The sequence below is a fragment of the Oncorhynchus kisutch genome, linkage group LG22 (assembly GCF_002021735.2).
Source record: "Oncorhynchus kisutch isolate 150728-3 linkage group LG22, Okis_V2, whole genome shotgun sequence".
Lineage (NCBI taxonomy): Eukaryota > Metazoa > Chordata > Actinopteri > Salmoniformes > Salmonidae > Oncorhynchus > Oncorhynchus kisutch.
Genome location: NC_034195.2, coordinates 1,432,860 through 1,577,038, shown reverse-complemented (window position 1 = coordinate 1,577,038; position 144,179 = coordinate 1,432,860). Strand labels below are relative to the sequence as shown.

Below are 144,179 nucleotides of genomic sequence, written 5' to 3'. Positions count from 1 at the left end.
AAGTAATGATGGACTGACCTTCATGTCTTAAAGTAATGATGGACTGACCTTCATGTCTTAAAGTAATGATGGACTGACCTTCATGTCTTAAAGTAATGATGGACTGACCTTCATGTCTTAAAGTAACGATGGACTGACCTTCATGTCTTAAAGTAATGATGGACTGACCTTCATGTCTTAAAGTAATGATGGACTGACCTTCATGTCTTAAAGTAATGATGGACTGACCTTCATGTCTTAAAGTAATGATGGACTGACCTTCATGTCTTAAAGTAATGATGGACTGACCTTCATGTCTTAAAGTAATGATGGACTGACCTTCATGTCTTAAAGTAATGATGGACTGACCTTCATTTCTTAAAGTAATGATGGACTGACCTTCATGTCTTAAAGTAACGATGGACTGACCTTCATGTCTTAAAGTAATGATGGACTGACCTTCATGTCTTAAAGTAATGATGGACTGACCTTCATGTCTTAAAGTAATGATGGACTGACCTTCATGTCTTAAAGTAATGATGGACTGACCTTCATGTCTTAAAGTAATGATGGACTGACCTTCATGTCTTAAAGTAATGATGGACTGACCTTCATTTCTTAAAGTAATGATGGACTGACCTTCATGTCTTAAAGTAACGATGGACTGACCTTCATGTCTTAAAGTAATGATGGACTGACCTTCATGTCTTAAAGTAATGACGGTCATTTCTCTTTGCTTTCTTTAGCTGTTCTTGCCATAATATGGACTTGGTCTTTTACCAAATAGGGCCATCTTGGCTCAAACGCCATAATAAGAAAAGAAAGTACACAAATTAACTTTTAAGATGGCACATCTGTTAATGGTTGAGATAATGCCAAGAGTGTGCAAAGCTGTCATCAAGGAAAAGGGTGGCTACTTTGAAGAATCTCAAATATATTTGTTTAACACTTTTTTGTTTACTACATGATTCCATATGTGTTATTTCATAGTTTTGATGTCTTCACTATTATTCTACATCTTAGAAAATTGTTTTAAATAAAAAAATATAAAAAACCTGGAATAAGTAGGTGTGTCCAAACTTTTGACTGGTACTGTATGTGGTTCTGTCCTTGAACTGTTCTTGTCTATTAATGTTCTGTAATATGTCTTGTTTCATGTTTGGTGTGGACTCGAGGAAGAGTAGCTGCTGCTTTCGTAACAGCTAATGGGGTTCCTAATAAACTTCCAGATAACAAACTCAGTATCTGTTGGCCTCATGGTGAAATCCCTTGCGGTTTCCTTTCTCTCCAGTAACTGAGTTTGGAAGGATGCCTGTATCTTTGTAGTGACTGGGTGTATTAATACACCATCCAAAGTGTAATTAAATACTTCACCTTGATGAAAGAGAGACACACACACACACAGCTGCATGTGAGCTCTCACATTTTTCAACATGTTTTTTTTTACAAAAGGATAGAGTTAGATAAACTTGTATTTTTCGGCAGGGACATATGCAGGATACTACCCACCACAGCACAGCCTTCACTCCAGATCAAAACTCCAAACTTAGAACCTAATTTTGGCCAAAATTACCTACTGCTACCTAGGATTCCTTTTTCCAATATATACGGAGGGTGCTCTAGCAAACAAACAGCAGAGACCTGAGGACACCATCCAACCTGGAACTGAGTGAGTAGTGTTTGGTCTGATGCTATTTTGAAATCCAAAATAGATTACAAAAACGTCTGTAGCGTCCGAACAGTTTGGGCTACACACTAATATGACCCTCTATGGAAAGGTGAGACACTCAAGAACATGTACATGTCAGACTTGTCTGAAGACCAGGACCCGGGACCAGTTTTAATAAATTATGGAAGTACAGTTTATATGGAAGTAGTTTTGTGCAAAAAAAAGTGGTTAAATATGGGTAAAGAATCAATTAAAGTACATTACAATGTAATATGTTCCTTTATGGGGACTACATGCTGAGTTAAGGCTGCCAGGCTTGCTAGGACAGACCAGATACAACTTCAATTAACACTGAGGTGTGAAGTGAGAGGTGGTGAGGCCTTTGGGCCCAACAAGTGGCAGGGGTCTATGGGCCCAACAAGTGGCAGGGGTCTTTGAAGCCCCCTTTGAAGCCCTGTTCAAAGACCATCCAGAGACATTTTGTATAAGAAATCTGCCTTCAGAAATCAAAGCTTCTCCCGAGTGGGTGTGACACCTACTCCCGTTGCCTGCTGCACAGGCTTCTTGGATTCCACTTGGCGATCTGTTCACCGTCTGCCCTGGCCCGTCTCCCTCTGTCTGGTGCAGGTTCCCTCACCACACTCCCTCTCTCTCCCGACCTTTCCCTTGCCTCCAGCACACACGGACTGTTGGGGCGAGTGACTCTGAACTTACAATAGTTAGCCCCAAGTCGTTATATACAGTTGAAGTTGGAAGTTTACATACACTTAGATTGGAGTCATTAAAACTCGTTTTTCAACCACTCCACAAATTTCTTGTTAACAAACTATAGTTTTGGCAAGTCGGTTAGGACATCTACTTTGTGCATGACACAAGTACTTTTTCCAACAATTGTTTACAGACAGATTATTTCACTTATAATTCACTGTATCACAATTCCAGTTGGTCAGAAGTTTACATACTCTAAGTTGACTGTGCCTTTAAAGAGCTTGGAAAATTCCAGAAAATGATGTCATGCTTTAGAAGCCTCTGATAGGCTAATTGACATCATTCGAGTCAATTGGAGGTGCACCTGTGGATGTATTTCAAGGCCTACCTTCAAACTCAGTGCCTCTTTGCTTGACATCATGGGAAAAATCAAAAGAAATCAGCCAAGACCTCAGAAAATGTCTGGTGCATCCTTGGGAGCAATTTCCAAATGCCTGAAGGTACCATGCTCATCTTTACAAACAATAATACGCAAGTATAAACACCATGGGACCACGCAGCTGTCATACCGCTCAGGAAGAAGATGTGTTTTGTCTCCTAGAGATGAACGCACTTTCGTGAAAAAATTGCAAATCAATCCCAGAACCACAGCAAAGGACCTTGTGAAGCTGCTGGAGGAAACGGGTACAAAAGTATCTATATCCACTGTAAAACAAGTCCTATATCAACATAACCTGAAGGGCCGCTCAGCAAAGAAGAAGCCACTGCTCCAAAACCGCCATTAAAAAGCCAGACTGCAGTTTGCAACTGCACATGGGGACAAAGATCGTACTTTTTGTCCTCTGGTCTGATGAAACAAGATCAGAACTGTTTGGCCATAATGACCACCATTATGTTTGGAGGAAAAAAGGGAAGCTTGCAAGCTGAAGAACACCATCCAAATTGTGAAGCACGGGGGTGGCAGCATTATGTTGTTGGGCTGTTTTGCTGCAGGAGGGACTGGTGCACTTCACAAAATAGATGGCATCATGAGGGTGGAAAATTATGTGGATATATCGAAGCAAAATCTCAAGACATCAGTTAAAGCTTGGTCGCAAATGGGTCTTCCAAATGGACAATGACCCCGAGCATACTTCCAAAGTTGTGGCAAAATAGCTTCAGGACAACAAAGTCAAGGTATTGAAGTGGCCATCACAAAGACCTGACCTCGATCCGATAGAAAATTTGTGGGCAGAACTGAAAAAGCGTGTGCGAGCAAGGTGACCTACAAACCTGACTCAGTTACACCAGCTCTGTCAGGAGGAATGGGCCAAAATTCACCCAACTTATTGTGGGAAGCTTGTGGAAGGCTACCCGAAACATTTGACCCAAGTTAAACCATTTACAGGCAATGCTACCAAATACTAATTGAGTGTATGTAAACTTCTGACCCACTGGGAATGTGATGTAAGAAATAAAAGCTGAAATAAATCATTTTCTCTACTATTATTCTGACATTTCACATTCTTAAAATAAAGTGGTGATCCTAACTGACCTAAGACAGGGAATTTTTACTAGGATTAAATGTCAGGGATTGTGAAAAACTGAGTTTTAATGTTTTTTGCTAAGGTGTATGTAAACTTCCGACTTGAACTGTATTTATTCATGAAAGTTGCTCTAGAGTCAATGTTTTCATCAACAACAACAAACAAAAAAAATCTGCGAAAACTAGATGCTTTAGGCTTAGTGAATGGAAATTAATGCAAATCTAATTAGCATAATACGAAAATCCCAAGCTATCCCAAGCCAAGCTAAAAATCGTTCTTCTTACAAAAACGTCTGTAGCGTCCGAACAGTTTGGGCTACACACTAACATGACCCTCTATGGAAAGGTGAGACACTCAAGAACATGTACATGTCAGACTTGTCTGAAGACCAGGACCCGGGACCAGTTTTCATAAATTATGGAAGTACAGTTTATATGGAAGTAGTTTTGTGCAAAAAAAAGTGGTTAAATATGGGTAAAGAATCAATTAATTAAAATTCCTGAAAAAAATCTCATAAAATCTTACATCTCTCAGATTTAGGACAAACACTTTAAAACAAACTTCCTTTTGATTTATTTTTGACTCTCTGTTTTCCCATGTATGAATCTGTTATTCAATGCGTTTCTATGGGCTAAAAGCAGGAAGGACAAATTCAATGTTTCATCAAATAATATTTGTATATGTTTTTTATATGTTTATATGTTTTTAGAACTAAACCTAAAATCCATAATCAAATAGCTAAATTATGTAGCTTTGTAGAACCCCCCCCCACCCCCCCACCCCACACACACACATTTAAGTTCCCTCTGATCCTTGTAAATGCATTAAGCAATTTGTCTAACTTCTGACTTGTCTCAAAGGGACCTCAATGTGAACTACATCCTAACATTCTGTCGAACATTCACCAGAGAATGTCTTTGGGTATAGCAGTCTGTGCCAGAGTGCTCGCTTTCGATCGACACAAAAGAGATCCTGGCATTTCAGATGCTTGTGCATTGAATGGTGTCTGCCATTGCCTGCTTCATCATACTTCCTATTCAAACCACTGAATGGAGGAGTCGTCATAAACTTTTACGAGACCAAAAATGTCCTCCTTTTGTGATTTTCCACTTAATCATTCCCCAGCGTATGATCGAATATCTTCATCAAAAGCATCTCTGCGAATTAGGACTGTGTTGCTTTTTACCAATTTATCCCCAGGATTGTTATGTTTAAGGAATGATCAGTTGCTGACTATGTTGTTGTTGCTGTTGTTATTGTCATTGGAATGAGGCACTTGCATTTGAAAATGTCAGTCGGGCCTTGGAAGAAAAAGAACTGGCGGAAGTGACTCTTAGTGGTTTGCTACCAGTTAAATGTTTTTAAAATAAATTATTGTTCTTTTGGGTGTGATGCACACATGACAAAAACCTCACAATTTAATATTCTCTAATGTGAAGAAGGACCTCAAAATTAGGCCCCCTCTGTAAAACAGAAAGAAAACACGGCAATGTTAATTGAGGTAAAAAAGTCCTTAAGATTCGCTTGAAATTCAGTTTATGAAAGAAGCTGCCATTTCGTGGGATGGAGAAAAAGGTGAAAAGAAAATTAGGGCTGCCGATAGTGACCTCCATGCACCCTCAATTTGTCACTGATCTGCGGGCTTTGTTGATTGAAATTTTTAATTTGGGTGTTCTTTAGACGCACCGTGAAAGGGCATTGTCGCTAAGAGATGAACTCTCTGGCTGCTGTGCGAGCGTCGAAGGCAGCCAGCCATTCAACGCTGCAAATGGAGGTTCTCCCTCCCTCTTCTCTCCACCGTCTCCCTCCATCTCTCTCTTTCTTACTCTTTTCTATCAATACCTCTTTCTGGCTGCGCCATTGGTTTTTTTGGTTTTTTTGGGGAGGGGAAAAAAGCCATGAATATGGGGGTTATGAGACATGAAATGGCGGATTAATTGAATCTAGTGAGAGTCTTTGGTCCCCGCAGCTGGACCGGTGCTTTAGAGAAACACAAGGCTGCTCTAATTGTGGGGAAGCACAAAAAGTATCCTTCGAATTCCTTTGCCTTCCAACGAGAGCGGGAATGCCATTCAGCCACATAATGGCCCTATTAGCTGCTTAACTCAGCGGCACTACATGGGAAGATTTTCTCTGCTGAATGTTTGGGGTGGGGAGGCGGGGTAGAGAGAAGGGGAGAGAGTGTGGTCGTCCATGCGTGCCTTGTGTGTTTGTGCGTGCGTGACAGGATGAAGGAATCATTTTCACCTTATCTCCCTCATAGATTTTTAAAATGCTTGTTTGTTTGTTTCCTTACAATCTTCTCAGCAACAGCACCATTCGAAAATCGACGACCTGATCGATGACACGTTTAAAGACATGATTTCCTCCCTGGTCTCAAAGGTACAGTATGTTACTGCACATCCTCCACAGGCTCAATGACAACATCCTCCCTATAGATGCAGTATATGTCAGCCCACCTCAAATCAAATGTCCGTTTTGCTAAGAATCACATTATCACTACAGCAACTTGATCCTAACCTTACCCAGTTTTATTACACCTGATTTTTATTTTCGTATTCTATGCAAAATATGATAGAATATGTTCTAATTAAACGATGACAGGAACACATAGATCATTTGAACAGGAGAAAGTCATTCAGGCTGTGCACTCATACCCCATATTCCTTTACAAATGGCAAACTAACATGTCTGATTGTCTTCTCCCCTGGAGTTTGCTGGACCTCTAGACGCCGTTCTCTCCAAGCTCTCCAGATATGACGAAGGGACGTTATTTTCTTCGATCTTCTCTTTCACGGTAAGTAGCAGCGCTTTCAGTGCATTCAGTGCTAACAAAAGCAACGCTTTATTTGTTGCAACCAAATCTGCTCAGTTGAACATTTTTGTGTCTTTCCTTTGCCTCGAAGGTGAAAGCGGCTGCCAAGTATGTGGATGTGCCTGTGAGTATCATGTCTCCTTCATTTCTAAAGATGTCTTACTTTCTCATATGAACCTGTTTGCACAATTTATTTCTGTCTAAAAGAAACATCGCTCGGAACGAAAGCTGGCATTGAGGGGGATCATATTGTTCAAGATTTGTCATAATTTTTAACGTTTCACCTCGTACCACCGTTGTGTGTCAGAGCGTTCAAGGTTGAGGCGGCGTGCGGGGCTAATTATTGCCACAATTGTCGAATGAAAACTTTTTGGAGCGATTCGCCAAGGTGTCGGTCATGGGCGGTCACCACTCGCCACAGCAACACTAATGAGTGACAGCGCCATGGCAGGGAGCAGGAGCTCTATATCAGCAGACAGAAATATGACAAACAGCGATGAGGAAGGCCTCCAATTACCAAAAGAGAGACGCAACAACACATACTGAAGGACATGCACATTACTCTCCAGTGGTCAGGGATTGTAAAGCTAAAGTAGAATGTTGAGGTAGGTTGTTCAAATTTGGGCCAGGGTGTCATTACTTGGTCAGTTTAGACACGTAGCCCTTTCCTGCAGTCAAATGACCTAGTGGCCTCATGGGTGGAATGCAGGTGAGGCTGGTGGGAGGAGCTATAGGAGGACAGGCTCATTAATGGATGGAATAGAATAAATGGAACAGAGTCAAACATGTAGTTTCCATATGTTTGCTGTGTTTGATACCGTTGCATTAATTCCATTCCAGCCATTACAATGAGCCCGTCCTGCTATGGCTTAAAAAAAAAGATAACAGAAGACTGAAATATAACAAAATCGTTTGACATAGAAACCCCGGATTTCCGTCAGAGTTTTTAAATAATGTTTATTAATTACAAAATTATGAAAAATATGAATAACATTCCACCAGCGGCAGCTGGTGTTAACTATGTGTGTGAGGTGTATACTTTTGTTTCAAAGTAGATTTATTTAAGACTACCAAGAAAAACACTCTGTGTGACCCTGATTTAGCCTGCTGCAGTAGAAGGTTAATTGTGACATACTGTTGGTCTTAAGCTATCAAAAGCTTTGCCCTGTTCAAGATTCAGTCCATTCACAATCGTGGGCTGGGTTTAGTTCTGTTTCTGTCCACAAATCTTACTCTTAACCCAAATCAAGAGGTGGTTTCACTCTATGATAACCAAGCACACTCTTTTCAGAATCCATGAGTAGCCTGTAAACGTTTGATAAAGACAGCCAAGCCAGAGCCTCGCAAAAGCCTTTTGCCAAACCTTTGTGTGGTTCTCTTCAGTCCTCCCCCTCCCGCCTGTCCTTGACTCAGCAAATCCCACGTGTCCTATTGGCACTTTTTCCCAAAGCTCTGAGCCTGTCAAATCTCCTCTCCTCCTCCTCCCTTCACCTGAAATTAGAATGTGACCTCCACCTTGTGCTTTTGTGTGGAGGGAACCGAAAGCTGCTACGCCCCTGGTTACAGGTGGGCTAAAGAGAAGAGGAGGGTTGTGTCGCTGGGGCCTTTAGCAGGAAACTCTTTTCGGTCCCTCCCTTCCTTTTTTGTGAAGACTGCTGTTCAAGGGCCCCGTGTTGGCAGTGCACCCTACTGGTTCACGCACATGCACACGCTCGCGCACACACACACACACACACACACCCAACTGCACCTGGGGGAAACCGATCCAGGGTAGGAAACCGAACTGGCAGTGTATAATTAACAGCAACACATTTTTGTCCCCTCTCTCTCTCTTTTGTCTCCACAGCTCCCAGCGCTTATCCCCATCAGGTTAACCGGGCTGCCTCACCCTAACTGTACACCTCTCATTCAGCCACCACTTGGCCTGGCTCCACATTTCCTCTCCTCCTTCACCCTCTTCTGCACTCCCACACCCTCTGTCTATCTCCACCACACACACTTTTCTCTTAATCCTTCCCTTTGACATGATTCCATTTCACACTGGATTGTTGATGGTCTGGAACAGCCTGTGTGTGTGTGTGTGTGTGTGTGTGTGTGTGTGTGTGTGTGTGTGTGTGTGTGTGTGTGTGTGTGTGTGTGTGTGTGTGTGTGTGTGTGTGTGTGTGTGTGTGTGTGTGTGTGTGTGTGTGTGTGTGTGTGTGTGTGTGGGTGTGTGTGTGTGAGTATGTGTGCGAGTATGTGTGTGTGCGGGTATGTGTGTGTGTGCGGGTATGTGTCTAGCGTGTTTGGCTACAAGTCAAGTACAGAACTAAAGTTTGTTCTTTGAAAGAGGGCAGAGCTTGACAGAGGGCGACCGGTGTGTATTTTGTGCGAGGCCCCAATCTGGACTGTAGCAGTGTTGGAACCTGGCCTCTGTCTGTATCTCTACCATGCTTCCCTGTCACACTGCTTTGTCACCTTGTCACAGAGGGAGAGAAGGAGAGAGCTACTGAAAGAGATGGAAAGGGGGATAGAAAGAGAGGAATAGAGAGGTCCCTGCCTTAGGGGTGTGAGGTGGGGCAGTGGGGGGACAGTGATACTCCCAATAATCCTGATACACACACACACACACACACACACACACAGCCCCACACCTGTCCAATTCATACTGTCACTCACTGCAGCGCAGGAAGTGGCGGATTTAACATCTCCACCCACTGGATTACAGTTTTTTGACAGCCCTGTCAATCATCATCATACCCAACCCCCCCTTGACCTCGCATCTCACCCTCCTCACCCTTATTGTACTTTAACCCCTGTGACACTGAAGTACAGCTCATCAAAGGTCCATATGAATTACTGTGAACTGAATGTAACCTTTGATTAAATACATTCATGTCACTTTGTGGTACATCATTTTTACAGTATGAAATACATTTCTTTGTGAGAAACATATTTCTACACTGTATTGGATGCCCTATTTTATTAATGTAGGAACAGCATGGATCACAAAGGAAAATGTGATCTATAAAGAAGCTCTACTCATTGTCTCATTGTTTTATTTCAGTGAAATGTGTTTTATAGAGGAAATGTAGGGATATTTTGAGGGGAATATGAGTTTATGGATTTGAGAGTCAATCAGTATTTATTTTTAACACATTTAGGATGGCTGTTTTGCTGCTAGGCAACTGAAAATACGCCATTCAGTCAAGCAACAAATATCTATTTGGATGCATGAGCAGAGGTGAGTTCTCAGCACCATCTACTATTGTGTGCTTCAGGTTTTCCCCTCCAGCGTCTTCTTTATCCAACTAAGCGGCAAAATCACATAAATGATGGTAGCGGCAAACACATTTGTGGTCGGTTCAATCCTTTTTAAGGGAGCATTTATTTTTCAGGAAATAAAAACTATTTAAACCAAAAACAATAGACCCCAGTTATGTGACAATGAATGAACAACATCTTTCTTTGAAATATACAGGATAGTATGATGCTTTGCTGGGTTGAATGTAGTTGTATTTGTACAGGGTTTGATTGAAGTTTTTATCGATGTTGAGTCACATACATCATGTGGCCCAGTTGCTAGAGCATGGAGCTTGCAACGCCAGAGTTGTGTGTTCAATACCCACTGGGGACCAATTGGAAAAAGTATGTAAACTGTATGTACTCACTACTGTAAGTCACTCTGGATAAGAGTGTCTGCTAAAAGTTTAAATAATATGTGATTATTTTACTCTACTTATCGTTTATCAGTGTAGGGTCATGAATTGAATTACAATTACATCTTACAAAGTTCAAACAAATCCTGTCTGTGACCTAGACAGTGGGTGACTACGCCAAGTGTGAAAGCTGTTATTTTTTAGAGTAGTCACATGACAGTGAGTCAGGGTCAAGACCACCTCTGACACATCAGGGTCATCCCTGTCACGTCAGAATCACCTCTGTCACTGGAAAGCTGACTGGGTACAGTTGGCCCCTGTTGACTTGCTCCCAGCTCTAATAACTACCTCAACCGAAGGTAATGCCACACACACAGAGGCTAGTTACCCCACTGGGTCAGTTACCCACCTTCCGCTTCGGTTGCCACAATTACAGTTGGTAATCACAGTCTTCTCTTCCATCTCCGTGGAAGAACATCAGTCAAAGGGGTTTTCTGTGCTCTGTTTTTTTTTTTTTTTTTGCACATACAGAAGCTCCTTTTCCACAGGGGAGTTGGCGTGTCGTGTTCAGCACTGTAGTAGGACAGGGGGCCCCGGGGGGCCATCTAAGGCCCTGAGAAGCGGGTGTGAAAGATGTCAAAGCAATTACAATAGCATTACAGTGTGAATCTCCAACTGACATAGAGAGTGTGAATGGAAGAGGGTTAACCCTTTTTTCTGCCTCTGGCCTCTCTCCTCTGGCGCCACGATTGCTTTGACATTCACTAAATGTTTAGTTGGTAACAGCTCCACCGCTTGTTATTCTGACAGCAAGTGTGCAGAGTCGTACCTCTTACACATCTCTTGAAGAGAAGGGGATTTGCGGCAGTTGGAAAACATGGACACTGAGTTTCAACGGAAATATGACTTTTTAAAGGGATAAGCTACATCAATTTTTGACCTTACTAATGATATGAAGAGTATAACGTATAAATGCATCATGAGCTTAGTTCAACTGCTGTACCCCATCAGAACCCAAAATATAAGCTTGTTTTACTCCAATGTTTGTAAACGAAGTAAATGTCAACAAACACTGTACAGTCGTGGCCAAAAGTTATGAGAATGACACAAATATGAATTTCCACAAAGTTTGCTGCTTCAGTGCCTTTAGGTATTTTTGTCAGATGTTACGATGGAATACTGAAGTATAATTACAAGCATTTCATAAGTGTCAAAGGCTTTTATTGACAATTACATGAAGTTGATGCAAAGAGTCAATATTTGCAGTGTTGAGCCTTCTTTTTCAAGACCTCTGCAATCCGTCCTGGCATTCTGTCAATTAACTTCTGGGCATCCCATTCTTGCATAATCAATGCTTGGAGTTTGTCAGAATTTGTGTGTTTTTGTTTGTCCACCCGTCTCTTTAGGATTGACCACAAGTTCTCAATGGGATTAAGCTCTGGGGAATTTCCTGGCCATGGACCCAAAATATCAATGTTTTGTTCCCCGAGCCACTTAGTTATCACTTTTGCCTTATGGCAAGGTGCTCCATTATGCTGGAAAAGGCATTGTTCGTCACCAAACTGTTCCTGGATGGTTGGAAGAAGTTGCTTTTGGAGGATGTGTTGGTACCATTCTTTATTCATGGCTGTGTTCTTAGGCAGAATTGTGAGTGAGCCCACTCCCTTGGCTGAGAAGCAACCCCACACATGAATGCTCTCAGGATGCTTTACTGTTGGCATGACACAGGACTTGATGGTAGTGCTCACCTTGTCTTCTCTGCACAAGCTTTTTTACTGGAAGCCCCAAACAATCGGAAAGGGGATTCATCAGAGAAAATGACTTTACCCCAGTCCTCAGCAGTCCAATCCCTGTACCTTTTGCAGAATATCAGTCTGTCCCTGATGTTTTTCCTGGAGAGAAGTGGCTTCTTTGCTGCCCTTCTTGCCACCAGGCCATCCTCCAAAAGTCTTCGCCTCACTGTGCGTGCAGATGCACTCACACTCGCCATTCCTGAGCAAGCTCTGTACTGGTGGGGCCCTGATCCCGCAGCTGAATCAACTTTAGGAGACGGTCCTGGCGCTTGCTGGACTTTCTTGGGCGCCCTGAAGCCTTCTTCACAACAATTGAACCGCTCTCCTTGAAGTTCTTGATGATCCGATAAATGGTTGATTTAGGTGCAATCTTACTGGCAGCAATATCCTTGCCTGTGAAGCCCTTTTTGTGCAAAGCAATGATGATGGCATGTGTTTCCTTGCAGGTAACCATGTTTGACAGAGGAAGAACAATGATTCCAAGCACCACCCTCCTTTTGAAGCTTCCAGTCTGTTATTCGAACTCAATCAGCATGACAGAGTGATCTCCAGCCTTGTCCTCGTCAACACCCACACCTGTGTTAATGAGAGAATCACTGACATGCTGTCAGCTGGTCCTTTTGTGGCAGGGCTGAAATGCAGTGGAAATGTTTTTGGGGGATTCAGTTCATTTGCATGGCAAAGAGGGACTTTGCAATTCATCTGATCACTCTTCATAACATTCTGGAGTATATGCAAATTGCCATCATACAAACTGAGGCAGCAGACTTTGTGAAAATTTATATTTGTGTCATTTTCAAAACTTTTGGCCATGACTGTATAGCCTCAAAACATGGTTAAAACTATCATTTTGATATCATGGATGGTTATCCCTTTCATCATAATTTGAGAATGGTTACATTTTTCCAGCCCCTTAGCTATTTAGCGAAACAGGTGGGGGGGGGGGGGGGGGGGGGGGGGGGGGGGGGGGGGGGGTTTGCTTTGTTATTGTTTCCACTGCTGATGTCCACTTTAAGGCAATGAATATGGCCATTCTCTGTTTAGGTGTTAAAGTCCCAACACACCAGTTTACAAATAGTTTTTTGTGTGTTTTCTTCATCTCTCCTCCTCTTCTTCTCCCTGTCTCCTCTCTCTATCTGCTCTCAGAAGCCAGGGATGGACCTGGCTGATACCTACATAACGTTTGTGCGGCAGAACCAGGACATCCTGCGAGACCGCGTCAACGAGGAGATGTACATCGAGAAGCTGTTTGACGTAAGTGCATTGACCGTGACGTGCACCTTGTAGACGGGTTGGATGGCAACGTCACGAAAATGATGCGCAAGCATCGATGGGGCCGGAAGCCGTGCTTTGTTATGAATGTGAACCGGTCAGAGAGCAACAATCACAAGAAGCTGCCATGTGGGGAATCGTAGGTGGCTCGTTTCAGCTAGTTTTATCTTCTTCTTGATGCCATGTCTTGTTTTGAGGTGTTTTGAGTAATTTCATGTCAATGCTGATATGGCAAAAAATTCGCTAGCTATCTAAGCAACAATTGTAACAATGTATTTGAGTGAGGAAAAGTGCTCATTGTGCAAATGTATTTATGTTTTCAATAAACATTTGGAGATTAAATATAGTTTACATGTTGTCAACAACCTAATCCAATATCCAATACCTAAACAACCTTTTGCTAAACAACAAACATATTTATATTATTGTAGACATAGCAAGGAGTATGTTAAGTCTGTATTGCTTCATAAACACAGCAACAACAAAGAAACATCCTCTCACTGTCAACTGCGTTTATTTTCAGCAAACTTAACATGTGTAAATATTTGTATGAACATAACAAGATTCAACAACTGAGACATAAACTGAACAAATTCCACAGACATGACTAACAGAAATTGAATAATGTGTCCCTGAACAAAGGGGGGGTCAAAATCAAATGTAACAGTCAGTATCTGGTGTGGCCACCAGCTGCATTAAGTACTGCAGTGCATCTCCTCCTCATGGACTGCACCAGATTTGCCAGTTCTTGCTGTGAGATGTTACCCCACTCTTCAACCAAGCCACCTGCAAGTTCCCGGGCATTTCTGGGGCGAATGGCCCTAGCCCTCACCCTCCGATCCAACAGGTGCTAGAGGTGCTCAATGTGATTGAGATCCGGGCTCCTCTTCGCTGGCCATGGCAGAACACTGACATTCCTGTCTTGCAGGAAATCACTCACAGAACGAGCAGTATGGCTGGTGGCATTGTCATGCTGGAGGGTCATGTCAGGATGAGCCTGCAGGAAGGGTACCACATGAGGGAGGAGGATGTCTTCCCTATAACGCACAGCGTTGAGATTGCCTGCAATGACAACAAGCTCAGTCGGATGATGCTGTGGCACACCGCCCCAGACCATGACGGACCCTCCATCTCCAAATCAATCCCGCTCCAGAGTACAGGCCTTGGTGTAACGCTCATTCCTTCGACGATAAACGCGAATCCGACCATCACCCCTGGTGAGACAAAACCACGCCTCGTCAGTGAAGAGCACTTTTTGCCAGTCCTGTTTTGGTCCAGCGACGGTAGATTTGTGCCCATAGGCAACGTTGTTGCCGGTGATGTCTGCTGAGGACCTGCCTTACAACAGGCCTACAAGCCCTCAGTCCAGCCTCTCTCAGCCTATTGTGGACAGTCTGAGCACTGATGGAGGGATTGTGCGTTCCTGGTGTAATTCGGGCAGTTGTTGTTGCCATCCTGTACCTGTCCATTAAGTGTGATGTATGGATGTACCGATCCTGTGCCGGTGTTGTTACACGAGGTCTGCCACTGCGAGGACGATCAGCTGTCTGTCCTGTCTCCCTGTAGTGCTGTCTTAGGCGTCTCACAGTACGGACATGGCAATTTATTGCCCTGGCCACATCTGCAGTCGTCATGCCTCCTTGCAGCATGTCTAAGGCACTTTCACGCAGATGAGCAGAGACCCTGGGCATCTTTCTTTTGGTGTTTTTCAGAGTCAGTAGTAAGGCCTTTTTAGTGTCCTAGGTTTTCATATCTGTGACCTTAATTGCCTACCGTCTGTAAGCTGTTAATGTTTTAACGACCGTTCCACAGGTGCATGTTCATTAATTGTTTCTTGTTCATTGAACAGGCATGGGAAACCATGTTTAAACCCTTTACAATGAAGATCTGTGAAGTTTTGGGACGTTTTTACTTTTTTTAGGCGTTTTCGTCATACTAAGAACATAGAATGAGTGAGTAACTATCATTTTTACAACGCTATGTTAAAATAGTTCAATGAATTTTGTTAAACACAACAGAAATTGGAACCAGTGGACAATATATCTGCTGTATTGTGATGCCAGTACAGTATACGTAGGTGTTGAATGAAAAACAGCATGAAAAGGAGACATTTCACCCACTTTATTTGTCCTATTCTGAGGTGAATCGTTGTCAGGTGTGTGTGGGATTCCATCAAACCTTAAATGTGCAGTAGTGGACACACAAACACACTCCCTCCCTCTCACTAAGACACACACATGCACAAAATCAAACTCTCTTTCCTTTTCACTCATAGATACAGTGACACACACTCTCCATCTCACCAGCTGCTATTTCTGTCCCACTGTTTCCCTTTCCTTACATTCCTCTCATGTTATACACACTTCCCCCACCTTTCTCTCTCTACTTCAGCTCTCTGTCTTCCCCTTTCCTGACCAGTGCTTCCACTCTACTTTATATCTCCCTCTCTCAACCATTTTATTTTCACTTAGACCTCCTAAACCCCCCTCTTTTCTTTTCACAAACTCCCCCCTCTTCTCTGGACCCCTCTTAACCTGTATGGACCTCCCTTCCCATTTCTCCCTCACACATTTGCCCTCCTTTTTCCTCTCCCTATCTCATTTGCACCCTCTTATTGTTGTGGGGAGGCCGCATGATGTGATGAGTGCGAGAGGACTCTTGTTTCACAGTGAGAGTACCCCATTGTGACTACTTCCAGGGCCCAAGCTAACCCCCCCCCCCCCCCCAGGGTTTTTGTTGACCTGTCTACCATTGAAATATGCTGAGAGGTGCCCTGTGTGTGGCCCCCTTACTTCCTCTAAATATCCTGCGGTTGCAGTGTGTCACAGAGTACCTTCAGTGTTCAGCACATAAGATGAAATGCAGACACATAACGGTACATACACAATTACACACATCTAAGGCACACATACATACACATACGTACCTATCTGACAATGCATGCAACAACAACAACAAAAAACGATTCATCCATCCGACACACACGGAAGCACAGCCCTCCTCATTGCTACCCTCTAAGATTGGGTTTGTAAACTTGACGTGGAAACTGAGATTGGAGTAAAGCAGTGTTCATTTGGGGCTGGGGAGATGGGGAGGGGGTTGGATGGGAGACGGAGGAGGCAGGCACAGCTCTAATGGACCCCACACACACACAGTCATGCACTAGGAGGAGAGACAACGTCAGGGTCTAACCATGTCACCACACACACGCTCACCGCCTGTGGTTGTGTGTGCTGGGAAATGTGATGATCTCTCCATAGATGTGTTAATGTGCACACATCTGTCTGTTTATGTGTGGGGGTAATTGCATTGCATGAGTATAGCTCTTGCTGCTTTTGGGTGCCATCAGCTTGTATTGGTCAGCTGTTTCTAAGTGTGTTTGCATGTGTGTGTATGGTTTACTTGTGTATGTGTGTTTGCATGCATGCATATAGAGTCGGAGCCATAATTATTGACACCCTTGATAAAGATGAGCAAAAAAGACTATCAAATAAATGCTGAGCTATATTGTATGCTCCAAAAATGTGAAAATTATATTATTTTATACTAGTACAATTGCTCAGATAAAGACATTTTGTTTAACAAGTATTTCTTGTTTCTCAAAAAGATAAGGGTCAAAATGATTGGCAACCCTATAATTTTTTATTATTTTACCCCCTTTTTCTACACAATTTCGTGATATCCAATTACGATCTTGTCTCATCGCTGCAACTCGCCAACGGGCTCGGGAGAAGCGAAGGTCAAAACATGCGTCCTCTGAAACATGACCTGCCAAGCCGCGCTTCATAACACCCACTCGCTTAACCCGGAAGTCAGTCGCACCAAAGTGTCGGAGGAAACACCGTTCAACTGACGACCTGGTGGTCAGCTTGCAGGAGCTCGGCCCGCCACTAGGAGTTGCTAGAGCACGATGAGCCCCCCCGGCCAAACCCTCCCCTACCCCGGACGACTCTGGGTCAATTGTGTGCCGCCCTATGGGACTCTCGGTCACGGCCAGTTGTGACACAGCCTGGGATCGAACCCCAAGCTGTAGTCACGCCGCAACACTGTGATGCAGTGCCTTAGACCGCAGCAACCCTATTTTCAATACCTCATCTTGTGAGTATAACAGCACTGAGCCTTTTTTACATAACGCACTGAGCCTTTTTTACACTAGTTGTGGTTTGGCATTGAAATAAGGATGCTTAAGTAGAAAAGAACCTCATACCTACTGTAAAATATGGTGGTGGAGCTTTGCTGTTATGGGATTATTTTGCTTTCACTGGTCCTGAGGCCCTTGTTAAGGTCAACGGCATCATGAACTTTACCCAGTACCAGGACATTTAAGCCAAAACCTGGTTACCTGGTTACCTCTGCCAGGAGGCTGTAACGTGGCCACAAGACAATACCGGCAAGACAATAACCCCAAGCACGCACATCAAAATCCACAAAGAAACGGTTAATTGGCCACAAAATATTTTTTTGCAATGCCATCTCATTCTCCGGACTTGACCCCCATTAAAAACCTGTGGTTTGAATTGAAGGGGGCAGTTCATAAATGCAGATGAAGGATATCAAGGATCTGGAAAGATTCTGTATGGAGGAATAATTTAAGATCCCTCCCAATGTGTTCTCCCATCTCATAAAACATTTGAGGAAAAGGCTTAGTATTGTTACCCTCCCAAGGTGATGTATTGCAAGGTATTTGAAACATGGTTGCCAATCATTTTGACCACAATCTTTTTAGTATTTGCATTATTTATTTTATACAATCTTTTTTTCCCTTCTCTCTTTATCAAGAGTGCCAATAAATTGGGACCTGACTGTATGTGTTTCTACACATGAGGAGCAGCCAAGATAGTGTCTAGCTTCCTTTGTTGATGACGAGGGTAATGCATGCCCTTGTGGGCGACCAGTCCTTCTTCTCGTCTTCCATATTAGGGGACAAATCTCCCAGATTAATCTGATAAAGCCTTCTGACAGGGGCCACACAAACTAGCCCTCCCCTCCAGCCAGCCCCCAGGTGTGGCCCTGCTCTCTTCACTCTGCCCTTAACCACGTCAACCGAGGGACACTTAAGTGTGTCATTAACATCTCGCCGTCAGAAACACCACAAAGACACACTCAGCTACCAAACTACATAAATAATGTTCCAGGAGAACTAATGACAACAAACGACCTGCCGTTCACTCGTCTAGTTAACGCTCTCTTGTTCCCTCCATCTGTTTTCCCCCTCTTCCACTAATCGGCTCAATTAAAGTGCATCTCCATTTTCAATTTCACGCTCGCTCCATTGAGTGCCAGGGGGCGGCTAGCCTGTTACCGAGTAGGCTGGCTCTCGTTGTAGGTATTAATGTTTTTATTGGCTGTTGTGGAGCCAACGATACTCAAAGTGAAATGAGATGCATTCTTCTGGAAAGGGAGCTTTAAAATATCAGAGAGGACAGGCTGAACTATAGAGAGAGTGTCATGCTCTTTGTCAGAAGTCCTCACTTGAGAAGACATTGATAGAAACCCAGATGCTTTCAGTCACCAACATCCCCACTCGTTTTTTAAATTTCCCTTTCAATGAGCAGGGAGCTCAATGTAGGATATTGCATCGTCAAACAAACTCTGTATAGAGTGAGGCACACTGGCTCCAAATAGGGTTCACACAGTGTACTTTGCCTTTTACTTAATTCAGTTGTTTTTTTGTCCCAAGCCTCATAATTTCAAATAGAACGGCTAACTTTATGTGTAAACATAATGTGCTATCTATACACCTACACTACTATACTATACCAGTGACTTAATTGAAAGAACCTTGTGAGATGATTTGCATGAAGAAGAAATGTTCTGGCATAATACTGTATGTAGCCAAGAGAGAGGTGTGAAAGGTAGCCAGGAGAGAGGTGTGAAAGGTAGCCAGCCTGGTAATAGAACTACAAAGGCATTTACAAACACATTATGCATTCTATTTTTAATGCAAGGAGGTGAGCCTCTTCAGACCCACACATTCAGGTATTCTTCAGTAATTGGCATATTTGAAAGTATAATGGTTTTAATGGAACACTGTTGTCCTTTTAAACCCTATTCTTTGACCTTGTGTGATGTGTTGTCTGGTGTGATTGGAGAGGGTGTTGTGGAACTTGTCAATGGAAAATGTTAGTCTTCTATACAAAAAAGGGATTGAAGGAAATATAGCAATAAACTCTTTGAATGTGGTAATAAACAAGTTGAATGAGATGTACAGTCACCTTAAAGGTGACCAAAAAAGACTCTAAAAGAAATAGCACAGATAATAATAAGTTATATTATTTTATACTAATACAATTGCTCAGATAAAGAGACTTTGTTTAACAAGTTTTTAAAAATATATGAAAAAAACATATAGATTTCTAAATTATTGGCACCTTTTTAAAGATTTTTGTAAATTAAATCAAACAAAATTCAATCTGCATTAACATTCTACGTTTGAAAATGAATCTCATCTTAAGGAACTGTATTTGGGCCTGCTTCCTGTTCCACTGGGGTATAAACATTTGGTAAATCGCATCCTTTTGTCATCCATCACCATTGGGAAAAGCAAAGAACTCACAAATTAAGAGAGGCAGATAGTTGTTGACTTTCATCAAACAAGCGATGGGTACAAAAATAAAACTGAAAATAACGAATATACTACTTACCACTATCAGGGCAACAACACGTCTAAACCCACTGGAACAGTGGTCAACTTGTCTGGTTATGCGGTTATCCTTGTCAGGATACAAGTGTATCTTGTCCGCACAGTGAGGAAGATGGTTTGGGAGGTAAAGAAGGGACAATTGTTGAGAATTACAGAACTTGCTCTCATCTAGGGTCATCAAGTCTCCAAATCTACATTTGGCTAATAGGCTATTTGGAAGGGTTGATAGATTGTTTTACATTTTTTATGAGAACAACCAACAAAGGTTAACACCTGGAGTTTGCTAAGCGGCATTGACACTTGGATTGGAACTGGTGCTATGTTCAGAGTTGACAAAGGTCTTTGTCCAGTGGTGGGTTTGGCCTCAAAAGAAGGATGCATATGCCGCATATACTGTAAAATACAGTGGTGGATCTTTGATATTATGGGTCTGTTTTGATTCCACTGGTCCTGGGGCCCTTGATAAGGTCATCTGCACTCTGCCAAACACCAGGACATTTTAGCCAAAAACCTGGTTGCCTCTGCTAGGAGGCTGAAACTTGGCCAAAAGTGGATCTAACAGCAAGACAATGACCCCAAGCACACATCACAATCCACAAATAAATTCTTCGAGGTCAGTCCATAACCGCTGACCGAAGGATATCAAGGATCTGAAAGGATTTTGTATGGAGGGAGATCCCGTCCAATGTGTTCTTCAGTCTCATAAAACATAAAAAGTCTCAGTGTCCTCGCAAGGGAAGGGTGAACAAGCCATTGAAAACAGGGGTGCCAATCATTTTGACACCTATCTTTTTGCAATTTATTTATTACTTGTTACTTTTATTACTTAACCAAAATATTTTTCTCTGAGCAACTATATTACAATATTAAACAATATAATCTCCCCATATAGCTTCAGTATTTGTATTATTTATTTCGTAGTCTTTTTTTGTGTGTGTGTGTGTGTGTGTGTGTGTGTGTGTGTGTGTGTGTGTGTGTGTGTGTGTGTGTGTGTGTGTGTGTGTGTGTGTGTGTGTGTGTGTGTGTGTGTGTGTGTGTGTGTGTGTGTGTGTGTGTGTGTGTGTGTGTGTGTGTGCGTGCGTGCGTGTGGTCCAATTCACTTAAAAATGTATCTGATGATTTATGCATATCAACATTGGATGGTGCCCACATTGATCGTGTCCCGCTTGTAAATATCTGGGCATCTGGATTGACGAAAAGTTATAATTTAAAAACCATATGGATGGGTTAATTAAGAGGTTGAGAATAAAAATAGGCTTCTTCTTCAGAAATAGACCATGACTCTCCCTGAAAAGCAGAAAGCAGAGTCAACTTTCCTGCCCGTGCGAGACTATGGTGACACCATTTATACAGCTTCCACTTCACTGAAACCACTAGATGCAGTTTACCGGAGCGTACTTTGTTTTATTATGGGCGACAGGTTCAGTACACTTCATTGCATCCTATATCAGAATGTAGGCTAGCCCTTTGTTAAGTCTCGTAGATTGACATGCTGCTCTCTTTTTGTTCATAAAGCCCTCTTGCACAAACTTCCGCTGTACCTTAGTTAATTGTTCAACTGCAGACTTACGAGTCACCAGACCCAATCACAGGGGTGGTTCCGTTGATATCTATTGAAGTAGGTAAATCTGCATTCAGTGTTTTTGCACCCCATGTGTGGAATGATCTGCAGAGCTCTCTGCACCTTGATGCTTTGTTACCTCTAGGGCAGCTCAAGTTGTTGATGGAGGACCTCCATGTTAAGGAATGTGGTTGCTTTTCTTAAATTGCTTGGAAATATATGTTTTTATTGCGCTGTATTTGTAAATGTTGCACATTTTGTATGACTGTGTACACGCAGGGCTCCCTTGAAAAATAGTCCTTCGTCTCAATGGGATTTCCCTGCTAAAATAAAGGTTCAATCAAAAAATACGAATAAATACAATTTCTTAACAATTTACACAGTCCTGGCAACCACTAGCCTATGCCTAGCCATCTGGCTTAGCTAAATTACATTTGCTGTTATAGTGTAACTCAGCTATATCTTCTGTTACTTCATGCTCACAACCACGTTATATCAGCCTTATTACCTTGTGACAGATATAGTGTATAGAATCATTGTACCTTGACATGTTGCTTTATCTACAGTGTACCTCGTTTAAAATAAATGTATAAGCTGACTTGTTTGTGTCTGTCTGCGTGTGTGTGCGTGTGCGTGTTCACAGCAATGGTACACCAGCTCCATGAAGGCTCTGTGTGTGTGGCTGACAGACAGACTGAACTTGCAGCTTCACATGTACCAGCTGAAAACACTCATCAAGATTGTCAAGGTAACGTGCATTGTTGAAGTGTTGAAGTGGTGCGAGTGTACACTGTAACCATTCAGCTGTAGGCCTCCGTCCAAACATGTACATATGTACCTCAATCCAAGTATTAAGTCTAGTGCTCTAAGAATGTTTCTTCCAGTTGTGAATTAGCCTACAACTGTACAAAGTCTCGGTTACCCATTGCCTCCATGTCCTGTGTGTGTTGTTGTGTTTGGTTTCATCCCACAGAAGACATACCGAGACTTCCGGCTCCAAGGAGTTCTGGATGGAACCCTGAACAACAAAAGCTATGAGACCGTCTACAACCGACTCACCGCGGAGGAGTCTACCGTGGCGGTCAAGGCTGGCGACGGTCTCCAAGGTATCACCATGAGAGACAGTGACGAGGAGGACGGATGAACTTTGGGAAGTGTGTGCTTGTGTGGAAGGGATGGAGATTGTGTGTGTGAGACGGAATGATATGAAGGGGTTGGAGAACATACACTAAAGTGTGTGATGAAGTCATCCATCCTTGTGTACCCCCTCTCTCTCTCACCAATCCCTAGTACAATAGTGGGTACCTTCCCAGCCATAATGACATAATGTTATTTTGTACAGTACAGCTCAGTGGTCACCAACTGGTAACCTTCAGGGCAGTACCCCTTTGTTTATTTATTTAATTTGTTTGTTTGTTTTTACTTTATTTTAATGGTGATGTAGACCAAGAAAAAATGCAAGTTGTTATCTTAATGCAGCCCTTAATGCTCAAATCAGTTTTGTTTTTCAAATCCGTTTTGGAATATTGACTGTCCAAACAGCAGGTTACAAGTGACCAAATCGGATTTTGCTGACAAAGCAGTCTTTGCTGACATGGCTACGCTAGTTGTCATAGTAACGACTGTTGTGTGTGCAGTGGTGTTGGCTGATTGGTGGTGGTGCTCATGCTTCCTCTCACTCAGAAGATATGTACTGTAGCAAGCTAAGGTGACAAAAACAGTAGCTATGCTTCCATTAACTTGTCCAGTGATTTTGTGTCAACATTTAGAAAGTTTGCATAGAAAATAGATGCAACAATGGCCGGCTAGGGTGTGTTTCCATTGAACAACCTTGTGTCGATTAAAACAGCTGGACATAATGTCACACCCCAACAAAAACGCAAAAACCTACAGTGTCAAATTAAAATGTAGTGGCTGAAGTGTTTCCATTACCCATTTAGGCAAATTGCACACTAATACATTGGTGACAACCTGTGTGCCATCCCACCTACCCGTTTCGTGTCTCGGGAAGCCTTCGAAAGCCAGCAAGAATGCAATAATTGAGTAGGCATTTAGAATTAAATGTTGTGGAGCTTTATAGTTATGTGATGACATCATGTGCCTCGCGTACCTTAAAAAATATTCTGCAATCAGAATTTATTAGTTAAACCCCGTTTTCCATTTTAATTTGTCACAATAAAGAAAGTTCGACCAAAAAAAAGATCCACCAGTCGAACAAATAAAAATGTTGTCCATCTTTAGAAAATGTCTCCTATATCTGCCATTACACATGTCGCAATGATTTTTTGTTGACATTGCTTTCCAATAAACCTGGGTCAATGGAAACCTGCCTAGTGCCTGTCATGAACATTTCCCAATTGCATTGAATGTTCAAAATCACAGTGTACATACACTTTTAAGCCTCAAAGGATAAGATGACCCAACTTTCAAAATTAGCCCTTTTGGCTAGCCACAACATTCAACAAGCTAGCTAGCTGTTTAGCTTACTAGCATACTCACTAATTTGTTTGTACATGACTAACATGCTAGTTAGCCACCACATGTTCTTGTCAAACTGTCAACAGAGTAGCTTACAAGCAACGAGTTATGCCAAATAAAACAGTCTGAAAACCACTTGTGGGCAAATAAATCAGTCACATTGCCAGGAATCCGATTTGTATCTGATTTCAAAAAACACCTACAAATGTGGTTTGAACTGTGGCTTGAAATATCTGATTCGATGTGGTTTTTGACTGTTGAGACTGTAGAAAAGAAATCGGATTCAAATTGGATATGCAAACCACTAGAATTTGAGTCGCTTCAAACTGCCAGTGTGAACAGGGCTTTACGGTTACCTAGATATAGCCATGCCAATTCAAACTGGGTTTTTGTGTGCATTATGAGGACATTGGGGTTGTTCTTACATAAGTACCCTGAAAGACAGTCGATACAGGCAGTATCCATATGTTTATGCTGTGCACTGTATGAATGGGAATGTATACCTGTAGGTTAAAGTGTCACATTGTCATGGCATGTATGTAGGCTATGCTTGAATGTGTTTTCCTCTACAAGAGTTACCGGATGACTATGAATTCAAAGCTGTGTTAAATAGGCCTGTTGGATTGTGTGCATCATGTTTGGAATCTGAATTGCCGTCTTAACTGTAATACTGCAATGAATTATATGAAATACATTTCTATTGTCTTCTGTGCACCTGTTTTTGTTAAGGTGTGTTCTAAGTGTTAGAATTAGTGTGTTTAATGCAACCATGGTGTCCTTATTGACTAAATTACTCCATAAAGTATATTAACAGCACAATCTGCAACGATGAACCCTTTGATTGGTAAGGTGATGGATGGGGGGCTATACGTTATTACATTTTTTTCTTTAAGGAGCGATGCATATTGTTTTATAAAAACTGCTATTTAAAACCAAATGACTAAAATCACAAGAAAAACATAAACAATTGATTATTACAAAATATCAAGCTAATAGGCATTTTTATAAGAATCATATATCATTACCATAACTAACATACAAATCAGGACTATCTTACAAATTGTGGCAACCTATTTGCCAACCTATTCCAACAGCTATAGTTTTGTTAGAAGCTGAAAAGTTTCCATCGTGACATCGTGACAGTGACATGTTGAAATACACCTAGCCTAACGGCCATTTCCTTTTTATTGATCTCAAAAAGTACTGAATTGCAGAAATGGTCATTTTCTTGAGACATGACAACCTCGTTTCAACTAATCATCTTGTTCAATGTTATCATGAGCAGACCCCCCCCCCCCCCCCCCCCCCATTCACTGACCTGTGTCAAATGAAAGAATCAATATTCTGAGTTGGTTTAATTGTCCTCCTAATGGGACGAATACAGTTCTGTGGTCAAATTGAAGAGTTTGGTTCCAAAGCGCTATATCCACCAATTTTATTCACCAGACACGGTTGCTTATGGTTACCTTCGTGTGTGTGTGTGTGTGTGTGTGTAAAATATTACTGTTCTCAGATTTATAATTCATTGATTTTATGTTTATTATTATTTAAATGCTTTTTGCTAAATGCTATGTATCCATTGTTTAGCTGGAATGGAATGTTCGTATAGTATATTGCCTGTGATATGTGGTTGTCTCACGCTATCTTAAGATGAATGCACTAACTGTAAGTCGCTCTGGGTAAGAGACTGCTAAATGAATAAAATATCAAATGTAAATATTTGACATACAGATCTCATATTACTGTATGGATTCATTTTTTGAAACTTAAAAAAATATATTGTTGTCACAAATGTATCATTTGTACAGTTCTTGTACAGCTCTTATATAAAACCTAACAGGACTACTTATTTCTCTGAGAGTGAGGCGGATATACGCAGTGCCTTCAGAAAGTATTCCCACCCCTTGACTTTTTCCACATTTTGTTGTGTTACAAAGTGTGATTAAAATGGATTGAATTGTCTGTTTGTTGTCATCAATCTACATAACATCTAATGTGAAAGTGGAAGAAAAATTCGAACTTTTTTTTTTTTATTAATGGAAAAATAAATATTAATAAAATGTATATTGATTAGATAAGTATTCAACCCCCTGAGTCAATACATGTTAGAATCACCTTTCACAGTAGTTACAGCTGTGAGTCTTTCTGGGTAAGTCTATAAGAGTTTTGCACACCTGGATTATCCAATATTTGCCCATTATTCTTTAAAAAATGATTCAAGCTCTGCCAAGTTGGTTATTGATCATTACTAGACAGCCATTTTCAAGTCTTGCCATAGATTTTAAAGACAATTTAACTCAAAACTGTAACTTGACCACTCAGGAACATTCAATGTCGTCTTTCTTTCTTGATGTCTATAGTATTCTCTGGTATGCAATCTCGTTTCCGCTCAGGTTATGGATGTGTCCCTTGATTCTAAGCAGTATTATGCTGCTATCTTTATTGACTTGGCGAAAGCTTTTGATACGGTAGACCATTCCATTCTTGTGGGCCGGCTAAGGAGTATTGGTGTCTCTGAGGGTTTTTGGCCTGGTTTGCTAACTACCGCTCTCAGAGTGCAGTGTATGAAGTCAGAACATCTGCTATCTCAGCCACTGCCTGTCACCAAGGGTGTACCCCAAGGCTCGATCCTAGGCCCCACGCTCTTCTCAATTTACATCAACAACATAGCTCAGGCAGTAGGAGGCTCTCTCATCCATTTATACCCTCTACAACACAGCTTTCTTTAGTGTCTACAAGCTTTCTCTGCCCTTGTTCTGAACACCTCCAAAACAAAGGTCATGTGGTTTGGTAAGAAGAATGCCCCTCTCCCCACAGGTGTGTTTTTACTATTTCTGAGGGTTTAGAGCTTGAGGTAGTCACCTCATACAAGTACTTGGGAGTATGGCTAGACAGTACACTGTCATTCTTGCTCCTCTCATAATTGCTCCTCTTTCACACCAGCTGCCAAACTAACCCTGATTCAGATGACCATCCTACCCATGATAGATAACAGAGACGTAATTTATAGATTGGCAGGTAATGCTGCTCTCGAGCGGCTAGATGTTCTTTACCATTCAGCCATCAAATTTGCCACCAATGCTCCTTATAGGACACATCACTGCCCTCTATACTCTTCTGTAAACTGGTCATCTCTGTATACTTGACACAAGACTCACTGGTTGATGCTTATTTATAAACCTCTTAGGCTTCACTCCCCCCTATCTGAGATATCTACTGCAGTCCTCATCCTCCACATACAACAGTCACATTCTGTCCCCAAAGCATACACATCCCTGGGTCTCGTCTTTTCAGTTCGCTGCTGCTAGTGACTGAAACGAGCTGCAACAAACAGTTTTATCTCATTCTCTTAATTCAAAGACTCAGTCATGGACACTCTTACTTACAGTTGTGGCTGCTTTGCATGATGTATTGTTGTCTCTACCTTCTTGACCTTTGTGCTGTTGTCTGTGCCCAACCATGTTTGTACCATGTTTTGTGCTGCTACCATGTTGTGCTGCTGCCATGTTGTGTTGCTATCATGTTGTTGTCATGTTGTGTTGCTACCATGATGTGGTATGTGTTGCTGCCTTGCTATGTTGTTGTCTTAGGTCTCTCTTTATGTAGTGTTGTGTTGTCTCTTTTGTCGTGATGTGTGTTTTGTCCTATATTTATTTTTATTTTTAGTCCCAGCCCCCGTCCCCGCAAGAGGTCTTTTGCCTTTTGGTAGGCCGTTGTTGTAAATAAGAATTTGTTCTTAACTGATTTGTCTTGTTAAATTTTAAAAAATTAAGAAATTGTAAGCAACCCCCGTGTATATTTGGCCTTCTGTTTTAGGTAATTGTCCCTCTGAAAGGTGAATTTGTCTCCCACTGACTGTGGAAGGCAGACTACACCAAGTTTTCCTCTAGGATTTTTGCTTAGCTCTATTCTGTTCATTTGTATCCTAAAAAACTCCCTACTCCTTGCCGATGACAAGCATACCCATAACATGATACAGCCACCATCATGCTTGAAAATATGAAGAATGGTACTCATTGATGTGTTGTGTTGGATTTGCCCCAAACATAACACTTTGTATTCAGGGAAAAAAAATCATTTGTTTGCCACATTTTTTGAAGTAACTCTTTAGTGCCTTATGGCAAACAGAATGTTTTTATTCTGTACAGGATTCCTTTTTTCACTCTGTCAAATTAGGTTAGTATTGTGGAATAACGACAACGTTGTTGAGCCATCCCCTATTTTCTCCTATCACAGCCATTAAACTTTGGATGCAGTGATCACAAACATGGCCAAAGGTATGTGGACACCTGCTTGTCAAACATCTAATTCCAAAGTCGTGGGCATTAATTTGAAGTTGATTTCCCCCCCCCCCCCCCTTTGCTGCTATAACAGCCTCCACTCTTCTGGGAAGGCTTTCCACTAGATGTTAGAACGTTGCTGCAGGGACTTGCTTCCATTCAGCCACAAGAGCATTAGTAAGGTTGGGCACTGATGTTAGGCGATATGGCCTGGCTCGCATTAAGATTTCCCTTCACTGGAACTATGTGGCCTAGCACAAACCATGAAAAAGCAGCCCGAGACTGTTTTTCCTCCTCCACCAAACTTTACAGTTGGCACTATGCATTCGAGCAGGTAGTGTTCTCTTGGCATCTGCCAAACCCAGATCCGTCCGAACGGAATGCCAGATGGTGAAGCGTGATTCACTAGTCCAGAGAAAGTGTTTCAATGGAAGGAGCTTTACATCACTCCAGACGACGCTTGGCATTGCGCATGGTGAGCTTAAGCTTGTGTGCGGCTGCCTTATTAACCTTTATTTAACTAGGCAAGTCAGTTAAGAACAAATTATTATTTACAATGATGGCCTACCGTAAGGCAAAAGGCCTCCTGAGGGGACAGGGGTCTGGGATTTAAAAAAATAAATAACTGTAGGACAAAACACACATCACAACAAGAGAGACACAACACTACATAAAGAGAAACCTAAGACAAAAACATAAAACAAGGCAGCAACAGGGGTCTGGGATTTTAAAAAATAAATAACTGTAGGACAAAACACACATCACAACAAGAGAGACACAACACTACATAAAGAGAAACCTAAGACAAAAACATCAAACAAAAAAAGCACGGCATGGTAGCAACACAACATGGTAGCAACACAACATGGTAGCAACACAACATGGTAGCAACACAACATGGTAGCAACACAACATGGTAGCAACACAACATGGTAGCAATACAACATGGTAGCAACACAACATGGTAGCAACACAACATGGTAGCAACACAACATGGTAGCAATACAACATGGTAGCAACACAACATGGTAGCAACACAACATGGTAGCAACACAACATGGTAGCAACACAACATGGTAGCAATACAACATGGTAGCAACACAACATGGTAGCAACACAACATGGTAGCAACACAACATGGTAGCAACACAACATGGTAGCAACACAACATGGTAGCAGCACAACATGGTAGCAACACAACATGGTAGCAGCACAACATGGTAGCAACACAACATGGTAGCAGCACAACATGGTAGCAGCACAACATGGTAGCAACACAACATGGTAGCAACACAACATGGTAGCAACACAACATGGTAGCAGCACAACATGGTAGCAGCACAAAAACATGGTACAAACATTATTGGGCACAGTCAACAGCACAAAGGTCAAGAAGGTAGAGACAATAATACATCATGCAAAGCAGCCACAACTGTCAGTAAGAGTGTCCATGACTGAGTCTTTGAATGAAGAGATTGAGATAAAACTGTCCAGTTTGAATGTTTGTTGCAGCTCGTTCCAGCTGTATGTGGCCTACCACTTCGCGGCTGAGCCGTTGCTCCTCCTAGACATTTCCACTTTACATTAAGAGCACTTACAGTTGACTGGGGAAGCTCTAGCAGGGCATAAATTTGGCGAACTTTGTTGGAAAGGTGGCATCCTATGACGGTTCCACGTTGAAAGTCACTGAGCTCTTCAGTAAGGCCATTCTACAGTTTGCCTATGAGATTGTGTCACATCCTGATCTGTTTCATCTGTCCTTGTGCTTGTCTCCACGCCATCCAGGTGTCGCACATCTTCCACATTATCCCCACTTCCACATTTATACCTGTTTTTCTGTCTGTCTGTGCCACTTCATCTTGTTTTGTCAGGTCAACCCGCGTGTTACTCTGTGCGCCTGCTTTGACCTTTTCTCTGTTTTTTTGCTAGTCCTCCCGGTTTTAACCCTTATCTGCCTCGACTCTGAACCCGCCTGTCTGACCATACTGCCTGCCCTGACCTCAAGCCTGTCTGCCTCTGTACCTCCTGGACTCTGACCTTATGATCTTTTGCCTGTCCAAGACCATTCTCTTGCCTTCCCCTTTGTTCGAGCCTCTGATATTTATTAATATCCATCTGCCTCCCGTGTCTGCATCTGGGTCTTGCCCTGTGCCCTTGTAGATTGCATGGCTATGTGCTCGATTGTATACACCTGTCGGCAACAGGTGTGGGTGAAATAGCCAAATCCACTAATTTGAAGGGCTGTTCCAAAAGCTGGGCCTAAAATAGTGCATAAGAGATCAACATTATTGTTGGTCTGATGTGATTAATAAGAAGCATCTAGATGCTGCACTTCCAATTATTGATAAACATGCACCTGTTAAGAAACTAACTGTTAAGGCCCCATGGTTGATGAAGAATTGAAAAAGGGTATGGTTGAAAGATGAGGTAAAAGGAGTGGTTAATAAGTCTGGCTGCACATCTGACTTACTTATTGCAAATCGAGAAATGATGTGACTAAACGCAACAAAAAGCAGAAGAAACTGTTATGAAGCCAAGATCAATGATATAAAGTAATTTATGTAAGTATTGGGGAGTAACTGAAATGTTGTTGATTCATCCTCAGTTATCTCTTATCACAGCCATTAAACTCTGTAACTGTGTACAGCAGTTTCCTTCCTCTCCGGTAACTGAGTTAGGAAGGGCGTCTGTATCTTTGTAGTGACTGGGTATATTGATACCTCATCCAAAGTGAAATTAGTAACTGCACTATGCTCAAATGGATATTCAATGTCAGCTATTATTTTTTCTTTCTTTTTTAGCAATAGGTGTCATTCTTTACGAACTGTTGGAAAACCTTCCTGGTCTTTGTGGTTGAACCTGTGCTTGAAATTCACTGCTCGACTGGGGTTCAGACATGGGGTATTCATTTAAAAAGCATGTTAAACACTAGTATTGCACGCAGAGAGTCCATACAACCTATGTGACTTGTCATGCACATTTTGACTCTTGAATTTATTTAGGCTTGCAATAACAAAAGGTTGAATACTTTTCATTTTTAATGTGTAAACATTTATAAAAACAGAATTCCACTGTGACATTATGGGGTATTGTGTGTAGATCAGTGAACACATCTACATTTAAACCATTTTAAATTCAGGCTGTAACACAACATCATGTGGAAAATGGCAAGGGGTGTGAATACTTTCTGAAGGCACTTTTGCAACAAAATATTATAATTTGTCTCTCTGAAATGAAACCATTAAGCAGTGGTGTAAAGTATCACATGCTGTGATTAGATGGGGAAAAAAATACCAATCTCTTTCATAAGTTCTTTAAAAGTCGTCTTCGCGAAAAGACGTTGCCACGAGCAACACCACAGATATTGAGATGAGTGAGATGCAAGACTTCGCTCTCACACAGTCACAGATAGGATCTGCGCAGGTGCATGGGTTCGCATCATGCTGTTCACAGCGTTGTAGCCAGGGCACCAAAGCAGCGGAGAAGTTGAGCCTTGCGCTTCAATGCTCTTTGTTGTTGCGGAATCTGATCCAATATGCTGTTTATTTTCTGCATCTATGTTATATCGCTGTCTACCTTTTTAAACAACAACAGCTAATTTACCAACATTTCTGAAAATGTATATATAGCATTTTGGAATTAAACTTAAATTGTTTTCACCCATTTCTATTGTTTTAGGCCTACATGTCTATATAACCATTAGAGTAATGTGGGGGTAACTACCCCCCCCCCCCCTAATATATTTTTGTAATTAACTCATAAAAGCTCAAGTCTAGGTATCTTATTTTAATTCAATAAATTAAATATAGAAAAATAAATGGCATTGCACATCTCACTTTTAATATCCTCACTATCCTCTTCTCAATAATATCCTCACTATCATCACTATCCTCTTCTCATTAATATCCTCACTATCCTCTTCTCATTAATATCCTCACTATCCTCTTCTCATTAATATCCTCACTATCCTCTTCTCATTGATATCCTCACTATCCTCTTCTCATTAATATCCTCACTATCCTCTTCTCATTAATATCCTCACTATCCTCTTCTCATTGATAGCCTCACTATCCTCTTCTCATTAATATCCTCACTATCCTCTTCTCATTAATAATCTCACTATCCTCTTCTCATTAATAACCTCACTATCCTCAGTATCCTCTTCTCATTAATATCCTCACTATCCTCACTATCGTCTTCTCATGAATAACCTCACTATCCTCTTCTCATTAATATCCTCACTATTCTCACTATCCTCTTCTCATTAATAACCTCACTATCCTCTTCTCATTAATATCCTCACTATCCTCTTCTCATTAATAACCTCACTATCCTCAATATCCTCTTCTCATTATGATGCCTTATCATTCTTAAGTAGCCTATCTATAAAAATGCCTGTGAAACTCATTTAAGTTACTTTGTTGATTATTTGGACGTGATTTGGACATGATTTGGAAAATTATAATTTGGGTACCATTCACTTGCATTGGACTGCGGGGGCAATTTACCACCCAGCACACTCACCTTAAATGTTACAAAAACATTCCGTTTTTAATAAAGCAGTATCTCTAAACAAGTAGATTATGTATCTTTAGTCTCCCCTAATGGGAGACATATCTATACAAAGTTTAGAGGTCTAATTTAAGTAGATGATATACTGTACATATATATTTTTCTAATAGACAAAATATTAGATCAACTTACCTCAGAATCGTTTTGTTAGAGTGACTTAAAAAATAGCCAATTTTGATTTGTGCAAGAGTAGTGGCAACCAGGGAAAGAGTTGAAAATGGTTTCTGTGAGAATGACAGGGAGGGGTGCTAGTTACTGACACAAAATAAGGTGTTGTTGAGTTTGTATTTTCAAACGAAATGCAAGTGAAGAGGAGAAACAGCATCAGGCAACCTCGCCCACGGTCCAGCCAAAGATTTGTTATAACTAACTGTGGTCCAGCTGTCCGTCTGTGTCGCCACAAGCATAACGTCGTTCTGCTGTGGAGTTAACCAATCAGGATATCCCCTTATTAATTACTGACAGCATGTAATTACTAAGTAGTTAATGGTCGGTTACTGACTTGATGATTGAAGCAGTGTTATAATTTACACAGTGTGAAGGCTTAAATCTAGCCTACATCCAATGTTTTGTTTCGTTTTGTTCGCCAGAAAGATTAATAAAAACGATTTAGGCTACACTGTATGAATAGGCCTATAAAATAAGCAATATGTTATGGGTAAATTTTCAAAATAAACCTCATAGGAGGCTACTGAAGGAGTTTAGCCTAGTCTTTTTTTCTTTTTGAATTAGGTGTATTTCCCGTCCGCAGAATTTTCACAACATAAACGATTCTTTCGCATATTAAAGAAATGAATGCATGCAGTTAGGCCTATTTATTTTAGGCTTTTAGTACATAGACCTAACCTTAAATTCTATTGGTGAAATATCAGTATTTCTTTTTTAGCATTTCTTCAATAACTTTTAGCCTAATAGGAAAGGTAAATAATACCTAATAATAATATTTATAATAATACATATGCATTGATTGAGATTAAAAATAGGCCTAACTAAATAAATAATAATAAATATTATAAATATGAATTATTATTATTATGCATCACTGTTAATCCCTTAAACTGCGTAATTTACTACAATCACTGTGTTGGTTACCTAAATGGTCCTTGCAATAGAAGTGAGCTGTATCGCATTCTCTTCATGCCATAGTCTCAGAATTGAAGGAAAATAAAAAGTCTGGGGGGAAAAGAAAACACAAGGGATTAACGCCAGTTTATACCAATACTTTGTAATTATATGAGATTTTAATGTCAATCAAGTGATTATAAATTATTTTAATTACGTGAAAGATGTTTAGGTCTGAATCCTTAGCACCGCATCAATGAATAGCAAGCCAAGCCATATGGGTTTCAGTCAGGTCTCCAAAATGTTTAACTGAAAGAAATTCGAGCAGCACAAGAAAGCACCCCGCTGATTCTCTTTAAAAGGCTTTAGATTATAGGCTATTTGACACCAAACAGATAGCATTTTGACCACCAATTTGATTTATTTCACGCAATAAACTTAAAATATCGTCACCGATTAATTTCGACAATCCGTATCATATAATATATTGAGTAATAATTACTCCAATAGTTATGTTATAATAATAATAATAATAATGTAGTGTTGCTATTAGTGCTACTTCAATTAGAAGAAAAAAATAACGCCAACCTATCTCTTTATTCTATTACGTGACATTCCTTCATTATTCATTTCTCGGTATCCTATATTATTTAATTTCAATTGGAAGAAATCAAACAGTGTAAACAGTCTAAATAAAAAAAGTGCTGTAACGGAACGCAGACTGTTTCAATCAATGCGCATATTTACCTTGTTCATTGACAGGATTGTCATTGAGCATTCTTCTAGATATACCCAGATGAAACGTTCCACGTTATTACCAATATGACTTCAACCGGAACAATGGACAAGCTTTCATTACTGTACATTCGCTAGAGAAGTTGTTGCTCGGATACATACACCTCTCCTGACAGCGCAAACCTATAGTCCTTGAGGCATATATGGAGCTCATCGTGCACACCTCCGCAGTCCCACCGGATTTGGGTTTACTTGAGCTCCCTCGTGTATAGGCCTACTGGCAGACTGATAAAAAAATATGAATAGCTCTACTTGAATTAACTTAGTGTTTTATGAAAATACTGTAGCCTATATTGGATGTTATACAGTAGCCAAAATGTAAAGGCCCACACCTTAAGATAAGCTTTTTATCAAAATGTATCCACTAGAATTCAGATTAGATTGTAATGTGTTCTGCATAGTGGGGTCTTCTTGTTGTTGGATTACTATAGAGACAATTATAATTGTTAATTCGGTTAAAAACGCAATGAGTATAAAGGTAGCGTCATGTGTCTGACCAATTTGAAAATATTGGCCTAGGACTAGGTCCTAATAGCTGAGTTATAGTATAGTAAAGAGGATTTATACATCTACTGCTTTGTACATTTTTATAAATAACAGTTCATCTTTAATATGAGCATAATACACATTCGTAAAACCAATGCCTATATTAGTTAGAATTGTTGCATGCTTAAAATATCATGCACCAATTAAGATATCAAATTCTGATATGTCAAATGCTGACATCCTCTGACCCCACAGAGCGCCTGTCTTGTGCGATTTCAAATGATGTCACACGAAACCACAAGGGGAACTCAGATTTGCCAAAAGCTTTAGAGTTGTACAAGACTCCGGCCTCCAAAGAACAGCTCCTTTGCGACGCGGGTAAGACAAACGTTATCGTAGCAGTAGCCTAGTAGATGGGCCACAAGTGGAGAATTGATGGAAGAGAATTGAGCAATTATCTACTTTACTTTTTCTTCTTGGGCGGTGACTATTGGTGAGGTCTTGGCTGCGTTATTGACTCAACACGCCTTATTGAGCAGTCGTGCTAGACATAAGTGCTGGTTTTCCGGAATCAACGCAAGCGAGAACAGTGAGGGGGCTCTCGTCGACTCCGAGTGTGCCGAATGATGTCCTTTCTGTCGGGGCAGTGAGAAGGAATCAAAGGTATCTACAAAAGGACCACCAACGCCTGCTTTCCAAAGGTGTTGTTTTGAAAGTTATGGACAGTGCGCTCTACCACTCAGCGGGAATTTTCGGCACCCCCTCGGCTTCTAGAAACTTGACTGCGGGCGGAAACATGATCACCTCCACCAAGCCTCTCGCTTTTTCGATCGAACGGATTATGGCCAGGACGCCCGAGCCAAAGTCGATACCTTTCCCCAACCTGTTCCATCACACTCCGGTGGGCAAAGCGGACCCGAAGCAGGCGCTCAACATGACTTCATCCTCACTGCATTGCATGATACCATTAGTGCCATTGGCATACGAACCGGGTCATAAACTAAATATGAATGGATTAGATACGAGTCACTTTGACGCTTCCTCGTATAATTCAAATGAGTTGGTCAGCATTGGTTTGAACTATAAGAACGAACAACCAGATCTGAGCTCGTCGGTGGGACAATACAAACTTTTTCGACCACGGGTGGTAAACCAGTCATCTTTTCATGCCATGGGGGCTGTGTGCTACCTGAACTGCGGGCAGAGTGCATGCCCACCCCCAGCCAGCATCGTAAACATCCACCCCATGGCCTCCTACTTTCTCAACACTCCACTGCAGCATGCGCGCCAGAGAGCTTTCCTCGCGGAGAAAAATAAAGTGTCTCACTGTGCAGACAGATACGCATCCGGAGTTAAAGACATTTCCCAAACTCAACTCCATCACTACATGAAAGAGAGCGCACAGATTATATCGGACAAACTATTCAAGGGCTCTTCCAAATTGAACAGTGGTTGCCCAAGCGGCAAACCCAAAGTATTCACCTGCGAGGTTTGCGGAAAGGTAAGACCATCCATTTCGTACATTTGGTGGTCTTTTCCTTTGCAGGCCTGCTTGATAATTTCAAATCGTTCATGTTAGAATCATAATATCTGTATTTTCTATTCACAGGTGTTCAACGCCCACTACAATTTAACGCGCCATATGCCCGTGCACACTGGAGCGAGACCATTCATCTGCAAAGTATGCGGCAAGGGATTTCGACAAGCAAGCACCCTTTGTCGCCACAAAATTATTCATACTCAGGTATTCTATTCAATCATCATAATCATACCCAAAGCCATTCCCATGTTCTATGTTGTTTAAGCGAGGCTATATGAAAACCACAACATGGAACTAGGCCTGCATTATCGGTAAATTTGATTTTACAACGCATCAATGCCATTATTGTATTTTAGGCTAAAATATTAATATTTTTGCCTGATGTTGAACATCTCAACGTTCACTTGTTTAACAGTAGGGTATAGGCTATAGTCTAGTTTACTATAGGCCTATATATAAGCAATTGTACTGTATGCCTACAGCTTTAGTTGGAACCCAAATAAAATGTGATTTCTAGAATCACATTCATTTGTTCATATGCCCTTCACAGGAAAAGCCTCATAAATGCAACCAGTGTGGAAAAGCGTTCAACCGGAGTTCAACTCTTAACACTCACACACGAATCCATGCAGGTTACAAACCCTTCGTCTGTGAGTTCTGCGGCAAAGGATTTCATCAAAAAGGTTATAAAGAATGTTAATGTTAAGTGTTCTGGATTACATTATTGGAAATGTACCTTGTTATGACCATTACTCGATTTGTCCAAATAAAGTAGCCTAAATACATGGAATAATTTGCAATATTTGGATATGAGATTATCATTTATTCTGCTTTGAGAAGAAAATCTAGATTGCTTTCAGAACTGAATTTACGTTGCTCAATTAAACTCAGATTACATGTACAATGTACGACTCAATTTATGATTTGGATTAAAACGGAATTGACTGATAACTGTGGCTCTGATTCTTCACAATATTGTTGACATCCATTTTCTTTTTTTTTCTTTTTTATCTTCAAGGTAATTACAAGAACCACAAATTGACGCACAGCGGGGAGAAACAGTTCAAATGCAACATCTGTAACAAGGCCTTCCACCAAGTGTACAACCTGACGTTCCACATGCACACGCACAATGACAAGAAGCCCTTCACGTGCCCGACTTGCGGCAAGGGATTCTGTAGGAACTTTGACCTGAAAAAGCACATGCGAAAACTACACGATCTCTCTGGATCCCAATCCCCTGCCACTCTCGCCACAGGCGAAACTGACTAAAAAGCTCCGAGGCTAAAATGCCAACCATGCGCCTTTACGCACACTGATTTGCCCAAATCTGGAATTACGCATGCGAGTTTAGACCGCGCAAAGATGCTGTGGACTATTCTATTAGTACATATTTTCCTTGAATTTGACATTATAATGTCACTATACTGTTGTTTTAAATCTCAGGATTACTGTAAAATCGATATTTATTTGAAACTTTATAGGCTAATAATTTAAGAGAATAATTGAAGACTATGTACAAATTATGTTTTGCTGTGATAAGTGTGGTAGCCTACCCCATTTTATATGATGCCCTTGATAAAGTTACATGATTTTCCAACACTTGTGTATATGCAAAGTTTTGCAGGAAACGAGTGTCTTTGACACATAGACCTACGTTTTTAAACAGGTGCACAAACTCAAACATTTAAGTTATGAAAATAAAATAATGACAATAAAATGAAACTCTGTATATGTCATATTGTGTCCGATATCCTATTTGACTGACATGATTAAGAAAAGGAGTTCCATTATTTAGAAAGTGATGGACATAGCCTAGGCCAAAATATTGCATGATGGTGAGAGGAAATATTCGGGTTAATAATAACAGTAGTAGTATTAGTAGTAATAATAATATCCTAATATAACTTGACTGTTATTATTGTCATCATCATCATACGCCTATGATTGTTGTAGTGATAATTAGGTCTATGTCATCATCATTTTTATTTCTTAAAAAAAAAAGAAGATTTGCGTTTTCTTTTTTGCTTGTATGGAGGATAATCAGTGGCAATTTAAAAATGAAATGCTAAATTGGAATTTCAAAATGACAAATGCATTTCTATTTTCATATCAGTGTGCATGATTCATGTCACAATGAAATTACAGTGTTTAACATGACAATCGGAAATGCTAAATGGAAATGCTAAATGGTACATCGAAAATGGAAAATGGTAAACAGACAATTCTAAATGTAATGCTCAAAGTGAAATGGAAAGTGCTTGTTTTCATTTTCCAACTGCCCAATGTAAAAAAAAAAATCATTTTTGATTTTGCAAATGTATGCAAATTGTTTCCTGGAGGCTGAACCACGAGATCAACATGACTCCAACGTGCATTGCTACATCCTAGCCACGTCACACTCTCTGTGTATTGATTTTAGCGTAAACAACAGGGATCAGACCCGATTTCCTTCACACCAAAATAACATTTGGCATGCTAACCCAAAGCCTAGGCAATTTAGCTTGGGGAGCCAATGCAATTTTTCTTGTCTCAGGCAAAGTTACTCAACATCAGACATCGTTACTCATCACAGGTGCTTGGTCACTGAACCACCTTTGTTACACAAGCAGCTACTTGACCACACCGCAGGCACACTTTGAAAGAGAACAATAATCACAACACGATCACAAGACAGACTCCTCGGGCTCAGATGGGTCTCTGTGAAGAGGAGGAGGTCAAAGGATGCTGTATTGTAACTGAGGTTGTTCAGTGGCCACACATGCACGATTAGTATGTCTAACCGGAAAAAAATACCATTTCACTTTACACATTGCATATACAAGTTTTTTTCAATTTCCCAAATTTGTTTAGAATAAATTTTTACCTGCCAATTTTAAATGAGACATTTTCGATTTTAATTTTAACTTTGCAATTGATGTGGCATTAATCATACACACTAATATGAAAATATAAATGCGTTTATCATTTAAAAAAACCCTAGTAAAGCTGGAATAGTTCATTGAAACAATAATAAAGCGGTCATCCCGCTTCTGTTCGGGGGAAATGCGGAGGGACGGGCCTGGGGAAATGTAGTCTTCCGTGGCCATACCTCCAAACTTACCTTGTTGTCACACCTCGTTTGGCGGCCAGGAGAATTTTGTATTAGCCAGAATGGCTACAATGCTCCACTGGATTCCAGTAGCTACATTTTGACTGGATATTTGAATTCAAGAACCCTACCCCCACATGCCTATGAAAGGTGTGCTGAATGTAATGTTCATCACTGCTTTCCTAGTAAATGATGGCATTACAACTGCTCTGCTTGAACACTACAAAACAAAAATAAGTTATGACTATGGTCAGCTCTAGCCTTTTGGGGCCATAAGCGAGATTTTGGTTGGTGGCCCCCCACTTGATGACTGAGAGAAAAATGTAAGATTTAATGTTAATTTCATTAAACACATTTCGCCATGGGGCATAGAGAAAATGTTGTAGTTTAAAGCACATTCTCTGCAGTTCTACATGTTTTTCCACACAGAGAGAAAATGTAGCAATTTTGTAACACATTTCATGCAATTCTGCTTATTTTATTTTGCCATGGGGCAGAGATACATTTTTGCAGTTTTAAAGGACATTTCCAGAAATTGGGTTGGAGAAACATTTCACTTATGTCGCTTACGCCTGGAGCCAGCCCTGGTTATGGCATTCATTTATATTTATTTAACATTTATTTAACTAGGCAAGTCAGTGAAAAACAAATTCTTATTTACAATGACGGCCTACACCTGCCAAACCCGGACGATGCTGGGCCAATTGTGCGCCACCCTATGGGACTCCCAATCACAGACAGATATGATACAGCCTGGATTCTAACCAGGTACTATAGTGATGCCCCTTGCACTGAGATGCAGTGCCTTAGACCGCTGCGCCACTCGGGAGCCACTGGGGAGGGCGTGTCTACCTACAGGCTATAGTAAATGTTTAGTGCATCAAGTGTAGCCAACAGTCTGTGATTTATTGATATTGAAAGTCACCACAAACACGGCAGACATACACATATTTCGATGGGGGTTTTAAATCAATGATATTAACCCTGGATTGCTGAAGCTATGTATTTTGTTTCTCCCAGTCCATGCAAGGCATTTGATTGGTTTGACGTGATTGGTTTGCAAAGCCCCTTTGTAGCTGCTTTCTGTAATGGACTTCACCAGGATTTTACCAGGCTTTCCGAAAAGGGAAGCCTGGTTCTCGACGAGGCTGGGAGAAATGCTACCACACTCAAATTCATAGACAGAGCTAGAGATGCAAGGGCTGACCATCCATAATAGCAACATTATCGATTTAACTATGTTTTGACATTTACATTTGCATTGTTTACAAACATTTGAAGTAAATCAAGCTTATGTTTTGGGTTCTGATGAGGTACAACAGTTGAACTAAGCTCATAAAGCATTTATAAGTTATATTCTTCAAGATTCAAGGGTAGCCTATATATCATGTATTTGTAAATCCAAAAATGGATGTCGCAACTAACTAGCTTTAAGCATTTCATTTTCAATGTGGCACTGATTATCCTACATAAGGAGTTTATCATAACGGTGAGTTTTGAATGAAGCTAAAAAGTTACGTATCCTCCAGTGATGTAGGCGTACATGCAATGTAAGGGATGTAGGTTAGGCAAGCTATAAGTCTTTAGGACTCTTGTGGGCAGTTTTTTTTTTAGAAATACCAATACTTATATGCAACTGATCTTAAATTATCATAGGGTTTTCTTCAATCAGGATAGGCTATTCTTCAAATTGAAAATAATAATTTGGAATAAGGTGGTGAATTATTCAATTGGGACAATCAGTGAATGTGCCAATGTATTTTTTTTTCTTTTTCGGAGCTACATTTTTTTGGCAGAATTTGGTCGTGTTCCACTGCTTAGACGTTGCATGCATCAACCGACAGTTTGCGTGCCACATCATTGACTGTGTCAAAAACGGACAGATTGCTATAACATATGATGTTGTTAGCTGAAAGGTAAAATACTTGTCCAGGCGTTGTAAGTTCTGGCAACATCCAATTAATGGAACGCTACCTAATGGACGTGTTTGAGTGGTAAGGCTAAAGCAACTGACTGTAGATGAAAGTTGAGCAGTGAAGTCAGTGGAGGTGCATCAGCGACAGCCAAAAGGCAGACACTAATGTGGTTTTCCAACAGCAAGGCTCAGGCTTTTTATATACAGTACCAGTCAAAAGTTTGGACATACCTACTCATTCCAGGGTTTTTCTTTATTTGGGCTATTTTCTACATTGAAGAATAGCGTAGACATCAAAACTATGAAATAACACATATGGAATCATGTAGTAACCAAAAAAAGTGTTAAACAAATCGATTATAAAAAATATTTTGATTTGTTTAACACTTTTGTGGTTACTACATGATTCCATATGTGTTATTTCTACAATGTAGAAAATAGTAAAAATAAAGAAAAACCCTTGAATGAGTAGGTGTGTTCAAAGTTTGACTGGCACTGTCTGTATATATATATATAGATATAGCTATTGAAATTAAAAGTAAAACATGTAACTTAATAAATTAAGGTAAAAGAAAATGTACCAATGTTAAAGGAAACTAAAGGGTGTGCAATGTAACTCTCTATGTAAATTGGAAAATCTGCCGTTTCCAGCTACAATAGTCATTTACAACATTAACTATGTCTACACTGTATTTATGATCAATTTGATGTTATTTTAATGGACAATTCTTTTTGCTTTTCTTTCGAAAATAAGGACATTTCTAAGTGACCCCAAACCTTTGAACGGTAGTGGTCACATGAGATGATTAATGCCAGACTAGTATTCTATTCCTTAAAGATGCCAGTGATTTCTAGTCTGTGCCTATAGGCAGCAGCCTCTAATGTGCTAGTGATGGCTGTTTAACAGTCTGATGGCCTTGAGATAGAAGCTGTTTTTCAGTCTCTCGGTCACAGCTTTGATGCACCTTTACTGACCTCACCTTCTGGATGATAGCGGGGTGAACAGGCAGTGGCTCGGGTGGTTAATGTCCTTGATTATCTTTTTGGCCTTCCTGTGACATCGGGTGTTGTAGGTGTCTTGGAGGGGGGGTAGTTTGCCCCCGGTAATGCGTTGGGCAGACCACACCACCCTCTGGAGAGCCTTGCGTTTGCCGGCGGTGATACAGCCCAACAGTATACTTTCAATTGTGCATCTGTAAAGGTTTTTGAGGGTTTTAGGTGACAAGCCAAATTTCTTCAGCCTCCTGAGGTTGAAAAGGCTCTGTTGCGCCTTCTTCACCACACTGTCTGTGTGGGTAGTCCATTTCAGTTTGTCAGTGAAGTGTACGCCAAGGAAATTGAAGCTTTCCATCTTCTCCACTGCGGTCCTGTAAATGTAGATAGGGGGGTGCACCATCTGCTGTTTTCTGAAGTCACAATCATCACGTTTGTTTTGTTGATGTTGAGTGAGAGGTTGTTTTCCAGGCACCACACTCCCAGAGCCCTCACCTCCACTTTTAGGCTGTCTCGTCATCGTTGGTAATCAAGCCTACTTCTGTTGTGTCGTATGCAAACTTGATGATTGAGTTGGAGGCGTGCTTGGCCACGCAGGCATGGGTGAACAGGGAGTACAGGAGGGGGCTGAGCACGTACCCTTCTGGGGCCCCAGTGTTGAGGATCAGCTGAGTGGAGGTGATGTTTCCTACCTTCACCATCTGGGGGTGGCCCATCAGGAGGTCCAGGACCCAGTTGCAGAGGTCCTCAAGCTCAATGATGAGCTTGGAGGGTACTATGGTGGTGAATGCTGAGCTATAGTCAATAAACAGCATTCTTACATAGGTATTCCTCTTGTCCAGATGGGATAGGGCAGTGTGCAGAATAATGGCGATAGCATCGTCTGTGGATCTATGGGTCTAGGGTGGCAGGTAAGGTAGAGGTGATATTATCCTTGACTCGTCTCTCAAAGCACTTCATGATGCCAGAGGTGAGTAGTCATTCAGTTCAGTTACCTTTGCCTTCATGGGTACAGGAACAATGGTGGCCATCTTGAAGCATGTGGGGACAGCAGACTGGGATAGGGAGAGATTGAATATGCCCGTAAACACACCAGCCAGCTGGTCTGCGCCGACTGGGCCGGCAGTCTTGTGAGGGTTAACACGTTTAAATGTTTTACTCACGTCAGCCACGGAGAAGGAGAGCCCACAGTCCTTGGTAACAGGCCACATTGGTGCCACTGTGTTATCCTCAAAGCGTGCAAAGAATGTGTTTAGCCTGTCCGGAAGCAAGACGTCTCGGCGACGTGTCTGGTTTTCCTTTTGTCGTCTGTGGCCACAAATGTCTCGTGTCTGAGTCGTTGAATTGCGGCTCCACTTTATCTCTATACGGACGTTTAGCTTGTTTGATTGGCTTGCAGAGTGAATAACTACACTGTTTATATTCTGCCATATTACCAGTCGCCTTGCCATGCCATGTTAGAATCACCTTTGGCAGCGATTACAGCTGGAAGTCTTCCAGGTAAGTCTCTAAGAGCGTTGCACTCCTGGATTGTACAATATTTACACATTATTCTTTTAAAAATTCTTCAAGCTCTGTCAAGTTGGTTGTTGATCATTGCTAGATAGTCATTTTCAAGCCCATAAATTCAAGCCGATTTGAAGTCAGAACAGTAACTGTAATTTTAGACCTACAAAGATGATCTCAATGCACAAATTGCACATCTCTTTTCAGACATGCATTTCCATCATTAAGATGAACAAACTTCCTCTGATAAACCTCTACAGCTCTCGGATTCCCCTCTCACCTCCACTGGGATATTGGAAGAAACTGCATACCCAATGTCCCAATGGCCTGGCGCCCCCTGGAGGAGAATTTAGCAGAGCCGTAAAGACTCCAAGATCGGGTATATTCCAACATCTCTATCAAAAAAGCCAAACTTACCTTTGGCCATATCATCACGCAAATGCTTACAATATGGCGTTCAATGGGGAGCCATTGAAAATATATTATTAATCATCCACCCCATATGCCATTGTTTAATAATTACAGTCTCATTTTGGGTTGGGTGGCCAGCCAATATCTTTTCCAGCTTGGAGTGAGAGAGGAATTCTTACTCTCTCTGATATTGTGGAGTATTGTAGCCTACGTGTGTTGAATAAAGCAATACAATCTGTCTGGGTCTTCATAAAAAAAACATGTTTTAACCTAGGTGCTTATGGCGTACCCTGGGGTTGTGATCTATTATCCCATCCTATCCACAAAATATTGACAGCAAGGGTAAGAAAGGGCATACTCTCCAAATGATATACACTGCTCAAAAAAATAAAGGGAACACTAAAATTACACATCCGAGATCTGAATGAATGAAATATTCTTATTAAATACTTTTTTCTTTACATAGTTGAATGTGCTGACAACAAAATCACACAAAAATGATCAATGGAAATCAAATTTATCAACCCATGGAGGTCTGGATTTGGAGTCACACTCAAAATTAAAGTGGAAAACCACACTACAGGCTGATCCAACTTTGATGTAATGTCCTTAAAACAAGTCAAAATGAGGCTCAGTAGTGTATGTCGCCTCCACGTGCCTGTATGACCTCCCTACAATGCCTGGGCATGCTCCTGATGAGGTGGCGGATGGTCTCCTGAGGGATCTCCTCCCAGACCTGGACTAAAGCATCCGCCAACTCCTGGACAGTCTGTGGTGCAGCGAGACATGATGTCCCAGATGTGCTCAATTGGATTCAGGTCTGGGGAACGGGCGGGCCAGTCCATAGCATCAATGCCTTCCTCTTGCAGGAACTGCTGACACACTCCAACCACATGAGGTCTAGCATTGTCTTGCATTAGGAGGAACCCAGGGCCAACCGCACCAGCATATGGTCTAACAAGGGGTCTGAGGATCTCATCTCGATACCTAATGGCAGTCAGGCTACCTCTGGCAGGCACATGGAGGGCTGTGCGGCCCCCCAAAGAAATGCCACCCCACACCATGACTGACCCACCGCCAAACCGGTCATGCTGGAGGATGTTGCAGGCAGCAGAACGTTCTCCACAGCGTCTCCAGACTCTGTCACGTCTGTCACGTGCTCAGTGTGAACCTGCTTTCATCTGTGAAGAGCACAGGGCGCCAGTGGCGAAATTTGCCAATCTTGGTGTTCTCTGGCAAATGCCAAACGTCCTGCATAGTGTTGGGCCCCCACCTGTGGACGTCGGGCCCTCATACCACCCTCATGGAGTCTGTTTCTGACCATTTGAGCAGACACATGAACATTTGTGGCCTGCTGGAGGTCATTTTGCAGTGCTCTGGCAGTGCTCCTCCTTCTCCTCCTTGCACAAAGGTATATCCAAACCAACATATTACCAATCCATTCCAAATGGAACAAAGATGTACCAGCAGTAAATATTAACTGGATTACGGTCTGGTCCCAACATCATATTTTCATCAATAAACTCAAATCACCAAAGGTAATTTTGTGAGTTATGCTACTCGAAAAAACTTTACCAGATGAACATAAACTCAACCCCCCCCCCCCCCCCCCCCCCCGGTCTGTATGCTCTGCCCCATGGTACTCCTGGCACATTTATTCATATGGTCTGGAAATGCCTAGAAGTTTTCTTCCTTTGGCAATCTGTGGCTTTTGTCATTATCAGACATTTTGTCTAAACCCATCCCATGTCTGCCCAATGTGCTACTGCTTATTGATGACTTCACTGAATTTAACATACAGGCAGAGGAGGCCCAACAGCAGCCAAGAGAATGGTTGCCTTACGATGGCAAGACCCACACACACTGCCACATCAGAAATGTATTTATTTATTATAGACATAGCATTACCTGAACTGTCAATCTCTCAACTGCATGGTAAAAAATCAGAGGACATTAACATATGGACGACAATACTTGGCAGTATGAAATCATTACTTTAAGATATGCACTTAAATAAGCAGATCCTGTTTGGGATGCACGATATATCAGTGAACATATCGGAATCGGCCTATATTGGCAAAAAAATGCCAACATCAGCATTGGCCCGATGTCTAGTTTAACGTCAATATGCAAAACCAATGTCAAAGCTGACGTGCATACCTATATAACATAGGTAGATGACGTAATGACTCCACGTAAAATGTTGCACTACACGTGCAACACAGCATTCCTAACCTAACAAAACTGAGGTTTTTGGATATAAAGAGACTTTATCGAACAAAAGGAACATTTATTGAGTAAATGAATGTCTTCTGAGTGCCACCATATGAAGATCATCAAAGGTAAGGGATTCATTTTATCTCTATTTCTGAGTTTTGTAACGCTTCTGCTTGGCTGGTTACTATGTGTAATAATTTGTCAACTGGGCTATGTTCTCAAATAATAAGGTATGCTTTCGCCAAAAAGCATTTAAAAAATCTGACACTGTGGTTGGATTCACAACAAGTTCATCTTTAAACCTTTGTAAAATATGTTTTGTTTTCTGAATTTATATGAATGAGTATTTCTGTATTTGCGCTCTGCAATCTCACTGGATGTTGGCCAGATGGGACGCTAGCGTCCCAATACCCTAGAGAGGTTAAAAACCTATTTCAAAGCTACCGTGCATACCTATATAATGTAGGTACATGACATAATGACGCCCACAATATCTACTGTGTGGATCGAGCAGTCCACAAGTCGAGCAGTCATTTGAAAGAGTAAGAACATTTCAGTGAGACACCTCAAATGGCGAAATCCATTAATGCCAAGATACTGGAATTCATTGCCCTTGACAATCAACCGTTCTCTGTCGTGGGTGATGTTGGCTTTCACCGACTGGTCAAGCACCGGAACACACTACCAAGTGCTCTATTTTTGAGATGTTGCCCTACCGGTGTTACACAGTAATACAGTCACTGCTATTAGCTTCACGACTTACATTTGGACTGTGATATCTGCCTCATGAGCAAGCTGACTCTGACAGCACAGTGGGTCGTCGAGGATTTTGTATTACATCCTCATGAATATGCTGGTTGTCATACCGCTGCTGCCATTTCAGTGGCATTTGAGAACATGTTTGAAACTTGGTAACATGAACCCACTAGCTAGCTTCATTCAAACAACTGACTGGAGAAATAAGCTCATCAACTGCGCCTGCAGCAGACGTGATACCCTCTGTCATGACATTGAAATGCCTGCTCAACAAAACTGCCATCACTGGCTGTGAACAAGCGATTCGGTGGCATTCTCTCTTTACTGTGTCGCCACCATGCTCGATGCTATGTACAAGGACCGCTACTTCGATGCAGACAAGAAACAGGGTTTACGTGAAATGTTACATACACAGCTGGACAAGATGGAAACGGACACTGTGACAGTGCGCACCGAGGAAGAGAGGCCATGGACAGACAGACAGACAGACAGACAGACAGACAGACAGACAGACAGACAGACAGACAGACAGACAGACAGACAGACAGACAGACAGACAGACAGACAGACAGACAGACAGACAGAGCTGAAACTTCACTGCTTGCCATGTATGATGAAATCCTGGTTGAGAATTAAACAACTGAACAAATGAACAACGAAAGAGCACAGCAAGTAAGTGCTGGTAATGGGGACATACGTAAATGCCAACAAAATAACTTTTTGGTGTGTGTGTGTGTAACCTTTATTTAACTAGGCAAGAAAGTTATTTACAATGACGGCCTACCCCGGCCAAACCCGGACAATGCTGGGCTGATTGTGCCAGCCCTATAGGACTCCCAATCATGGCCGGATGTGATACAGCCTGGATTTGAACCAGGGACTGTAGTGATGCCTCTTGCACTGAGATGCAGTGCCTTAGACCGCAGAGTCCTTGTGTGTGTGTTAACTATTTAACTGTACTAGAATGCTTAAAAGGCCGCAAACATTTTAAATATCGGTTATCGGTATCGGCATCATACATTTTTTTTGACAAGGAAAATATTGGATATCGTTATTGGCCAAAAATGTCATATCGGTGCATCACTAGATTAAGTTAATTAATACACAGGGATGATGGGGGATGTGTATTTCTGTTCGTTTGTGTTTTTTTGTTTTATAAACAATTACAAAAACATGAACACAAAAGCTGTAACTCAGGAACGTTCAATGTCAAAGCAACTCCAGTGTAAAATTGGCGTTTTCTTTTAGATTATTGTCCTGCTGTGAATTTGTCTCCCAGTGTCTGTTGCAAAGCAGACTGAACCAGGTTTTCTAGGATTGTCGTAAGAACATTCGGACCAAAGTGATATGGGTTCCACATATTTATTGAAGTTTTACGCACAAAAGAATAAAGAACCAATTCAATGTGATGTCAATGAAGTGCTCACAGGCAACTACACATAAACAAGATCACACAAAAACCAGTGGGGAAATGGCTGCCTAAATATCATCCCCAATCAGAGACAACGATAAACAGCTGCCTCTGATTGGGAACCATACCCGGCCAACATAGAAATAAACAACCTAGATTACCCACCCTAGTCACACCCCGACCTATCCAAAATAGACCCCCCCCCCCGACTCTATAGGGGAGGGTCAGGGTGGGCATCTAGCATCGGTGGCGGCTCTGGTGCGGGACGAAGAACCACTCATCCCGCGGATCCAGCCTTGGACCCGGGCTGAACACTGTGCCTGGACTGGACCTTGGTGCAGAGGAAGGCTCCTGCCATGGAGCAGGACTGGACACCGTGCCTGGACTGGACATCGGCGCAGAGGAGGGCTCCGGCCATGGAGCTGAGTTGGCCGCTGCGCCTGGACTGGGCACCGGCGCAGAGAAAGGCTCCTGCCCTGGAGCGGGACTGGACACCGTGCCTGGACTGGTCATCGGCGCAGAGGCAGGCTCCGGCCTTGGAGCGGGACTCGACACCCTGCCCGGACTGGGCACCGGCGCAAAGGAAGGCTCCGGCCATGGAGCTGGGCTGGACACCGGGCCTGGACTGCAGACCGTCGCTGGAGGCTCTGGACTGCAGACCGTCGCTGGAGGCCTGGTGTGTGGAGCTGGCACAGGATGTACTCGGCTGTGGAGGCGTACTGGAGGTCTGGTGCGTAGAGCCGGCACAAATTGTTTCCGGACAGATGACATACTCCGCACGGCGAGTGCGTGGAGCTGGCACAGGACGTACTGGGCTGTGGAGGCACACTGGAGACCTGGTGAGTAGAGCCAGCACAAATTGTACCGGAACGATGACACACTTCGCACGGTGAGTGCGGGGAGCTGGCACAGGACGTGCTGGGCTGTGGAGGCGCACTGGAGACCTGGTGCATAGAGCTGGCACACATGGTACCGGACAGGTGACACACACTTCAGGGCAAGTGCGAGGAGCTGGCACAGGACGTACAGGGCTGGGCAGGTGTACTGGAGACCTGGTGCGTGGAGCCCGGGAAGGTGAGAGTGGTGGTGGATTGGCTCCAGCCTACTTCCAGGGTGCAGCTGCAATGTTTCCTGGGGTTCGCCAACTTCTATCGCCGCTTTTTCCGGGGTTACAGCACCCTGGTTTCTCCCCTGTCAGCACTCACCTCGCCCAAGGTTCCGTTCACGTAATCCCATGCTGCTGACCTTGCTTCACCACAGTTCCCATCTTGGTTCATCCTGACCTGTCCCGTCAGTTCGTGGTGGAGGCCAATGCTTCGGATGTCAGAGTGGGGGCTGTCCTGTCCCAGCATTCTGCCCTGGACCTCAAGCTACATCCCTGCTCCTTCTTCTCCCATCGCCTCAATGCCACGGAGACATCCTACCTTCCATGTGTCCAGAGTTAAACCCATGTCTCACAGCCCTTTGTCTCCAGCCTTTTGCTGTTCGATTAATAAACTGTTGTTATTTCGACGTTGTCTGCATCTGGGTCTTACCTGAAACGTGATAGTATCTTTGTAGAGACTGGGTATATTGATACACCATCCAAAGTGTAATAAATAACTTCACCATGGTCAAAGGGATATTATATGTCTGCTTTTTTATTTTTCTAATCTACCAATGGGTTCCCTTCTTTGTGAGGCATTGGAAAACCTCCCTGGTCGTTGTGGTTGAATCTGTGTTTGAAATTCACTGCTCGGCTGAGGGACCTTACAGATAATTGTATGTGCAGGGTTTCATTTTTTATTAATTTTAAAACATAATTCCTCTGACATTATGGGGCATTGGGTGTAGGCCAAGGACACAATCTCAATTTAATACATTTTAAATGAAGGAGGGCTAAACAAAATGTGTAATGGGTCAAAGAGTGTGAATACTTTCTGAAGGCATATAATATACAGGGCCTCAGGAATGTATTCAAACTCCTTGACTTTTCCACACTTTGTTAGGTTAATTAAAGCCTTGTTCTAAAATTTTAGTTCTTTCAGCAACTTGATGGTGGAGGAAGCCACGAATCCTCTGCATCCCACTTCCACTGGCCAGACTTTTGCATTTCAGCCATGCTGAGTTGCGTCTGCTGCCAACTCTGTGTAACGCAGTTTCTTACGCTCGTAGGCCTCTTCAACAGAGTTTTCCCACGGGACTGTGAGCTCTATGATGTACACAGCCTTTTGTGAAGGGGACCAGAGTACCATGTCTGGCCTAAGGTTGGTAGAAGCAATCTCAGGTGGAAAAATGAGTTGCTGGCCAATATCGACAAGCATCTTCCAGTCCCGGGCCATGGCTATGTGTCCAGTTTCTGGCTTCGTAGGAGGATGCTTGGGCCTTTTCTGTCCCTCCCGGATGAATGTTGTTGTTTTGACGGGATTGCTTGTTTTTGGAGGTAATGAATTGGTTGCACTCCTCTTGGTCTCAAGTGCTGCAGCCAGGCTCTTGAGGACCTGATTGTGCCTCAAGGTGTAGAGGCCTTGTGAGAGACTGTTCTTGCAACCTGTCATTATATGCCTGAGAGTCCTTGCCATGCCATTGATGTAGGTTTTTTGGTGATGGAAGCACATCATAAACAGCTCTTATGATGAAGCTGATGTTGCTTGCCTCCATTTGCCAAAGCTCACTCCAGTTGATCTTTCTCCTCTCCAGGCCTTCCCACCGCATCCATTGCCCTTGTTTAGCAAGAGAGACAGCCTTTGCTCTTCTTGCAGTCTCCTCCTGTCTGCGCACCTCCTCAACCACCAGCTTCCTGCGTTCAGATGTTGTTGCCTTATGGAACGTTGGTTTGCTTGCTGCCAGGTCAAAGCCTCCTCTTCCATGCTGGATATTCCCCACAATGTCTTGGTGTCTCTGGGCTGATGTTGTTTGCTGCACAGCCTTGGATGATGTCCATTTCCGTCCAGTTTGTAGGGGAGGTGCAGCCTTGCTAATGGTCTGATCGTTGGAGTCCTTCAATGTCATCTGAAGTCTTACTTTAGAGCACTTGTACTCCTCCGTTGGACTTGTAGTAGTTCAAGGACCCCTTTGTCATAGAGGCCGATGTTTCTCAGGCATCGTGGGACACCCAGCCATTTCTTCACGTATGAGGTAATGGTTCGCTCCATCTTCTCCACTGTTGTTATTGGGACCTCATAGACGGTGAGTGGCCACATTACCCGGGGGAGAAGTCCAAACTGTAGGCACCAAAGCTTGAGCTTCCCAGGCAGTAGGATCATGTTGATGTACTCAAGACCGTCAGCGATGTCCTGCCTTACTTGCTGCACTTTAAAAAAAATATATTTTAATTTGACCTTTATTTAACATGGCAAGTCAGTTAAGAACAAATTCTTATTTTCAATGATGGCCTAGGAACAGTGGGAACTGCCTGTTCAGGGGCAGAACGACAGATTTGTACCTTGTCAGCTCGGGGATTCGAACTTGCAACCTTTCGGTTACTAGTCCAACGCTCTAACCACTAGGCTACCCTGCCGCCCCACTTGATCTTTATCCCGGAGACTTTCGTTGTACCATCTACCCAGGCTCTTGACGGGTTGCTCAGACACCGTTGGTATCGGGTCATCTCCAATGCAGAACCTCACATCTTTAAGCTGTCCCTTGACAATGGAGATGCTTCGAGATTTGCTTGGCTTGATTTTCATCCGGGCCCACTTGATGTTATCCTGTAGTTTTGCAAGTAGCCGCCTGGTGCATGCTGCAGTGGTGGTCAGTGTAGTCATGTCATCCATGTATGCTCGGATAGGTGGGAGAAGGAGCCCTTCCTTAGTTCTCTCACCACCGACCACCCATCTCGATGCCCTGATGATGACTTCCATGGCCATAGTGAAGGGCAGAGGTGAAATTGTACAGCCTGCCATTATGCCTACTTCCAAGCGCTGCCATGTTGTTGTGAAGTCAGGTGTTGTGAAACACAATTGCAGGTCTTGGAAATAGGCCTTTACCAGTGTAGTGATGGGTTCTGGTACGTGGAAAATGTTGAAGGATTCCCAGAGGAGTTCATGGGGAACTGAGCCAAAGGCATTGGCCAGGTCGAGGAAGATGACATAGAGGTCTCTCTTGTCCTTCTTAGCTGTTTGGATCTGGTGCCAAATCATACTAGTATGTTCCAGGCAACCAGAGAAACCAGGAATGCCTGCTTTCTGTACAGATGTATCAATGTACTTGTTCCTTTCCAGATAAGTGGACAGCTTTTGTGCTATTATACTGAAAAAGATCTTCCCTTCGACGTTGAGAAGGGAGATTGGTCGGAATTGACTGATGTCTGTCGCATCCTTCTCTTTCGGGATTAGCACACCACCAGCCCTTCGCCATGCCTTTAGTATTATTTCCTTCTGACACACTATCCTCATGAGCCTCCAAAGAAAGCATAGAATATCCGGGGCGTTCTTGTAGAGCGTGTATGGTACTCCATTAGGCCCAGGAGCCGAGGCCGCTCTTGCTCTTCGGACAACGTTCTCTACTTCCCTCCATTTTGGAGGGTCAGTGTGCAGATTGAATTCTGTTGGTTGAATAGGTGGGATGTCATGTGGGATGATTATCTGCTCATGCCTTTTCATGTCCTGGTAGACCTTTTCCAGATGTTCTTCCAGTTTAGGCTTTGGAGTTTTTAGGATTCCTCACTTTACCTTTGCGTAGAGGTCTTTGACAAACGTAAAGGTTTTTTATAGAACCGTGTTCTTGAGTGTTCCTTCTTCCTACGAAGTTTCCTTAAGTTTTCCGCTCTTCGCAAGGTTGCCAGCCGACATTTAATGTCTGCTTGGAGTAGCATGAGACCTTCTCTCTCTGTATCAGAGGCCTTCTTCCACTGCTTTCTCGGCTGCCTTCTCTCTCTGACAAGTATCTCGATCTCTTGCTGCCTCCTAGATTTGGCTGGCGCGGGTGGTGTCTTGCCACTTCTCCTTTCGTTTACTCCACAGCGCTCTTCTCCGTAGTGGTAGATAATGTCTCCCATCCTTTCAAGCTTTTTCTCTGCTGTTCCTACCTGTTGTTCCAAGATTTTTGTCAGGTTGTTGTTGATTGTTTCCCACTCTCTCTTTTCAACAGCTTTGGGCCACTTCACACTCGGTCTGTGCCCTTTGATCTTTTCCTCTTTTAGAGGTCTCTGTGGTTGGGTGAGTTCATCCACCGGCATTTCTGTGCTTATGTTATCCTCCTCCATTACAGGGGTGCTGATGTTCTGCGAACCTGGGTTTGCTTCCCATCGCTGTGCTTCATTTGACTGATTTGACTGGCTGCTTCGTAAGAAGTACTGGTCAATGCGAGGTCCCTGTCTCTGCTCTCCCAAGCACCTTTTCCTCCCTTGATGGATCCTTAACCCCCTTGCCGATGTTACTCTCTACCAACCACAGCTGCACACCTGAAGTGTGTGTCCTGCTGCTGTTATGGTTGTCTCATGTGCTGTGTTCCTACTCGTAGTCGTTTCCGTTCCTGGGTCCGTAACCGTGTGATCAGTCGTTGAGCCATCTTGCGCCCCAGCTCTCGCAGGCTCTAGGGGTATGTTCCTTTGTTGACTTTCAGTAGCACTTAGCGGGTGTCACCAACATACTGAAACAGCGTTGGAGACTGCCCACATGGGTAGCTAGCCCATGACAGCCCCAGTGGGGTCTATTCCCTCCGGTCAGCTGTCTCTCCAAGCTGTCACACAGACTTTCCTATGTTGTCAGCTGTCCTTTCACAGCAGTCACTGGACTGGTCCAGATAATCAGAATCATAAAACACGGGACGAGATGTTAAAAACTGTTCATTGTGCTAATAGATGGAATGCACTCACATGAGATTTGCCGTGATGTTGACAGAGTGGCATGGGAGGTATATTTCTTAGACTGGGTTAAGATGTCAATTTTGGGACACATCCTCAGTAGTGTGCCTTCGAATCAGTGGGTGTTTCGTCCTTTAATCACTAAACACCCTCATCAAAGGTGGCCAGCTAAAGGGTGATCAAGCCTTAGCTTGTGTCCCATGCCCAATTAAGATGTCCCACGGGACTATGCAAGGCAGGGGCGTCCTCTTCCCTGAGCCAGCCCTACAGCTGAGTTCTCAGGTGGGGGTGGGGGGTCATGAAGTTATAGCCCAACAAGGGTCTTTCCGTTTGATCCAGATCCACTGGCTGCCTCTTTCAGCTGCTTGAGAAACTATAGTTTTGGCAAGTCGGTTAGGACATATACTTTATGCATGACACAAGTAATTTTCACAACAATTGTTCACTTATAATTCACTGTATCACAATTCCAGTGGGTCAGAAGTTTACATACACTAAATTGACTGTGCCTTTAAACAACTTGGAAAATTCCAGAAAATTATGTCATGGCTTTAGAAGCTTCTGATAGCTTCTGGAGGTGTACCTGTGGACATATTTCAAGGCCTACCTTCAAACTCAGTGACTCTTTGCTTGACATCATGGGGAAAAAAAGTTGTAGACCTCCACAAGTCTGGTTCATCCTTGGGAGCTATTTCCAAATGCCTGAAGGTAACACATTCATCTATACGAACTATAGTACGCAAGTATAAACACCATGGGATGATGCAGCCGTCATACCCCTCAGGAAGGCTGCGCCTTCTGTCTCCTAGAGATGAACGTACTTTGGTGCGAAAAGTGCAAATCAATCCCATAGCAACAGCAAAGGACCTTGTGAAGATGCTGGAGGAAACAGATACAAAAGTATCTATATCCACAGTAAAACGAGTCCTAAATCGACATAACTTGATTGGCCGCTCTGCAAGGAAGAAGCCACTGCTCCAAAACCACTATAAAAAAGACAGACTACGGTTTGCAACTGCACATGGGGACAAAGCTCGTAGTTTTTGGAGAAATGTCCTCTGGTCTGATGAAACAAATATAGAACTGTTTGGTCGTGATGACCATCGTTATGTTTGGACGAAAAAGGGAGAAGCTTGCAAGCCGAAGAACACCATCCCAACTGTGAAGCACGGGAGTGGCAGCTTCATGTTATGGGGTTGCTTTGCTGCAGGAGGGACTGGTCCACTTCACAAAATAGATGGCATCATGAGGTAGGAAAAGTATATGGATATATTGAAGCAACATCTCAAGATATCAGTCAGGAAGTTAAAGCTTGGTCACAAACGGGTCTTTCAAATGGACAACGACCCCAAGCATACTTCCAAAGTTGTGGACAACAAAGGACAACAAAGTCAAGGTATTGTAGTGGCCATCACAAAGCCCTGACCTCAATCCTATTGAAAATTTGTGGGCAGAACTGAAAAAGCATGTGCGAGCAAGGAGGCCTACAACAGGAGGAATGGGACAAAATTCACCCAACTTATTGTGGGAAGCTTGTGGAAGGCTTCTTGAAAAATGTTTGACCCAAGGTAAACAATTTAAAGGCAATGCTACCAAATACTAATTGCGTGTATGTAAACTTCTGACCCACTGGGAATGTGATGTAAGAAATAAAAGCTGAAATACATCATTCTCTCTACTATTATTCTGACATTTCACATTCTTAAAATAAAGTGGTGATCCTAACTGGGAATTTGAGCTTTTACCTAAAACAGGGAATTTTTACTAGGATGAAATATCAGGAATTGTGATAAACTGAGTTTAAATGTATTTGGCTAAGGTGTATGTAAACTTCTGACTTCAGCTGTATGTGTTCTGTGAGCAGTGTCACATGGTGAACATTACATTTTCCATCTCGGATTTCAGACATGACCAGAGTCATCACCACCACTTGATTAAGAAAAGCGATGGTGTTTACGACCCCATGGAGTATCACCCGGAAATGTACACATCACACTTCAGAACCAGCGTGAGTCTGCCTTTTTCCTGTTCCTGCTGCTCCCCCTGACAGTTCACCTGTTCCTGCTGCTCCCCCTGCCACCTCACCTGTTCCTGCTGCTCCCCCTGCCAGTTCACCTGTTCCTACTGCTCCCCCTGACAGTTCACCTGTTCCTGCTGCTCCCCCTGACAGGTTACCTGTTCCTGCTGCTCCACCTGACCAGTCACCTGTTCCTGCTGCTCCCCCTGCCAGGTCACCTGTTCCTGCTGCTCCCCCTGCCAGGTCACCTGTTCCTGCTGCTCCCCCTGACAGTTCACCTGTTCCTGCTGCTCCCCCTGACAGTTCACCTGTTCCTGCTGCTCCCCCTGCCAGGTCACCTGTTCCTGCTGCTCCCCCTGACAGTTCACCTGTTCCTACTGCTCCCCCTGCCAGGTCACCTGTTCCTGCTGCTCCCCCTGCCAGTTCACCTGTTCCTGCTGCTCCCCCTGACAGTTCACCTGTTCCTGCTGCTCCCCCTGACAGTTCACCTGTTCCTGCTACTCCCCCTGCCAGGTCACCTGTTCCTGCTGCTCCCCCTGACAGTTCACCTGTTCCTGCTGCTCCCCCTGCCAGGTTCCATGTTCCTGCTGCTCCCCCTGACAGTTCACCTGTTCCTGCTGCTCCCCCTGCCAGGTTACCTGTTCCTGCTGCTCCCCCTGACAGTTCACCTGTTCCTGCTGCTCCCCCTGCTAGGTCACCTGTTCCTGCTGCTCCCCCTGACAATTCACCTGTTCCTGCTGCTCCCCCTGCCAGGTTACCTGTTCCTGCTGCTCCCCCTGCCAGTTCACCTGTTCCTGCTGCTCCACCTGACAGTTCACCTGTTCCTGCTGCTCCCCCTGCCAGGTCACCTGTTCCTGCTGCTCCCCCTGACAGTTCACCTGTTCCTGCTGCTCCCCCTGCCAGGTTACCTGTTCCTGCTGCTCCCCCTGACAGTTCACCTGTTCCTGCTGCTCCCCCTGCCAGGTTACCTGTTCCTGCTGCTCCCCCTGCCAGTTCACCTGTTCCTGCTGCTCCACCTGACAGTTCACCTGTTCCTGCTGCTCCCCCTGCCAGGTTACCTGTTCCTGCTGCTCCCCCTGCCAGTTCACCTGTTCCTGCTGCTCCCCCTGACAGTTCACCTGTTCCTACTGCTCCCCCTGACAGTTCACCTGTTCCTGCTGCTCCCCCTGCCAGGTTACCTGTTCCTGCTGCTCCCCCTGACAGTTCACCTGTTCCTGCTGCTCCCCCTGCCAGGTTACCTGTTCCTGCTGCTCCCCCTGCCAGTTCACCTGTTCCTGCTGCTCCACCTGACAGTTCACCTGTTCCTACTGCTCCCCCTGACAGTTCACCTGTTCCTGCTGCTCCCCCTGACAGTTCACCTGTTCCTGCTGCTCCCCCTGCCAGGTTACCTGTTCCTGCTGCTCCACCTGACAGTTCACCTGTTCCTGCTACTCCCCCTGCCAGGTCACCTGTTCCTGCTGCTCCCCCTGACAGTTCACCTGTTCCTGCTGCTCCACCTGACCGGTTACATGTTCCTGCTGCTCCCCCTGCCAGGTTGCCTGTTCCTGCTGCTCCCCCTGACAGTTCACCTGTTCCTGCTGCACAGCTAAGAGTTGTGATCCCATTGGCCCAGCCACCCTTCTCTACTGCTGAAGCCTGAGCTTATTGGCTCACCTGCCCCTGGCTAAGCCCTCGTGGGGGAAGGGGAGAGTCATGTGGAGCCAGCATGTTACACAGGCAAGAGTGGCTTACAGTCTGTCAGTGGGTGACCACCCTGTACAAGCTGAGAAGTCAAAAATGCTTATGTATTTTGGAACTAGGTTTATGGATGTCTTGTCAGTACGTTCTGCAGATATGCCAAAGACTAGTTGTTAGTGGTAGTAGAATTGATTTAAGTGGTACAGGGGTAACAGTAGTGATAATGACAGGGGTAACAGCAGCAGCAAAAGTGATATCAGTGGAAGAAGTAGTGGAAGCAATTGCATCACTAATTCAACAACTTGTCAGTTTTTGACGCATCCTGGTCTTTGTCCTCCGGCCTCAGGTTGCGCTTTATGGTTGCTTAATCAACGGCATCTAACATCTGTGTTATTTTTCATAATTTTTTACTTGAGTTTATTTGGTAAATATTTTAACTCTTCTTGAACTGTACTGTTGGTTAAGGACTTGTAACTAAGCATTTCACGGTAAGGTCTACACTTGTATTTGGCGCATGTGACAAATACAGGTTGATTTGATTTGATCTACTGGGACCCCCAGACGCCACGGCTCCTGAGGCGGCTGGGCGTCAATTCTTAAGTAATCTCCTGAGCAATTGGATTTGCGCTAAGAACGGGTACTATCGCAGTCAGAAGCCTGCCATAGGTGTTTGTGGTCAAAATGTCAAGGCTTATCTTTACTAATGTTAACCCTCAAAGAGCGTGGAGTGCAGTCACCGTGACCCGACTGGCTGATAAACACAGTAGATATGGACTTTCCTTATTTTCTTATATTCCCTTATTGCTTCCTGTCTTTCTCTTTCCACTCTCTATCTCAATTCAATTCAATGGGCTTTATTGGCATGGGAAACATATGTTAACATTGCCAAAGCAAGTGAAATAGATAATATACAAAAGTGAAATAAACAATAAAAATGAACAGTAAGCATTACACTCGTTGTGGTATTATACAGTGTTGTAATGATGTGCTCTCTCTTTCTCTCTCTCGGTCTCCCTTTCTCAAAATGTCTCAGGCTCCTTGCGATTTGTGACATATCTGCTAACATTGTGGGCGCTATTGAGTTCATGACTGAGTGCACCACCATCGATAAGCCTTTCTGGATGTATGATGCGGACCAGCACATAGACCACGACAGGTACAAAGACACATATGTAACACATAACTCCTGGAAGTTGTCTGCTTTTCTTTGATGGTGCCTTTTTGTCTTTCCAGCGTGGAGGGCACAGGTATCCTCGTGTTCTATTGATAACCTTCCTGCCCAGCTCCCCATTGAAGCCACTGAATATTTCGGTGACCGCCTCTTTCCCTACATTTGGGAGATGGTAAGACGAGGTGCTGGGGTAAGGTACAGTGAGCCATTAGCATGTTTTGGTTTTTGCGGTTTAGTTTGCTTGAGGGAGAGGGTTGTGTGGAATGTAGCAATACAAGCACAAAACAAAAGCCCGGGTTATGTTTGTCTGTTCAAGCTTACCGTACTGTAGATGCCACTGCTTGCCAGTGATGGCCACTTTTCACTTGATTATAACCCAATCATTTTTACCCAGAAATAAAAATGGCTGCATTGGACCTTTTAATGCTAATCATGGGCTATTTGATACACAATTGACTAGATGTAAGCTACAGGCAGGCACCAAGACACTTGATCTAATTGCTTGAGATGGCATTAGGCAGGATAAGCTACTAGTCAAGTGAATATATTGTCTCTACGTGGGGCTGGTGTGGCTGAGTGTGTTTGTCTGTGTGTTTCCTTTCAGTGCTGAGGAAGCTGGCATCACCATAGTGAATGGGCCTGGACCCTGGCATCACATGCTGGCTATGGAGTGCATCGACCAAGCCAAGGCGGACGGCTGCACTGTGAGTGAAACGTGAGGGAGATTGTGAAAGAATCTAGTATAAGTGATTTGTGCTTTTGAAAGAAAGTGTTTTGGTGAGTGTGGAATCTGTACACATACGGGATTGTGTGCATGTGTGTGTCTGTGTATGTGCTGTGCACATAATGATTGATTGAGCGTATGTCGAAGGGATGAGTGGCATCTTGTCAGTTTCATTGGCAGCCATATTGATTGCGGGCCCAACAGATTGAAACACCATGCGTCTTTGATTTGTTCATTTTTCCCCCATCTTGACGTGAAGATGAACAGAGAGCGTACTATCACACAGGAAAATGGACAAATGGGCCAGCATGTTGACAACGCATTTGACTAGTCCATGCACAAAACATTTGATAGATGTGTACGTGCAAATTGTGTTTGTAAATCCATTTACGTGTGTGTGTGTGTTTAGATTGAGTCATACAGCTCATTCTGTGGTGGACTCCCTGCACTAGAGTGCTCAGACAATCCTCTGCACTACAAATTCAGCTGGAGTCCTTTATGGAGTCCTCCTCAATACCATCAGCCCTGCCATCTTCCTCAAGGACAACAAGGCACAGTAGCCATCTAGGATGAGCAGATCCTCCCCAAATCCTAAACTTAACCATTAGGGCCAGAATTGAGAAACTGATCCAGGATCAGTGTCTAGGAGTAACTTCATCCTCCTCTATGTCCCCCAGGTGGTGAGCATCCTAGCGGAAGGAACTCTGATGGAGTCTACTTCTCCCATGGACTTCATGCCTGGCTTCCACCTGGATACGGCCGAGCAATACGGCAATCGAGCAGGCTCGTTCTGCAGTTGCAGGCACAGATAAAACATTAACAAAGGCTCCAAAAACGCCCAAATACGTCCTTTAAGAAACAGCAATGCTCTCAGTATAGTGATGAAGGTCTTTAGATGTTGTACACAATACATTGTCATTCCAAACTTTATCCTCAACGGTATATTCCATTTTGTTGGACTGGAGCGTTCCTTCTCCGTGTGCTTTCTCATTCCCATTGTGCTGATTAAAGTCTGTTCATGCTCGCACACGGAGAAGAATTCCAACTAAATGGAATATAACGTTGGGGATTCAGTTAATTTACATAAAGAATTTAGATTTGGTTTAAAAAACAATACTTGTCTTATAATTTACTTAGAACTTAATTTAGAATGTGCTTTTCATAAATGGTTATTAAAGTATCAGGATACACCTAGCAAACGCGGAATCACTTCTACACTAGAGCTACAATGGAGATTTGACTGACAAGACTGAACAAAAACAACAACAAATCCCTGTGCAACAGAAAGAGCTGCTGAGTATACAGATGGGCTTGTCCCTGTCTATCTCTAACGGTGCATTTGAGGGAGCGGTCTACGACATCATCGGCCAAGACGACTTCAAGATGGAGTGGTGAGAGGCTCAAGTCCTGACCAGATACCGTTCAAAATGTTGGACTCATATCTTTGCTAAATGCAGAGGTTAAAGTTCTCAGTCACTACGAAGGAGAACATCTGTCCCATTATGGCATCTGTGAGTGCATGATCAGCGCCAATGAGACAGATAGAATGTTGCGATCTCTTTACATCTCTATGCCAGTGGTTCCAAACCGGTGTGCGCCCCACCTAAATAAATCAATATATATATTTTTTCGTCAACAGTTGCATCATATCTTAAACATCCTAGAGACGGGCACTGGGACCTGGGGGAGGCTGCAGCACGCGCTAGTGACTGTTAGACTTTCTTCAGCAAAGATGGCCGACAAAACTACGTGGATGGAAGCAAATGTAAGTGATTATACCGTCATAACGAATCATGCAAAACATGTACAGTTGACAGGAATATGTTAGTTAATGTAGAGACAAACGATTATGCATATTTCTTTATCATAAAGTTCATTTACGAAAATCACGATTTAGCAAGCTAGCTGACTAGCTAACATTAGCCAGTTAGTGGCTAGCTTTATGGATGTTGTGGCACATACATCAAGCTCTGATGAACTGTCTGGAAAAGCATGAACTGGAGTCGCCTCTTCACTGTTTATGTTGAGACTGGTGTTTTGCGGGTACTATTTATTGAAGCCGCCAGTTGAAGACTTGTGAAGCGTCTATTTCACAAACTAGACACTAATGTACTTGTCCTCTTGCTCAGTTGTGCACCAGGGCCTCCCACTCCTCTTTCTATTCTGGTTAGAGCCAGTTTGCGCGGTTCTGTGAAGGAAGTAGTACAGAGTGTTGTACGAGATCTTCAGTTTCTTGGCAATTTCTCACATGGAATAGCCTGCACTTCTCAGAACAAGAATAGACTGATGTGTTTCAGAAGAAAGTTCTTTGTTTCTGGCCATTTTGAGCCTGTAATCAGACCCACAAATGCTGATACTCCAGATACTAAACTAGTCTAAAGAAGGCCAGTTTTATAGCTTCTTTAATCAGGACAACAGTTTTCAGCTGTGCTAACATAATTGCAAAAGGGTTTTCTAACGATCAATTAGCCTTTTAAAACGATAAACTTGGATTAGCTAACACAATGTGCCATTGTAACACAGGATTGATGTTTGCTGATAATGGGCCTCTGTACACCCATGAGGATATTCCATTAAAAAAATCTGCCGTTTCCAGCTACAATAATAATTTCCAACATTAACAGTGTCTACACTGTATTTCTGATCAATTTGATGTTATTTTAATGGACATTTTTTTGGGATTTTCTTTAAAAAAACAAGGACATTTCTAATTGATCCCAAACTTTTGAACGGAATTGTAATTTCACTAACCAATGCTAACTAGCGTTATGACTGGAAGTCTATGGTTATCTACTAAAGTTTCAGTCATGGGATTTGTTTTGCTTTAGCCCCTGTAAATGTCTTTAATTAATACTGTATGTATGTTCGGGTTCGGGATGCTGAGTAAGGAGGTCGTCCCCCATGCAGACACCCTGCTTCACTGGCTAAGCACTTAGAGGCCCTCCTTTGGTAATATGTGCAGAAGTTCTCCCTCTACATTTTTACTTCCACAAACACCAATATGTATATCTTTCTCTATAATCTTTATATTCCTCCTTCTCTTACTTTCTTTATACAGAAAATAGCAGTAAAGACGGTCCATCCGTGTCCTCTCCTGTGGATAAAGGCGAGCGGGACATGATCATCATGAGGAATGACGTGGGCCTGCGCCACTCCACAGGCGAGCTTGAGACCAAGCACATCAGCCTGGTGGTCTACAGAGACCCCAACGGCTACTCTGCCAAGACCGTGGGCAACCCTGCTGCCATCGTTGCTCGCATGGTGCTGGATGGTCAGTAGGGTACAATTGAGTCCTCATTGCACTTGTCATGTCTGAGATGTTAAGTATGGTTTCGTGAGGTAATCAGCCATTTTGGTAAAGCCATCAGGGAACCACAAATTTTGCTAAAGACGAATGTACAACCTTAACGTGTCTGTAAAAGTGAAGTGAAAACTGACTTTCAATCTGCAGAAGAAATCCGTATGAAGGGACTGGTGGTGCCAATGACCAAGGACATCTATGGAGTTGCTCAGAAGAGACTGCAGGAGGAGGGCTTACAATTCACTTCAAAAGCACCATCCAAGAGTAGTAACTCATGAATCATCAGCTGTGTCTCAAATAGTGTATATTGATTTCCTTTCCTGGTGTCCTCTCCTTCATCTACACTGATCCAAAAAAGACCCCACACATTAAAAAATACAATTATATTCAATTCAGTTCAATTATTTCAGAAGAGTGCAGATAAAGAAAAGGAGATGAAGAAAAAAAGCTAGTTTAAACAATTGAGAAATATTTGTAGATTCAACGCCAAGACAGATGGGAAATACAGCCAATCATTGGCTGTCTACCAAGGCCCAAAGAAACCATCTCCATAGTCCCAAGTTACTTCCTCTGTTCATCTCCATGCCTTCATCTGTGCTCATCTGAAAAGGCAGGGTGGTGAATGCAATATGGTAGAAATTGTAGGAGGACAGGAGACAAGGAGAGGAAGCCTCAGGCTAGTGAGCGATGCACCCTGACTTTCTGCTTGTTTCAAAGGCATTTCCTCACAGCCTTGCCTTACCTCAACCAATTTATTGTTTCAACATGTGGCAAAGAGAACAGTTACATTGCAGGTGAACAGTTTCCAAATTCTTCTTTAAATAAGGCTGTACAATTCATGACATGGAGAACCACAAAACTTGCTGAGTGTCGTTTATAACATGTAACAATCCTATAATCTTCGCAGACCTGCTAAGACGATGTGTATCAGAAACTCACCCAAAGGGTCTAGTCTTTCCTTGGCCATATTCCTGTTATTGATCAGCTGCTGCAGTTCCAAAGATTTGTACATATTTTCCACAGTTGTGCCAAATTGACTGGATGTCCTTTGAGTGGTGGACCATTCTTGATACACACAGGGAACTGTTGAGGCTGAAAAACCCAGCAGCGTTGCAGTTCTTGACACAAACCAACCAGTACGGCTGGCACTTACTACCATCCCACGTTCAAAGACACTGAAATCTTTTGTCTTGCCTATTCTCCCTCTGAATGGCACACAGACACAATCCATGTCTCAAGGCTTAATTTTTTAACCTATAGTATCTCCTCCCCTTTATCTACACTGAAGTGGATTTAATAAGTGACATCAGTAAGGGATCATAGCTTACATCTTGATTCACCTGGTCAGTCTGTCATGGAAAGAGCAGGTGTTCTTAAAGTTTTGTACACTCAGTGTATATTTGTATTTTAAAACTGCTCAGAGATTATAATGTGGCATAGAGTACAGTTGAAGTCAGAAGTTTACAAACACCTTTGCCAATTCCTGACATTTAGTCCTAGTAAAAATTCCCTGTTTTAGGTCAGTTAGGATCGCCACTTTATTTCCAGAATGTGAACTGTCAGAATAATAGTAGAGAGAATGATTTCTTTCAGATTTGATTTCTTTCATCACATTCCCAGTGGGTCAGAAGTTTACATACACTCAATTAGTATTTGGTAGCATTGCATTTAAATTGTTTAACTTGGGTCAAACGTTTTGGTTAGCCTTCCACAAGCTTCCCACAATAAGTTGGGTAAATTTTGGCCCATTCCTCCTGACCAAGCTGGTGTAACTGAGTCAGGTTTGTAGGCCTCCTTGCTCGCTCACCCTGTTTCAGTTCTGCCCACACATTTTCGATAAGATTGAATGTGATGGCCACTCCAATACCTTGACTTTGTTGTCCTTAAGCCATTTTGCCACAACTTTGGAAGTATGCTTTGGGTCGTTGTCCATTTGGAAGACCCATTTGCGACCAAGCTTTAACTTCCTGACTGATATCTTGATGTTGCTTCAATATAGGGGCGGTAGGGTAGCCTAGTGGTTAGAGTATTGGACTAGTACAAATCTGTCGTTCTGCCCCTGAACATGCAGTTAACTCACTGTTCCTTCATTGAAAATAAGAAGTTGTTCTTAACTGACTTGCCTAGTTAAATAAAGGTTAAAATAATATATATATATATATCCACATAATTTCTATTTTGTGAAGTGCAGCAGTCCCTCCTGCAGCAAAGCACCCCCACAACATGATGCTGCCACCCCCGTGCTTCACGGTTGGGATCGTGTTCTTTGGCTTGCAAGCCTCCCCCTTTTTTGTCCAAACATAACGATGGTCATTATGGCCAAACAGTTCTATTTTTGTTTCATCAGACCAGAGGACATTTCTCCAAAAAAGTACGATCTTTGTCCTCATGTGCAGTTGCTAACCGTAGTCTGGCTTATTTATGGTGGTTTTGGAGCAGTGGCTTCTTCCTTGCTGAGCGGCCTTTCAGGTTATGTCGATATAGGACTCGTTTTACTGTGGATATAGATACTTTTGTACCTGTTTCCTCCAGCATCTTCACAGGGTCCTTTGCTGTTGTTCTGGGATTGATTTGCACTTTTCACACCAAAGTACGTTGATCTCTAGGAGACAGAACACGTCTCTTTCCTGAGCAGTATGACGGCTGCGTGGTCCCATGGTGTTTATACTTGTGTACTATTGTTTGTACAGATGAACGCATCTTCAGGCTTTTGGAAATTGCTCCCAAGGATGAACCAGACTTGTGGAGGTCTACAAAAAAAATTCTTGGCTGATTTCTTTTGATTTTCCCATGATGTCAAGCAAAGAGTCACTGAGTTTGAAGGTAGGCCTTGAAATACATCCACAGGTACACCTCCAATTGACTCAAATTATGTCAATTAGCCTATCACCAGCTTCTAAAGCCAAGCTGTTTAATAAGGCACAGTCAATTTAGTGTATGTAAACTTCTGACCCAGTGGAATTGTAATACAGTGAATTATAAATGAAATAATTGTTGGAAAAATTACTTGTGTCATGCACACAGTATATGTCCTAACCGACTTGCCAAAACTATAGTTTGTTAACAATAATTTTGTTGAGTGGTTGAAAAATGAGTTTTAATGATTCCAACCTAAAGCGTATGAAAATGTCCGACTTCAACTGTATGTGGTTTTCTTTTTTTGTATTTTATAGAAAAATTAAAGGGGAGATGTGGTTTTCCTTTTTTTGTATTTTATAGAAAAATTAAAGGGGAGAGATCCACATGAAGGTCTCGTGTGGCTGTGTGATTAAATTGATTGAATGAGTGAGTCATTAATGCTCAAGTACCTACACAATATGAAAGGTCGATTGCATAAAAAATATCTAAAAACTATTTTAATCTTGAATCAGTGGATCATTTTCAGCTCATCTGTGTTATCGTGGAGCAGCTTTTTAACATCCTTGCATTTAAACATTTTGAAGGACTCGATAGTTATTTTCTTATTTAAAAAATTGGTAACACTTTACATGGCACTGAGATTTGAGATATTTTTGTTTTAAATACTCATTTTCATAATGATGATGTTGGAAATATAGCTGAATTGCTTTCCCTAACATCATTGTTAGGTCTAGTTCCTAAAGAGATTATTTTTAGTTGACATGAGCTATGGTTCCAGTGAGGCACCAATTATCAATAAGGTATGCATTTTATCTGTGTACCATATCACATGTTACTCATCAACTATTAACATTTCTGCATAAATCAGTGATAAATACAGTGTTTGCATCCATTCTGTTTTCAATGGATATAGCGGTGTTGTCTCATTACATCCTCTTTGAAAAAACAATCAGCTTTTCCTTCCACTCAATGTGGGCCCGCCCATGCAAACTAGGCCACCAAGCCATGGATAATTGGGCATGTAATTATTAAAAGTCAAAAATGCAAATTTGGGTATGGATACAGCCCCTGATTAAGACAGTGTCTGGACACTTGACCTAATTTCCCCTGAAAATGCACATTTCTTTTGGAGTCTTAGATGGATTAGAACATGGAAATCTACTGGAATAACCAATTCTCCACATGGATTATTCCATAACTCCATAGAGTCACATCTCCGTCTCCGGGAATCCATAATCCAGTGTCTAAAATGGATCCGTTTCATCAAGCCACCCGTTTGTCTTCTGACCTCACATATTGTTTCTTAACAAGGGCTTATCAGGAGCCTGCCGAAAGATCATTTTATCAGAGCAAATCTTTGATCACCCCCACAAATCCCCCTGATCACATTTGGGTGAAGGGTGTATATAGGAGGTAGGTGGTTCAAGAGGGGACAAGACAATGAGGAAGTGGCAGTTATCTTTTTTCTAACCATAAACAAATACTTTCTTTGGGCCCAGTCTAGGCAGACTTCTGATAGGCTAATTCCGATCTGAGTTAAGCATGTGAAAATGTTTAGTTCCCTTTTTATGCACTTTTCTTTCTGTGTATTCTGACCTTGAATTTAAGCTTAATGCTATTCACCTGCTACACCTAATGAAGGTATGGCGGAGGTGTGTCTACAGATACTGAACGCAGCCCAGGTCAGATTATGGTGTAAGTTTTTACGTTCTGGTACGTTCAGTTGAAAGGAAACAGTACTGAAGGACCAGTTGAAAAACAGGGATGGGTTGGGCTGTGTGTTGGGGAACGCTGTCAGCATGGCCACTGCCCTTTTAAATATGTCACTTGTTGCTTCAAGCCACATCAAGAACGTTTGGGGAAACCTGTCGTTCAGTATAAACCGTTCCGTAACATAGCAAAAAAACTGCTCTTAAATCCCAAATAATGCCACCACCTTAACGTGTGAGGAAATCATGAATAAGGTCTCGAGATCCTACCGGCATCTACTTGATTTTTTTCAGATAGAGATAACACCATTCTCACTGTAATTTAATTTATAACCTGAAAATAACTATTGATAAGAGCTAGGTAAATGAGTACTCTGGTTGGATAAGAGAATTGAAAACATAAACTACAATAGTTTTACATCTGTTTTACCTTATAATCGCTGGAGACAAATGTGAAGCCAGTCATATGGCAGCAAATTGAAGCATAACTTATAATAGCGCAGACCACACCATAACAGTTGACGACTGACGCATTGCGCAATTCTTGGCTGTGTAATCACACAGTTCCATGGTTAGTGCAGGCAATAGAGGGTATAGCCTACTATTGTCCACTCTTCTCCCTATTACAATTCTATATACACTAATATTCCAACATTACAATGAGTTTTCTTACTTTTCTGCATAAAGGATCTCCAAACCTCTTTCTTTATGATTCATAAATACATTCCTGAACCTAAATCATCTAAAAGAGCATTTTTAAATCGACCAATTGGTACCGAAACGGAGACGAATATGCATACATTTAGATATCTTTCATTGATTCCTAATATTCAGAACCTGTTCTCTCAATATACTGAAAACCATATCGAATGAAAACTCCACAAGAAAATGTGTTGGCCAGGAGGTGGGAGGGTTTTGAGCAGTTGAATGAAATGTATTCAGAGTGCGCAAGGTAGCCACACCTGCAGACCGCGTTACACGACTGAATAAGGTAAGCCTGAATACCAAATACTGAAAAGTTCGCAGGAAAGGCGTGCATAGGAAAGGCATAAATTCCTAAATTGGAATCAGACCCATGGTGAATACTGTCAAAAAATCCATTAACATTAAGAACTATCTGGTTGAAAGCTCAGTTTACATTTTAGTTAGTTGATTTGTATCTGTTCATCTTATGAATAGTAGTGTCAAGGACAGAGCAAATGCATTCACTCATTGCTATACTTGTCCCCTTTATTGTAATGTACTTTTCTTGAGCGATTACAGATTCCCATTACTGTTGAGGACAGCTCATACCTTGGGTTGATTGTTAAGGCTTAGCCCTGCTGCCTCATTTGGAAATGATCACGCCTAATAATTATTTCAAACATCTGCTGAACAATTTGATGGGGTCAGATGAACTCTATTGAGGCACTAATAACATACTGTATATTCACAATGCACCTGACCTGAGGGCATGATGCCGCCCGCGCCTCAGGCTGTATAGTGCATCCAGTTCAGAGAAATGGACAGACCACTCCAAAAGCTCCTTCCTTGGTTTTCTTTCACTTGTTTAATCCTATGTCTAATCATCCAGCAAAGTTTCATGTACAGCTAAAACGTGTCAGTACCCCAAGCTTCATATTTAGTCCGTTACAAAATACAGAACATTAGCTATAACATTAAAACATACAAAAAATGCTTTGACTAAGTTATTAGAATGCAGTCATACATTGAAAAGTGACTAAAAAAAAACTGTAGTAAAATATAAAAATCTAGAAGTATAAATAGAAATTTGGTCCATTGTCTTGGTTGCTATAATATTATTTACATATTAGATTTATTATTTCATGCCAATGTGCATTTTTGATTTCAAAAGCTCACCGTTGCTACAAACAAAATAGTATTTACATTGTCTAGACGGAAGAATGAGTTGCTCAATGCATTGACTCTACAAAAAATAGGCTAACAAAATGTTGTTTAACGTAAAAGTTGCGTTTTCCCTTCTTTTTTTATAGCTTACTGCCAATAAATACGAAAGTTTAGGGAAAACAGTTAGTTAAGCAAACATCTCAAGATGACGGTATTGACAAAACATCGTCAAGTTAATCTACAATTGTATGAACGCCGTTAGAAGTACAAGATGAATGTACAAAGGCACACATTACAGGGTCGTGCGGTATCATGTCCAGCGGTCAGGAAACTGCCATTCAACGATGGAGAACAGAAGAGGAGAAAAAAGGCAAAGCTGCTGTCTTTAAAAACGGAACACAGTGAGACAGGCAAGAGTCCATACTGGCAAGTTAGGGGCCCCGTTGCCATGGTTACACCAGGGACTCAAGGCTCTCGGCTGTGCTGACAGGGCCCCCTGGGACCGTTCCGTTGTTGTCAGAGGACTGGAGCGTCCTCTCGTCCTCCTGTGTGCCAACCAGGCTCAGCATGGCTTTGTACAGGAACTGGTACTGCTCCTGAATGAGATAGAAATAGAGAAACTGTGCTGTTGAAGGGAGAATGTTTTAACACAAAATGGCTAATGTGCATCACTCAGGTACAGTCAGGTGGTGATTCAGATTGACTAACAACATCATTGAAGGTCCCGGGCCTCATGAGGTTGATCATCTTGGCCACCTGGTACACGTCCACAGAGCTCTCCAACTCTAGTTGGCACACCAGAGTAGACAGGGCACAGAAGGTTCCCGCAGTCACACCGCCAACCCTGCAAAATCAGACCGGTGCCATGAAGTGCCGAAAAACTGAACATTTCTGGTCATAATAGCCAGGGGATAAGCCAGCTTTAGATACTTTGGGCTAATTCCAAGACATGTTACAAACTGGAGCACAGAGCACTAATCCTGTCAGTATTTACTGAACCTTTACAGTATTATCTGTGGTTAAAACCAAGGTTTGAGTGCCATACAAGAGTATTGAGACAGGATTGTCTCAATAGGCCTGGATCAATGCAGTGTTTCAGTTCCAAGAAATATGAAGTGTATTGGACATGGACATATCTACTTATCCTCTTAGGTCAGAGCGGATCTTCTTTAATCTATTACCAGTGGCCAAAATAAAACATAGAAGGCAAAAGAGGGATTCAGGTGTATTGAGCTTGCCTGGTTCCAGGTGGGTGAGATTTAGACTTTTGGGACTATTCCATTGGTTCCAAGTCTTGAAAAAGGTTTAGAGTGGACATCATTACCTTATTTCACAGATAAATAATCAATAGGTCTTACTCGTCATGGACAACCATGGGGCCCTCCTTGGAGGAGCTCGCCTCCCTCACCAGGCTGAGCAGCTCGAAGGTGCTGCTGATGGGGCTGTCTGGGTTGGGCCAGCGAGGCGCCCGGTAGTGCCTCACCTCTAGAACATAGTCATCCTGGCCCAGAGGGGGACAATAACACAATAAGACAGAGTGAGAGATCGAAAGAGAGAGAGTGTGTGTGTGTGTGCCTGTGTGTACGTGTGTTGAAAGTGGTCCAGTGATTGGAGGTACAGATGGTTGAGTGAAAACTGTGTGAAAAATAACAGCTGTGCTCCATTGATGTGTGGGGATAGTGTATTGAATTCCATTTCTACCCTTCATTTGGTTTCACCATGGGCCAAGATCCAGGGAAATATGAGCAGAACAACTCCTAAATGGAATACTCATGTTGCTATATATTCCCTCTGTGTAACAATAAACAGTGGTTAAATGTTTTTGGGGTATAGACACAGTGATAACATTTGCTGAGCACTAGCTACTGGTCCATAACGACTGGCCCATAGCGACTGGTCTTTTCTATGAGGCTGTTCTTTTTGGGCTGATCCCACAGTGTGCGGCTGATCCTCCTCTTCAATGTAGTTAGTCTATTCTAAGTAGCTGATCATGCTATTGTGACTGATCTCTTATCTTATCAAGCTGATCTCCCTGCTCTTACTGATCTCCCTCAGCTCACCTGTGTAGCCTCCAGGACATAGTCCTGCACCACCAGCATCTCCTCGTTGGCCAGACACACATGGTTCTCGCTCCGCAGGGTCACTGTGAACGCCTCACAGCTGATTGTCTGCTCCTTGCGGGGCCAGTACACGTATGGCTCCTCCCCCTCTGCCTGAAAACACAGAAAGATGTGATAAGGACTTCCTATTTGAGGCACAAAATGGCTGCCAGTTTTGTGTCCAGGAGGACAGATAGATACCCACCAGGCTTGGTGTTCCCAGTGTTGCTGGTGTTCCCGGCAGTGTGACGATGACCTGAGCGTTGTGATCCCAGATCATCCTCCAGAAGTCTGTCACCGTGCCGGCCAGTGGGTTCTGGGTCACGATGAACTCAGTGCTTTGCCGGTACCCCTGAGGAACACAACCGGTGGTAGAAAATGTAGACAGGTGGAATAAACATTCAGACAATTTAGACCAGTAACCAAAAGTGGAATTTATTATAAATGATGGCTGGAATGGAGTGTTATGACTGGAATGTAGTCAATGGTATCAAACACATAAAAACCATACATTTGATACCATTCCAATCACTCCATTCCAGCCATTATTATGAGTAGTTCTCCCGTTAGCAGCCTCCACTGCTGCATCTGACTCTTTAATGTAGAATGGTTGGGTTCTTACCGTAATGTAGGAGGCGTTGATGTAATCTGATGTAGTTTCTCCCACCACCGTGGACAGACACACCCGTGACCTTTCAACTGGAGACAAAGCCACACGATGTTAAACTTCCTCATTAGGTATAGAGAAGGTCATTTTGTGTAATATGAATATTACAATGATTAGCTTTACTTAACCATAACCACTGCTTATCTACCTAAAGTGATTTTGTCATTTGCTTACACCAAACAAGAGTAAAACAGTTCCCAAGGTTTATGCTTTCAAATTGCGTTTTTTTAAACCATTTTTTTTATAACAGTTTTTGTTGAGGGGTTCAAGTGTGGGGGAATTTTGTTAAATGTTCAAATGAAAGTGACAATGTTGAGGCCGGGTGCGGTCTCTACACACTGTTAAAGGGACTTGACATGTTAATGTCTCTGCGTCCAGTATGAAGGAAGTTTGAGGTAGTTTCCCACTCACGCTAGCTAGCATTGGCTCGTGAAACTACATCTAACTTCCTTCATAATGGAAACATAAAAATGGTGTCCACACGTTCGTCTGCCTCTAGAGAAGTATGAACAAACCTGTCTGGAACTCACCGGGTATTAAAGAGGAGTTTCTGTTCTTCTCTCTGTTGCACTCTTTCAGGGCTGCCGAGTAGTCACACTGTTTGGCATTGGACTGGGATACCAGCTGTAATCACATTGACTACGGTTACATGCACACAAAATGATTATTGTGAATAGTCAGATTAATATAATTTAATCGTTTACATGTTTTCCAAGAAGAACGAATTCCCAAATAATCCTGCTTACATAAACACATCTGAAATCAGACTACCCGATGGGACTGTGATAAATGCAGAAAATCGCCAATCTAAATATAAGTTCTACCACAGCAACCATGTTATTTTTGGGAAGCCTATTCGATCCTGAGTTCGGATAGCTAAAGTTTGTACGTGAAAATAATTTCTAAAGATACACACTTTCAGTTTTTTTCCGAACTCACTTCACTCGTGCAAAAGATGGAAGCTTCACTCGCGCTGCTCGTGCTAGCACACGTCGAGATCAAACACCCGCTGGAAGTCCGATTATGCTGCTTACGTGTCCTAATCATTTGAGAGATTGCTCAGAAAACCAGGTGTTTTAATAGGCGTATATGTACTTCGGCCGATTAGGATGAGCAGACGTTTAATGCCATATTCGGCATACTGACATAATCTGTTAATATTGAATTACTCGTGTAAATGTACTCAGTGGCACCAGATTAACTGTTAGTGTTTAAACATGATGTGCCAGCGGTTGCAACTGCTCTTTTCAAAGGACAAAGAAAGACAATTGATGTGAAAAAACTAAAATTGTCTTTAAACCTCATAGACAAATTCTCCTTTAAATGCATGTTTCTCTTTCTGCCCTTCATGTCCTTACTGGAGTTCTCATGGAAAGTTTACCACTTCCTCTATGACTTGTTGTGTCTTTACCTTAAACTGTTTCTCCAACTGCGTCCTGCCGGAGGACCCTGGGGTCAGGAGGTCATTGACGTAGCTGTGGATGAGGCTGGAGGAAACCTCCGTCTCCTTGCCCAAGATGGCCTCCACCAGGGCGTCGTGGATGAACACATACTGCTCCTTAATGCACAGGGAAAGTAGGGGTTGAAAGCCTTAGTTGGGTGTTGACATTCGTACAGTTTTGGAAAGGTAACAGGACAACTGATCATAGCAGATTCACTGTTTTCTTGTTGGTATCAGACCTGGGATCAAAAAGTATTCTTTCAAATACTTTAGAAGCCTTTATTTGAGCTTTTCTGGCACAATGGCACCAATGGGAAAAGTCCCAAAAGTGCAACCCCCCCCTCTGGCTGAGCTCTCACCTCTGTCTGTACCAGGTGGTTCCTCTGTGTGCGGATGTGTTTGAGGAAACCCATGATGTTGACCGTGCCCTCTTCTTTGATCTGCTTCAGCATGCTATCCAACACTATGTAGGTGCCAGTCCTGCCTACGCCCGCACTGGAAACACACCGAGGTACACAATTTAGTTTACATTTAAGAGACACATTTAAATAGAGAATTGTGAAGAACTTGGATAGAGGAAGGTTCTTATATAGATTGTGAATCCTGGTATTTTGAGTTCACTCTAGTTCTCTATGAAATAATGTTCCGTGTTGACCTTCTCAGCTGGACTAGATGAAAGCAGCCACAGAATGCATGAGAGATTGCATTTAATGGAGGACCAAGTCCATTCTATTCTATTTCTATGCCAGTCCGAATGTAAATTTACTTCCTAAATTGAATCATTCACATATAGAAGATGAGCCATTTTTAATTCATTGAATTTCGGTGGGGGAAAATGATATTGACCTCAAAGCTATTCTATACATTCTGCAAATCTATGGCTTCCCACCTGCAGTGCACTACGACAGGCCCCATGTCATCTGTCCTGGCTTTGGAGGACTTCTGGACGAAGGTGAGCACGGGGAGTGTGTACTCAGGCACGCCCATGTCTGGCCACTGGGTGTAGTGGTACTGTGTCACGGTCCGCTCGTTAATCCGCCCCTTCAGTGAACCCTGGGGTTGGCGGGAGGAAACAGGAAGTGGTGAACAGGATGGGACTTTGGCTGTCACTTTGACACTTGGGATTCGTGAGCTCCATACGAAATGTTCAGAAACGAAAGCTGTAATGATGTAGTGCTTCAACTGACTTGTAGGGTAGGTGCAACAAAAGTAGATAATATATGTGAGGAAGTAGAGGTGAAACTATTAATGGTGAATGAGAGGTAAATGTGATGTAAATAGTGTGACCTCTAACCTTTTGGACCTTGGTGTTCCTGAGGGTGAAAGTTCTCTCGGTGTAGTGGGCCAGAACCTTGCTGCTCTTCACTGTCACCAGGAAACCACCGTACTCATCCTGGCTCTCCAGGGGCCAGTACTGGTCACACTTCCTCTGAGAGACACAGCGAAACACTTCCGTGTACTTTCATGAATAAACTATTTATAAACTATTACTAAATATGTATAAGCCGTATAGGTGGCCCCGGTCTCTCACCCGTCCCTTCTCCACCAGGTTGGTAATCATGATGATGACGCCCACGTTCTGCTCCCACACCATCCTCCAGAAGTCCTCGGTGCTGGACTTGAGAGGGCCCTGGGCCGCGATGTAGGCCCTGGACTTGTTGAAACCCTGTGGAGGGAAGGTAAAGAGAAAGAGAGTGAACAACAGATTAGCTCCTGACACGTCAACAAGACATTTGTCCTCATAACACTGCTAACATCTGACGTTATTGTGCAGATAGAAATGCAACAAAAAAACGTATTACGTCAACGTAGTTTGCGTTAATGTAATCTCCACTCTTCCCGTCTTTGTCAGCCTGGGTTGAGAGTCTTACTCGGCTGTGGTCATCTAGGAGTGGAGGAGGAAAGAGATAAGCTGGGTGCGTTCAACAATGTATGTGTGTGTACATGCGTTTGAAGCTGCATGTTTGACTTACAGGCCAGGATATTGATGTATCGGTTCTTGTTCTTGTTGTCTGGATGGTTGGAGCCGTCTGCGGTGATACCCAGGTCCACTGTGCACATCTGCACCTCCTAAAAAAACACATGACCTTCAGCACTCCGCCCATAACATCCCACCATCCTCCATTACTACGCAGCCAAACAAAAATGTGTCATCATGCCTGACAAAAACGTCAACATGGGCAGCTGGAAATGTGACAAACATCTACACACGATTACTACAGAAATAATCTAATCAAAAGAGAAAAGGGAGACACAGCTTACCTCGTAACACTCTTTCAATATCTAATGGAGGGGGGGGGGGGGGGTGAGAATGCAAAAAGCACAGCAATGTAATGTCATGACACAAGGTGAGCAAATAACAAGAAAACTGTTTGTGGGCAAATCTCAACTTAAAGACACTGTTCATGCGATACACAGGGCTTAAAAAGTGGCTTTCAGATTCACTCGATGTACCATGTGAATGTCCTTATATTAGCTTTGACTTACAAACCTATTTTTGTGTTATTGACAACACTTACACATGTATGCATTTACACTGATAAAATGCCAAGCTGGATTTAACATGGTAATAGTAAATATCCAGTTGAACCTATCTTAACTTGAGCCAGAGAAACATCAACATCCATGAATGCAGTGTAGATTATGATACACTTGTAAGTCACAGTGGTAAGGACAACATACATGGCTCCTCAGAGGAATCTGGGCCTGTAGCATGTAGCATGAGAGAGAGTGTGAGTTTGAATGGCCATCACAGTGCATAGCCTACCGCCTCATAAGGTTTCTGCATGCTGACCTTAAAATAATGACAGCCGCCGTGTAACATCGCAAACGACACGTAACAATTTCACCAAGATGGATACACACAGAACAGCATTAACTCAAAACACAGGTAGACAGCTGACTTGAAACACGTAACCAATAAATACTAGTGTTTTTGTCATAAACTATATCCTGTCTTCTGAGGGAGCAAAGGTTACAGAACTTGACAGCACACCTCAAACTCCCGGGAGAATGCGTTGGTGTGGTGGAGCGCTGTCACGTGCTTGACAAACTGCTTCACCGCAAAGGCTTCATGTTCATCTGAAAGGCAGAGAGCAAAGGTATTGAGATGATCAACAAAAGTCCTTTATCAGAATGAACGTTTGAAACGCCACACTCTGTCAGAAGCAGATGTTGAGTGAGGTAGTGTTAATGACAGAGGTAGGCTTGATGAAAATGTAGAGCATGGACAGATGGAGCGGGTAACTGTCTACATGGCTCTGTGCTTGTTAACACTTTTATCTGTGTGTGTGTGTGTGTGTTTTGTATTGCGTGAGAGTGTGCTTGTCTCAGGATGGTTACCTGTAGCTGTAAGCAATGGTGTGGGTGGAACAGATATGACTCTGGGCGATGTGTTGTCCTCTATGTAGAAATGGGCAGTCTGGAAACACTTCCTGTGGAAACATATGTATGATGATATAAGTTAATAAACAATAAACTTGTATTAGATGAGATGGAAAAAAAGCTTTATATTTGTCTCCGTGACCTATTGCCATTGATTTTTTAAACTTTTTGTCCAAAAAAATATAGCTTTTATCCATCTCATCTAACCCAAAAGAGGTATTTGTATGCTTTGTTCTCATTTGGTGAAAAATGTGCAAATTTTTTTGACAAAGACAATAATAATATTGGTATTATGATTGAGTAAAATGTAATAAAAAGACAATAACTGTAGATATATTTTTGAGACGCTCAGAGACAAGAAAGGCCTAAAAAACACTTTTGTTGTTGTGTTTTTTAAGATCCAAAGACAACCACAGATGTTGGCGAACATAATCTGTCCGTAACACAGGAAAAAAAATCCTTCTAATCTCGGACACGTTTTTAACAGGATCACGCATTTCTCTTCGATGAGCCTGTGTTCAGCTACCCAGAAATGGACATCGCCACACAGATTACTCTGGACGACAAAACCATCAAGGAGATGTCCCCAGTAGACAACATGTTTGCGTTTCTAAAAGACGTACCCACTTTGCTAAACCCAAGTGCACAGCTATGGGGTGGCCAAATGAACACTGTGTCACCAGGGGAAGTACAAGGACATGGAAGGGATTACAGCAATTTAGCCTCGCGCCACTCGTTTTACAAGACGCCTTCATGTCGGACATAATGAGACGCAGGCCCTTTCCCCCTCCTACTCCAGCCGAGGCCCTGTTCCCCAACCACTGGACGACCCCGAGCCCCCGAGCTCAACACTCTACACCCTGAGTGGGGTACATCTATCAGATTTAATCCCTTAGCAGCGCCAAGATTACTGTGGCTTAACATGAAAATACAAAAACAAGGCAGAAAGCATGAACAATATGTCACGTCTCCAGCCCAGTGGAGGAGAAATGTACAGTCTTAAAGGGTTTACATTTTTTAAAATGTGTCCTTGATTGGATTGCAGGTTATTTTACTGTCCGACCGGTCAGTATGCCGCCACAGGGAAAAGTAGTATTTTTCTATGATTTCAGTTTGGGCAAAATATCTTTATTCCTGAAGACGCGCAACTCTGAATGCTGACAGTTATGTGTAAGTGAACCTACCCAAACACAGCAAAGCTCATGTGAAAAGCCAGACATCAAACCGTAGTGAAGATATTGGATGTGTCATGGGGAAGTGTGTGAGAGTGAGAAGGAGATTGGGCCCGTGTCACAGAAGATTAGGCCTCCCAGTGAGACAGACAAATATGAGGTTCTTAAGGTCAACCCCCTCCCCCCTTCGCATACGCCACCTCCCGCTTCACTCCACCCGTGCCCCCTGATGTCTGGGGACCAACCAGACCCAATCCTCAGCGACAGATGAATAACAATATGACAGGTATCAACCCTGAGGCAGTTCCACACAGCTGTTCCATTGGGAGGCATGAGGTTTACTGGTGCCAGTGTGTGTGGAGCCTATCAATGCAGAAAGGAAGCTGTTGTTCATGTGCTGTAGCTTAGCTGTCTGATTATACAGATGATGCTTAGGGTCAGAGGGGTGGAAACGATACTCATCATCATAATTGGATTTAATAATCATAATCATTATGGATCGAATAATAATCATTATGGCTCTAATAAGAATGGATTATGGCTCTAATAAGAATGGATTATGGATCGAATAGGAATGGATTATGGATCGAATAGGAATGGATTATGGATCGAATAGGAATGGATTATGGATCGAATAATAATCATAATCATTATGGATCTAATAATAATAGATGATGGATGCAATAAGAATAGATTATGAATCTAATATTAATGGATTATGGATCGAATAAGAATGGATTATGGATCGAATAGGAATGGATTATGGATCTAATAATAATCATAATCATTATGGATCTAATAATAATAGATGATGGATGCAATAAGAATAGATTATGAATCTAATATTAATGGATTATGGATCGAATAAGAATGGATTATGGATCTAATAATAATCATTATAGATCAATAATCATTATGGATCTAATAATAACCATCCTCCTTCTCTTCCTCCTTCTTCTCCTCCTCCACCTGCTCCTCCTGGTCTTACCTCCAGTAGATGAGGATGCCCACCAGGATGATGAGTCCCACGAAGGTGAGGGTGGAGACCACCGCCAGAGGGACCACGGCCCTCCTCTCCTTATCCCTGGCCAGACCCACCCTGGACTCATGGCTGCTGTTACTGGCCTCTGTAAGTGGGGTGAAAATAGATAAGGAGGGGACAATGGATGAGGAGTGAGCTAATGTTGACTACTGAGACACACAACACAACTCCCACAACAAATCATTCACTCAATCAGCCTCTACAGTGGCAAGAAACCCGTTGGAATTACCTGGATTTCTGTGTAAATTGGTAATACAATGTGATCTGATCATTATCTAAGTCACAACAATATAAAAAACACAGTGTGCTTTAACTAATAACACACAAACAATTACACGTTTTCATGTCTTTATTGAACACACTGTGTAAATATTCACAATGCAGGGTGGGAGAAGTATGTGAACCCTTGGATTTAATAACTGGTTGACCCTCCATTGGTAGCAATAACCTCAACCAAACATTTTCTGTGGTTGTGGATCCGACCTGCATAACGGTCAGGTCGAATTTTGTCCCATTCCTCTTTACAAAACTGTTTCAGTACAGCAATATTCTTGGGATGTCTGGTGTGAACCACTCTCTTGAGGTCATGCCACAGCATCTCAATCAAGTTGAGGTCAGGACTCTGACCGGGCCACTCCAGAAGGTGTATTTTCTTCTGTTGAAGCCATTCTGTTGTTGATTTACTTTGTTTTGGGTTGTTGTCCTGTTTCATCACCCAACTTCTGTTGAGCTTCAATTGACGGACAGATGGCCTTACATTCTCCTACAAAAGGTCTTGCTAAACTTGGGAATTAATTTTTCCTTCGATGACAGCAAGCTGTACAGACCCTGAGGCAGCAAAGCAGCTCTAAACCATGATGCTCCTTCCACCATACTTTACAGTTGTGATCAGGGTTTTGATGTTGGTGTGCTGTGCCTTTTTTTCTCTGTTGTGTGTTCCTTCCAAACAACTCAACTTTAGTTTAATCTGTCCACAGAATATTTTACCAGTAGAGCTGTGGAACAACCAGGTGCTCTTTTGTGAACATCAGATGTGCAGCAATGGTTTTTTTTGGACAGCAGTGGCTTCTTCCGTGGTGTCCTATGAACACCATTCTTGTTTAGTGCTTTACGTATCGTAGACTCGTTAACAGAGATGTCAGCATGTTCCAGAGATTTCTGTCATCTTTAGCTGACACTCTAGGATTCTTCTTAACCTCACTGAGCATTCTGCGCTGTGCTCTTGCAGTCATCTTTGCAGGACGGCCACTCCTAGGCAGTGTAGCAACAGTGCTGAACTTTCTCCATGTATAGACACTTTGTTTTACTGTGGAATGATGAACATCAAGGCTTTTAGAGATACTTTTGTAACCATTTCCAGCTTTATGCAAGTCAACCATTCTTAATCTTGGGTCTTCTGAGATCTCTTTTGTTTGAGCCATGGTTCACATCAGGTAATGCTTCTTGTGAATAGCAAGCTCACATTTTGTGAGTGTTTTTTTATAGGGCAGGGCAGCTCTAACCAACATCTCCAATCTCATCTCAATGACTGTACTCCAGCTTAGCTGACTCCTGACTCCAATTAGCTTTTGGAGAAGTTATTAGCCTAGGGGTTCAGATACTTTTTCCCAACCTACAGTGTGAATGTTTAAGTTATGTATTCAATATAGACAAGAAAAATACAATAATTTGTGTTATTAGTTTAAGCATACTATGTTTGTCTATTGTTGTGACTTAGATGAAGATCAGATAACATTTTATGACCAATTTATGCAGAAATCCAGGTAATTCCAAAGGGTTCACATACTTTTTCTTGCCATTGTACATACTGACTCACGAACACTTCAGTAGTAAATCAATACACCCACTCAGTACTCAAGAACAAACATCGCAAAGGTTGAGCAAGTAATGCAATATAAACACGTGATTTCACATAGAGGTGAGACAAAACTTGGCAAGTGAAACGTGTTAGCATCGAACTACTCTAGCATTTGAACTACATGTATTGTCGTTTTGTACCCCAAAAAAGCACTTTTAAAGAATTGTCCAACTTGTCTTTGTGTTCTAATACATCGACTAATTCAGAGCTCCTGCTTGAACTACGTTGACTTGTTGACTTCAATTTGAAACGCTACCCTAGACCTTTGCTTCAACATCTTTATACCCATTCAGCGAACAAATCTAAACCCCTAGCGACCTCTCTAAACCTTATACAATGGTGGCAATAAGGATGAAAGTGAACACAAATGCTTTCACATAGTTAACATGCACTAAAGGTTAGTTCATGAGTATGGCTCGAAGCTTGAAGCACACAATGGCTTAAATCTATGGGACTTTCAACGCAGCAAAGGTATAAGAAGTGTGAACGAGTGGAGACCATAAAAACCTATTGGGCAAAAATGTTTTCTGCCCGCTTCTAATGCAAAGACTTAAATGCAAGTGATAGTTTCTATCGATGAGCTGTTTTGTCTGGGGTCTGAATGATGACAAAGACATGGAATATTAAAGAGGTCATAAATCTGAAAAGATTCTAAACAGGGGCCCTGAGACCATCTCAAGTGTTTTGTGAATTACATTGACTGTTTAATGGGGAATTTGACCACTCGTGGTCTGCTAAGGCAAACAATCTATTTTGGTGCGAGTTGGGATCTGCAAGAGATCTGATGCCTTTTACAGGATGGCGCATGATGTTACAGCCAACACACAGTAGAGACACAGGCACAGGCAAGTAAATGTGAATGAATATAACAGAAAATATGTAACAAAGAACACTGAAATGATGATGACTATGGAACTGATTGTGAACTTCAACATGATCCTGACACAGTCAGAGTGGCCTGGATCTAAATTGTTAGGAGGTCTACAATCAAAATGTATAAAAAAAGTCATGTCTTTGTTCTACAAAGAAAGGCCATGAGGGTGAACACACACACAGGCACAAACACTCTCACAGACACTTTCATCTTATGGGATTTTAGTTATCGTAGACAGGTGGTGTGTTAGGTGATGTGCCTCCCTAAATTCCAGAGTATTTCCTGTTCCATTGGCATCATGGGAGCTGTAGTTTTCCCCAATCCAACAGGTGCAGCACTGTGCCTTGCCTTGATGTACGGGGAGATGTTGCCCCCTTGTGGATGTTTGTTTTACCTGCGATTGGCTCCTCCTCCTCAGAGTCTCTCTCTGTGCGCTCGGGGATACTGAAGTCTGAGGACATCTCGTTGTCGTATGGGCTCTCACCCTGTCCCGAGCCACTCTGCTCCTCCCCACCTAGCGGCCAGGGCACCGCCGCAGTTATCGCAGATACTGTTGCCGTGCTCCCCGCCGTCTCTGTGGCGACGGCACTGCCACTCTCACTCTCAAAGTAAAACGCAGAGGAGCGTTCATCATTGTCGGAATCGGGAGAGGCGGCAACCTCAGAGGTGAATGAGGGGGGTGCGGTGGGGATATAAGGGAGCATTCCCTCCCCTGAGGCCGAGGCCGAGGCTGAACTCTGAATCCTGTCCCACTCTTCATCTAGCTCCTCCTGAGCTTCTCCCGACAGGGTCGAGCCAGACGCATTACTGTCTACCGTCTGCAGGTCAGGGGTGAGGGTGGGGGTGACGGGGGAGGCCGTGCGGGAGGAAGAGGAGGAGGGGGCGGAGGTTCGGAGGGCCGAGACCCAGCGGTCCTTGGAGCGGGGCGGCGTGGCTGTAACAGAAACGTGCAGGTCACCATGGGAACCGGAGAGAGGAGGATGAGGAACAGGAGGAGAGGAGGAGGAAGAGAAGAGAGGCTGACCTACAGACGGGTTGGTGGAGCCCGCCAGAGATGAATGGATGAGATGGTCTAAGTCGCTACCGGAGGAGTAGAGCGCTAGGCTAGCCGCCCCCCAGTCAGACGTGGGCAGGGGGAGGTGAGGAGAGGCATGCAACCAGGAAGAGGACGAGGTGCCATCCAGAGAACAGCTACACAACGACTCCACACCATTGCTAGCTACCGTGAACCCTCCGCCACCATCAACAACCCACGACAGAGAAGACTCTATTACACCGCCCGTAGCATAACTAGAGTCCCCCAGCCTGCCATAGACATAGTCAGTGATTCCCGGGGTGGCCCCGGACAGAGAGAAGTCACTAGAGAGGAGAAGAGAAGGCTGCAGGGAGAGAGAGGCTGCAGGGAGCGGTCTAGAGGCTAGCTCAGACAGGTCCCACTCGATGGGCGAGTCAGGGAGAGTTTGAAGGGGGGGAGTGTCACTAAATAGTGCGGGGTCACCTGAGGCCATGGATGAAGAACCAGACAACACATCGCCATCACCACTATCATCATCGCCTTCATCGCCAACACCATGAGAGACTACGGTCTCCCAACCAGACAGGGGGTGTGAGGGGTGAGGGAGGAGAGGCAGGGTGGGGGAGGAGAGGGAGGAGGGAGCGAGGAATGAGTCACCACTAGACAACAGTGCTGTAGCAGCATGCGGGGAGTCCCGAGCAGGAGGGGTCACAGACGACACAGGTCTAGACGAAGGAGGGGCATGCAGGCAGGTGGTGGGGGCATTGCTAGGGGCGGAGCCGGGGTAACCAGGGTTCGACGTGTCACACACAGGAAGGGTGGAGGGGAGGATCTCACCGTTGAACACCGGCTGCGTGGTCTGCGAGAGAACGCTGCCGAAGGAGGAGGCAGTGGACGAAAACAAGGGCATGCTGGGACTTGTAGGCTGTGGTGGTACCCCCTGAAAAAGGGAGGGGGAAGAAGTGGCCACGGTCCAGCTTTCCGGGAGAGGGATGGCCATGGGAACACCGCTGCCTTTGTCGCTTGGGACGGTCACGGGGTGCGCCACCCCTCTGCCCTTCTCCTTTCTGGTTGAGGAAGTGGTGACGTCATCAGTGCGATACAGCGGCATGGTCGCTGTTGTGGTATACTTCTGGGTACTCCCGCTCCCTCTGCTGCCTGGTGAGACAGCCCCCTCTGCTGGAGCTCTGGTCGTGGTGCGGTACCTTACACTCGGCTCCGTGGACGTATGGGATCGGTTGGGCTGAGTGGTCTTGAAAGGAGACCCTGGAGTGGTGGTTCTCCTCTGGACAGAAGGGGTGGTTGTTCTGATACCAGGCAAGGGGAGGCTTGGTAGGCCAGTGGTTGTTTTGGGCCTGGTCGTCGTAGAGCTTGGGGTGGTCCAGTCCATGTCATTGTCCTGGTCTTCACCCGGTTCAACCCGGGGTCCATAGTCCTCCTGGTGGGGAAAGACACAGTCACACACCACATATACTGATGCCTTGTTATGAGACACTACTCCTTGTCCTATGTTTAAATTCATGGTTTTTCTTGCAGTACGCTACAGACAGGATCACCACATTGCATTATGAAATAAGTCAAATGTATGTTATATTATGCTTACTTCCTCTGCAAATCCAGTAGAATCTGGATCAGGGGTCTCCTCTGAAAATAACCACAGATGAGAGCGTTAGAAACCCTTTGGAAACAATAAAGAGCAAAATACGTTTTTGGGAGGTAGAAAATATGTATATATATATATATATTTATATTTAAATACGCCTTTTCAACGTCTTGTGCTCACTGGGTTACTGTATGTATGTTCATACTAATAAATAACTAAGACTGATACTGACTGATACAGTCTGACAAGTTAGGAAGATAACAGCCTAGACATTGTTTTTCTTCTGGCCTTCAATTTAGGGCTCTAATCAATCTGTAAAGCTGAAGCATTAAATAAATTGAAAGGTAATTTCCGATTGAGCCGACATATGCATCGTTTACGGTGCATGACAGCATCAGCTGTTCCGGACGTCTGTGTGTTCACGCTCTCCGCGGCCGATGTGAGTAAGACCTTTAAACAGGTCAACATTCACAAAGCCGAAGGGCCAGAAGATTACCAGGATGTGTACTCCGAGCATGCGCTGACCAACTGGCAAGTGTCTTCACTGACATTTTCAACCTCTCCCTGTCTGTCTGTAATAGCAACATGTTTCAAGCAGACCACCATAGTCACTATGCCCAAGGACACTAAGGTAACCTGCCTAAATGACTATCGACCCGAAGCACTCACGTCTGTAGCCATGAAGTGCTTTGAAAGGCTGGTCATGGCTCACAGCAACACCATTATCCCAGAAACACTAGACCCACTCCAATTTGCATACCGCCACAACAGATCCACAGATGATGCAATCTCTACTGCACTCCACACCTAAAAGGAACACCTATGTGAAAATGCTGTTCATTGACTACAGCTCAGCGTTCAACACCATAGTGCCCTCAAAGCTCATCACTAAGCTAATGACCCTGGAACTAAACCTCCCTCTGCAACTGGATCCTGGACTTCCTGACGGGCCGCCCTCAGGTGGTAAGGGTAGGTAACAAAACATCCGCCACGCTGATCTTCAACACGGGGGCCCCTCAGGGGTGCGTGCTCAGTCCCTTCCTGTAATACCTGTTCACTCATGACTGCACGGCCAGGCACGATTCGAACTACAGCTGCACCATTGAGAGCATCCTGACAGGTTGCATCACTGCCTTGTATGGCAACTGCTCGGCCTCCGACCGCAAGACACTATAGAGGGTAGTGTGCACTGCCCAGTACATCACTGGGGCCAAGTTTCCTGCAATCCCGGACCTCTATACCAGGCTGTGTCAGAGGAAGGCCCTAAAAATTGTCAAAGACTCCAGCCACCCTAGTCATAGACTGTTCTCTCTGCTACCACATGGCAAGCGGTACCGGAGCACCAAGTCTAGGTCCAAGAGGCTTCTAAACAGCTTCTACCCCCAAACCATAAGACTCCTGAACATTTAATCAAATGGCTACCCAGACTATTTGCATCCCCCCCTCTTCTTATCTTATCTTAATTGCATAAGTCACTTTAATAACTCGAATAATAATATTATCTCAATTACCTCGACTAACCGGTGCCCCAGCACATTGACTCTGTACCGGTACCCCCTGTATATAGCCTCCACATTGACTCTGTATCGGTACCCCCTGTATATAGCCTCCACATTGACTCTGTACCGGTACCCCCTGTATATAGCCTCCACATTGACTCTGTACCGGTACCCCCTGTATATATCCTCTCTATTGTTGTTTTACTGCTGCTCTTTAATTACTGTTACATTTATTGTTATATTTCTGTCCGGGTACTTTTCTTAAAACTGCATTGTTGGTTAAGGGCTTGTCAGTAAACATTTCACTGTAAGGTCTACGCTGAATAAAACAGGTGTATGTGACAGTGCAGTGCAATGCAATTGTTGGTTAAGGGCTTGTCAGTAAACATTTCACTGTAAGGTCTACGCTGAATAAAACAGGTGTATGTGACAGTGCAGTGCAATGCAGTGTCCACTAAAGCAGGAACAGCCTTTAAACTTCAATCACGCTGTAAAGCTGAACTTCCACAATGCGGATTGAACAGAGAGCCCTTACTTACAACTTTGACAATTAGTAACAATGACATTGTATTCTCAGATATTGGCCCCATTGGCAAACCCAGTGACGTTCTTACAGACAGACACTTCACTTCAAACATACTTTAAACTGTAACTGAAAGAATAACCACAAGGAGACACTCACACACACAAACAGGTTGAGTATTTTGTGAAAACCATTCTGTTTTTTATGGTATTTGTTTGATGAACTGGGTGCAAAAACTTTATTTTAATTCACAGATTGGTCTTCGGGTCCAGGATAGAGGCTTGACAAAAATCTTCGGAAGCTTGATATCCACATCTTTCAATGGGTCCACAGTATATGAAGCGGCAAGTCATTAGATAGTATGAACCTATATTAGAAATCTTGGTGAATATGTTGCTGTCTCACCAGGTGAGAGAGAGGGAGAGGGAGAGGGAGAGGGAGAGAGGAGAGGGAGAGGAGAGGGAGAGGGAGAGGGAGAGGGAGAGGGAGAGGGAGAGAGAAATAACAACAGGAGGGAAAGTTATCCACAGGTAGTACTTCCGCGTCAGCACAAACTGAGTGTTAACGCACCCATGCACATGCACACACAGGCCCACGCACACACACATCCTCTTACCTGGATGGGACTAAGTTACACATCATGGAGGCCTCAGGCCAGATCAGAGTGGGTTTGTAAAGCATGAGGTGGGTTTTTCAAAAGTTAAGTGGAGAGGGAAGGGATGAATGAATGAATTCACAAACACGATTCACAAATGAGTTGTTTTGTCACCACAATTGTCACAGCACATTCGGTCACACAATTGTTTCAAGTCATTTGGATGAGTGTACACAATTCATGCACATCGAAATATGATGCCGAGTATTTTTTAGCAAGACAAAATGTGTTTATTATAAACTTACAATTCAGGATATACAGAGAACCCATCATTTCATACAAATGGTGCACATGAGCAAACATTCTCTTACGGTGACAGGAGGAAAAGATGCCATTTCAAAACAAAAGTGCAATTTTTTATATTTTGTGTGACATAGAAGGTACACGTGGAATAACCTTTGACCTTAAACAAACAGATTGAGGGGGGCATTCTTCCGTCTTAGAAATCAAAGCACACTTGAAAAGGGTACAAAGAAAGATGAACAGAAGATTTCACCAGAGACAGAGTACAATACACGCAATACATTTACTGTGGCACATAGAGGAACTGGGTGCCTGTTTAAAGGAGCAGAACTAGACAAAGAGAAGAGAATCTGGGGGGGGGGGGGGGGGCTTCTCAAATCACAAACAACGTCATACAGGGAGGATGGCCAAGACGGCTAGGGAAACAGAAGTGGCTCTGGAAACCAGCGACAGTTCGGTGGGTGTGAAATGTGTGGTCATTTGCGGACACCAATCAGAAACCACGACAGAACTACATCTTTAACTTCTTCAGAATTCCCTTAACACAATCTGGTCATACTCTATCTGAGAAGCCTTCAGGGCATCTTATCGGCAAACTGACTGACTAGACTACACTAGCGGTAAGACTTTGCTGTTAAGACCATTAAAGCATACAGTAAAGGGAACTGGTTTGAAAATGATCAACCGTCTCTGTTTGGTCTCTACTCTCTGTCAGCAGAACGCTACGGCAGAGTATAACACACCCACCCCCCCTATGTACGGTCTGTGTAGACGTATTGGCGGTCGCTGTCGCTCTTACCGGGGTCGTCGATCGGCATGTCGACAGTCAGCTGCTCGCTCACACGGCCGTACAGACCGTTGGTGCAGACCGCCAAGACCTGAACCACGTAGCTGGTGTTGGCCATCAGGTCCTGCAATATGGCCCCCTGGGGAACGACGGGAAGAGGGGAGTACATGGGGTTTAGGGTGGAGGCGATGTGGAGGGTTATACTTTTGTAGGATCTGTTCTTGCTTTCAGTTCTTTAGTTTCTTTGTTTGTTTCTTCATCCATTCCCTCATTCACACAAACCTTCCAAAATGTGATTGGCCTCAGTTGGTGATTTGCGTGTTAGTTTGCTGAGCTCCAGATCACAAGCATTAGTTCCGTGAACAACCTCCGCTACATAAATGTCCCTCACCACATCCTGGTCTCCGTCGGTCAGGTACTCAAAGGCCGGAGGGTCCTCTCCCTGGGCTAGCTTGTAGGTAACTGAGTACTTCTCTATCCCGGCGTCGTACACCGCCCGTGGCCGCTCCCACATCACCAGCAGGCTGGTCAGGTTATGGGGGTCTGCCTGCACGTTCTCCGGCTCTGAACTGCAGACTGAGAGAGAGAGAGAGAGAGAGAGAGAGAGAGAGAGAAGAAACAGAGAAACTTTCAGTGGTAGAAAGAAATGCTGTGTAGAATAAATGTCAAACTTCATTCCGGGCACCAAAATATTTGCATGGGGGAATAATGGTCATCACAAGTGGGTGTTTCTCCCGTTAAGAGAGGTAAACCCATGCCTCATGCCTGTGTCAAAGGTCATCATCAAAGATTAGTGCTGCGGCACTAATGCAGCTCACAGACACACTGAGACTCTGGGATTAAGACAGATTAGAGGGGGGAGAAATTTAAATCAATCCAGATGAGACCTGAGACAATGGCCAGGGACAACAACTAAACCGTTGACACATTATCTACACGATCTACGCTAAAGCCTGCACTTCAGTCTACTTAGTTAGGTATCCTCTTTTCCCAGAAGGGTCATAAGGGCGCCACAAGAGTAGACCATGGAAATCATTTGTGGTGAGGGGGTGAATGCATTCATTTCATGTTTTTAATGATGGTGAGGGATTTAAGAAAGATACTCACATTTGTACTAACCCCTTTTCAACACAAGAGGGCAGAGAAGAGCAAAGAAACAGCAATATTGTTCTCCAGTTCTTTTCTTTATTTTTTATTTTTTGTGATGTGCATCTCACACCGATTCATGTACATTATATATCATATTCAATGCACTGTATCCATTTTCCGAAGACATTTGGAAAGTGCTCTGTGAAAGGGAGGGGGCAGCCACAGTAACCTAGCAACACCTAGCGACCACCAGGTCTAAAGAGGGGAGAAAGAGGGGAGAGAACTTTAAACTGAGAGACTAATACCATTGCTGGCATGTAGGGAAAGAGAGAGACATAAAGATGAGAGTGCGAGAGGGGCTAGTGTATTAGCCTGGTGCCTAAGCATCCACAGCAATTAAATTCTCCCTTCAAGGATATAGAGTCCGGGTATAATTAAGAGAGGCACACACACAGATGCTGACACACATGCTGTCTTATATTGATTGCCTGCCAGCATGCCACATGCTAGTTAAAGTCCTGATTAATGCTGATGTCTAACCAGAAAACACACAACACACTGCCATCACGGCTTTAGTAGGGTCAGGAACCAGTCATAGTATGATACATCAAATGAGCTCTGAGACAGCCACAGTGTTCCATGTGTAGGTGTGTGTGTGTGCGTCACAGATTACCTTTGCCCATAACAAGCTGCAGGTTCTCAGTTGGGTTACCAGTCTTGCCTCACATGTATCAAAATCCACCTATGACATTTTAATAGTCCACCAAAAGTGTCACTAATATATTTAAGATGTTTGTTATTGGTATGTTGGCTATTTTCTGCTCAGAATGAAGCATTCTATGCTCTGCTGCAATGCCAATGTAGGCTTAATACATATTAATGCTCTATTTGTCTGCGAGTTACTTGGCAGCAGACTTTATTCCAGCCCAGCATTAACAAACCTGAATCTATTCATCACCTAATCATCAAGACCATGATTAGTTGAATCAGGTGTTAGTGCCAAGAACCAGGAGTGAATACGACAGATGGTTGGATGGATTATTGGAGACAGACAGACAAGACAGACAGGTACATACTGGGAATGAGGACCTCCTCTGACAGACAGACAGACAGACAGACAGGTACATACTGGGAATGAGGACCTCCTCTGACAGACAGACAGACAGACAGGTACATACTGGGAGTGAGGACCTCCTCTGACAGACAGACAGACAGACAGACAGACAGGTACATACTGGGAATGAGGACCTCCTCTGACAGACAGACAGACAGACAGACAGGTACATACTGGGAGTGAAGACCTCCTCTGACAGACAGACAGACAGACAGACAGACAGGTACATACTGGGAGTGAGGACCTCCTCCTCTGTCAGACAGACAGACAGGTACATACTGGGAATGAGGACCTCCTCTGACAGACAGACAGACAGGTACATACTGGGAATGAGGACCTCCTCTGACAGACAGACAGACAGACAGACAGACAGGTACATACTGGGAATGAGGACCTCCTCTGAAAGACAGGTACATACTGGGAATGAGGACCCCCTCTGACAGACATACAAACAGACAGGTACATACTGAGAGTGAGGACCTCCTCCTCCTCTGACAGACAGACAGGTAGGTACATACTGGGAGTGAGGACCTCCTCTGACAGACAGACAGACAGGTACATACTGGGAGTGAGGACCTCCTCTGTGCCAGTGTAGGAGGAGAAGGCCTGGCCCATGAACTGCTGCTGCTGCTCCCTGTAGTTGTTCTGCAGGTAGTCCATCAGCATCACGTAGCCCGCCTGCTGCATGGTCATCACCTCACAGAACATCTCCAGCTACAACACAATGAACAGTTATAACCTCTTATGACCCCTCATAGCATAAACTCTAAATAATGTCACAGAGGAAGTCTGCTATATGGTCATCACCTCACAGAACATCTCCAGCTACAACACATGCAACCAACACATTCATACACACATTATTACATAGCTGTAACATGTCTTAATGTTATATAGTCTGCTATATGGTCATCACCTCACAGAACATCTCCAGCTACAACACATGCAACCAACACATTCATACACACATTATTACATAGCTGTAACATGTCTTAATGTTATATAGTCTGCTATATGGTCATCACCTCACAGAACATCTCCAGCTACAACACATGCAACCAACACATTCATACAGAACAATGCCTCTGAGATTTCTAGGAATATTTTAACCAAATTAGTCCCAACATTTATCCACGGCGTAGCCATCATTGTAAAGCCCTAGTTATTTTTTGTTGCTTCGACAAAGTCATTTCTTGAGATTTTTCATTTATTTTATGTGATCAGTGATTCATTTACGTCTGGCCCTCAGTTAAAGATCGACCCTGTCACGTGAACTGAACTCTCCTTTAAATATGGTGAACATTTCATAGTCAAATCATAGTGTAAAATCAGGTGAGCTGGTTCTACTCTTTTTGGCCATTTTCTGGTTTAAATGATACATTTAACCTCTTGAGATGGGAAAACGTGCTTTCTTATTAGGTTCAATATGTTTTCTTTATGACAGAATGTTAAAATGAGGTGAAATCTTCTCAAAATGCACTAACATGATGGCACCACCCACATACTAGTTAATTACTATTATCATGATACATTCTCACAGACCTTCAAAACTATGGGTCATACAGTATTCAGACGTCACACAACCTAACATACAGGCCATCAAAAAATAACTTTCTGTAAATAAGAACATTGCAAATACGAATTTGTTGTTTAATTGACTGGTAAAATAAGGTAAAATAAAATACACACATGCTAGACACATGCATGGATGCCTGTCCTATACACGTCTTCTACAGTTGATTGCGTAACACTGTACAGAACACTGGTCCTCTGACTCACACAGCATTCCAACCAGAGTGGCTGTGAGTGTGACATGACTCGGGCACACCGTGACTCGGGCACACCGTGACTCGGGCACACCGTGACTCGGGCACACCGTGACTCGGGCAGCCTGCGACAGCCATTGGTATGTACTAATGTAATGATAGGTGTGGTGTTGTCTAGAAACACACAGTAGGATTCATGATGACGCTCTTATGGCACAACTTTTGAAAAATACTTTTGCATATGCACAGGCATTGGTTATTAGTTAAGGTTATCAAAACAACAAATATGTGGATACCGTTGTTTGAATATATTGTCTACTGTATCCACGACTGGCGATATGGTAATTCTATCACATAAGAGCTAGTGTACGCCTCCAGGGAGTGTTCTCCCAAAAATGGCCTTTCAAAGTGTTTTGAAACTTGAGACGTGACATTACATACCATACCATACAGAAACGTGAAAACGGGCAGACTGAAAGCCAGTTTAAATGGAAAGAGGGTGTGTGTCAGACAACAGGATGGCAAGAGTTAAAGACTTAAAAGGAGTGTGAGTGCGTGTCTTCCCTGTTTCCCTGGTATTTGTGATTGACAGGTATATAAAAGGAGTAATTAAAACAAACAAAGAAAGGCGCACAGAGGCCTTTACTCTGCTTAAACTGAAACGCATGGTGCTGACACACACACACACACACACGATCAATTATGAATGCAGACATAAATCAAAAGCAGAGGTCTGGCACCAAGTCCGACACAAAAACAAAAAGACATGAAACAGTTTAGAAGTGCCTTGTGAAAACAACCTTGTGTAATGCCTTTTATCTATACAGACGAAGGAATGTATGTGAAGGTCCCGCCCAACCCATTCACACTCTAAAAGACATCTGTCAATTCCCTGTTGCTCACGCTATCTCTTCTTCTGTACTGACAAAAACAACATTTCCACACACTCTCTGATTTCATAAATGCACACACAGGTGTTCAGTTGAAGTCAGAGGTTTACATACACCTTAGTCAAATACATTTAAACTCAGTTTTTCACAATTCCTGACATTTAATCCTTGTAAAAAATTCCCTGTCTTAGGTCAGTCATCACATTCCCAGTGGGTCAGAAGTTTACATACACTCAATTAGTATTTGGTAGCATTGCATTTAAATTGTTGAACTTGGGTCAAACGTTTTGGGTAGCCTTCCACAAGCTTCCCACAATAAGTTGGGTAAATTTTGGCCCATTCCTCCTGACAGAGCTGGTGTAACTGAGTCAGGTTGGTAGACCTCCTTGCTCGCACACTCTTTTTCAGTTCTGCCAACAAATGTTCTATAGGATTGAGGTCAGGGCTTTCTGATGGCCACTCCAATACCTTGACTTTGTTGTCCTTAAGCCATTTTGCCAGAACTTTGAAAGTATGCTTGTAGTCATTGTCCATTTGGAAGACCAATTTGCGACCAAGCTTTAACTTCATGACTGTGGTCTTGAGATGTTGCTCCTCCTGCAGCAAAGCACCCCCACAACATAATGCTGCCACCCCCGTGCTTCACGGTTTGGATGGTGATCTTCGGCTTGCAAGCCTCCCCCTTTTTCGTCCAAACATAACGATATGTCATTATGGCCAAACAGTTCTATTTTTGTTTCATTAGACCAGAGGACAAAAAGTACAATCTTTGTCCCCATGTGCAGTTGCAAACTGTAGTCTGGCTTTTTTATGGCAGTTTTTGAGCAGTGGCTTCTTCCTTGCTGAGCGGCCAATTAGGCTATGTCGATATAGGACTCGTTTTACTGTGGATTTAGATACTTTTGTACCTGTTTCCTCCAGCATCTTCACAAGGTCCTTTGCTGTTGTTCTGGGATTGATTTGCACCTTTCGCACCAAAGTACGTTCATCTCTAGGAGACAGAACGCATCAATGCATCCGCATTGTACAGATGAACATGGTACCTTCAGGCGTTTGAAAATTGCTCCCAAGGATGAATAAGACTTGTGGAAGTCTACAATTTATTTTCTGAGGTATTGGCTGATTTTGCCATGATGTCAAGCAAAGAGGCACTGAGTTTGAAGGTATGCCTTGAAATACATTCACAGGTACACCTCCAATTGACTCAAATGATGTCAATTGGTCTATCAGAAACTTCTAAAGCCATGACATCATTTTCTGGAATTTTCCAAGCTGTTTAAAGGCACAGTCAACTTAGTGTATATAAACTTCTGACCCACTGGAATTGTGAGACAGTTGATTATAAGTGAAATCATCTGTCTGTAAACAATGGTTGGAAACATTACTTGTGTCATGCACAAAGAAGTTGTCCTAACCGACTTGCCAAAACTATAGCTTGTTAACAAGACATTTGTGGAATGGTTGAAAAACAAGTTTTAATGACTCCAACCTATGTGTATGTAAACTTCCAACTTCAACCGTACATGGACACACTCACCTGCGTGTCGGAGATGGCCACAGTGTTCTTGAAGACGATCCACTCCACGGTCTCAGTGCAGGGTGGGGTGGTGAGGGAGCCGTTGTAGATGAAGTACTTCTCTGTAGAGTTGGGCAGGAGGCCACGGAGAGAGAAGGGACCCACCCTCCCACTCTTACCTAGACAGGGTGAAAGTGTAGGGGACACAGACAGAGAAGCAAAAGTGAAATAGAGGAACGGATCAAAAGGAAGAGAGAATGACAGACGATAGAGATGAACCGACACAGGATTACCAATACAGGATAAACGATAGAGGATAACCGACAGAGGATGAACGATAGAGGATAGAGGATGAACAATAGAGGATGAACAATACAGGATAACCGATAGAGGATAAACGATAGAGGATAAACGATAGAGGATGAACGATGAAGGCTGAATGATAGATGATAACCGATAGAGGATGAACGATAGAGGATGAACGATGAAGGCTGAATGATAGATGATAACTGATAGAGGATGAACGATAGAGGATGAACGATAGAGGATAAACAATAGAGGATGAACGATGAAGGCTGAATGATAGATGATAACCGATAGAAGATAAACGATAGAGGATAAACGATAGAGGATGAACGATGAAGGCTGAATGATAGATGATAACCGATAGAGGATGAACGATAGAGGATGAACGATAGAGGATAAACAATAGAGGATGAACGATGAAGGCTGAATGATAGATGATAACCGATAGAGGATGAACGATAGAGGATGAACGATAGAGGATGAATGATAGATTATAAAGGACAAACGATAGAGGATGAACGATAGAGGATGATCAATAGAGGATGAACGATAGAGGATGAACGATAGAGGATGATCGATAGAGGATGAACGATAGAGGATGAACGATAGATGATGAACGATAGAGGATGATCAATAGAGGATGAACGATAGAGGATGAACGATAGAGGATGAATATATAAGAAAACAGTGTGTGTGTGTGTTTATGCATTAGGGTGTGCCTGTGGGTTACATTAAGGCACAGTGAGGTAATGGGTGTGTGATTGTGGGGGATAGTGGCCCTTGAATTGACATTAAATTAGTTAGATGCACTCTGTAATGCCTACCTGCATTGTAAACTTCAACCTCCATTAGCATTAACTATGTACTGTACATGTGCTGAAACTTAGGAACAGTGCTGGGCAGTAATACATCAATAATGAAAATGCAAGGGAGATAATTATGGTTGTGCTTACAGCAGGTGAGTAAAAAAAAGTTGATTGGTTGAGGTTAGAGTTATTAGGGTTAAGTCAGGTTGACATACCGAATCGACTGACACTGTTGATTCCATCGATAATGGCTATGTAGTTGTCATTGTCTTCGATGCTAGTCTGTAAAGAGGGAAAGGCAGTAGGTTAGTCAGGCATCTCAAAAGTCTACAGTAGCTTATTCTACTCATCTCCTCCCCCTTACCTTTTTGTGTCCCTACATTTCTTGGGCTGCTTTAAAGAGGCAATCTGCAGTTGCTACGTCCATTTTGGGACATACATGTATTTATGTTATACTTTATCTAACCAGGTCGGCCAGTTGAGAACAAGTTCTCATTTACAACTGCGACCTGGCCAAGATAAAGCAAAGCAGTTCGACAAAAACAACACAGAGTTACACCTGAACAAACGTACAGTCAATAACACAATAGAAAAATAAATGAATAATGATGTAGCCATTGATTCTTGAAGAATATAACTTAGAAATGCCTCATGATCTCATTTCAACTGTCGTACCCAATCAGAACCCAAAAACATAACCTTGTTTAACTACATTGTTTGTAAACAAAGTAAATGTAAACACCATGCAGCCTCAAAAGAATTGCTAAAACTATAATGTTGTTATAATGGACGGTCAGTCCTTGTATACATAGCTCTGTCAATGAATTTGAGAGTGCTTACATTTCTCCAGACCCATCCCTCAGCTTTTTACTGAAACAAAGGCATGGAGATCACTTTGTTATTGTTTGAACTGCTGAATGCCCCTTTAAAGCTGTGACCCGCTTAGCTGAAGCTAACACTGATGCTAAGCTAAAGCCAACACTGATGTTAAGCTAATAGCTAGAGACGTGATATTCCACAGCTGACCGTCAATGTACTGTGGCATGTCTAATCTCTGCTCAGTCTGATGCTGTAGTGGGTAATCCGTTCCACTCTTCTGTCCCCTTTGATTTCCCAGGTGGGCAGCGGAGTGTAGCCTAAAATGTGTGGGCTAATCTCCTCAACAAACACACACACACACTCACACACATGGTATTGACCTGCTGGTATTCTACACTGTCAGTTACTGCCAGGCTGTTTATTCAGTAGAGGTACTGTTCAGACTAGTTATGTAGACACAGTAAGTCATCCCTCATCGACTATGAAAATCATTGCTGGTATGGATGCAAAATGATCCATCAAACACTCTTGACACAGGTCACAAACACATGCACACCTGCACAAAATCAAATCCATCAGCACACTCCGCTTCCTGTCAGTGTCAGATGACATACCTGTCAAGGACACCCACTCCCCCCAATCTACAGTACCTACCTACCTACCTGAACACACAGGTAGGTCGGTACTGTGGCCATAGGAGGTCAAAGCATACAGACCAATGGTAGAAAAAGTACCCACTGTCATACTTGAGTAAAAGTAAAGATACCTTAATAGAAAGTGACTCAAGTAAAAGTGAAAGTCACCCAGTAAAATACTACTTGAGTAAGTCTAAAATTATTTGGTTTTAAATATACTTAAGTATCAAAAGTAGAATACTTGCTAAAATATACTTAGAAAGTAAAAGTATACATCATTTCAAATGTCTTATATTAAGCAAACCAGACGGCACCATTTTCTTGGTTTTATTTGATTTACAGATCGCCAGGGGCACACTTCAACACTCAGACATCATTTACAAACTAAGCATTTGTGTTTAGTGAATCCACCAGATCAGAGGCAGTAGGGATGTTCTCTTGATAAGTGTGTGAATTGGACCACTTTTCCTGTTCTGCCAAGCATTCAAAATGTAACGAGTACTTTTGGGTGTCGTGGAAAATGTATGGAGTAAAAAGTACCTTGTTTTCTTTAGGAATGTAGTGAAGTAAAAGTTGTCAAAAATAGAAGTAGTAAAGTACAGATACCCCTAAAAACGACTTAAGTACCTTGTTTTCTTTAGGAATGTAGTGAAGTAAAAGATAGAAGTAATAAAGTACAGATACCCCTAAAAACGACTTAAGTACCTTGTTTTCTTTAGGAATGTAGTGAAGTAAAAGATAGAAGTAATAAAGTACAGATACCCCTAAAAACGACTTAAGTACCTTGTTTTCTTTAGGAATGTAGTGAAGTAAAAGATAGAAGTAATAAAGTACAGATACCCCTAAAAACGACTTAAGTACCTTGTTTTCTTTAGGAATGTAGTGAAGTAAAAGTTGTCAAAGATAGAAGTAATAAAGTACAGATACCCTTAAAAACGACTTAAGTAGTACTTATTAGTATGTTTATTTAAGTACTTTACACCAATGATAAAGACACAGGCAGAAAATGACCACACACTCACGCCCACCTCAAACAGCACAGAGAGAGCTGTGATCCTGCCCCCGTCCTTGATGGCGTAGTCTAAGGACTCAAAGCGATGCGCTTCATAACAGTAGATCTGCATCTGGAACAGACAGATACAAGGTACAGGAGATGGTTGATATCCCTTGTACTGTCCTTGAGAGTAGGGCTGAGTGCTATATCCTATTTTAAGGTATAATGGTATGGATCCACATACAGGTTTGGATTTGAACAATACTGTCTATAGCGATATTTTGATACAATGCTAAACTGATCGGACTACTTCACAGTCACTTTTGTCCTAGTTTGGTTGAGTATAAAACCATCTCTATTGTTGGCCCCAATGTGAGATTCTTTTATGTGTGTTCCAAATATCTCTAATGTTGGCCCCAATGTGAGATTCTTTTATGTGTGTTCCCAATATCTCTAATGTTGGCCCCAATGTGAGATTCTTTTATGTGTGTTCCAAATATCTCTATTGTTGGCCCCAATGTGAGATTCTTTTATGTGTGTTCCAAATATCTCTAATGTTGGCCCCAATGTGAGATTATTTTATGTGTGTTCCAAATATCTCTAATGTTGGCCCCAATGTGAGATTCTTTTACGTGTGTTCCAAATATCTCTAATGTTCGCCCCAATGTGAGATTATTTTATGTGTGTTCCAAATATCTCTATTGTTGGCCCCAATGTGAGATTCTTTTATGTGTGTTCCCAATATCTCTAATGTTGGCCCCAATGTGAGTTTCTTTTATGTGTGTTCCAAATATCTCTATTGTTGGCCCCAATGTGAGATTCTTTTATGTGTGTTCCAAATATCTCTAATGTTGGCCCCAATGTGAGTTTCTTTTATGTGTGTTCCAAATATCTCTAATGTTGGCCCCAATGTGAGATTATTTTATGTGTGTTCCAAATATCTCTAATGTTGGCCCCAATGTGAGATTCTTTTATGTGTGTTCCAAATATCTCTAATGTTCGCCCCAATGTGAGATTCTTTTATGTGTGTTCCAAATATCTCTATTGTTGGCCCCAATGTGAGATTCTTTTATGTGTGTTCCCAATATCTCTAATGTTGGCCCCAATGTGAGTTTCTTTTATGTGTGTTCCCAATATCTCTAATGTTGGCCCCAATGTGAGATTCTTTTATGTGTGTTCCAAATATCTCTAATGTTGGCCCCAATGTGAGATTCTTTTACGTGTGTTCCAAATATCTCTAATGTTGGCCCCAATGTGAGTTTCTTTCACGTGTGTTCCAAATATCTCTAATGTTCGCCCCAATGTGAGTTTCTTTCACGTGTGTTCCAAATATCTCTAATGTTCGCCCCAATGTGAGTTTCTTTTATGTGAGTGATGTCACAATGCACTCATTGTTCCAAAATGTGATTGTTACGCAACAGGACAGTTAACCTGCGCTGCCCTCAAACCAAGACATTCTGCCTGCTAATTATCTATAGGCTATGTATCAACGTTTGCATTTTCTAACAACAGTTTGAATTGAGGTGTGTACCGCCTCCTCATGAACTCTTACAGTAGTAGTCCATTTCACTGTTGCGGACGTTTGAGGCTTTACTGAGCCGAACAATCTCTCTTCGAAGAGAGCCCAAGCACTTATTCGGTTTGAGTGTACACTGCAGGGAACACTGTAGAATGATCACACCCGTTAGTTGGTAAGTGTCAAAGGGATAAATACTGTCAAATACAGCCAAACAGTCAAAAATGAGAAAGCCCTACTTGGGAGGTTACAATGAGGTCATACTCTGTCGTATGGAGGTTATAGTTATAATGGGCGAATGTCAGGCCTTACCTCAAGGGGGTACTTCACCCCGTTGAGGCTGTGTTCGGAGCCCTCTGAGGAGGCGTTGCAGCGTCCCCAGTGGAAGGTGATTCTTCCCACCTTAAACCTGCCCCTCAGCCCCCCTCCACTCACATAGAAGTCCCCCTCTGGGTTCACCGCCACTGGAGAGAACACACAGAGTTAGTTGACCCCATTAAACAACCCACACATACACTCACACACACACTATATTGATGTGGCCTGAAGCTTTCCAAGTGGAAACACGAAAAGTCACGTACACACACACACACATCCATCGACTTTAAACATGCCATAAGTATACACTATAACAATGCCCAATCTTTCAGTATCTAACCATATATAATCATTTCCACAGCATCATATTGTATTGCATTCCTCCTTCCACTCTTCTTCTTCTCCACCTCCTCCTTCTACTACGACACCATAGTATTAAGACCCAGACCACAAGGCTCTGAGGCAGTTTCTACCCACAGGCAGTGGATACTGAATAGGTGACTGAATGGCTGGTTGCAGATAGGACTGTTTTACTGTATTACTTTGGCTTTACAGTTTCATTGCTGGCTGCTGTAATGCTGTTTTTTATGGTGACGACTTATGGGGACGTGAGAGCGCATACCTGTCTTGCCGTCATTCTTGATGGTGGTCCCATCAGACATCGCTTCCTCCCAGCCCTCGAACTTCAGCTTTTGGAACTGAACTTTGACCTGTGTCAGCTCCTCCTCGATGTTGATGGGCGACTGTCTGGCATTGTTACATGATGGGTACTTCTTGGCCCAGTTGTTTTGGTTGAGAGTCCCTGCCAAAAGAGAGTTTGAATGTGTTTATTGCATGGTAGAGATAGATAGCTAACATATTGGTGGTGCGTCAGCTACATTAATCTGCCCCAAAATTGTACATGCCGTTTTCCATTTCAAAACACAACTCAGTTGTTTTCCCTTTTCCCGGAAGTGTACTCTGGTTTCTTCCTCTCTAATTAGTGACCAACTGATTGCAGGTGTGATCCTGCGGGGAGCTAATGTGCGAATCACCTTCAGGTGTGTCTGCTTTGACAGGTTATCTCTGGGGTGTAACATGCAGAACTGTGGAATTTCTCAAGCCTTTCCTGGGGGATCCCCAGGGTGTGATAAACATTTTTTTTTATCCCAGCACTAATACCTAGGGGTGCACAATATATCAATGAACATATTAGCTAAAAATGACAACATCGGTATCGGCCGATGTTAACCTCTCTAGGGTAGGGGGCAGCATTCGGAATTTTGGATGAAAAGCATGCCCAAATTAAACGGCCTGCTACTCGGGCCCAGAAGATATGATATGGTATATTTTGATAGAAAACACTCTAAAGTTTCCAAAACTGTTAAAATAGTGTCTGTGAGTATAACAGAACTGATTTGGCAGGCAAAACCCTGAGAAAAATCCATTCAGGAAGTTTTTTGGGGTTTTTGTTTTGTAGTTTTCTATTCAATGCCATTACTGTATCCATGCCTTCCACTAGATGTCAACAGTCTTTAGAAATTGTTTCAGGCTTGTATTCTTATAAATGAGGGAGTAAGACCAGTCTGAATGAGTGGACCCTGCCGTGTCACAGAGGTTTTTCATGCACAATCCCGAGAGTGCATTTATTGTTTACCTTTACCGTTATTGTCCGGTTGAAATATTATAGATCATTTAGACTAAAAACAACCTGAGGGTTAAATATAAACATAATTTCACATGTTTCTATGAACTTTATGGATACAATTTGTATTTTATTCTGCCTGTTTTGACTGCGTTTGAGCCTGTACTGAAGAAAACGCGCAAACAAAACTGAGGTTTTTGGATATAAAGAGACTTTATCAAACAAAAGGAACATTTCTTGAGTAAATTAATGTCTTCTGAGTGCCACCATATGAAGATCATCAAAGGTAAGGGATTCATTTTATCTCTATTTCTGAGTTTTGTAACGCTTCTGCTTGGCTGGTTACTATTTGTAATAATTTGTCAACTGGGCTATGTTCTCAAATAATAAGGTATGCTTTCGTCGTAAAGCATTTAAAAAATCTGACACTGTGGTTGGATTCACAACAAGTTAATCTTTAAACCATTGTAAAATATGTTTTGTTTTCTGAATTTATATGAATGAGTATTTCTGTATTTGCGCTCTGCAATCTCACTGGATGTTGGCCAGATACCCTAGAGAGGCTAAAAACCTATTTCAAAGCTACTGTGCATACCTATATAATGTAGGTACATGACGTAATGACGCCCACAATGTCTGCTGTGTGGATCAAGCAGTCAACAAGTCGAGCAGTCATTTGAAAGAGTAAGAACATTTCAGCGAGACAACTCAAAGGCGAAATCCATTAAAGTCAAGATAATGGAATTCATTGCCCTTGACAATCAACCGTTCTCTGTCGTGGGTGATGTTGGCTTTCACCGACTGGTTGAGCAACGGTACACACTACCAAGTGCTCTATTTTTCATATGTTGCCCTACATGAGTTACACAGTAATTTTGGGTATCATCCTCCACTCTTCCCGGGAACAAGAGCAGGTCAGTGTACCCTCGGCCCAGATGTTTGTCCGTCGCTGTCGATGAACCTGAAGAAGAGCTCGGGCGGCAATTCTCAAGACCAACTCCAGGTATCGTCGCCAAGCAGACCTTCGTCAGACCCCAGCTCCCCACTACCACATTGGGCAGAGGGTATGGCTTTCCACTCGGGACCTGCCCCTTCGGGTGGAGTCCCGCAAACTGTCCCAAGTTTCATTGGTCCTTTTCCCATCTCTAGAGTCCTTAGTTCCACTGCTGTCCTTCTTGTGTTACCCCGTACCCTCCGTATTCACCCTATCTTCCATGTGTCTACGATTAAGCCTATGTCTCACAGTCCTTTGTCTTCTGTTTCTAGGCCCATCCCTCCCCCCGGGTCATCGATGGCCAGCCAGTGTATACGGTGAGACGCCTCCTGGGGGTTCGACCACGGGGCAGGGGTTTCCAGTACCTGGTTGACTGGGAGGGTTATGGCCCGGAGGAGAGGTGCTGGGTTTCTGCTAAAGACATCCTGGACCCGGCCCTCATCGCCGATTTTCACCGCCGGCACCCCGGTCAGCCAGGTATGCGCCCAGGGGGGGGTACTGTAACACCCTGATCTGTTTCACCTATCCTTGTTATTGTCTCCACCCCCTCCAGGTGTCGATTGTCTTCCCCAGTGTATTTATCCCTGTGTTTCCTGTCTCTCTGTGCCAGTTTGTCTTGTATGTCCAAGTCAACCAGCGTGTTTTTCCCGTGCTCCTGCCTTCTCTATTCTCTTTTTGCTTGTCCTCCCGGTTTTGACCCTTGCCTGTTTCTGGACTCTTTACCCGCCTGCCTGACCATTCTGCCTGCCTTGACCTCGAGCCTGCCTGCCACTCTGTACCTCCTGGAATCTGAACTGGTTTTGACCTTTTGCCTGTCCACGACCATTCTCTTGCCTTCCCCTATTTGGATCAATAAACATCTAAGACTCCAACTATCTGCCTCCTGTGTCTGCATCTGGGTCTCGCCTTGTGTCCTGATAGTGTCCATGTGTGTGTGTTAACTATTTAACTGTACTAGAATGGCAGTTAAAAGGCAGCATTTTTTTTTATATCAGTTACCGGTATCATTTTTCTTTGTAATCATGGGTTGGGTGATATGATGAGTAGTTCAATCAAGTCCAATCTACATGAAGTGCTTATGGCAAAGGGTTGATATGGGGATGTGCATGGAGCTGATGTGCCTATTCCACACAATAGAACAATTTAGTGTCATGCTTTCATTCCAACATTCGCTCTTGCTCATTCATTGCTGTACATTTTCCAGTTTAACTGGAGTCATCTAAGGGACTGGCAGTATCATTTTCAGAGTATTGGTCGCATGGGAGGCCTAAATTGCCTTCCTGAGTTTTGTAAACTAACTCATCCTATCAAACCTGGTTGCCAGTCTGTTTCTGTTTTAGCCAACACCTGTCTCATATGACATAGACAACAACAAAAGCTGGCTAAAACATCAGTGACAGTGAGTATGGGTAGTGTTTATTTCACTTGCCTTGAAGTTTCCAGCAGATAGATTTGATATGCATTGCTTAGGCTATATACTGTGAGCATGTACATACTGCACGCACACACAGAGATACTATATTTCTTTACCTCATCTGTTCTTTATCACATGCACACATACTCCTAATTGTACGCATGTATAGTGATGGGGAAATGATTGATAAAGTTACATTTTGGGATATTATTTTTGACAGTATATCGTATCGTTTTGACAATATCGCAAGGTGATTTTTTGTGCTAGTTGGCTGTACCTGCTATATTGTACCGTGAGGTCCCTGGCAATTCCCAGCCCTAAGCACTTAGCACACATACACACATGCAGGTGCACACACACACACACACACACACACACACACACACACACACACACACACACACACGCACACGCACACACACACATACTACTACTACTATTACCCGTTACAATTTCTAACTGAATTTTAGTCCTAGAGCCCAAATACTGTAGAGACCCATCTGAGCCAGAAGACAATGAGGCTGAATGAGGTCATTCTGAGTTCTGGGTCAGCTCATTAGCATGTCAATGGCTCCACACACACAGCAGAGGGAATATGATGCAACAGTATATTCTTCATCATCTATCTGTTATGGGCAATTGTAACTGCTGGTGTGCTTACCCCGTGATAATTGTATAAATAAGCTGTTGTGAAAAGCCAAAAAACCTTTGTAATCTCATGTTTTTTTCTAAATGGTTCTGATGGTTTTTATGCTCAAATTCTCAACATTCGCTAAAACTGCAACAAAACCTCAGGAAAGGCCTCTGGGTATTCATGCTTCCAGTCACTGCTAATCGACAGGCTGCTTTGCTTAGTTTCATTTGTTGCATTCAGACAATTTCATAAAATAGATACAGATACATATTGCAATATTATACTTTGACCTCAAGTATCAATTTGTACAATTTGTACAAAGTTTTTGCGGGTTAGGCTACCGTTGAACAAACATGAAAATGGACAAAATCCCTTTGAATGATTTATCAAGCTAGAATTTCATTTTCATTTTTTTAATGTTTTGATCTACATTTTTCAGTCATTTCAATTGTTGATATGAAAATTCCGTTAGAACCGTATTTATTATATACAGGTAAATGCCAAAATAAAGGGAACTTCCTAAATGAGGGATACAACATATATTGAAAGCAGGTGCTTCCACACAGGTGTGGTACTGGTTAATGAGTTAATTAACCAATTAACATCACATCATGCTTAGGGCCATGTATAAAAATGCCCAGTAGCCTATTATTTTGGCTACTATGGCTAGAAGAGATGAATCAGTGAATTTGAGGGGTCTCAAAGCAGCATTTTTCATGGAAGAATGGTGTCGAATCCTCCAATAGAGTTTCAGACGCTTGTAAAATCAAGGCGCATTGAGGCTGTCCTGGTGGCCCACCGCTCTATTATTAAGAACTTTAATGTTGGTGTTTCCTTTATTTTAGTAGCTACCTGTATGTGTGTGTAATAATATTTCACATGATAATATTGTTATTATTAGTTTTTGGGCACGTGCAAAAAATAATCTGGTGCATTGGAAGAATTGTAAATCCAAAGTGAAAACATGTTTTTCGAATTTTTTGCAAATGTACTGAAAATTAAATACAGAAATAGCTAATTTACATAAGTATTCACACCCCTTCGCTATGACACTCCAAATTGAGCTCAGATGCATTAGGATAAATGCTTGGTAACGATACCGTTCTTCCCTTTCTAAGAGAGGACCGTTCATTTAGTGGTGATAATGACGGTACTGTACAGTGTTCGTATCCACATAAAGGAGGAGGAGCCTGTCTATTACGGTTTTAGGATAAGAAAGATCAGGGATGAAGGGATGCGTCCCTCAAAAGGCATGCACAGCAAAAGAGAATCCCTTCCACACACAACCGCAAGACACACAACCGCAAGAGCATACACACAATGCAGATTATCAAATGGAAGCACACACACACACACACACACACACACACCTGCATTATAATAGCACATACACACAATGCAGATTATCCAATGGAAGCACACACACACACCTGCATTATGATAGCACATACACACAATGCAGATTATCCAATAAAATCACACACACACACCTGCATTATGATAGCACATACACACAATGCAGATTATCCAATAAAATCACACACAAACCTGCATTATCACTAACAAGCACACACAACCACAAATCACCACTCCAAGCCCTTTGGCTGGGAGGGCCCACCATGCAGAATTATTCTTTAACTCTCATTAGCTTCTATATTGTGCCTGAACAAAATAGTCATTGCAATATTAATAAGCAATGTAGTGTATGTGTGTGTGTGTTTGTCTGTGTGTGTGTCTGTGTGTGTGTTTGTCTGTGTGTGTGTGTGTTTGTCTGTGTGTGTATGGGGGATGAACAAGTGTATCTGAACATCGAACTCTCTCAACTGCTTTTCTATTTCTAATATATCTTCAAGCCTCCAACATAAACTTTCTGAAGCACAGGGTAAGTATAGCGTCCATAGGGCCATTGGCCCAGGGCTGTGTTTCTGTTTATGCTAGTTATACAATAGGCCTATAGATGGGGATGGTTATTGAGGACAGGGAAGTTGGGGAAGGACAGGGGCATGTTAGGGTGGCATTGGCAGTCGGATTACAGTTTGTCCCCCCGCCTGGCTGCCTGTGCCCACATGTCTGTGGCCTCACCCAATAATTTCCCCATTGTTGTGCCAGTCTCCCCATGTGTCACCCAGATTCAGTTTGTTGTGACGCCGACCGAGGCGAAAGGGGAGGTATGGGTAGGAGGTGTGGTAAAGAGATAGAGAGGGAGCAAAGGGAAGACGGAGAGAGAGCGTTGGGAAAGGGGTAGGAGTAGACTAGACAGTGAGAAGAAGAGGGGGAGTGAGAGAGAGAGAGAGAGAGAGAGAGAGAGAGAGAGAGAGAGAGAGAGAGAAGAACACAAAGACAGCAAGGGGTGGAGAGAGGGGTGCAAGGAGGGAAAGATAATATATTTTTTCTTGTCATGTCTAGTGAAAGCAAAGTATGACAGAGAGATATGGGTGGTGGGTGATGGGTGATTATTGTGTGCTACTGCCTGAGGGTCATTGTAAATATGTATGGTACATTTCCATGCCAAATGATGCATCTATTTTGTAGAATATGCTCTATTACTGACTTTGACAACTGTATAAAATATAAACAATAAACATGCTAATAATACAACCTGTATCAAAGTCAATGTTGAATTGAAGAGAAATACACACATTTTGCCACACATCAAACATTCTATGTTGTATTGGCTAGTCATAACCCATGTCATGTCTCATCCAGCACAGATCAGACAAGCTAGGCTAAACAGCCGCTCCAAACCAGGAGCTGAATGTGCCCTACTTTCCAAATATGGGTCCCAGAGCTTAACACAGGGAATTCTCTCACCACCAGGGAATTCTCCATGGCTGAAAAAAGAAATAAAGGAATAGTCCCTGAGAAGAGAGTCCCTAGTGTTTTGTGTGTGTGCGGTGGGGTGTATTGTGTGTGTGTGTGTGTGTAACCCTCTGTCAAATGAGGCTACGCCAATACACTGCAGCTCTTGCACTGTTTAACAGCTTGTGTTACAATATTGTGTATATTTGGATGTTGTCAACATTAGTTGAAAAGAGATTGCGGGCCATATTCTGAACTTGAACCTCAGTGTAAATAAGTCTTCCTTTCTCATCTCCCCATCAATTCTTAATTAACTGAAAACATTTCAGTTGAAACTTATCTGCTCTTTCCTCCAACCAGTGGTTATTGAGTAAAGGAGAGAGAGAAGGCCATGCCATTTACTATAGGAACAAGGCTCCAAATGACCCCTAATGATAACCAATCCATTTCCTTGTTGATCTCTCTCCACACACAATGCCAAACTTCAGGCGAATTCATGAAAATCAAATTAATTTCTAAGGGGATACGTATTCAAATGCAAATCTCAAAATGGTACCATGGGTGGAAATTGGAATGGGTTCAGATGATCTTCAAGAGAAGGGGGGAGAATGCGTGAATGTTTTCTCAAATTATATTTTCAAATAGGACATTAATTCCCAGGTCTCTTTGGCGTCCCCGTTTCAGAAGATATTCATGAAACCAAGCTATTCATTATGACCTGCATTGTAAACAGAATTATTACCAAATTATTCTCCAAATGCCCTACTCTTTTGATGTCTGCCGCACATGCACACACACCTTTGTTCTTTCTGTCAAAAAATGGCTGATATAGAGATGCCAGGACTGGCCATTCCTAAGAAAATCCCAGTCTACTCCAAGGTACAAGCTTCGTGAGGAAAACAAGCTTCATGACTAGGCTACTCCATTTTTCTCTTACCAGTCAGAACAGTCTAGTCTAAGGCAAGACCAGTCTAGCCTAATAGGTTTATTGGAAACCATAACAGCTCTGTTAAAGGATGAGTCAAACCGATAAAGACAAAGTTAATCCCTTCTGATATTTTACACATGCACAGACTAGACCGTCTCTGTGGTTATCTGTTATTACATTATTCACATTACACACGCACATTACACGCGCACACACGGTACACGAGTCACAAGCAACTACTAGTCTGTCACTACCAGCTCAATATGTTTCCCAGTCATCTATTTGACGCACCTTACTTATCGATCACATACTGACTCACTGTGTGCCCACGCACCTGCACATACACACACACACACACACACACACACACACACACACACACACACACACACACACACACACCTCATAAGCGGCACACACATTGCGGCAGTCCAGCAGACATCAAAGTCTTGTCTCCGCCAGAGTACCACTCCACTCCTGACCACCTTGTGGATTCACGGCTAGTGAGGAACCAGTTCAATCTACAGGGTAATACTTCCAACTGGTCTTTGGTATTATAATGCTTCAAAATCACTTAGCTTCAATATATCAATCATTTATCCCAATGTATGCTACTGAGATAGACGTAGAACATATCACCAAACTCGTCTGGTCCCCTACACACTTACCCGCATAGGACCAGTCGATGTCTTCTGAGAATTTGCGCTGGGCCCGGTATCCGTATCCTTGCACCAGTTCAGCTGCAACAGAAAGAAAACAGCTCTGTTTATGTCCAAATATGTCATTTGGTTCAATCAGGATTATTCTTCTCATGGCACCAGAATTATTATATTATTATACATTCACACAGCCTCTAAATCCGATTGAGTTGGTCTGTTTTTATTTGAGAACTGAAAGACATCCACGGCACTTTGATCAATTCATGATACCCTCATTCCAAAAGATCATGGCAACAAAAAATAACAATGCTTTATTACACGTGCAGTGCAACATTGAGGACCACTCATTTAGAGTTATATATGAGAAAATATCAGCAAGAGGGAGGTCTGAGATTGTTTTTATTGTACAATCTGTTATCTTTTCCGTCTGAAGAAATTCACTCAATTTTGAGAATAATGAGTAAGATTTACAGTGCCATCAGAAAGTATTCACACCCCTTGACTTATTCCATAAAATGTTGTGTTACAGGGTAGGATTAACATTGATTTAATTGTCATTTGTTGTCAAAGATCTACACAAAAAACTCTCATCTCAAAGTGGAAGAGAAATTCTAACATTTGTAAAAAATATAATGAAAAATTAAAACACTAATACATATTTCTTTTAATTCTTCAAGCTCTGTCAAATTGGTTGTTGATCATTACTAGACAGACAATTTTAAGTCTTGCCATAGATTTTCAAGCCGAATTAAGTAAAAACTGTAACTAGGCCACTCAGGAACATTCAATGTCATCTTGGTATATTTGGCCTTGTGTTTTAGGTTATTGTCCTGCTGAAAGGTGAATTTCTCTCCATGTCTGTTGGAAAGCAGACTGAACCAGATCTTCCTGTAGGATTTTTCCTGTGCTTAGCTCTATTCAGTTCTTTATCCTAACAAAACTCTCTAGTTCTTGCCGATGACAAGCATACCCATAACAAGATGCAGATATCACCAGGCATGAAAATATGAAGAGTGGTACTCAGTGATGTGTTGTGTTGGATTTGCCCCAAACATAACACTTTGCATTCAGGACATAAAGTTAATTTCTTAATTTTTTACCTTATTGCAAACAGCATGCATGTTTTGCAATATTTGTATTCGGGACAGGCTTCCTTCTTATCACTCTGTCATTTAGGTTAATATTGTGGACTATCCACAATATTAAACTCTGTAACTGTTTTAAAGTCACCGTTGGCCTCATGGTGAAATCCCTAAGCAGTTTCCTTCCTCTCCGGCAAATGAGTTAGAAAGGACGCCTGTATCTTTGTAGTAACTGGCTGTATTGATACACCATCAAAAGTGTAATTAATAACTTCACCATGCTCAAAGGGATATTCAATGTCTACTTTTTTTACCCATCTACCAATAGGTGCCCTTCTTTGCGAGGCATGGCAAAACCTCCTTGGTCTTTGGGGTTGAATCTGTGTTTGAAATGTACTGCTCGACCGAGGAACCTTACAGATAATTGTATGTGTGGGGTACAGAGATGAGATAGTCATTAAAAAATGATGTTACCTTTTCATGTGTGAGTTCCAAATATCAGTAACGGTTGGCCCCAATGTTTTTTATTTCATTTTACTTTCACTTTCGTTTCACTGTTACGGACAATTTATCTTTGAGGCTTTACTGAGCCGGACAAACTTCTCTCTTGGACAAACTTCTCTCTTCAACAAGAGCCCAAGCACTTCCCCAATGATTCCCCAGATCAAATATGAAGACATTGTGCATCTCTAGTCAGAACAGGCTCCAAACTCCACTATGGCCAAGACCAAAGAGCTGTCAAACGACACCAGAAACAAAATTGTAGACCTGCACCAGGCTGGGAAGACTGAATCTTCAATAGGTAAGCAGCTTGGTTTGAAGAAATCAACTGTGGGAGCAATTATTAGGAAATGGAAGACATACAAGACCACTGATAATCTCCCTCGATCTTGGGCTCCACGCAAGATCTCACCCCGTGGGGTCAAAATGATCACAAGAACCAGAATCCCAGAACAACACGGGGGGACCTAGTGAATGACCTGACCAAAGTAACAAAGCCTACCATCAGTAACACACTACGCCGCCAGGGACTCAAATCCTGCAGTGCCGGACGTGTCCCCCTGCTTAAGCCAGTACATGTCCAGGCCCGTCTGAAGTTTGCTAGAGCATTTCGATGATCCAGAAGAAGATTGGGAGAATGTCATATGGTCAGATGAAACCAAAATATAACTTTTGGTAAAAACTCAACTCATCGTGTTTGGAGGACAAAGAATGCTGAGTTGCATCCAAAGAACACAATACCTACTGTGAAGCATGGGGGTGGAAACATCATGCTTTGGGGCTGTTTTTCTGCCAAGGGACCAGGACGACTGATCCGTGTAAAGGAAAGAATGAATGGGGCCATGTATCGTGAGATTTTGAGTGAAAACCTCCTTCCATCAGCAAAGGCATTGAAGATGAAACGTGGCTGGGTCTTTCAGCATGACAATGATCCCAAACACACCGCCCGGGCAACGAAGGAGTGGCTTCGTAAGAAGCATTTCAAGGTCCTGGAGTGGCCTAGCCAGTCTCCAGATCTCAACCCCATAGAAAATCTTTGGAGGGAGTTGAAAGTCCATGTTGCCCAGCAAACATAAAGATAGATAGAGACATACCCCAAGCGACTTACAGCTGTAATCGCAGCAAAAGGTGGCGCTACAAAGTATTAACTTAAGGGGGCTGAATAATTTTGCACGCCCAATTTTTCAGTTTTTGATTTGTTAAAAAAGTTTGAAATATCCAATAAATGTCGTTCCACTTCATGATTGTGTCCCACTTGTTGTTGATTCTTCACAAAAAAATACAGTTTTATATCTTTAGGTTTGAAGCCTGAAATGTGGCAAAAGGTCGCAAAGTTCAAGGGGGCCGAATACTTTCGCAAGGCACTGTATATGTGGCGCCATGTTTGCACAATGCTTTCTGTTTGTCGATCGTCGTCCTCCTCGTCTGAGGAGGAGTAGGAAATATCGGACCAATGCGCAGCGTGGTACGTGTTCATGATGTTTATTTGCCTGAACACTGAAATACAAAATAACAACGTAAATAAACAAAACAAACGAAACAGTCCCGTGTGAAACAAACACTCACATGGAAAAATAATCACCCACAAAACACAGGTGGGAAAAGGCTACCTAAGTATGATTCTCAATCAGAGACAACGAACGACACCTGCCTCTGATTGAGAACCATACCAGGCCAAACACATAACCACAACATAGAAAAAGGAACATAGACTACCCACCCCAACTCACGCCCTGACCAAACTAAAACAAAGACAAAACAAAAGAACTAAGGTCAGAACGTGACACAGACCCCATTTCCCATTCCCATTTCCACATTTCTTCTGTTTGACCCCCATTTATTGATAAATCCCCCCATCAAAGTAATTTTCCCTGCATCTTATCCCCCCATGATACCTTCCCTGATATCTACCCCCCATGAACTTATACACTGTAACAAGTACGTCGAAGATTTGTAAAATGCTGAAAAGTGGCCAAACTAAGTTAATATTTTTCAGGCAATGAGTACAACCATCTTTGTCTTTGACTTTGTTGACGTGCATCTTATAGTGAATGGCATCCTGGGATTATAGAGTTTTCACTTGTCAAACATGAACCATCATAAAGAATTTAGCTGCTGTTAGCTTAGCTGACATACATCTCTTTTCTAAACAATAAAAGGTGAAGTTGAGGAATAAAGTTGTGAAGACCTTTATTTCCCAGCAGTACAAAACATTGTTTCCATGCTTTTCAAACAACAATGCTTTTTAGACACGTTTGTTGCATTATACGTTCTGTTGCTACTGTTCCAATCACATATTGGTGATGGAACGCTGCAGGTACCAGTCAACAATGATCACAATATGTGAGCGTACGCATCCAAGAGTTCAACACTATTATTGCACATAGAGTGAGTCCATGCTAATTCTTATGTGACTTTGTCAAGCAAATTCTTACTCCTGAACTGATTTAGGTTTGCCATAACAAAGGGGTTGAATACTTATTGACTCATGACATTTCAGCTTTTCATTTTCTATTAATTTATAAAAATGTATAAAAACATAATTACACTTTGGCATTATGGGGTATTGCGTGTAGGCCAGCGACACAACATCTCCATTTTAAATTCAGGCTGTAACCCAACAAAATGTGGAAAAAGACAAGGGCTGTGTATACATAACTGATGGCACTGTAGGTCTGCAGCACACAGACCATTAACATAATGCACTCTGGGGGTTGTCTGTGGAATATATCCATGCGTGTTTGTTTACTTGTCTCTAGAAAACAATCCGTGCACGCGCGCACGCAAACACACACACACACACACACCTCACCAGCAGACATAATTATCCTTGCATTTCACTGTACCAGTGCTGCAGAATGATTAGGAGGGGATAGTTTATTATTACTATGCCCTATGAGTCCTGTCTGGAAAATGAATTGGAGCCAGATCCCTCAGGGCTACACTGCCAGGCAATTACGGAAGAGTTACTGTCAGAACCAACATGCCTCATTATCATAGCTTGCACAAAGCACCTGCTCACTAAAGCATAGGGAAACAAACCGATTACACCAAACGTTCTGGAAATGTTGCTGAAGCCAAGTGATGTCCACGAATGAGAGACGAGGATGTGCTACATTTCTGCAACATTAATAACCGCCAAAGGTTTTCAAAAAGCGTTGGACATGAGGGACCCTCGCAGAGCGACTGATTGAAAGCAGGAGGAACTGATTAGAAGAGAGGGTACCAGTTTGACCTTTTCCAAACATGTTCAACCTTTAAACAACATTTGTCCGTAGTTGAGCATTTTGTCTACAAAGGATTGTCATCTGGGGGGGATGAAAGAAGCTTGTTATCCTTTATAAAAAAACTAATTCACTTACAAATGCATAGGCCCCAAAGTCCAACAGTACTGGAAACGTGCTGGAAGGGTCAATGTAAAAAAGAATATATCTACGTCAACACAGTACGGCTCGGGTTGGCACAATAGTGTGAAAAGGGTCTTAAACCATGTCCAAATCTTGACCTGACCTGACTCTGGTTGGAAGGAGATGAGGATGGGGACTCATGCTCTGCTGGGCTGTTTTCATGTTTGCCTGTGATATCATTTCTCTGTCTAAGCCTGGATTAAATGGCTTTGACCAAGCAAAAGTCCACTTTTCTCACAATTTTCCCAAAGCAGTATACCAGTAACTCTGCTGGGGAGTTCAAAGAATGAATGAATGCCGCTGCAGAGCTTTTGCTATGTGTACCAGTAACTCTGCTGGGGAGTTCAAAGAATGAATGAATGCCGCTGCAGAGCTTTTGCTATGTGTACCAGTAACTCTGCTGGGGAGTTCAAAGAATGAATGAATGCCGCTGCAGAGCTTTTGCTATGTGTTGTATACTGAGCTGGTTTAAATAGCCATTAAGGATATCATCCAAAAGGTGCAAAGGGATATAGTCCCGCAACTAAATAATATTTAGGAAACTAGAAGTGATAAATAGTTCTCTTTTTTCCCTTTTCGCATTCTCTTCACTATTATCTCTATCTTGTGGTCTTTCTCACATTGTTGGACTTCACTGGTCTGTGCCCGCCTAACACTGGGGTCAGCCAAGGGTCATGACCTCTCGTTAAAAGGTCTGGGGTTGGAAGTTCACTCACACACAACCCTTTGTCTTCTTTAGCCTTAAAGCAACACGTTTCTTTCCAACACAAGGACATCTCTACAAGGGATTCCTCTCCTCCTCTCCTCTCCCTCGCTAATCCGAGAGATATGATTGCCTACAAGAGTATTTGGCGTCCTATTCTTTCTGTTCAGTGCAGATGAGGGAAGGGTACAAGGAGAGGAAACCTTTAATGATTATTGAGATACAGCCTCACTGTCCCTATCTCCCTTGGCTGACCTTCTGATGTACCATACTGAGACCATACAGAAAGGAATGGAAGCCGGCAATGATATTTTCTACTCATATTTCTGTGATGCTAATTGGCTAATTCATGTAGGAGAGACAACTGTAGCTCTCTCTCAGCTCATTCCTCTCCCTCTTGTCTCTCTTGTCTCTCTCTCCATCCATCTCAATCTCTCTCAAAGCTACATACTTCTTCTCCCACTTGATCAGTATCTGCATCTATCTCTCTCAGCCTCAGTATTTTCTCCTCTGTCCCTCTCTCTTTATCTCTCTCTCTCTCATCTTATCCAGTTTGTCTAGAGACCTAACTTCTCTATTTCACCAGTACAGCAGTCACTCACATGCCAGTGTTCTGTCTATAGAGTGTAAACAATGGCTTTCACATTAGATACCTGTCCATTTCCAGCACCGGTTCATTCAATAGGCTTGATTATATTACACCGTGTGTGTGTGTGTGTGAGGTGAAGGGCACCATGCATATCCCTATTTAACATCAACAGAGGATACAACATGGGCTCGTCTTGCTTTGTCCTGTGATCCTCTTTAAGGATCAGTGGTGCACCTGTGACTGAAAGGGAGCAAAAAGCTTTCCTTACATTACAACCTGGGCTGCTTAACTCATTGTGGCCCAGTGTCTCCATTTGTGGCGTTTCCGAATTGAAAACTACAATTGTCTCGACAAACATTGAGCATCTTTCAAAAATGGATTGTGTGAAACTACCCAAGGATCTAAAAAGGCTTTTGAGACTGCACAGCTTGTACAGTGCTACCATCTCATGTAGTTATCACAAGAGGTCGTCCCAAGTAACTGAGAGCTACACTCCTAGACAGATACTTCTTGTCCCATTGTCTTGTCGAGTTGTCTCCTTGATTGCCTGCCCCTGTCTAATGCCCCCCCTCCCTCCCGGTTTGGTTTCACTCAATCAACAGAGGTTTTTATTTCACCAAGGGGGTTAGCCTCATAGCCTACATCCAGACACCAGGTTTCAATTTCCTGTTGTAACTTTGTCTGAATGGAGTTTGGACAACCAAAAACCAGTCTGAATGGCACGTCGCTCATACATGCACAGATCAAACAGCCCATAGATTCAGTTACAGTGAGACTACAAAGAGCACAGCTGCTAAAACAAGCGTGAGCACGGTAGAACTGAAATATTCATGCACATACAGTAAGCAGTACAGCAGGAAGGCCATTGGAAAACCTTCTATTTAAAATTGGGGAGCGATGTCTCTGTCCGTTCAAACGTTCGTCACATGCGATATCTCAGCACTGGGAGGATTTTCCAGAAACTTGGGTTAATGATGCGTCTAGCCATAGAGATCAGGCTTTTACAAAACTCCACTGATTGGCCTAAGGCGGGAACTATAGTAATGAACTGAAATGTGTTTGTCACAAGCAGTATCTCAATTGGCCCAAGGGGGGGGGGGGGTGCTGCTGCATCACTCATGGGGGACGACATGTTTACTGTTGCCTTGTTAATTGCTTGTTTTATTCAAGGGAATAATGTCGGTGAAGAACGAATGTCAATCCCTAAAAAACATTGACTGTCGAAAGCTGTGTTGAACTCCTGCTATAAAACTCTACTACCTCATTATCCTCATCAGAATGTAAGACGTCAGTTGGTAGTAAATCAAGTGGTGCTGGTGGGTTTGATGACTGTGTGAAACAATGGTGGGAAGAATGTGCGGTCTCACTTTACAGTGCTCATGAATGAATGAAGAAGGTTTAAAACACACACAGACAGTCAGGGTGACTGGTGGAGGAGGTTAAACTAATAGTAACGATGGGGCGGACAGATTCATTCTGCATTTCTCTGAACGATAATACTGTAGTCAGCTGAACAAAACAATAATCTCCTACTTTAAGAGTGATTTTCTAAAGAGTTTTTATCACACATTTTCCCATTACAATATCCTTTCAGTGATAATTGAATCTGAATCCTGCCTGACACTCAACATCGAGGACGGGAGATATGAAGTCCTGCAACTGAATAGTTCCCCCAAAATGCTTGACCAGTGAGGGGAGATACTTTATTGTAAGACTTCTCCTCAGTATGAGTAATCCTGAGCTTACTAGTTAGAGAGAAGGAGAGACACCGAGAGGGAGAGAGAGTAAAGAGAGAGAGAGAGAGAAAAGAGAGCAAGAGAGTAAAGAGGGAGAAAAAGAGAGCAAGAGAGTAAAGAGGGAGAAAAAGAGAGCGAGAGTAAAGAGAGAGGGAGAGCGAGAGAGAGAGTAAAGAGAGAGAGAGAGAGAGAGAGTAAAGAGGGAGAAAAAGAGAGCAAGAGAGTAAAGCGAGAGGGAGAGAGAGAGAGAGAGAGAGAGTAAGAGAGAGGGAGAGAGAGAGAGAGAGAGTAAAGAGTAAAGAGAGAGGGAGAGAGAGTAAAGAGAGGGAGAAAAAGAGAGCGAGAGAGTAAAGAGAGAGAGTAAAAGAGAGAGAGAGAGAGAGAGAGAGAGTAAAGCGAGAGGGAGAGAGAGAGAGAGAGAGAGAAATAGGGAGAAAAAGAGAGCAAGAGAGTAAAGAGAGAGGGAGAGAGAGAGAGAGAAAAGAGGGAGAAAAAGAGAGCAAGAGAGTAAAGAGAGGGAGAAAGAGAGAGAGAGAGTAAAGCGAGAGGGCGAGAGAGAGAGTATAGAGAGAGGGAGAGAGTAAAGAGAGGGAGAAAAAGAGAGAGAGTAAGCGAGGGAGAGAGAGAGAGAATAAAGAGAGAGTAAAGAGAGGGAGAAAAAGAGAGCGAGAGAGTAAAGAGAGAGAGTAAAAAGAGAGAGAGAGAGAGAGAGAGAGAGAGAGAGAGAGAGAAAGAAAGAAAAAGAGAGCGAGAGAGTAAAGAGAGAGGGGAGAGAGAGAAAGAGAGATCTGTGTGTTTCTCCAACAGAGGGTGGCCAGCCAGCCTTGTGTGTGTATGTAGCCTATAGAAGGCTGTGGGTCTGTGAAGCATCCTCATGCTGCTGCATGGTGAATAAAGGATTAACCAGACCTTGGGAGACCACTGGCCCACGGAGCAGGAGCACAGAATTCTACCTTAGCCAGAAGGTTGAGTAAGGCAGCCCATGGCAATGGGGACCTCTTGAAACCCAACAAATGTTTAGTTCCTCTCCAGAGGTCACTGAGAAAGTTACAGCAGAAGACCCCGTTTGATATAAAGAAGTGTCATGCTAAGTGTGGCTGTCTTCCATTGTAAACCAACAGACAGGCAAAGGAAGTAGTCAAAGTGGTCACGGGTAAACAGACAACCGGCTTCTATTACTACACCCCCTCACACACCCTGCATTCACACAGAACCTGTGCCAATCATTTCATTGGCAATAGCCATATCTCAGTTCCCAGGTTGCATCGAGACAGTAGGGTAGAGGTGCAAATCCTCCATGGAGTGATGCCACCAAACACACAAAGGCAGCCTGTCATTCATTCAATAAGGATTACCATACACATATAAACTGGCAAGTTCTACAATGCATCATTTTGCTTGGGTGGGAAAGCATGACTGATGGTCTTTGGGGATTCCTGTTTGATGGTGTGTGTATATATATATATATATATATATATATGCGGAATACATATTTTGGTTGAATGCATTCAGTTGTGCTACTGAATTGGTATATATATATATATATATATATATATATATATATATATATATATATATATATATGTGTGTGTGTGTTTCGTGTGGTGTGAGTCCAGCTGCTGATCTGAGATCTGCAACATGCCACACTTATTAGCCCAGGGCAGTCTGCTCTCTAAACTGATAATGTGGCAGCACAGCTGGAGCATTAGGGAAAGGGGATACCAGTTCAGTAGCACAACTGAATGCATTCAACCGGAATATGTATTCCGCATTTAACCCTCTGAATCAGTGAAGTGCGGAAGGGTGGGGGGCGGGGCTGCCTTAATCGATGTCCACGTCATTGGCTCACACACTTCAACAGCGGGGTGGCAATAACACTAAATGCATCATCAATTATCCTGAGGCCATCGTTTTGTTTTTTTAATTGTCAGGGCCCCTGACCAAAGCGCCTGGAATTTGCAACATGGACACTGGTTCAAACCAACAAAGGGAGTTGTAATAGAATACTTTAAACTTCCTTGTTGGATGTTGAATACTTCAAATGAACCATTTGCCGGCACATCAGGACTGAGTTGATGGTAAACATCTGTAACTCTAAAGATAATATTTGACTACGGGCCGGGTTTAATCAAACCTGCCGTAGCAATGTTTATCCAGTTTCATTATTTACATAACTAAACCTACTGCCCACACACTGATCTCAAAGATCCTGTGAGAGGAGTCGACGTTGTAGTTTATAGTGTCCAAGCACATCATGCAGCTTTAGTGACGACGCAGAGAAAAGGTTTCTGTCTAAATGTCTAAAATCAGGGTTCTCCAATCCTGGTCCTGAAGAGAAAGTCCAGGCTTTCCTTGCAGCCCCTCAGTAAAACACAAAGGCCCTGAACAGTTGATTATTTGATTACTGTGTTAGTAATGGGCTGGTGGAAAAGCACACACCCAGTATTTCCCCAGGACTAGAGGCTTTCATTGCAGCCCCTCAGTAAAAGCACACACCCAGTATTTCCCCAGGACTAGAGGCTTTCATTGCAGCCCCTCAGTAAAAGCACACACCCAGTATTTCCCCAGGACTAGAGGCTTTCATTGCAGCCCCTCAGTAAAAGCACACACCCAGTATTTCCCCAGGACTAGAGGCTTTCATTGCAGCCCCTCAGTAAAAGCACACACCCAGTATTTCCCCAGGATTAGAGGCTTTCATTGCAGCCCCTCAGTAAAAGCACACACCCAGTATTTCCCCAGGACTAGAGTTGGAGGATCCTGGTCTAATTGTGGATCGAACTGATTTGATCCTTGTATACACATGGCTGTACAGTGCTGGCTCTTGTCCAGACTGTGGAGGATTCTAGAATGATTCCACATTCTGTAGAGTAAAAGCTCATGTCACTGTGAGATGGGTCAATTGGCATTGTGGGACTGTGTGGGAACAGGCTGTATGACAGGCATCCTGCTGGTTCTGGCACACTCTCATTGTGCCTTTTTTAAGTGACTCTGGAGAGTGTCTGTCGATGCCCGGGTGGCATGACGACGTGCCACAGTGTGTGTCTGATGGGAGGAGTGTGAAATGAGTTGGAGTGTAAGTGTGTGGTCACACTTTTCGTTGCATTCTGATCTCTCCGGCCTGTATTCTCCAACACCAGGTCCCCTGTACCGGGGTGATAAGACTGAGTGGCCCAAAGTGTGTGTGTGTGTGTGTGTGCACCTGCATGTGTGTATGTGTGCTAAGTGCTTAGGGCTGGGAATTGCCAGGGACCTCACGGTACAATATTATCACGATAGTCAGGTGCCGATACGATACGTATTGCAATTCTCACGATTCTAGATGTACTGCGATTCGATGCTGTGATGTTATTGCGATTCAACGTTCCAAACATATTGCTGCAGAGGATCAAGAGAGAGCCATGAGAAACCCAGTTTGGATCAGTCATGGAAATAAAAGTGTGGCAAAAAAATACTCAGATAATACTGGAGTTTTGGAGCAGGTACAGCCAACTAGCACAAAAAATCACCTTGCGATATTGTCAAAACGATACGATATACTGTCAAAAATAATATCCCAAAATGTAACTTTATCAATCATTTCCCCATCACTATACATGCGTACAATTAGGAGTATGTGTGCATGTGATAAAGAACAGATGAGGCAAAGAAATATAGTATCTCTGTGTGTGCGTGCATTAGTGCGAGCGTCCGTGCACGCGTGCGCTCCTTCCTGTACATAATGACCCATCCAGAGAGTCTGTCTGATTGTGGACTCTGTCTAATGGCTCCAGCCGTTTAAGGTTTCCATCGTTATCCTCCCTGGACTCGGGCCAGACACACAGTGTTTATCCAGCGTTCCTAATGTGTCATCCTAACGTTCCCCTGCAGAACTGAACTGCAAGAGGATAAGCAAGGCCTGGTCCAGTAGCCAGCCATATTCTGAGCACCTGATCTAGCTCTTGAGGTCATCTGGCCAGAGCAAATCAGCATGCAGGATTCGTGGGGCCCAACTCCCTGGAAAACAAGTGGACCGCATTATGACCTACAGGCACAGTGACTTCCTCTGGTCTCCCACACATTGCCATGGCCACAGATTCAGCCTGTTTCCTCTCACTGCCTGTCTTGGTTAGGATGTACTGTATCATTTCACACAGAGGAGAAATCACGATCTTGCAATCTGCATCTCTGTCTCTCTTATCACCTCTGTCTCGATCACTCTCTGGGTGGTGTGAGAAAAAGGATTGTGTCATTCAGACAGTCTTCCAGAAGTCTCTTTCTTTTTCTCCCGCTTTGTCATTAGTTCCTCGCCCAAACGTCTCTAACGTCTCTAGAGCGGGACAGTGAACGTTTTAAACAAGATATCACTTAGCCCGGCTTGTTTAGAGGAAAAGATTTACTGGAATCAAAAGGGGAGAGTTCCATCATAATGATCTCAGAGGACTTATTTATTTTTTAAATCAACTTTGGGTAAAACGCAATAGCGTACATAGCGTCTACAGAAAATACCATTAAGGATTATATACAGGCTGTGATTTATGGACCAAGAGCCATTTGAAAGCATTTTAAAATGTATTTGCTACGGCTACATGACATCACTGTATTTGGCAAATTGCTCCTTCAGGAAGAACGGTGTGCATTCGGTCTCATATGGTACTCTGCCAATCATGAAAGTATTCACACCCTCTGTTCTCTGATTGTTTCCTGTCCCCTCACCTTGAAGCTCTCACCAATTAGAGCTACCAGCTTTCATGTTCCTGTCCGGTCAACTTAATTAGGTGTCTGTCACGTCAATAAAAATGAATAGAACATGAGTAACGACAGCTTCCATGCTAATTTGTCATCATTCTTATGAAAAAGGTCGAGATCATGGTTGTTAGGAGGCACAGAGGGCGGTTACACAGTCTTCTTGATTATTTACACTGCCCCATTCATTGATGGTATCATAATACGAGGCGAGTGCTGAACATGATAGTCTCAGTTGTCTGGCTTGGGAGATCAAATCTGTGTGTGTTTGATTAAATGCAGGATAGATGCCAGCCCTTACATAATCATTCTATCCTGAATCCAGTCATCAATCAGGTCTCCATCCTCACGGATTGGAATAGCATAAGATAGAAGACTGGACCCCGGTCATTATTCACCAAGTAACACGCCTGTGGCAAAGACTTAAATAGGAGTTGAAAGCTAAGCATACAGCTAAGTAAATTAGTGAGGGGGGGGACGTCATTGATGTTCATTGAAATTAAATATGCATCGCCGACACACATAAACGCACGCACGCACACACGCGCACACACACACACACACACACACAATTGCCTCTATAAAATGCAGTTGACAAGACAGAAACTGTCTTCCCAATTCCACAGGGACCAATGGCAGAGATAAAAAGTTGATGAGGCTGTCCTATTCCACAGAAGAGATACTTTCGGCAACTGTGGCAAATCGTTTTAACCAGATTTCCAAATGCATAAAGGATTCGTTCTGATCATGGAGCCTGGTGAGGCTATTTTGGCATGGGCTCGTCTAGACATAGATCTAATCTAATTGGACACATGGAGCCTGAACAACAACAGAAATAGAAGAAGAGCAACTAAACCACATCTGAGCCGGATGGGTGCATTTTCGGCCAACATTGTCTCTACATTGTCCCGGGGGTGTGGGTGGCTTGGAGGGTTTGTGAATGAGTGTAGGAGTACTCATTTTCGGCCAACATTGTCTCTACATTGTCCCGGGGGTGTGGGTGGCTTGGAGGGTTTGTGAATGAGTGTAGGATTACTCATTTTCGGCCAACATTGTCTCTACATTGTCCCGGGGGTGTGGGTGGCTTGGAGGGTTTGTGAATGAGTGTAGGAGTACTCATTTTCGGCCAACATTGTCTCTACATTGTCCCGGGGGTGTGGGTGGCTTGGAGGGTTTGTGAATGAGTGTAGGAGTACTCATTTTCGGCCAACATTGTCTCTACATTGTCCCGGGGGTGTGGGTGGCTTGGAGGGTTTGTGAATGAGTGTAGGAGTACTCATTTTCGGCCAACATTGTCTCTACATTGTCCCGGGGGTGTGGGTGGCTTGGAGGGTTTGTGAATGAGTGTAGGAGTACTCATTTTCGGCCAACATTGTCTCTACATTGTCCCGGGGGTGTGGGTGGCTTGGAGGGTTTGTGAATGAGTGTAGGAGTACTCCGCTGCTTACTTTCATGGTATTTCTGATAAGCTGATTGGATTTCTTTATGGGAGGGAAGGAGAAAAACATTTTATGGGTTCAAGGAAGCACCTGATCATAGGATGAATTGTGATTGCTAAAACTATGATGCAATTAGGACAATATAAATGCTCTCAAAGAAATACCAGAAATAGAAGTTCAAATAAATGCTCTCACTAAGAGCAATGAATGTCTCCTTCTCTGAGTTGTGTTATTGTAAGCGGTGACAATGGAAGATACTGACAACTGACACAAAGGCTTTGAAGGGAAATTACAGCACTCCCATTGAGTTCCCTGCCTTCCCCTGAACATGCTGGACACAAGAGGTTGCACAGCCGGACACAGACAGCCTCATCCGAGCGTGACTGTGCTCTACTTCCCAGAAACACCTTTTCTCCTTGTACCCTGATGGTGGAAACATGGACCGACACAGATGACCAACAGACCAGAGAGGATATCGCAGGGCTACAACATGCTGCTTGCTCCAAGCTCTGGGCCAACTCATTCCCTTTAATCTCTCTGAACACTCTCTCTGGCCTCCAACACAACCATATTTCTCAGTACTGAGTGATCCTTTAGTCTTCATGCAATATCCGTCTTTATATTTTTAAGTCATAAAAGCTCAAGGATTCTTGTATTGGAACATCTCTAAGGAACAAAAGTCCTCCCACATGTTTCATTGTTAGCGGGGTCACAGAAAGAAGATGACACAATATCATAAACCACCAACCTGGAGCACAGTAGGAACCACTAAGCAGGGCTTAGGGGTTAGCCTACGCACTAATTGCTTTTCATGTAGATTAATCCACTGTGGCTGTCCCTTGACCATCCATCAAGGTCAGAGTGGATAAAATGACCAACTCATTAACAATCACCCAGTATTTCCATGGTGGCTTGGGGGATGTACGTCTGTAGCCATTTTGAGAGATACGTTAACTGTGATTACATAGTACCTGTCTTGATTGCATCAAATCGTGAGAAGCTAGTTAAGCTAGCTAACTTTACCTAGCTAGGCTAATTGCATGCGCTTTCATATCCTACAGTCAGTGCTTGACAAGGACTGAAATAGGTGCTCATTTTGGGTGCTGGTACTGTTTATATTTAGATGCAGGAGCTCCACAATACTTCTGAGCTAAAGAGGAACAGGAGCTCAAGCAGTAGAACATTTGAGGTGCCGGTACTCAGCTCCGGCAAGCTCCTGCCCAAGTCAAGCACTGCCTACAGTTTAGAGGTTGACCGATTAATCGGAATTGACAGGTCTCAGGCACTCGGGTACAGGTGGATCTGTGAAGACCTAGAGCAGACAACCAACTTTTTGTCTCTGATAGTCTCTTCTTTTCTGGTGTGATTTATCCGTAAGCTTTCTGAGGTTCCACTGATGGCCTACTTTTGAGTCATTCATCACCAATACATTTCTGTCACAGAGGATGAAAGTTCTATTTCAATGGGCATGACATGTCTGTCATTAACCTCCTTCGATACGGGGCAGCATCACAGATTGGCCTCTCCAGATGTACCCAGACATGGTTCCGGACCCCTGACGGGAGCATTAGTATTGGCCACCCGCTGCCATGTGTCCACCACCAGCTGGGGCCAGCTGCCACCCTCCACCAAAGACCTGGCTAGTCTGCCAATCTGGACATTTGGGAATCATGGTGCGGTACAGAATAGGATACAGTTGAAGTCGGAAGTTTACATACACCTAAGCCAAATACATTTAAACTTAGTTTTATACAATTCCTGACATTTAATCCTATACAAATTCACTGTCCTAGGTCAGTTAGGATCACCACTTCATTTTCAGAATGTGAAATGTCAGAATAATAGTAGAGAGAAATATTTATTTCAGCTTATATTTCTTTCATCACATTCCCAATGGGTCAGAAGTTTACATACACTCAATTAGTATTTGGTAGCATTGCATTTAAATGGTTAAACTTGGGTCAAACATTTCGGGTAGCCTTCCCACATGTCACACCCTGACCTTAGAGATCCATTTCATGTCTCTTTTTTGGTTTGGTCAGGGTGTGAGTTGGGGTGGGCATTCTATGTTTTGTGTTCTATGTTTTCTATTTCTTTGTGTTTGGCCGGGTATTCTCAATCAGGGACAGCTGTTGTCTCTGATTGGGAACCATACTTAGGCACCCTTCTTCCCACCTGTGGGAGTGGGAAGTTGTCTTTGTTTGTAGCATTATAGCTCTTAGGCTTTGCAGTCATTGGTTTTGTTAGCGTCATCCGAAATAAAGTAATATGTATGCTCACCACACTGCGCTTTGGTCCTCCTCATTCAACGATCGTGACACCACAATATGTTGGGTGAATTTTGGCCCATTCCTCCTGACAGAGCTGGTGTAACTCAGTCAGGTTTGTAGGCCTCCTTGCTCACACACGCTTTTTCAGTTCTGCCCACACATTTTCTATTGGATTGAGGTCAGGGTTTGTGATGGCCACTCCAATACCTTGACTTTGTTGTCCTTAAGCCATTTTGCCACAACTTTGAAAGTATGCTTGGGGTCATTGTCCATTTGGAAGACCCATTTGCGACCAAGCTTTAACTTCCTGACTGATGTCTTGAGATGTTGCATAATATGTCCACATAATTGTCCTGCCTCATGATGCCATCTATTTTGTGAAGTACACCAATCCCTCCTGCAGCAAAGCACCCCCACAACATGATGCTGCCACCCCCGTGCTTCACGGTTGGGATTGTGTTCTTCGGCTTGCAAGCCTCCCCCTTTTTCATCCAAACATAACAATGGTCATTATGGCTAAACAGTTCCATTTGTTTTATCAGACCAGAGGACATTTCTCCTAAAAGTACGATCTTTGTCCCCATGTGCAGTTGCTGAGCGGCCTTTCAGGTTATGTCGATATAGGACTTGTTTTACTGTGGATATAGATACTTTTGTACCTGTTTCCTCCAGCATCTTCACAAGGTCCTTTGCTGTTGTTCTGGGATTGATTTGCACTTTTCGCACCAAAGTACGTTCATCTCTAGGAAACAGAATGAGTCTCCTTCCTGAGCGGTATGACGGCTGCGTGGTCCCATGGTGTTTATACTTGCATACTATTGCTTGTACAGATGAACATGGTACCTTCAGGCGTTTGAAAATTGCTCCCAAGGATGAAACAGACTTGCGGAGGTCTACAATTCTTTTTCTGAGGTCTTGGCTGATTACTTTTGATTTTCCCATGATGTCAAGCAAAGAGGCACTGAGTTTGAAGGTAGGCCATGAAATACATCAACAGGTACACCTCCAATTGACTCAAATTATGTCAATTAGCCTATCAGAAGCTTCTAAAGCTATGATATTATTTTCTTGGATTTTCCAAGCTGTTTAAAGGCACAGTCAACTTAGTGTATGTAAACATCTGACCCACTGGAATTGTGATACAGTGATAAGTGAAATAATCTCTGTAAACAATTGTTGGAAACATTACTTGTGTCATGCACAAAGTAGATGTCCTAACCGACTTGCCAAAACTATAGTTTGTAAACAAAAAATGTGGAGTGGTTGAAAAACAAGTTTTAATGACTCCAACCTAAGTGTATGTAAACTTCCGACTTCAACTGTACATGTTGTACACAAAACAAGAGGCAGACAGGCAGTCAAAAGTAGTAGTTTTCTTTTTCAGCAACTCTGGCTAGTGGCTACGATATGGCAGCAACTACAAAGATTAGCCTACATCATCACACAAAGCACAGATAGTTATTTACTCCAATATAATGGGACTGTGTCCTGCTTGTGCAACTGCAATATCCATAACAATAGAGAGAGGTTATAGCCTTCATAATGGCTTTGAATGTTCGTTCAACTCGCTGCAGGGTTTTAATTTCAGCTGTTCGTAAATATAAGGCAGAAATATGAGGCAGAGACAGGCTACATCATCATGAGTAAAGAGAAACATGAAGGGAGGTGGAGTGTGAGCAGCAGCTACAGATGTAGGATCTTAATTTGAGCCAATATGCTACAGCAGGAAAATAATCCTACAGAAACAGGAAATGTGAATTATTATGTGCATTATAATTAATGGACATTTTTGTAGGGGTTAATACATTTTAAGGGAAAATCAAGTCTGAAATTTCAAAGTGGAAATTAAAAGCCTTTTTAAACTTCAAAAACACGACAATTTTGAAGTTTCATGGGTGATTAAATTAAGATCCGGTACCTAGAAAAAATGAGTGCATAAAATGACACATGCGCAGAACGTGATCCAGATCTGTAGCTTTGAGAAAGAAGTTTTCAGAAAGAGGCTCTAACTCCTCTAGCTCCACAATGAAATATGGTGCATACCTGCCAGCTTAGTGGAGTCTGCCACTAGCATAGTCAGTATAGTCAGTTCAGCTTTCCCCATTGAGACCATGTCTGTGCCTCGATCTAGGTCGGGCAAAACTAAACATGGCGGTGTTTGCCTTAGCAATCTCACTGGAATAAAGACCTCCAATCCTGTCATTATTGAAAGAGATTGTGATAATATCTTACATCTGAAAATATAACTACTAAATGTTAGATCCCTCACTTCCAAGACAGTCATAGTCAATGAACTAATCACTGATCATAACCTTGATGTGATCGACCTGACTGAAACATGGCTGAAGCCTGATGAATTTACTCTGTTAAATGAGGCCTCTCCTGGTTACACTAGTGACCGCAAAGGCAGAGGTGTTTCTAGTTCAGCAGTGCGCAGCGACACGGCAGATGACTGCGTTTTTGTATTTTGAGCATCTTGTCATTAAATCTATGCAGCCTACTCAATCACTTTTTATAGCTACTGTTTTACAGGCCTCCTGGGCCATATACAGTGTACCTCACTGAGTTCCTGAATTCCAATTAGACCTTGTAGTCATGGCAGATAATATTCACATTTTTGGTGACTTCCAATATCCACATGGAAAGAGTGGCCTTTTATTGTCCCCAGCTCAAGGTGATTCTGTGTAATGATCATGCTGTTTAATCAGCTTCTTGATATGCCATACCTGTCAGGTGGATGGGTTATCTTGGCAAAGGAGAAATGCTCACTAACAGGGATGTAAACAAATGGTTGCACAAAATGTGAGAGAAATTAGCTTTTTGAGCGCATGGGAAAAAATGTTAACATTTTCTGCTTATATTTTTGTTCGGTGTAACTCCCTTGTATACAGAAAATACCCGAACCCTGAAGCAAACTTCCAGAAAATTGGAACAAAAATGGAGCTAGACCAAAATGGAAGTCTTCCGACTAGCTTGGAAAGACAGTACCGTGCAGTATTGAAGCGCCCTCACTGCTGCTCGATCAGCCTACTTTTCCAACCTAATTGAGGAGAATAAAAACGATCCTGTCACAGTGTCATACTGTCACAAAGCTAACTAAAAAGCAGCATTCCCCAAGAGAGGACGGTCTTCACTTAAGCAGTGATGAGTTCATGAACATTTTCGACAAAAAGATCATGATCATTAGAAAGCAAATTACAGACTCCTCTTTGAATCTGCATATTTCAGTTGTCCTGAGTCTGGACATAACTGCCAGGACAGGACCTAGGATCAATGGAGACACTCAAGTTTTTAAATCATGTATCTCTCTTCACATGTACCAAACTCACTAAAAATGGCAGTAATAAAGCCTCTCCTGAAAACGCCAAACCTTGACCAAGACATTTTTATAACAAATATGAACCTATTTGAATCTCCCATTCCTCTCAAAAATGTTAGAAAAAGCTGTTTGTTCTCTGACAAATCCATTGTAAGTTTTGGTGTCCTCAAGGTTCCATTTTAGGACCACTATTGTTTTCACTATATATTCTATCTCTTGGTGATGTCATTCGGATACACAATGTCAACTTTCCTGCTATGCGGACAACACACAGCTGTACATTTCAATGAAACATGGTGAAGCCCCAAAACTGCCTACCCTGGAAGCATGTGTTTCAGACCTAAGGAAGTGGATGGCAGGAAATGTTTTACTTTTAAACTCAGACAAAACAGAGATGCTAGTTCTTGGTTCCAAGAAACAAAGATATCTGCTGTTTGATCTGACAATTCATCTTGATGGTTGTACAGTCTCAAATAAAACTGTGAAGGACCTCGGCGTTACTCTGGACCCTGATCTCTCTTTTGACGAACATATAAAGTATATTTCAAGGGCAGCTTGATCATTTTGATAATTTTTCGACAAAAAGTTTCCGATTTTTGTAATGTTACAAAGATGAAAAACACATCTTTGTAACATTACAAAAATCTGAAACTTTTTGTCGTAAAATTATGCAGAAAAGCTAAACCATGCTTATGTCACTTCTAGATTAGACTACTGCAATGCTCTACTTTCCGGCTACCAGGATAAAGCACTAAATCAACTTCAGTTAGTGCTAAATAGAGCTGCTATAATCTTGGCTAGAACCCAAAAAACGTATAATGTTACTCCAGTGCTAGCCTCTCTACACTGGCTTCCTGTTAAGGCTAGGGATGATTTCAATGTTTTGCTGCTAACCTACAAATCATTACATGGACTTGCTTCTACCTATCTCTCCGATTTGATCCTGCCATACATACCTACACGTACGCTACAGTCACAAGACGCAGGCTTCCTTATTGTCTCTAGAATATAGAATTTATGGTATGGTCTGCCTATACATGTGAGAGAAGCAGACTCTGTCTCAGCCTTTAAGTCTTTATTGAAGACTCATCTCTTCAGTAGGTCCTATGATTGAGTGTAGTCTGGCCCAGGGATGCGAAGGTGAACGGCAAGGCACTGGAGTGACAAACCGCCTTTGCTGTCTCTGCCTGGCTCCCTTCTCTCCACTGGGATTCTCTGCCTCTGAAACTATTACGGCTGACTAGTGCTCTTCCATGCCATCCCTAGGAGGAGGGAGTCACGTCGTGCCAGGCTTTTTTCGCTATAGTCGACTTGAGTGGGTTGAGTCATTGTGATCTTCCTGTCCGGTCATTCGCCCCCTCGTGTTTGTGTGGTTGGTGGAGATCTTCGTGGCCTATACTCAGCCTTGTCTCAGGGTAGTAAGTTGGTGGTCTGTTGATATCCCTCTAGTGGTGTGGTGGGTGTGCTTTGGCAAAGTGGGTAGGGTTATATCATGCCCCCTTGTCCGGGGGCAACAGTGTCTCCCGACCCCCCTTGTCTCAGCCTACAGTATCTATGCTGTGTTTATTCTTTCAGTGAAATATGGAACCGTTACGTATTTTATTGAACGGTGGCAACCCTAAGTCTAAATATTGCTGTTACATTGCACAACCTTCAATGTTATGTCATAATTATGTAAAATTCTAGCAAATTAATTACGTTTTTTGTTAGGAAGAAATGGTCTTCACACAGTTCGCAATGAGCCAGGCAGCCCAAACTGCTGCATATACCCTGACTCTGCTTGCACTGAACGCAAGAGAAGTGACACAATTAATAGTTAATATTGCCTGCTAACATGGATTTCTTTGAACTAAATATGCAGGTTTAAAAATATATACTTGTGTATTGATTTTAAGAAAGGTATTGATGTTTATGGTTAGGTACAATGGTGCAACGAAGGTGCTTTTTTCACGAATGTGCTTTTGTTAAATCATCACCCGTTTGGCAAAGTAGGTTGTGATTCGATGATAAATTAACAGGCACTGCATTGACTATATGCAACGCAGGACAAGCTAGTTAAACTAGTAATATCATCAACCATTTGTCGTTAACTAGTGATTTATGTTAAGATTGATAGTTTTTTTTATAAGATAAGTTTAATGCTAGCTAGCAACTTACCTTGGCTCCTACTGCACTCGCATAACAGGTGGTCAGCCTGTCACGCAGTCTCCTTGTGGATTGCAATATAATCGGCGTCCAAAAATGATGATTACCGATTTGTTATGAAAACTTGAAATCGGCCCTAATTAATCAGTTTTGCCGATTAACCGGTCGACCTCTACATGAAAACGTTTTTTTTTTGTGGTATTATCTTAAGCAGACTGTGTTTGTCTGTTGTTGTGACTTAGATGAAGATCAAATTTGATGACCAATTTATGCAGCTACGGCATGGAAGCCCGACGAGCTAGCTGAGGCACCCCCGGTTCCATCGGCGACGGCACCCGGACCCAACATCACCAACCAAACCAAAAACTCCCTGATGCTTCCTTTAGTGGTGTCAGCATTCTGTGAGAATCGACGCTGGAGACAAGATGCAAGTACAGGGAGTGAACATTTAATAAACAACGGACATTAAACAGAGCAGGAACAGCGTCTGGACAGGGGAAAAATAACATCAATGCTGACACAGGGAACAAACTGAGGAGCAGACAGATATAGAAGGGGTAATCAACAAAGTAATGGAGTCCAGGTGAGTCCAATATTGCGCAGCTGCGCGTAATGATGGTAATAGGTGTGCGTAATGAAGGGCAGCCTGGCCCTCAGCCTGGCCCTCGAGCACCAGAGAGCGGGAGCGGGAGCAGATGTGATAGTAAAAGCACTTTGTGACATTTGCTGATGTAAAAAGGGCTTTATAAATACATTTGATTTGATTTCCAAATGGGCGGGTGAAGGTGAAAACTCTGTATTTGCAGCCATGGCCTACAAAGAAATACAGTCAAAAACTTGACCAACTTGAAGCTTGGCTTGAGTAAAATATCTGCCCGTACAGTCTTAGGCTTAGCACTGCCAAAAGATTCTTAAGTTGTTCAAAGTCCCAGTTATTGTTATTTGCGTAACTACACAGGCATGTCATACTACACACATTTTTTATAGTTCTGTCAGTGCCTAGACTGCATCATATGTCAAGTTCAATTTTGTTGCAGAATGTTACTCTTGTAAGCAATTACATTCCATTTGTACTTTACTGATCTTTAATATACATGAAAAGAGCATGGGCCTTTTGGGGAGTGTTATGTGCAGTCATGTCCCAACACATTTACAAATTCCCTTACTTGTGTCCCATTGAGAATTAGAACTAAAAGGAAGATTAAAAAAGAACAGGGGGGATACACCACCAATCCCCCCCGAGCAAAATACACCTTGATCAACAGTGTTGTTCACACAAGCCAGCTGGCCTTTATCTTAGTCACTTGGAGATTTGCATTCAGTGTCAGGACAACAGCCATCGATATACAGGACAGTTAAGAGACCACACACTAACAGGCAGCTGAAGAGAAGAAGAGGGGGAGAAATCAATGGCTCTCTACCAGCCACTCTACGGGGGCTCCTCTTGTTCTCCCCAATGGCCCCGGTGTGAGAAGCCCTCTTTCAGTTGCAAGACGGGCCACCCGGATCTGCCCTGTCATCCATTAAGCAGCCAGTGGTGGGCATCGAGGACCCGGCTGGCAGAACGCCAGGAAGACACCAGCAGAACCTGGTTGTTTGTGAGACAAACGAGGAGAAGGAGAATAGGTAGTGGGTAGAGATGGTGGGAGGGAGACAAGAAGAGGACGAACAGGGGGTGAGATTGGAGGAGTGAGAGGAGAATGGAAAAAATGATGAGAGGAAGAGAAATTAGAAAAGAAGAGAGAAAATTAGGTTGACGATGATGAGGGAGAGAAAAAGTTTAACAAATATATGGGACAAAAAGGAGAGGAGAAGAATGCATGTGAAAGTGTGGAATAAAGACAGCGAGAGTGAGCATGAAAAGGGGAAAGGTCTGGACAAAACTAATGACATTACAAGTGTGGTTGAAGCCTCAACTCCATCGCTCTCCTAGCTTGGGGGCACCGCTGAGGTGTCAAGAAGGGGAGCCTGGGAGCCAGAGCGTCGGAGCATTGCCATGACACTCCTGTGACGGTCGCAACACGCTGCGCTCTCACACATCCCCTCCAGTCTCGCAGCGTGAGAGCCTCCTGCTCCACGCCACCACTGCCTCTGGGACAAATTGGTGCTCGATCTAGCGTCACGCTTACAATGGTCCCCCCTTGCTGTGTCGCTGCGCACCGCTGAACACCATCGAACACCGTCGCCCTCTGCCAGCTTCTCCCCCACCCACACAAAACAAATCTCTCTTCTGACAGCATAATTCACGGGGGAGGCCTTGGGAAGACGGAGGATATGGAGGAGAACCAGTGTCCTGGGCTCCGCTATGGAGGCTTGGCTGGTCTGTACCACCACGTAACCATAGTCCTATTCAGCCATGGCCGGGGAGAGAGAGAGGGGCGACTCAGAGAATTCACTGTGGCCCCTGTGCAAACTTGAGTGAATGCCGTTGAGCCTAATACCAACTAATCTGGTCATCAAATACCCCTCCTGCCGCCGATTGTAAATCTGCTCTGCTTTTTACCAGCAACCCTGCTTGGATGGCTAAGAGGACCAGCGTGCCAAGCTGCTCTGGTAGGGTGTCCCGCAGCTTCCTCAGAGAAAGAGGGAGAGAAGGAGAAAGAAGAATGGGAGAAGGTAGGAGAGGAAATGAGAAGAACGAGTAGAGAGGCGCAGAAAGAACAAGGTTGATGTGGCATGGAGAAAAAGCTTTTTGTCTTCGTATCAAAGGAGCTGGGAAGCTGAGTTTCAATTACTGTTGGTAATAAGTGTGATTTTGCACAGTTAACAACAGCCATACTCAGACTAAAGTTGACAATGTTTGACTCACACACAGTCATTTGAGATTACGCAAATACACTCTATGCAACTAAACTATTGAGCTGTGTACTCTACAAGTGTAGTTTATTGTGTTCCTCAGTGTGATATCAGCAGCATGGGCAACATGAAGTTATGAACTGGCACACTGTCCTCATTATACCAGTAGGCCACATCTGAAACTGGATTAAGCATTGGACCAACAGCTTGTGACACACCCTTCTAAGGTGGACTTTCAAGAGGCAAAGGGGTATGGAATCTGGAACCCCACCAACCAACCATCTACCTGAATGACTGAGTGACAAACTATGACTGCCATCTGTCACAAGTCACGACCACCCTGCTCCAAAACAACAGGCACAGAGACTTCCTCATCCGAGAGAGAGCGGGGCACTGTGGATGATGCCCAGTGTAAATGCCCCATCTATAGCCCACCACATTGGGAAGACAGATGGTGCAGAGTCTAAGTTGCATTCATTCACTTTGTGTCTTTTTTCTGCCATCAATCCCTATGCTGCCTTCCCAACAAACGACCGCTTCCTTTGTCCTCCACGTTTCATCAAAGCGTCATTTAAAGCACTCTACTGAAAGGGGCAAAAAGAAGGGAGAAGAAGAGGGGAGTGGTGGCGGTGGGGTGCATGTGGTAAAGCATTCAGCATGTACCAACACATTTGATATCCCAGTTCACAAGGCCTGTCACAAAAGGCTTTTAGCTCTTAAGCAAACTAGCTTTTTTCAAGTCTTTGTCTAATGCCTCACCCAAAAGATTAAACCAAGCATATCAGTCTCCTCCTTGACACTTTTGCACTGTACGTGTGTGCCATATTGATGCTGAACTGCTAAGACCAACTGGGCGAATTACGAAAACCCTCCTTTCACTAAGTTCTGTGGGGATATGTAAATGATCAGTTTATTCAAACATTTGCCTGTATTGTCCTGTAACCAACGGTGGCTGTAACAGCAACCCCATTGATAGATCAATTTGAATTTGGTCAAAATGACAAATTAACTATAATTATAACTAATAAAATATGTGCAATTAAACGTTCTTATAACACATCAATAGCACATTATTTATAGGCTACCTACAGTACCGTAGGCTTCAAATGAAGTGTAACCAAAGGCTAACTGTTTGAACTTTTCAGGATAGCCTTAGTTGAATGTCAGGAGAGAAATACAGTTGTGGAATGTAACCCAAAACATTAGCCCTAAAACGCTGGTGGTTAATGGCTCTGCTGGGGTAGCAGAAGCACTAGTTTCCAGGCAGGTTGAGACTGTCATACCATTCATTTCAGTAGCACCTATCGACCAAATCACTACTAGCCCCCCTTTCCCCCAAAAAAATGCGTTTTACTTACTAGTAACATAGGTCGACAGCCGTGGCGAAACCACCCTTTTCATGCTTCACAGCTCCACTAACGTTATATTTACGGACCAAATAAATACCACACACCCGATGAATGGGAATGCACATTCGGGTGGGATTCTTTACACTTGGCCCCTTCATACACAACACAGAAACAATGTTGAATGTTTAACTTTCTTTGCGTAGCTACCCCAAAGTGATAGACTTTAGATGTTCCTCGGTGCTCTTTTGCACAACAAATATCGCTAACGCCAAATATCTATAAGCACACGACTGTCTTCTAATCAAAAGGCTTACAATACGTTGTGTATTTTCGAATTTAGTCAAGATCCTTATGAGATGTGAGATTATAATAAGACATTATAAAGGGGTAATTCATGATTATGACAAGTCTTACATTGCATTATAACCGCACTTCAATATGATGTAACACAGAGCCTACTTCTCCAAAGACGAACACCGATGTGCATAATCATTCGAAGATAATTGAAATAGACCGAAAGGTCGATTATTATCTTCAGGTTTATAAATCAAATCAGCAAAAATAATCCATAAACATAAAAAAACATAAACATAAAATTGAGGTGTACAAAGTAGGCTAGTGAAGCGAACCGAGTTCATTTGAACCTGAACTTCACGCGCATTGCATTCTCGGAGAGAAACAGGTAGGCTACCTTCACAGAATCAACAGTAACCATCAAGTGAAGAAAAAAAGGCTGTACAAAAATGATATAATAATAATGAACAATGAAAAAAACGAAATTAAATTCAAGCTCTTACCTAATTGACAGACGATCAAGAGCTGAGCGAGCAATAAGCCTCTTGAAACAGCCGTTTCCATATTTCACCAACCTCACAAATCTCGAAGAAGACACTTAAAATTCGAATGTATGCTTCTTGGGAAAGATAGTCCCGTGACGGTTTCACATTTGTTTCATGCTGTGAGTTGTTGTGTTGTCCGGTCCCGGTGTATCCTCACTCCTTTCTTTTCGGTATCTCCGGTGAGGTTGTTCGTCTCCTACTCCGAGATGAACGGTGAGCGCGAGGAGGGAAAGTGTATGAGAAGCGTGCGCCTCCCACAGAACATAATGCACGAGCTCTATTTAACCGAGTTGATAGGACATTTTTGTAAGGAAATAGCCTGCGTTCATTGATTTATTGATTTCATTACAAATAGTGATAATTCCATGTAACTCAGTTGCAACAGTCTTTTTGTAACTTTATTCTGAATATGTTTTTATTTAATTTTAACACAAACCATTAGGCTATTTGCATAGCCAGCAACAATGCTGGATTGTTTTTTATTGCCAAGGGCCATATCTATATCCCATACAGAAGTCTATATCAGTCTGCTAATACAGGACTAGTAAAGGCCGAGTGCACCACTTTATTGTGTTTGAGCGTTTACCAGGATTTGTAACTTGAGGCTGTTGATTATCTGTACAAATCAAAACATTATTTGTCACATGCGCCAAGTACAACAAGTGTAGACCTTACTGTGAAATGCTTATTTACAAGCCCTTAATCAACAGTGCAGTTCAAGAAGAGTTAAGAAAATATTTACCTAACACAATAATTACGAGACTATATACAGGGGGTACCGGGTCAGTGTGCAGGGTACAGGTAAATTGAGGAAATTTGTACATGTAGGTAGTGGTGAAGTGACTATGCATAGATAATAAACAGGAGTAGCAGAAGTGTACAGAACAAATGGGGGGGTCAACATAAATAGTCCAGTGGCCATTTGATTAATTGTTCAGCAGTCTTATGGCTTGGGGGTAGAAGCTGTTAAGGAGCCTTTAGGTCCTAGACTTGGCGCTCCGGTACCGCTTGCCGTGCGGTAGCAGAGAAAACAGTCTATGACTTGGGTGACTGGAGTCTCTGATAATTTTATGGGCTTTCCTCTGACACTGCCTATTATATAGGTCCTGGATGGCAGGAAGCTTGGCCCCAGTGATGTACTGGGCCGTACGCACTACCCTCTGTAGCGCCTTACGGTCAGATGCCAAGCAGTTGCCATACCAGGCAGTGATGCAACCGGTCAGGATGCTCTCGATGGTGCAGCTGTTTAACTTTTTGAGGATCTGGGGACCCATGCCAAATCTTTTTAATCTCCTGAAGGGGAAAAGGTTTTGTCTTGCCATCTTCACGACTGTCTTGGTGTGTTCGGACCATGATAGTTCGTTGGTGACGTGGACACCAAAGAACTTGAAACTCTTGACCAGCTCCACTACAGCCCTGTCGATGTTAATGGGGGCCTGTTCGGCCCTCCTTTTCCTGTAGTCCACGAACAGCTCCTTTGTCTTGCTCACATTGAGGGAGAGGTTGTTGTCCTGGCACCACACTGCCAGTTCTCTGACCTCCTCCCTATAGGCTGTCTCATCGTTGTCAGTGGTCAGGCCTACCACTGTTGTGTCATCAGCAAACTGAATGATGGTGTTGGAGTCGTGTTTGGCCACACAGTCGTGTGTGAACAGGGAGTACAGGAGGGGAATAAGTACACACCCCTGAGGGCCCCCAGTGTTGAGGATCAGCGTGGCAGACGTGTTGTTGCCTACCCTTACCACCTGAGGGCGGCCCGTCAGGAAGTCCAGGATCCAGTTGCAGAGGGAGGTGTTTAGTCCCAGGCTCCTTAGCTTAGTGATGAGCTTTGTGGGCACTATGGTGTTGAACGCTGAGCTGTAGTCAATGAACAGCATTCTCACATAGGTGTTAATTTTGTCCAGGTAGGAAAGGGCAGTGTGGAGTGCAATTGAGATTGTGTCATTTAAAAAAAAAAATGTTTACCTTTATTTAACCAGGTAGGCTATTTGAGAACAAGTTCTCATTTACAACTGGCCAAGTTGGCCAAGATAAAGTAAAGCAGTGTGACACAGACAACAACACAGAGATACACATGGAGTAAACAATAAACAAGCCAATAACACAATAAACAAGTCAATGACACAGTAGAAAAAAATAAAGTCTATATACAGTGTGTGCAAAAGGCATGAGGTAGGCAATAAATAGGCCATAGGAGCGAATAGTTACAATTTAGCAGATTAACACTGGAGTGATAAATGATCAGATGAACATGTACAGGTAGAGATATTGGTGTGCAAAAGAGCAGGAAAGTAAATAAAATAAAAACAGTATGGGGATGAGGTAGATAGATTGGGTGGGCTATTTACAGATGGACTAGGTACAGCTGCAGCGATCGGTTAGCTGCTCAGATAGCAGCTGTTGGGGGCGATATGCAAATTGGAGTGGGTCTCCTGGAGGATGCTGTTGATTGTAACGGCGTTCTTTGTTTGTTGAAATAGAGTCGGACCGAAATGCAGCGTGGTGGTTACTCATGTCTTTAATGAATGAAAAGTGACGATACATGAAATAACTTAATAAATACAAAACAACAAACGGAACGTGAAACCTAATACAGCCTATCTGGTGAAACTACACAGAGACAGGAACAATCACCCACCAACCTAATACAGCCTATCTGGTGAAACTACACAGAGACAGGAACAATCACCCACCAACCTAATACAGCCTATCTGGTGAAACTACACAGAGACAGGAACAATCACCCACCAACCTAATACAGCCTATCTGGTGAACACTACACAGAGACAGGAACAATCACCCACCAACCTAATACAGCCTATCTGGTGACACTACACAGAGACAGGAACAATCACCCACCAACCTAATACAGCCTATCTGGTGAAACTACACAGAGACAGGAACAATCACCCACCAACCTAATACAGCCTATCTGGTGAAACTACACAGAGACAGGAACAATCACCCACCAACCTAATACAGCCTATCTGGTGAAACTACACAGAGACAGGAACAATCACCCACCAACCTAATACAGCCTATCTGGTGAAACTACACAGAGACAGGAACAATCACCCACCAACCTAATACAGCCTATCTGGTGAAACTACACAGAGACAGGAACAATCACCCACCAACCTAATACAGCCTATCTGGTGAAACTACACAGAGACAGGAACAATCACCCACCAACCTAATACAGCCTATCTGGTGAAACTACACAGAGACAGGAACAATCACCCACCAACCTAATACAGCCTATCTGGTGAAACTACACAGAGACAGGAACAATCACCCACCAACCTAATACAGCCTATCTGGTGAACACTACACAGAGACAGGAACAATCACCCACCAACCTAATACAGCCTATCTGGTGAACACTACACAGAGACAGGAACAATCACCCACGAAAGACAAAGCGAAACTCAGGCTACCTAAATACGGTTCCCAATCAGAGGCAACGAGAATCACCTGACTGCTGATTGAGAACCGCCTCAGGCAGCCAAGCCTATACAACACCCCTAATCAGCCGCGATCCCAAATACTACAACCCAATACGAAATACAATAACATAAACCCCTGTCACACCCTGGCCTGACCAAATATATAACGAAAACACAAAATACAATGACCAAGGTGTGACATTGATGTGGGCCATGACCAGCCTACAAAAGGGTTAACCGGATAATACCTGTGGAATATTAAAAATACTTGCTTACATGTTTTTGTAATGGTCCCCATCAAACTCACAACACTAGTGCTGCAAGCACCATGCTCTACCAACAGAGCCACACCATCACATCTTCACAAACCACTTGATGGACTCAATGTACTCAATCAATTGCTGTATTGTGCATTATTTTTCTTTATGCCGATGGAAAGTCTACAGGTACAAACCTAGATGACCAGCCTATGTACAATACAGTAACGTACATTCACATTGAAGTGGTTTATAAAGATGGTCAATTAATTCAATTAATTCTGCTCAAAAAGTCGTTGTACTGTTGTTTTGTACTGCTGGGAAATAAAGGTCTTCACAACTTTATTCCTCAATTTGACCTTTTATTGTAAAAAATAAATGCAAACTTCATCATCCAAACATCACACGGAGCACAGCCAAACTCATTCCATAAACCAATCTAAATAACAGGTTGCCCTGACAAAAAAAATAAAAACATAGGACGCTAACTTAACAGCTAGACTTGTTTCCAATGTATCTCATCTCTGGTGAGCACACGGGAGAAACGTAATATTGTTTAGAAAAGAGATGTGTCAGGTAAGCTAACAGGAGCTAAATTCTTTAAGATGGCAGCCATGTTTGTTCATGTTTAACAAATGAAAACTCCCTAATTCCAGAATGCCATTCACTATAAAACAAAAATAAGTCAGATGGCTGCTCCCATATTTCTATGATGGGGGATTTAGCAATAAATGAGGGGAAGTTTATACGCTAAAACCAAATAAAACCCCTGGAAATGGGGTCTGAGCTGGCAACCATGAGGTACCATGCTTACAATCTGATTCCATGTTCAAATCTCCAAAACCCTCAGCATCCCTACTTCCCGTGGCTATGGCTACTTGTCAGGGCACCAGACTGAAGTGGAATGGTTGACTATGGGTTGTCAAACTCCACTTCTCAACATGAAACTGGCAATGTATTGGGAAACTTTAGGTTCACACGTATAGATTTATTCTGAGGAGCTAGCTATATGGCTGGTAAGAAAAGAAAAGCAAAGAGCAGCATGGAGCCAATACAAACCATAGGCTAAGTAACAGAGATGCTGGGGGAGGACTACTTTTTGTGAAGTGCCAATGACCTCTTGACTTAGAGGGGTGGGTTAAACTCTGGTGAAATGGAGACTAGCACATCACCAGTGACCCTGAAATCACAATTCAGTCAGGGAATGTGGGACAAGTGCATGTGGGTGTTGAGATGTGGGGTGGGGGTGATGGGGTGGGGGTCAAGGAGCATAAGTCGGGGCGGGTTACATATCTTCAAGCTTGCGTGTTTCAACAAAATGGCTGACACTCCCTCAATATTGAGGGGAAGGGAGGGGTGGTCCATCACAATTCATGTGACACTAAACTCTGAGTCCACTAGCTCACAGAGCCGGTTCACACATGTTTTAATAGATTAGGCCTAAGGGGTTTGAAACTAAACATACAGGCAAAATATTTTGGAAAGCACCAGATAAGACTTGCCAGACAGGTACTCTAAGTCTGGACACCATTTGTTTAAACAGGATTGAATGGCCATACAAATCCAGATTTCCCTCAAACAGATCATTACCATCATTCAATCAAGTGGATTTTATTGATGCTTTTATGATCAGTTGGGTGGAAATACCACAATAAGATCATAAAGTGAATGTATTTTATTGAGTTTGGTGTAGTATTTCCCCAGGCCTGAGACGTAACAAAGAGAGCTACATTTTAAAGGGCAACCCCAAGCCTTTGGGATTCTCTACTTCAATATCATGCTTCCATGTGCCCCCCCTTTTACCCCTGTGAATACATTTGCATAATTTAGCCAGGATTATCTTTAATTTATGCAGAGGCTGCTCCTCACTTGTAGTAGGTTTCCAGGGGGCCTGATAAAATTACTTTTACATTGGAGAGCAGGTAGTGCGTGTGGGGGTGTGGGGGTTCTAAATGCTTTGGTGCTCATCACAAGTACTACTACTAGAAAAAAAGTTCAATCTCAAACCTATGGAAGTTATTTGGCTGTCCCACAGGAGAACCCTGAATCTCTGTCCTCAAATGACCCCTGTGAGAGACCAATTAAGAAAACATTTGGAAACTTAGAAGAAATATATCTCAATATCCATACATCACTGGGTAAATGTTAATTTTTCGATGCCAATGGATGTATAATTTTTCCTCTAATGCCATCTTAGACAGAACCAGAAGATAATGCATTCCCAAGATAATGCATTCCCAAGATAATGCATTCCCAAGATAATGCATTGCCAAGAAAAATCATGGCATTCAGAAAAGTAAGAAAACAACTTCCAAAACCTTTACCCCCAACTAGGTATCATCGATCTTGGGCCTGGCCAGAACAGCAGAGAGCAACCATCGAGTGACCATCTCCACTGATCAATATGGGAAGTGAAGTGGACAACACAAACTCATTAGGGCCTGTGGAAATAGCCCAATCTGCAGTAGCATTGGAGAGGACGGTTCGGAGATGAATGGTAGGCCTATTGTTAGGAGAGCACTAAGAAAAACCATTGCAATGAGAAATAACAGAGACATTATCAAAATAAAATAAAAATGTTCAGTTTACTGGTCAATACTGCTAACAAACATCCTGTTCAGACTCCTAAGTTCCACCCATGGATAATGTTACATAGGAATATCCAACGGGCGTATCAACAGCAACAATTTCGCAAGGTGTTTCAGGACATCCGATGAGCCTCCATTATAGGCTAAATTGAATTGTCTAATGCTCATGCTGTATAATTGGATTTTCATGAGTCAAGCGATGGAGAAGCCGTCATATAACTGCTAAAAAACAAGGACAGATATCGATGAGAATTTTGCAAATGTCCAATGAGTATTTAGTTTCTATTTGTAAACATTTTGGTCAGTCCAGCTCAAGTAGTAGGGAATAAGTGTCTGTCTTCAAAGGGAAGGTCAAAAGGACAGGGGATGAAAGGAAAGGGGGGATGATTTTGGGGACAGACCAGTTCCAGAGTCCTGCCCCAGATTCAACTGTCCCACAAACGAAGGGAAAATGTAGAAGCTCTGAAGTTGCCAGAAAAGGCCTATCCACAGTGATTCGATTTTTATTCAGATCTCCATTAGCTGTTGAAGAAGAAGCAGCTATTCTTCCTGGGGTCCACACAAAACCTACAACATGTCAAAATACAGAACTTTAATATGGACAAAAACAGCAACACAAATTTAAACTAATAACACTACGACTAAAGAAAAGTGCGACTAAAGTCTCTTAGGTTTCAAAAGACATTCCCATTGAGGCAAGTTTCCAGAAAACTGACACAACACTGTGTGATATAAACAGTCAGTTCCTCCGTGTCCAATCTGCTCACAGGGAGCTTCAACTGCAGCCAATCAAATGTCCTTTGACCAAAAGGGAAGAGAGAACGGGGAATTTGAAGCACAGGAATGACCACTTTGAGGGATGATTCTTCAAAAAAGGTCACACCACCCTCAGAAGTGGATAATTGATTATCTCTAATTATTCTTCCATTTATTTCCCCTTGCACTGAACAAAATTAAAAGAAATATAGAAGTATATACAGTATATATACATATATATATACAGTATATATACAGTGAAATGCTTACTTACAGGCTCTAACCAATAGTGCAAAAAAGGTATTAGGTGAACAATAGGTAAGTAAAGAATAAAACAACAGTAA

At 42.8% G+C, this 144,179-nt stretch overlaps 3 protein-coding genes and 1 pseudogene across 7 annotated transcripts in view; 3 read left to right on the top strand and 1 right to left on the bottom strand.

The window, feature by feature from the left end:
- LOC109867510 (calcium-dependent secretion activator 2) overlaps positions 1 to 26,044 on the top strand; it is a 185,979-nt gene extending 159,935 nt beyond the window's left edge. Inside the window, exons 20-25 of the mRNA XM_031801768.1 lie at positions 6,190 to 6,264; positions 6,596 to 6,679; positions 6,789 to 6,821; positions 13,275 to 13,382; positions 22,248 to 22,352; positions 22,578 to 26,044. Coding sequence (XP_031657628.1) covers positions 6,190 to 6,264; positions 6,596 to 6,679; positions 6,789 to 6,821; positions 13,275 to 13,382; positions 22,248 to 22,352; positions 22,578 to 22,748 — 576 coding nt within the window. The 3' untranslated portion in view covers positions 22,749 to 26,044. The remainder of the gene's footprint in view (positions 1 to 6,189; positions 6,265 to 6,595; positions 6,680 to 6,788; positions 6,822 to 13,274; positions 13,383 to 22,247; positions 22,353 to 22,577) is intronic.
- Positions 26,045 to 35,625: 9,581 nt separating this feature from the next.
- LOC109867769 (fez family zinc finger protein 1) lies at positions 35,626 to 38,556 on the top strand. Its single transcript, XM_020457050.2, has 4 exons — positions 35,626 to 36,778; positions 36,887 to 37,021; positions 37,368 to 37,500; positions 37,836 to 38,556. Exons 1-4 carry the CDS (start codon positions 35,996 to 35,998, stop codon positions 38,087 to 38,089), a joined length of 1,305 nt encoding a protein of 434 aa, XP_020312639.1. The 5' UTR covers positions 35,626 to 35,995; the 3' UTR covers positions 38,090 to 38,556.
- A 21,125-nt stretch (positions 38,557 to 59,681) lies between these two features.
- LOC109867634 (alpha-aminoadipic semialdehyde synthase, mitochondrial-like) lies at positions 59,682 to 64,926 on the top strand (annotated as a pseudogene).
- A 4,963-nt stretch (positions 64,927 to 69,889) lies between these two features.
- LOC109867726 (protein tyrosine phosphatase receptor type Z1) lies at positions 69,890 to 137,045 on the bottom strand. 5 transcript variants are annotated; one of them, XM_031801896.1, is made up of 31 exons: positions 136,747 to 137,043; positions 109,901 to 109,972; positions 101,462 to 101,641; positions 100,834 to 100,985; positions 99,040 to 99,135; positions 96,773 to 96,839; positions 95,467 to 95,624; positions 91,837 to 91,987; positions 89,462 to 89,646; positions 89,083 to 89,209; positions 85,364 to 85,404; positions 84,598 to 85,198; positions 83,140 to 83,679; positions 79,960 to 80,098; positions 77,758 to 77,849; positions 77,411 to 77,496; positions 76,678 to 76,698; positions 76,389 to 76,485; positions 76,218 to 76,300; positions 75,947 to 76,081; positions 75,710 to 75,844; positions 75,305 to 75,468; positions 74,775 to 74,910; positions 74,386 to 74,532; positions 73,505 to 73,598; positions 72,930 to 73,006; positions 72,513 to 72,659; positions 72,269 to 72,421; positions 71,567 to 71,709; positions 70,917 to 71,052; positions 69,890 to 70,804 (listed from the first exon to the last, which is right to left on the bottom strand). In XM_031801896.1, the coding sequence occupies exons 1-31, from the start codon at positions 136,805 to 136,807 to the stop codon at positions 70,661 to 70,663; spliced, it is 4,560 nt and encodes a 1,519-aa protein (XP_031657756.1). In that variant the 5' UTR covers positions 136,808 to 137,043; the 3' UTR covers positions 69,890 to 70,660. The 5 variants fall into 5 exon arrangements, with proteins under 5 accessions (XP_031657756.1, XP_031657754.1, XP_020312582.2 ...); XM_031801894.1 differs by having other exon boundaries at positions 83,140 to 85,198; positions 136,747 to 137,045; XM_020456993.2 differs by lacking the exon at positions 83,140 to 83,679 and having other exon boundaries at positions 136,747 to 137,041.
- Between the last annotated feature and the right edge of the window lie 7,134 nt (positions 137,046 to 144,179).

Bases quoted from the DNA above. Each gene is read 5' to 3' on its own strand.
- LOC109867769 (XM_020457050.2), top strand. From the start codon at position 35,996: ATGGACAGTGCGCTCTACCACTCAGCGGGAATTTTCGGCACCCCCTCG. The intron at 36,779-36,886 runs GTAAGACCATCC...TTCTATTCACAG, and splicing joins CCTGCGAGGTTTGCGGAAAG to GTGTTCAACGCCCACTACAA. The intron at 37,022-37,367 runs GTATTCTATTCA...TGCCCTTCACAG, and splicing joins ACAAAATTATTCATACTCAG to GAAAAGCCTCATAAATGCAA.
- LOC109867726 (XM_031801894.1), bottom strand. From the start codon at position 136,807: ATGGAAACGGCTGTTTCAAGAGGCTTATTGCTCGCTCAGCTCTTGATC. The intron at 101,642-109,900 runs GTAAGTGTGTAG...CTCTTTTGGCAG, and splicing joins CATCGACTGGTCCTATGCGG to GGACTCTCAACCAAAACAAC. The intron at 72,422-72,512 runs GTGGGTATCTAT...CTGTGTTTTCAG, and splicing joins CACTGGGAACACCAAGCCTG to GCAGAGGGGGAGGAGCCATA.